The following is a 110,136-nucleotide window of genomic DNA, read 5'->3' as shown; positions in this document are numbered from 1 at the left end:
CCAGTTTGTTTCCATTGCTCCCCGCTGCCCCAGCGACTCAAAGAATCTGTGTAGTGCATAGGAATTGGGTTGTATCCCTTTAAATACTTTGTGAGCCTTCTAGTGGTGCTCACTAAGTTTCAGAAGGCATCTGAGCCCTGCCAGAGCAGAAGTGCGTATATGTAGCTGGGCCTTGCTGCATGTTGTATATCGTTAGTGAACGTGGGTATTCAGACCCCACTGGGCCTGTGTGGTTCCTTCACATTACACGTTGGAAACAGCCACGTCAGGGAGCTCCTAGACTGAGCCATTTTGGAAAGAGGACCCAAAAATATTCAGGAATTTTAGGAAAATGTGAAGGGCAGGTGACGGTTCAAAAACCACCATGTATTCAAAATACCATTTTTTGAACTGTACCAAACTTCCCAGAAAAACTCTACCCCATGATGAGATGGGACATGCAACATTTCAGGATAATTGGTTTTCTTGTTGGCCACTGGGATAACAACCTGCTATTGCTGCCAGCTTATGTAGCTGCTCCTTTAGCTCAAGTGCTAGGGGTCTGTGTTTTGGTGCTGAAAGACAAGTCTTGATGGCTATTGTTACTCCACACGTAGTGGAGGCCAGAGAATATCTGACAGCAGGCAGGCAAAACCAGCCCAGTAAGGCCCTAGGTCGGTAAAGCACTTAAGTTTGAGCTTAACTTTGAACTCTACTGAAGCCAAAGTTAACGGCATTGCTGACTCAGGGCCTAAATCAGGCTGAGCATCTGTGTACAACAGCAACCACTAGGTAACAACCCTACTGGATGTCTTTCTAAAACACGGGATAGAGCTCAAACAGAAGTAATGGGCCTGATGTAGGAATTAGTGATTTGAGGGTCTGTGGCCTGTGTTATACAGGAAGTCAAACTTAATGATTGTGGGTGGTCTCTTCTGATCTCAAAAGCTAGGAATACTGTATTGACTCAAACCATGCGAGGTAAACCCTGTATCCTAAGCAGCCTCCACTGCAGAAGGCCTTTATGGTCGTACTGGTAAAGACAGGCTCTTTTGTTGGAATGATCATCTGACAAGACTGTAAAAACATTATTTTCCTCCCAAGGACAAAGTGAGAAAAATTGACGTTTGGATCTCAGACACACAGTGTGAACAACCTGTCTTCTCTCCCCAGTACTTGTCTCACTGGAACAAAACCTGCTCTTGCCTATGTCAGTTTCCTTCCTTAGAAGTTTTTAAGGTCAGGCTTGACAGAGCCCTGGCTGGGATGATTTAGTTGGGGATTGGTCCTGCTTTGAGCAGGGGGTTGGACTAGATGACCTCCTGAGGTCCCTTCCAACCCTGATATTCTATGATTCTATGATTAGGTGATTATTAGAGAAGATGGAATGGCTCATTTCTTCCTCATTGTGATGGCTTGCATATACAGAGAACTTACTGAGATTTGTATCTCACTGTGACACCCAGATCTCTTCCCACATAACAGAAATCCTAGCTGGAGAGTATCTATTTCACCAGACTGATTGATGGTGGGGGGGGCAGTAAAGCAGACCCCTCAAAACCCAGGAAAGGCCAAGCGAGAGACTGGAAAGGGAACAGGGATTAGTATGGGTAACACACCGGCCTTCCACCTCTGCAGACCTGGGTTCAAATTTTTCTTGGCAAACGGAAGTAAAACCACGAGCCTGGTATTCATCTCTTCCTCTCTCTGCGGCTTATTCTCCAACAGGGAAACCACAGCGCAGTTTGCCACAAGTGTCACTCTCTCTTCCCAGGAGATGCCCAGCATTGAGATGCCACGGGGTGCCGTAGGTCAGGGCTAAGATTCACAGTGCAAGAGCTATGGATGGGGAGAACCTTTCATACATCTGCCCAGGTTATGTCTCACTCTGGGCACTGCTATCAGTCCCTTGCTGTTGATGAACACCAAAAAGGCAACCTTCTTTATTGTTTGGTTTAATTGTTTGTTTTTTTTCCAATCAGTCTTTATCACTAAGGGAGGCTGTATTGGCTTTGGCATGAATCCGATCACTGGCAAATATAAGACTCTTGTAATGAACCAATTTCATTTGATGCTGGTGAAACGCCATCTTGCCCAGGGTAAAGAAACATAAACATCTGTCAGCCATTCACTTTGAACATGGACATGAATAATGTGTTTTCTGAACATTCAGGGGCCTGATCCAAAGCCAATGGAAAACAGGGGGAAGTCTTTCAATTGACTTCAAAAGGCGTGTGATCAGGCCCCATCGGCATTGGCCTGTGGAAGTTTTAATTATTACTTTTTACCCCTAATCATTGAAGCAAATGGTCACATGCATAACATCCCTGTTTTAATTGAAAGGGGCATTGCCAATTTTCACAACACACCTAGAAACGTTTTCACTGTTTCTTGAAAATGGATTAAGCGGCTGGTTTTTTTAGTCACATATTCCCGTATAGTGCTGAAAGCCCAAAACACAACAGTGGGTTAGTGCAAGAGAAAGAGAAACTGACTATAAACAGAAAGCAAAACTGACCTACCTGAATTCAGAGTGATCAAATAAATAACATTAGGATTTGGGGGGTTGTTTATATATATTTCAGTTTTAATTATGTAATGCAGAGTTGCCAACTCTTGCAATTTTACTGCGAGTCTCACAATATGTGGTTTTTTTCTTAAAGCCCCAGCTTCTGGAATCCTGTGATTACATGAGAATCTCAGCTTTTGTTAACAAAACAAACAAACAAACAAAAAACCCCTAAGTTTCCACCCTTCTTAGTTGTGGTGAAAAGCTTGAGAACATGACCCTAACAACTCAAAAACAGAGGGCAAGTTAAAATAACCCCTCCCCCCAAATGAATTTTTAATCCCAGGATTTTTAAGCAAAGCTCATGATTTTGGGGGACCCAAATCATGATTTTTGACCATTGCGGGGGGCAGCTCTCTATGCTGATTGACACCAAGTAAAGACCTTGGTAGTAAGCAAGCCAATGGAGTTGTACTAATTAGCATCACTACCAATAGGACCTGTGATTTTTATTTTGACAGGGTCTCTTGTAAGAAGTAAGCCCTAAGGTCTGATTCTGATTTCATTTACCCTGGGAAAAATCAGCAGGAAGGGCTAAAGACAATGGGGCTGAACCAGTGTGAGAGCAGATGTCGGTCCCACATCTGTCTGGCCAGCTGCGAACACACATGTAACTATATCAAAGCCAGACTGAAGGTGGTGGAGAGGGAACAATAGGGTTTTATATCAGCAGAGGCTGTTTGCTATCAGCACCACTTGCTTCATGTGGATTTGCACAGCAGAAATAAACAGTATTTATGGCTGTACAAAAATGTACATATCTCTGTCTCTCTTTATGGACGTCAGCTGAAATTAACCCAGCCCTGTCCCAGCTCTGCTGCCAGCCTGTTCTTGTGTGCAGGAGTCAGGGATCCCAAGTGAATTTTCAAGCCTGGGACAGGTGTGGAATCAGTAAGGGTGTAATGAGCGACCTTCGTCCTCTTTCAAGCGCTTGAGCCAGTAGCTGTAGCCCTGGCTTCTGGAAGGGCGGCGTTTTGGTGACGTTTCTGTAAGGGACACACCTTTTCCTTTCTATCTTTTTTTGTTTGTTTGAATAAAGTGAGTGCAATTCCAAATCCTCCCTTGACTCCTGGGCTGATTGTCCCCTTTCAGTGCTCATTTAAAAAAAGAAGAAGGGATATAGGCTGCCATGCAAGAGGAAGGAGAGGAGAACGAGCAGATGGTGGGCTCAATACTCAGCACATTTGAAGGGGACGCAGCAATGCTAATCCACTTTTAGACCCAGCCCGTGCGTTGGCCGCCGTGCTCCCAGGCTGCCCTCACTTACGGCAGCTCATTTGGTCCCCATTCCACCAGCTGAGCATGAGCTGAGTGCGTCTTCCTCTTGCGCCCTCCCCCTCCTGTCTCTACACTAGGACATACCTCCCCAGCCCCAGCCGGCTCCGACCCTCTCGCAGCGCCAAAGGGGGTAGGGAGGCTGATATAAATCTTTACGCCAGACCAGGATTCCCCTGCACACTACAGGAATCCTCAGCCCCCCCTTTCAGGCAGGTCGGTGGTCATGTAGTGAAACCCAGCAGGGTCCAGAATCCGACCCAAAGGTTCAACTGGCTTTGAGTAGCCAGCGCCCGAGCCCCCTTGCCATCCAGCTGCATCAGCCTCACCAAGTCACGTGGAGAGCTTGAGTCCCCGCGAAGCAGACCAGACTCCAGTGCCAAACCGGGGCATAGCCCTAGTGGTGCAGAGCTCCCCACACTGGGTGGATCTGGCCAGTGGGGGGTTCCCCTTGCTTAAGGGAACCCCCCTCGTGGGGTAAGCCCACTAATGCCACCCCTCCACTCCCCATGGCCAGTGGAAACAGGACAGGCCTGGGATGGTCCCGGGCCCCGGCAGCCAGCGTGGCCCTCTGGGGCAGTGAGGGGCTGGTGTAGCACACAATCCCTGTTTGCAAGTACACCCATAACCTCCCAAGATGAATGTCCCGCCACACACAGTGAGATCAGCTGATGGTGGCCCTGCTATCTTTCCACCGGGTGGATCTTTTAACTGATCCGTGTCTTTCAAATCTCCAGGTTACCAGCCTCTGTCACCAGGACTGGGGTCTCCTCTTCACAGCGATTAACCAGATGATTGTGTTTGAGTGTTTGTTGGGATGCTCCTTAGCCAGGCCATTATGGGGCCTTTCTTGCTTAGTATCCTTAATTGCTCCTTTTTGCTCTAACTCCACAGCAAGCCACCCGGCTGTCACATTCTGGGGTGCGATCCAGACCAGTGAGGGCTTGTGTCACCACCTGCCCTGTAATCCCAAGTGCCTTAAATGTTCCAATGCTGTGGGTCATGGCCTGGACACCAGCAGACAAGCATGTGCTCTGATTCTGCATGTGACACCCCAGCCACACTCTGGTATCCACCAGCCTTGGTTACTACTAGCCAAGTGACCGCAACACACTCCCAGCCCCCAATTTTCCCAGAAGCATGGCTTTGCAATGTCCAGCCCTCTCCTGGACCATTCGGAAGAATAGAATCATAGAATCATAGAATATCAGGGTTGGAAGGGACCTCAGGAGGTCATCTAGTCCAACCCCCTGCTCAAAGCAGGACCAATCCCCAGTTAAATCATCCCAGCCAGGGCTTTGTCAAGCCTGACCTTAAAAACTTCTAAGGAAGGAGATTCAACCACCTCCCTAGGTAATGCATTCCAGTGTTTCACCACCCTCCTACTGAAGAAGTTTTTCCTAATATCCAACCTAAACCTCCCTCACTGCAACTTGAGACCATTACTCCTTGTCCTGTCCTCTTCTACCACTGAGAATAGTCTAGAACCATCCTCTCTGGAACCACCTCTCAGGTAGTTGAAAGCAGCTATCAAATCCCCCCTCATTCTTCTCTTCTGCAGACTAAACAATCCCAGTTCCCTCAGCCTCTCCTCATAAGTCATGTGTTCCAGTCCCCTAATCATTTTTGTTGCCCTTCGCTGGACTCTCTCCAATTTATCCACATCCTTCTTGTAGTGTGGGACCCAAAGCTGGACACAGTACTCCAGATGAGGCCTCACCAATGTCGAATAGAGGGGAATGATCACCTCCCTCGATCTGCTCGCTATGCCCCTACTTATACATCCCAAAATGCCATTGGCCTTCTTGGCAACAAGGGCACGCTGTTGACTCATATCCAGCTTCTCGTCCACTGTCACCCCTAGGTCCTTTTCCGCAGAACTGCTGCCTAGCCATTCGGTCCCTAGTCTGTAGCTGTGCATTGGGTTCTTCCGTCCTAAGTGCAGGACCCTGCACTTATCCTTATTGAACCTCATCAGATTTCTTTTGGCCCAATCCTCCAATTTGTCTAGGTCCCTCTGTATCCTATCCCTGCCCTCCAGCATATCAACCACTCCTCCCAGTTTAGTATCATCAGCAAATTTTCTGAGAGTGCAACCCATACCATCCTCCAGATCATTTATGAAGATATTGAACAAAACCGGCCCCAGGACCGACCCCTGGGGACTCCACTTGACACCGGCTGCCAACTAGACATGGAACCATTGATCACTACCCGTTGAGCCCGATAATCTAGCCAACTTTCTACCCACCTTATAGTGCATTCATCCAGCCCGTTCTTCTTTAACTTGCTGACAAGAATACTGTGGGATGCTGACAAGAATACTGTGGGAATAATAAGATGTGTTTGTGCCTTTAAAGCAGCCTGCCACATTCACTGAAGTTAACAATCCCTTCAATTCAAACACAGCGCTTGGTTGCTTTAGATTAAAAGTAAAACAAGTTTACTAACAAAAGCAGATCGGATTTTAAAGTATAAGTGATAAAGTTAGTGGTTACAAGCAAACAGAAGTGAAAAAATGCTTACTAGTGACTAAGTCATAACAAAACTATAGTCCTGGTTCAAAGTCAAATTCCTACAACACGTCTTCCCATCAAGATGGCTGACCACCCGCATGGTCAGGATCTCCCACAAAGCTCAATTCCTTTGTCTCCTTAAGTGAAAGATAAGGCGGGGTTCCTTGGCGCTTTCTTTTATAGTCCAGTGAACCTTTGAAATGGATTCCTCTGAAGGTTACTCTGCAAATAGAGGTAATTCAAGCTGTGAGGAAGGAGCCATGGAGTCTGGTGGTGAAGGAAGTTCCATGCTGGTTTCTTCCCCCACTGGCATTTGCCATAACACAAATTGATTTGTTCTTGCCCCCTCTGATGAAAACGAACCATGTGATTGCAATTCGGCTCTGATGATACCTGGCTGAAGGCGTCTGCTTCTCTTTTGTCTGAGAGAAACCTGTTTTCCCACTTCCCAGACTTGTCTGGGAAACACATTTTAGTTCTGTGTTTCCATCACATTTGTACAGCCCCTTGGCCATTTACCAAACACACACCACACAAGAATATTAATGATCAGTGTGTTATATATTTCCCAGTGATACCTTACATGACACACAACAGATATCGGTTACAACATTAGTGAGACGGGGTACACTGAACTGGTCAGGCCAGCTGAAGCTCACTACCAGATACCACTGAGCCACTTGCACTCTTGTGGCCGTAAGGGTCACACCATCCTAAACACAGAGGCGGGCACAATAGCTATAAGAAATAATACACCTATTTCCCAGTTCTCCACGCTGAGCACCCAGCTAGGAAAGGGACTACTCAGAGCAACACGAATCAGTCTACTCACAGGATTGCGGGCTGGGAAGTTGCTGCTTTATTTAACTGCATCCCAACGGGGGTGGGATGGAGGAAGAAAAGCTCCCACAGATTGCACTGGAACTAAAGGAGGAGGTGGACCATGGTTCCAATCCACAATACTTTGAATAATCCACTTAACCCTATCATGACCACTTCACTGCAACTGAGCACTCCAGCTGAAACAGATGTGAGCTGCAGGAGTCCAGCACCTCTGCAAACCAGCCCCTAAATGAAACATCCCAGTGTGATCTGGGCTGGGAACGCCCTCTGGCACAGCGCTGGGGTCCCAGCTCAGCCCATTACCAAGGGAAGGGTCAACTGGGAAATTCAGATCCAGACCCAAGCTTGGATTTCAACAGGATTCTGGGTTCTAGGTGACGTAACCCCAAGCTCGCCAACCCTTCATCCATGTGGAACTGCCCCGGATGTTTGTGGTTAGCTGGGGGCAGGGTTTGTGCAGAAGGCTAGTTAATGTCCGCTCAGCGCTCTGCAGATGTCAATGCCACATCAGTGCTCAGCATCGCACCCTGGGTCCCTGCTGCTAGGACACTCCTCCTCTGACCCAGCTGGGCTTTGATCTTTTTCCATCAATGACCTGGGACGCTTCACCCCCTTCTCTGTGGGGATTAAAGATGAGCCCTCAATTGCATAATTAAAAAGGCTTCCTTGAGAGGCTCCAAACCAAGCATTAAACAATTACATATGATCTAATTATAGCATTACAAAGTAAATGGAGTCTCATTAGCACCTTTTTGGCTGGCAATATTTATTTCCAGCCATGCAGAGAGAACAGATTCCTGACTCGATTCTCCGCTTTCCCACCTGTTTTAATTTGAAAAAATGTTTCAGATTTTAGTTGCCAGAAACCAAAACAATTTCAGTTTCTATTTTTTTCAATGAAAACCCCAACATTTTCAGCAATAATGGAAATTTTTTCACAAAAATTGCTGTTTTGACCAAAAAAGGAGCAACTTTCCCCCTGCAGCTGGGAAGTATTATAATCCCTATGTTACAAATGGAAAACTGAGGCACAGAGACATGCCTATCATCAAACAGGAAATCTGTGACAAAGGTAGATTTTCAACCCGAGCTCTTCTGACGGTGCTTTAACTGCAAGATCATCCTTCCACCTCTTGGCAGCTTCATGTGGTATTTTCTGTAACCTCTGCTTATCACGGCATTTATGGTCCAATACAGTTACAACCATGATAGGGAGAAAATGTTTGTATTGGGGAGGGACATAAAAACTGGAGATGGGACTGGACTACACTGTTCACACCTGGATTTCCCCAAATATCCAGGGTGTTCAGATCTGAGAGCTTTGGTTTGGTCCATGATAGAGCTCAGAGCCAATTCCCAGCTCTGCCAGGGACTCCATGTGTGAACTTGGGGAAGTCACTTCATCCCTCCATACCTCCATTCCCCACCTGTAAAATGGGGACAATACAATTTCCTCTCTCACACCCTTTCTCTGTATCACTCTCCTGTGGCACGCCGTCTCGGTGTCTGGAACACTGCCAGAGGTTGATAAACCTGCTACAACCTTCATTAGCCAAAAGGGGGTGTCTCTTAGCTTAGGCAGTAGAAGTCCCCGCATTTAAGACTCAGAGTCATCAGTTCAATCTCTGGTGCAGCTGACATCCATGGGTGCATCATTACAAGCATCTTCATGTGTTTTCCAATGCTACCCCTCGTGTTTAGAAGATGCTTCCCATGAACTTCTGCAAAGTTATCTCATTATCCACCTTCAACACCCTCCGTAGATCTGTCCTCTGCCCCGGTGCCTACAAAGAACTAGAGAACAGCCAGGCTGCTGGTGTGCTGAGACCACTGACCAATACTGTCTCCTTGTGCTCCCCAATCCATCTGTCTCCATCTGTTGTCTCTTTTCTTAGACTGTAAGCAGTGGCAGATTAGACACTGGACCAATGGGACCCGTGCTGGGGCCCCCCAGAAAATGGGCACCCTTGCACCCCGAGCCACTCCGCCTGCCCGGCACTCCTGCCAGGGAAATATGCTGGGTCAGGGAGCAGGAGAAGCCCCCGCGCCCGGACCCCATTCCCCAGCCGGAGCACCAGACGGGATGACTGCAGGCGGATGGGGTGGGGAGGGGCCCCCACTTGCTCTGGCCCAGGGCCCCACAAACCCCTTATTCTCCTCTGGCTGTAAGCTCCATGGGGCAGGGACCATCTTTTCGTTGTGTTTGTACAGTGCCTTGCACAACAGTCCTGGTCCATGACTAGGACTCCTAGCACTACGGTAATACAAATAATCAATCATTATAAATGTCTGTTTAGATTGCCAGGTCTTCTGTCTTTCACGCTGGGTCTGTACCAAACTTTGCACAATGGAGTTCTGATCTCAACTGGGGTCTCTGAGTGCTACCATCAGATTAACACCACTACCAGAAATAATAAACAAACTCAAAGTCTGGATTTCACACCAGATCCAGCTCTGTCTCCCCCAGCTCTTTGGCAGTCCAGCTTTGGAGGGCATTCTGAGCCCATCTCTAATTAAAACCCATCTGGCTGGGGATCCCCATCCCACCTACCTCCTCCCTTTGGAGAGGAACAAATGTTCCAGCCAACCCAATTAATATAAACTATGCTTGCAGTTTCAATTCTCCAGAAGTTCTTTATTAACAAACTTGTTACAATGCGAGAGCGGAGGAGGGCGAGAGGGAGAAGCTAGTGGTTTTAATAAACACACAAGCTCCAGGCTCGTCAATTAAATCAGAGCATAAATGAGAGATAACACCACTTCAATATTGATGCAGGCTGGTTAAATACGAACCCTTCTGGCTGAGAGGATGCTGATATGTCACCTCCGACAGACACGCAGCTTGTACTTTATACACAGGGACAGGCACATACACTGCTGGGTTTGTAAACTCATTAATAAGACACAGAAGATGTTGCAGGCTGGTGGGAACAAGCGTGGGCTAACAGGGCACTGCACCGCTCATTAAAAGTTCAAAGGAAAACATGGCTTAAAGCGCTGGCTCCTGATTAAATAATCATCCCAGATAATAATCACCAGTGTTCCTAATTGGTCTCCAGTAGGAACACGCTGCCCAATTCATGGAGGACCAATGGCTGTTAGTCAAGATGGTCAGGGATGAAACCCTGACGGATAGAACAAAGATTCAGCTTTTCCTTTGGACACTGACCTTTCTGAGGCTGCTGGACACAGACAAACCCTGTGGCTCCCTCTGGTTCTCCAGCTCCCAGAAGGATGGTCCCAGCCAAAGTTGCCTGGTGGCCGTTTAAATCCTGGGCTGGATTATGGATGAGACTGCAGACTGCACTAATGAGTGAAATATACCCAGCTTTTCCAACTTTTCCCATCACCCCTCCCTGGGGATCCGCCAGGTAGCCAAAAAGCCCACCTGATTTTGGGGTTGAGGGAATAAGGAAAGTAGCCACTAGAGTCACTCTTGGAGCTGGGGGTAAAGAGCCCTTTGACCTCTGTGTACCCAGCCGAATCCAGCTGGGAAAGGGAGACAGAGGGCAGGAACCTCTCAGAGAACCGGACACCACATCTGAACTGAACTTTCATGTAGAAAATGAAATTACCTTTAAAACGTCTGCAACTCTTGGCCCAGGGTAGCAGCCTATTGGCATTTCCACACAAGAGGGCTCCATGCAATCATAGAACATTAGTCTTTCCACCAGGTTTACACCATTCCCTTTGTCCTCCTCATGGCTTCTCTATGCAAAGCAAAGAGCCCCAGTAAGCAGGAGCATTACCAAGGCCTGGGGCTGTTTGGTCTGTGAGTCATACAGGGACGAAAATTTTCTTCCCACAGCCTCTCAGCCAACTCAAACTGCCATGCTAAATACCTGGGCTCAGGATCAGCCAGGGGGGCTCACAACTTCAAGGGTAGGTAGGCTCCTAATTTCCTTTGATTTCAAAGGGAGTTAGGCACTTAAATACCTTTGAGGATCTGAGCCAGGGCTCCCAGGCTGAGAGCAGGTGAAGGCAAGGCTGAAATTAGGCTGCCCCTAAGGCCTGATCCTGAGTGATGATGACCGAGGGCTTTTCTGTTTGTCGACCAGCCAGGCTGAGGGGCCAAGCAAGGAAAGTGGGCGGTTCTCTCTAAATCAAGCATGTGGGTAGTGGGGCAGACGCAGGATTGTTTGACCTCAAGGTTAAGGATTAAGGCTCAGGACCTAAACAAGACACAGTGAATCACTCAGTGAACAGCCAGTTCTCACCCCAGGGTGCTGGGGACAGCGTCTTGGCCAGACCTCTCTTTTTACAGAGTAGCTACCCTGCCACCAGGCCCACCTGACCAGAGAGTCTCCCCCAATAGCAGACCAGGCCTCCCTTAGGAACTGGCTCTTTCTACCTTCTCTGGGTATAGGGTTACCATACGTCAGGGTTTTCCCGAAGTGACCTCCTTTTCGGTCCTCTGATCTCCATCTGGGCTGATTTTTTGAAATATGAACAAATGTCCGTGATTTTTTCCTTGCTTGTCCTTTTTCCAACATCGATTCTGGCAAAACTGCAATTCCCAGCATGCCCTAATAGCGGGTGCGTGCGTGTGTGTGTGTGTGTGTGTGTTTGTGTGTGCACGTGTGCTGCCTTGCCACCCTTACTTCTGGGCTGCTGCTGACGGCGGCACTGCCTTCAGAGCTGGGCAGCCAGAGAGCCGCGGCTGCTGGCCGGGAGCCCAGCTCTGAAGGATCGCCAACCGCCAGCAGTCGCGCAGAAGTAAGGGCGGCCTGGTATTGACTGTTGAGTCACTCGAAGGGATCGTACGACTTCACGCACACGTCTGGCAAAGACTTTCATGGCTACCTGATGAGCAGTCGACCACTGCTGAGAAAGATACGCTCTACGGAGAAACCTGCCTGGGCACAACAGGAAGAAGCACAGTAGGAAAGGGCTGACTGTATGTAAAAACGTACATTTAAATTTGATTCACATTTGTTTCTGAGGCCATTAGACTTGTTATTTATAAATGTTAGCTATTCAAAGCAGCAAGAAACTGGACAGCAGAAACTGAAACACACACATTCTCAGCAGTATCTCTGTTTGGGAACTATGGTCACCCTATCTAGGTAGGACAGTGGCCCCTTTTCTCCATTGCCATCTGCCCCCTGGAGAATCCCTGCAGGGCGATTTACAGTGGTCTCAAACACAGGGGACATGTTGGGAGCAGTTACAGAGAGGGTTTGGCTAGAGCTGGGGTCGGCAACCTTTCAGAAGTGGTGTGCCGAGTCTTCATTTATTCACTCTAATTGAAGGTTTCGCGTGCCAGTCATACATTTTAATGTTTTTAGGAGGTCACTTTCTATAAGTCTAGAATATATAACCAAACTATTGTTGTATGTAAAGTAAACAAGGTTTTTAAAATGTTTAAGAAGCTTCATTTAAAATTAAATTAAAATGTAGAGCCCCCCAGGCCGGTGGCCAGAACCTGGGGAGCGTGCGTGCCACTGAAAATCAACGTGCATGCTGCCTTCGGCACGTGTGCCATAGGTTGCCTATCCCTGGGCTAAAGAGCTGCTGCACTGCAACTGTTTTTTGCTCCCCCAGGAGCACAGGGGCCATGGGCAGCATAGAAATAAGGTAGAGCAGCCCTAAGGCTGCTCTAATTCACACCAGTGGCCATGCAACCAGTGGCCAGGCAGGCCATAGAAGAATACCAGAATGCTTAAACCCACCTTTGCTCCCTGCCCCATGTCAGTTTCTGCATCAAGCACAGAGACCAATGAACAGACAATGGGGCGAATTGTCTCCAATCTCAACCTCTGAGAGCCACATCAGCATGCACTGCTGGGCTGAGGGAGTGCTGGTCCTTTTCCTCATCTCTTTATGCCCCCAGCAGAACCCGTTCCCAGCCTTAGAAGCTCCCTGCACACACAGCTCCCAGCTCCTGGGCCTGATCCTTTCCCTTTGGCAGCATGCAGGTTCCCCCCCGAGCACAGAAGGGCTCTTCTTCTGCTCTGCTTCTCCACCTCCTTCAGAGACCTCATTCAGGGAGAGGAGAAGAACACGCACTGCCTTTAATTTCAGGCAGCTGGTCTGCCAAGAAAGTGCTTTAGAGGAGATGAAACAATCCACCCAGAGGAGAGGCGGGGCTGGGTTTGTTGTTGCCCCGATCACTGCGCATTTGTTTCATCAGCAGATTAAAGAAGAAGCAGGCCTGGCTCTCAATCTAGTTACGGCTGTCCCTTTGGCAGAACTCCTCCCTGGCCCTGCACCCACTCACCCCACAGGGGAGACGCCGATGGAGATGCGGGGGCCTGGAACCTGGTAAGACTCCCACAGCAAAGGCAGAGTCAGTGCAGCTAAGTAAAGCTCAGTGGGGCTGGACGGTTCATCCCAACTGATTTTATGTTCCTCCTTGCATGGGTTCACCCCTGCCGATTGCACATGGGGACCAAAACCCAACCATCAAGTTCCGTATATCTGCTTCCACACTAGGAGCTATGCTGGTATCACTGTATCCGTAAGCCATGCCCATGCCAATATAGTTTAACAGGTGTAAAATCAGTGTGTACAGCAGGCAAAGTGCCTTGCCAAGGTTACCCAGATATTCCACGGCAGAGCCAGGAATAGAATCCAAGCCTAATCCACTGTCATACCCACAAGAGCAGCTCATTGATTCCAGTGAGAGTGGAGAGGACTGAGGCCCCTTCTGGATTTGGCCCACTGGGCTATTTGACTCAGAAGGGCCTATCAAGAGGCATTTATAGCCACTGGTGAAACTGATGCTTCCCCCCCCCCCGAGTCCCCCCACACCTCTATATGTGGGTCTGGTTCACATCTCTTCTTCCAGCCCTACTCAATATTTATTTTTGCCCAAGTCATCTCTTTCCACAAAGCAGCTGAAATCAGATCCCCACCACCACCACCGAAACGAGAAATATTCTCCTCTCCTTGCTCAAATATCTGCTCTGTTAATCCTCTTCCGTTCCTGCCCCTTCTGCAGCCACTATTCAGGTCCTCATTGGCACCACAGATTTAAGCTCACTGTCATTTTAATATTGCTGGGCAATTGTTCTCAACAATGGGAAAGTAATAAAAATGAAAGCTTTATGCTGCCCGGCCTCTTTGTTTGCGTAGCACACGCCTGCTGGGTTTTTTTTTCCTTTCGCCTATAAAAATGGCTTTTGTCTCAAGAATCTGCAATTGTGCTGGTAATAAAGCTATTTCCTGCAATGTGACATACACATTCTCCATACACACGCTGCAGTGGGCGAGTGTGCAAGGGGCACGTGTGTGGGACAAGCTGATGGTGTGTTTTGTGCATGGCCCCTCTTCTCTACTCTGCAGCTGGGACTTTATTCACACTGGGCTCTTTTTTCTCTTGCACCTGGGAGGGGAGTCGAGTGTAATCTGTAAATTACACAGATGAGAATGGAACACTGCTGGGGCTCGGTCTCAAAATTACTGTATCTCCACAGGGTCTGTACAGGGATGAGGGGCTCCCATGGGGACCCTGACATTTCCCCATGCATGGGGGAGTGGGGGACTATATATAACCAGAACGTTTGGAAAAGCCTTTTGATCTCACAAGTGTGGTGGGGAGGGGGATATTTAAAGGAGCCTTTGGGAATCAGACAGCTTGAATGTAGATGGGATTCTTCATTGAAAATTTCAGCCTCAAGAATAATTTTCAGTCCCTCAAACACGCCTCCACAGTTGATTGTCCCTGCACAAGAGAGGTTAAGGGCTGGAACAGCAGGATAATTGTGGGTCTAGAATGAGTCATGCTGGCAGGTCTGAGTGGGGTTGAAAGAGCAGGACTTGCAGCAGGTCGCGGTTGAGGCACGTCGGAAAAGCTATGAAGGGAAATTTGCACTAATCTCTGGCTTTAATCAAGACTATTAACCCTCCCGTTCACGAGCAACAAGTTGAAGATAGCTTTATGTCCCATGGGTCTGATTCTCCTCTCGCTGACACTTGAGAAATGCAAGTGACTTCCATGGAGCCACGCCTGATTTACATCGGTGTAAAGAAAACTCAGGACAGACTTTCAGCAGCCACAGTCGGAACCAGATTTTTCAAGAGCTCAGCATGTTGAGTGCTCACTCTGAGCCTTTTGGCCCATCTGGCTCCAAGTAGCCCAATGGGAGCTGAGGAGTTTTGAAAAATCTGTCCCCAGTTACGGGTGCTGAGCACTTGAAATCACGGCTATGGACTCTAATGAAAAGTCCCAGAGTACACACAGAGAATTTAATAAAAACATAACAAATACTCTTGCTGGAAGGCTGCAGAGTAACACTACTTATTTCTTAGAATTCAGAATGACAACACACAAGAACCCAAGAACAGAGAGAAAGAAAACAGGCTGCTCCCTAAGGCAGCAAGGCATGACTCACCCCCCACCTTGCTCCAGGCTGGCTCTTTTTCCAAACTGACTCTAATCACACACTTTCCTAGAGCGTTTTTTAGCCCACAAGCATGATCAGGAACCATGCCCACCCACACCCTTAAAATGATAGCTTGCAATTCCAACACGATTGTCAATACACCCCAAAAAGCTGTCCCCTCAACTACAGCAGCCACACGCTTTACTGCAGGTCCATGCCTCCTCTATTCAGATGCCTTCCCTCTGAGCCTTTTACTTTGAAAGTGTATGTGATCATTAATATTTGCCACTGAATTGACTATACATAGACTCCCTTTGCAAACACAATGTGCTATACCCAGACCTTTCGATATGGTTTTAATAGCCCGGTTCAACTCTGGTAAAATTTAATTTGTAATTTAAATGCAAATGAGGATTTACTGAAAATGCAATAGAATAGTTCATATCAGCCTGCTCCTTTCACTCTCTGGTTAATAAGTCTTTGGGAGTTAAGTATTTATTACTTCTACCATTTCCAAGTATAAGTGTTTTTCTTCTTCTCAGAAATAATGGAAAGAGTGCCAAGGTGATGGGATTAGAGAGAGGTAGGGTTTAGATCTACAGACACTTCTGTCATGAATGAACGATCGTCTTATTCACAGAGTGAACTGATAAAATTATATCCCGAAACGTCACCAGTGAAAGGCTGAGAGCAGCAAAAGGCTAAGGGAAGAACGGGCTCTGGAGCTGGGCTAGTGCTGAGCTTGGCAGGCTTCTGATGGACATTTGGCTGGCAATTCTGTTCGGTACAGGCAAGGTTCCGTCCTGCAGGTGCTACAAGGAAAATAGAACGGAGTCTGCCAGAAGTCGGGGATGCTCTGGTTGAAATGGTAGCCCCACCCTTTTGAGACAGGCACCACTCACAGAGGCAAAAGCAGAAAGCACAATCCTTGGGAATCTGGCAGGCTGCAGAAGTGTGTGTATCGGGGCAGGCTTCTTGAGCCCCATCGCTCCCTGGCACCCCCAGAGATGGATAAGCCAGAACCTTGTGCTAACTAGGGCCCCAATCTAGCAAACCATTTAAGCACGTGCTTAACTTTAAGCAGGTGAGTCAGTTGCAGGGGGCCACTCATGCTTGAAGCTATGCACAGGCCAACATGCTTTAAAGGATCCGGGGCCTCGGGGAATGGAGATATGGATTAGGGCAATGGATGGCTCAGGGGTTTGGTAATAGGATCTAGATGGTTTGAATCTGGCTTCAGTCAGAAGCACCTGGAATTTGGGTCTCAGTCATAGAATCATAGAACATCAGGGTTGGAAGGGACCTCAGGAGGTCATCTAGTCCAACCCGCTGCTCAAAGCAGGACCAATCCCCAATTTCTGCCCCAGATCCCTAAATTTCCCCCTCAAGGATTGAACTCACAACCCTGGGTTTAGCAGGCCAATGCTCAAACCACTGAGCTATCCCTCCCCACCCTTATCAGAAGAGATCAGAAAGCAGGACAGAATCAAACTGATCTCCACTGAAATATGTTCATGACCATCCAGCGTTTCCCACCCAGACTCTCACTCACTTAATCAAACCCTTAGTGAAATTCAGTAGGCGGCAAACAAAGCTGTGAGTTTAGAAACTCTGGTTAAAACAAACAAACAAAAATCAATCTCTCACCGGTGAGGTAAGCTAGAGCAGTCCCATGGCTGCTCTAACTGCACGGGGGCCAGCACAGAATCAAGGAGCCACAATTGGCTCCCTGACAACTCCCCTCCTCACCTTCACCAAGCAGAACTCAGATGCAGAGGTTAAGCACTGTGCTCGGTTAAAGCAGTGTCAATCTAGAGTTCCTTTATTAATTCTCAGGGGAGTTACTCTGCATTTACACTCATGTAACAGCAGAATTTGGTCCTACATGAAGCTGAGCAGGGGAGTTTGCCTGGAGCCATTTTCCTTAGGGCTTTCAAGAAGGTACGGGAGAGGATGGATGAGTGGGGAGGTGGCTGGGGCAGGGTTTGCTTCCTGTTGTATGTGGAAAAGAATGGCACCCCTCTGCAAAGCCCGAAGTCCGGCTTCCTGGGACATGAGGGGAGAAAGGGTCAGGAGCCGTGCTGAACTGCAGGCTTCAGTTCGACATCTGGCTGAACGATGTTTGTTGGTGCATAGGACCACAACACAGGGAGCTTCCTGGGAGCTGGATGTCTACTGCTTCCTTTCATGTTACACATTAAATTCCAGCGCACACCAGCTCCCAACCCCGGAAGTGGTAATTCCCGGAGGCAAAGCCCGTTCTAGCCTGTTGCTCTGCATCTCTCCACTAGGATCTAACAGCCTCGCTGAAAATGGAACAGAATGAAATGGAGTGACTGGTGAGAGAAGGAATGGGATGCACATGTGCCCTCATGCAGCAGAGCCCCCAGCCAGTACTTGGGTACGGGTCACCAGCTCTTTGACTGCTGGGTCTCAGGGGGGCTGTATTTTCATGCCACATCCTCCAACGTGCCAAAAATGTTTTGCTCTTTCTCCGTCAGCTGGTGTCCTCCTATCAGACTGAAATATTGCCCTCGGGGCAGATGTCAGCCTTCTGAAAGAGACACCTCCATTACAAAAGGCTAATGAAATGCTCTGGCTAATCCCTGTAAGACCCAGGGTCAGAGGGGCTAGGAAAATAAATAACAAAATTCCCTCCCCCACCCCACGGCAGACTCCTTCTTCAAACCACTGAGGAGTCAGGCCACGCTTACACTACAGAGCCTGCCAGCACAGCTATGTCATTCATGGAGGGAGGATAGGTTCATCAATGGCTGTTAGCCAAGGTGGTCAGGGACCACCCCACCCCATGCTCTAGGTGAACCTAAATCTCTGACAGCTAGAAGCTCAGACTGGATGACAGGAGATGAATCACTTGATAAATTGCCCTGTTCTGTTCACTCCCTCTGAAGCACCTGGCACTGGCCACAGCCAGAAGATAGGATACTGTGCTAGATGGACCCTTCGTCTGACCCAGCATGGCCTTTCTTAAGTTCAAATTGTTAGGTGAGAAAAAATTAAATATGAAGCAGTTATGCCAACCGAACCAAAGTCAGGCCAATAAAGGTTGCTGGGAAAGTCCCTGAATGAGATAAATAGAAAGAAGGAATATTTGTTTAAGTTGCAGGGAGTAAGAAAAAAGGGGAGGCCTGCATTCCTGCATTTTTGTACCAAATGTTCTGGGAACAGTTTGTTGAGATAGGAGGCACTGTTTTCCACTCCTTGTTTTTGTGTTATGTCTGTTCTTAACTCCTCGTCTCCTGGTTGACACCCATACCGATAAGAAAGTTGGTGAAGCATTGCGATTTGCTAAAAGTTATCTACAATAAGGGGGTAGAAGTGCATGCATAATAGAGAAAGAGGATTTTAACTAACATAGGGGAGGGGTGGGCTGCTTTATGAATAAATCTGTGACGCGACGGGACTGTTTATAAAAACCTACGAGTTTTACTTAAAGGCTGGCTGGTTCTCCTTGGAGACGGGCTGCTCTCTATTGTTGTGTGTACTCTTCAATAAAGAGCTTGTGTTTGGACCTTGCTGGTGTTGCCTTTCTCTCTGTGGTCAGACAACGAACCGTGCCGTCTGGGGTTCAAGTCCTCGACAAAATTAAGCAGCAACATCTGCCATTGCCTTCAACGCCAGGGCAGACTGGATTCTCGGAGTTTGTGACACTTCATTCCACCTGGTTTAATGAAGATCAAGTATAATTTTTGGTCCATTCAGATCACAAGCTATTCACCACATTAGCTTTCACGTGTTGTGTGCGCCTGTCTCAAAATGACCAGTGCTTAAACATACTGATGCATTCGTCCAGCACGCCTCGTTCCGACATTCGAAGAACACGAGGGGGAAACAAACACTTTCCCTAAACCCCTTTTTGCTTTATGGCTTTCCGAAGGACAAAGCCGCGTTGGATCAGATCCTTGTGCGTACAACGGCTTTCTACCTCACGCCTGGGAGGTGTTCTGTAAACATCCACCAAAACTTGCGGGTGCCATGGGGCCCACAAAAAGCTTGGGAACAGTTTGGTTGCTGGTGTGCAGAGATCACTGCCACAGTGGGGACCAACAGCCTCGCATTGTTCCTCTGTCCACCCCTATTGGCCTGTCTGCTGTCTCGGGTCTTATACTTCGATTGTAAGCACTTTGGGGCAGGGACTAGCTTTTGGGTCTGTGCTTTTGCAGTGCCTGGCACAACAGGGTCCTGGTCCACAACTGGTGCTCCTAGGAACTACTGTAATACACCTAAGAGCAGTGGCGAATTACTGCATGGGCCAATGGGGCCTGGGCCAAGTTGCCCCAGCCCATTCGGATGCCCCAGAAAAAATCTTCCTCCACCGTGTCCCCAGGGCTGGAGAAGCTCTCACTCTCCACCACAGCCCTGGCAAAGACCCTCTCTGGTCTCGGGGCCACAGTGGGGTGGTGGGAGAGGAGCAAGCGGTGGGTGGGGCAACAGGGAAAGGGTGGAATGGGGTAGGGTCGTGGTTAGAATGGGGGCAGGGCCACGGGGAAAGGGGCAGATGGGGTGGGGCTGTGGACAGGGCCACAGACAGAAGGAGTGGAACCGCAGGCAGAAGGGGTGGGGCCACACTTCCGGCACTGGGGCCCCCCGCTTGCTCTGGCCCAGGGCCGCAGGAGACCTTAATCCACCTCTGCCTAAGAGCAATAAAAATATACTGCACCGAATACAATGGAAGCCTGGCCCAGGACTGGTGCGCCAGGGAACTACCATAATACTGTAAATATACCACGCCTAGCACAATGGGAGCCTGGCCCAGGACTGGTGCACCGGGGAACTACCATAATGTTGGATCATATTAAAGAAGTTCTGTATTAAAATCACAAATTAGTTTGATTCCCCATAGATTAAATTCCAGGGTATTACTAATTAAGAGGTCTCTTGGTTTTTGGTACTGTTTCTCTCCCTCTCTGTGTGAAACTTGCAAGCTGCTAATTGTGTTAGTACATTCTAAGACAGAGTCTGTTCTCAAAGCAATTCTTTGTAACAACAACTACTCACACAGAGAGAGACTCAAAGCAATACTCTGTAACAACAGAAACAGCACCCAGAGACTCCCCACCCTTTTGTTGTATTCATCTTGCTTTGTTAACAATTGTGATTAAAATGGAGATAGAGGATGTATGTGGATGGATGCTTGGTGTGGATAATAACTGAATGATCAGGGAGGTGCCAGCCTAAGAATCCAGTGTCCATCGGCTGAAGAAGGCGTCAAGTGGAAATAACCAGAGGACCCCCAGAGGGCAGACTGGAATCATAGAATATCAGGGTTGGAAGGGACCTCAGGAGGTCATCTAGTCCAACCCCCTGCTCAAAGCAGGACCAATCCCCAGTTAAATCATCCCAGCCAGGGCTTTGTCAAACCTGACCTTAAAAACTTCTAAGGAAGGAGATTCTACCACCTCTCTAGGTAACGCATTCCAGTGTTTCACCACCCTCTTAGTGAAAAAGCTTTTCCTAATATCCAACCTAAACCTCCCCCACTGCAACTTGAGACCATTACTCCTTGTCCTGTCCTCTTCTACCACTGAGAATAGTTTAGAACCATCCTCTCTGGAACCACCTCTCAGGTAGTTGAAAGCAGCTATCAAATCCCCCCTCATTCTTCTCTTCTGCAGACTAAACAATCCCAGTTCCCTCAGCCTCTCCTCATAACTCATGTGTTCCAGACCCCTAATCATTTTTGTTGCCCTTCGCTGGACTCTCTCCAATTTATCCACATCCTTCCTGTAGTGTGGGGCCCAAAACTGGACACAGTACTCCAGATGAGGCCTCACCAATGTCGAATAGAGGGGAATGATCACCTCCCTCGATCTGCTCGCTATGCCCCTACTTATACATCCCAAAATGCCATTGGCCTTCTTGGCAACAAGGGCACACTGTTGACTCATATCCAGCTTCTCGTCCACAGTCACCCCTAGGTCCTTTTCCGCAGAACAGCTGCCTAGCCATTCGGTCCCTAGTCTGTAGCTGTGCATTGGGTTCTTCCGTCCTAAGTGCAGGACCCTGCACTTATCCTTATTGAACCTCATCAGATTTCTTTTGGCCCAATCCTCCAATTTGTGTTTGTCCCTCTGTATCCTATCCCTACCCTCCAGCGTATCTACCACTCCTCCTAGTTTAGTATCATCCGCAAATTTGCTGAGAGTGCAATCCACACCATCCTCCAGATCATTTATGAAGATACTGAACAAAACTGGCCCCAGGACCGACCCCTGGGGCACTCCACTTGACACCGGCTGCCAACTAGACATGGAGCCATTGATCACTACCCGTTGAGCCCGACAATCTAGCCAACTTTCTACCCACCTTATAGTGCATTCATCCAGCCCATACTTCTTTAACTTGCTGACAAGAATACTGTGGGAGACCGTGTCAAAAGCTTTGCTAAAGTCAAGAAACAATACATCCACTGCTTTCCCTTCATCCACAGAACCAGTAATCTCATCATAGAAGGCAATTAGATTAGTCAGGCATGACCTTCCCTTGGCGAATCCATGCTGACTGTTCCTGATCACTTTCCTCTCATGTAAGTGCTTCAAGATTGATTCTTTGAGGACCTGCTCCATGATTTTTCCGGAGACTGAGGTGAGGCTGACTGGCCCGTAGTTCCCAGGATCCTTCTTTTTCCCTTTTTTAAAGATTGGCACTACATTAGCCTTTTTCCAGTCATCTGGGACTTTCCCCGTTCGGCACGAGTTTTCAAAGATAATGGCCAATGGCTCTGCAATCACAGCCGCCAATTCCTTTAGCACTCTCGGATGCAACTCGTCCGGCCCCATGGACTTATGCATGTCCAGCTTTTCTAAATAGTCCCTAACCACCTCTTTCTCCACAGAGGGCTGGCCATCTACTCCCCATGAATCCACCCAACAGCCTCAAGAATGGGAGAACCAAAGAAGATAACATCTGGCAGTACGGAGCTGTCAGGAATGTGACATCTGCTGATTGATTCAGCAACAGCATGATGAAGCAGTTCCCACAGACTGGCATAGGAAGAAATTCCTATAAAAATGGCCTCTAGAAAGTGAGAACTTTGGGGTCTGATTCTGCAAACCAACTTCCAAGAGCATCAGATGTGCATCTGACAAGGCCCTGCTCCCTCCTCATGTCCAGGCCACCTGGCCAGTGGTTTGGCACGAGCAACTCTAAGGCTGGTAACTATGATAACAACCTTGCAGAACCTCTGTGTGTGTGTGTGACAATAAATATGAAATTGAATGGAATGTTATAACTATAACTAACTGCTTAACTCAAAAAGAAAAGGAGGACTTGTGGCACCTTAGAGACTAACAAATTTATTTGAGCATAAGCTTTCGTGAGCTACAGCTCACTTCATCGGATGCATTTGTTAGTCTCTAAGATGCCACAAGTACTCCTTTTCTTTTTGTGTAGACAGACTAACACGGCTGCTACTCTGATAACTGCTTACTATGATTCTTTCTGTATTCACAATAAATGTGGCATTTTGCCTTTTTCCTTTTAATAAGATCCTGCTGGTTTTTACTTTATTGGTATAATAATACTGTAAATATACCACGTCGAACACAAGGGGGGCCTGGCCCACAACTGGTGCACCAGGGAACTACCATAATACTGTATATATACTGCGCCTAGCACAATGGGGGCCTGGCCCAGGACTGGTGTGCCAGGGAACAACCATAATACTGTAACTATACCGCGCCTAACACAGTGGGGGCCTGGCCCAGGACTGGGGCTCCCAGGCATGATGGTAATACCACTAATAATAATAATAGCCTGCATTATATTCCTAAGCACCAAGCATCCAGAAGGGATATTTGCGTATCTTCCTAAAGCGCTCCCTGGGCTCGCAGCATCCAGGCCATCCTGCTGGGCACTTAAGAGGATTCCAAAGTCACATCTCCTTAACGGTCCAATCGCAACCACATACTGACTGCAAGCAGAAGGCTACCTAGGCTAGCATTTCTAATGACAGGCCTGCGTCCCGTGTTTTGGCAGGAGAATGCCTACTGGCCTTTAGAAAAGAAGGCAACTTGTAATTACAGCTGAGCAACAAGCAGAATGTCCGCCTTGTGTCTGACTCGGGGAAAAGGAAATGTCTCTGCCCCTTGTTAATCAATAGGGCTCTCGGTCACCCCAGTAAACATAGCTGTATAGGTGACCTTAGGGGCTGGTGACTGGGGAAAAGCCGAGCTTTGCCTTCGATATTTGCTTCCAAATGGCAGCCAATTTGCTGCTGCTGCCAGAGGGCAAATTTAAGCACCGAATTAAAAGGCCTCATTTTAAAAATCCGCACCCGCTGATATAACCCTTCAGTCTCAGTTGAGCACATTTGCTGATTGAATCGGGGGGGGGGGGGCAGGCAGGGGGGGGGAAATGATTTGCCATTGTGCTGGAAGGGAGAAAAAGCGATAGAAAAGCTATTCTGCATAACAAACCAGGCTACTTTAACACTGCCTTAAAACAGGAGAAAATGGATATGAGCGCACATGGCAAGAGCAGAATTCAGGCAGCTACTTTAGACCAAACCCAGGATGGCATCTATTGATCTGTCCTCCTGTTATTATAGTCTCTGGGCCTGTTGCGACTTTACCCTCACAACACCCCTTGGAGGTAGGGAACGATGACTATCCTCATTTTACAAAGGGGGAAAACTGAGGCACAGAGAGATTAAGATCAGCAAATTTAAAACTGATTTGAGGAAATCGTTTCACTCAGTTAGCCAGCAGCAGTCATGGCCACAAGTTAAAGCTGAGGCCAAGAACTTATCAGGATTCGGGACATAGCTATGGATAACACGGACAAATTGCAATAATAAGGATTAGAAACAATCCTGTAAAAATTATTCTAGGGTTTTGGAAGAGAGACTGTAGGGAGCCAGGGTGGCTTCCCTCCGAACCAGAGGGTAAAGAGCCACCCTTTCAGCCTGAGTTGGCGGGGCCAGAACAAGCTTACGCCAATCCCCGGAAGGGGAGGGGTGGGACAGGAAGTACCAAGGGCGGGGCCCTTTGCCCAGTGCAGGCAGCACCAGGGAGGGAGACAGACAGAGGCGGCTGGCTGCTCCCTCGCGATCCTGGTACCGACCCAGGGGAGGCCCGGGGCCAGGAGGAACCTGACCGGAAGGAAGGCCTGGGCTGGAACGCAGTGGAGTTGGGTGGGCCCAGGTTCCCCTACCCCGGCCAACCTGCCTTGGGTAGCAGAACTGTGCGCTGCAAACCCGGGCCGGCCCTCCCCCCGCCCGAGGGGCGCGCCCCAGATCCGGGCCGGCCCTCCCCCGCCCGCCCGAGGGGCGCGACCCAGATCCGGGCCGGCCCTCCCCCCCCCCGCCCGAGGGGCGCGCCCCAGACCCGGCCCGGCCCTCCCCCCCCCCCGCCCAAGGGGCACGCCCCAGACCTGACCCGGCCCTCCCCCCTGCCGGAGGGGCGCGCCCCAGACCAGCACACCTTTCCCGCTAATTCCCCAGCGCCTGAAAGGTGTGACTAAAGGCCTGCCAGTGGGACCATAGCTCTCCATCGCACCCTAAGGGCTTGGAGGACCGACTGAAACCTGTCACAGAGACAAATTCCTTATGTTTCAGGGCATACATCAACCTCCAAATTATAGGGGACAGGAAGAAACTTTCCCAGGTTGTCCCATAACTGTCCCCTGCCGGGTGTCTTGCACCCTCCTCTGAAGCAGCTGGTGCCGGCTGTTGTTGGAGACAGGACACTGGTCTAGCTGGACCCCTTGGGCTCATGTATGGTAATTCCTATGTTTCTGTGGACTAGAGATTCATCCCATTGCTGCTACACTCATTAAGCTCAGAGAGATTAGAGAACCATTCACCATAGCCTATAGGATCAGGTCTGCCGCTGTTGTGAATCAGCCCATTTCCACTGGAGATAATGTTGATCATCACCAGCTAGGGATCTGGCCCACGGTAATTTTGCAGACCTGGGACATTATTTGCAGAGGTGCTGTCTGCAGCAATTCCATCTGAACTCCATGGGAGCTCCAGGGGCTCAGTACTGCGACTTCTAACGTCTATAATGCCCCTTCCAGATCAAGGGTCTCAAAGCACTTTGCAAACACTAATGAGCCCTCCCAACCCCGTCCCCGAGACACACTCAAGTATCAAGAAAAGGAGTACTTGTGGCACCTTAGAGACTAACCAATTTATTGAGTATAAGCTTTCGTGAGTTACAGCTCACTTCATCGGATGGGGTGCCACAAGTACTCCTTTTCTTTTTGCGAATACAGACTAACACGGTTGCTACTCTGATTCAAGTATCAATGGTCCCATTTTGCAGATGGGGAAATCAGGGCAAATGTGGATGTGCACATGCAAGTGGGCCCAGTTGAGGTTGCATAGGCAAGATGGACTCTGGCATTTAACAGCATTTGTTAGCTCGTTTGTTTAGCCATTTTTAAAGACTAATTTTTTTCTTTAAGGGGCTAATTACACCCAAAAGTATTGCTTGCAAAAGGTGAGTATGCACAGGTGCTTTATATATGTAAAACATATGCACAAGCCTACCAGACAGCAATTATCCCTAGTTTTCATTTGCAAACCCAAAGTTCAGCCTCTTTGCATACACACACACACAAATTCAGTTTAGAAAATCAGGTACCCATCTTTAACAGTGAGGGTGATTAACTACCAAGGGAAGAGGTAGATTCTCCATCTCTGGCACTTTTCATCTCCAGATTTGTTGCCTTTCTGAAAGATATGCTTTAGTCAGCCAAGTTACTGGACTCAATGCAAGGGTAACTGGGTGACATTGTATGGCTTGTGTTACACAGGAGATCAGATTAAATGATTTAATGATCCCTTCCGACCTTCCTTTGACTTCAGTGCAGTTACACCCACTCAGAATTTGGCTGAATAGTGCAAATTGTGTGCCTGTAGATGCAATTTTAATAGAGAAAGGATATATTTATACACAGTTCTAGGTATATTTTTGTATAGAATATTCATATTGTAGCTCAATTACTTTTGCAGGCAATTTCTGAATTATTTTTTAATTAAGCCACCAGCTAATTAACCCTAATGTAATATTCTTTATTCTTAAACATGCAGTTAATTATACCGCCTGTTCCTTTGTCTGAATCTCAAGTCTAGGCTGACTTCATAATTACATTTATATGCATATGTAAATGGTTAGCTCTGGCTTCCCTGGCGATGGCTCAGGAAATACTCTCTGTCTCTCCCTCCCCCCTGAGGAGCTTGAGATGTATGCAGGCTCTCAGAAAACCTGGAGAGGGGGATCTTGACTCAAGATGCATCATTTAAAAAAGCACAGATGATCATTACTGTGGCCTTGCTCACAGAGGGTGTTTTGCATGACTTGATATTCCTGTAACCTGAAGCTAATCCTGAAGCTTGCGGAGCATGAAATGATTCCATTAAGCTAGGATGACCACACCCCCACACCCACACCTGTTGGGTCACTAATGCCATCACACGACAACATGCAGGTAAGACAGCTGGATCCCCTACTGCAGAGTTAGATGCCACAGGATATTGTACTCAGGAGGGATTTTAAGTACTTACGGCTTGTCTACATCGGGAAATTGACCACCAGAACTATAGCAGTAGAATTATAGCTATAACTATGTGGATATAACTCCCCATGCAGACATTGTGCTTCACATGCTTCTTCCCCGTAGGGCGAGGAGAGCATGTAACATGGGACAGATGTGCAGTCACATTGCTGAATGCACTACAGGAAGAAGTTCAGATACTATGGTGACGAGCGTGGTAACAGAACCTACAGAGAAGAGAGAATAAAAGTGACTTGATTACGGCATAAAATGATACAGTACGATATAATTATATTATAAAACTCAGCTTTGGCATAGAATTATACTGCTTCTAGTTCCGCTGGTCAGTTCCCCCTAAGGTGCCCCTTGTGCAACAGATACAGCTAAAAGTAGCTAAGCATGATTCAGCAAGATTCCTGACTTACACTTCACAATCCAGGAGGGATCTACTTACCAATAGCAAGGAGCTATTGTGGGTAATAAGGAAGGGTGGGGTTTCGTTGCCACAAGAAATTCAAATTCAATACGGTGAAGAACCGGTTAATGGAATGTACAGTGGCATTAGATTTCAAGAGGGGAATTAAGACGTCTGAGGCGTGAGGTACAACAGCAGGAAGTTGTAAGTTCCCAAGTCTGAGAGAAGGTTGGAGCATCTTTAAAAGAGGCCAGAGAACTAATGCAAAGGCGTGGAAGGCTGGATTCTCCATTTACACAAGCATTTACACCAATGCAAAGTGAGAGAAAAGCCACTATGGATGTGAGAAAACCTGGATTTGTGCTGGAAATGGCCCACCTTAATTATGCACATTGTAGGGAGAATGGTCACTTTGGATGAGCTATTACCAGCAGGAGAGTGAGTTTGTGTGTGTGGTTTTTGGGAGGGGGGTGAGGGGGTGAGAGAGAGTTTGTGTGTGTGGTTTTTGGGAGGGGGGTGAGGGGGTGAGAGAACCTGGATTTGTGCAGGAAATGGCCCAACTTTATTATCATGCACATTGTGTAAAGAGTTGTCACTTTGGATGGGCTATCACCAGCAGGAGAGTGAATTTGTGTGGGGGGGTGGAGGGTGAGAAAACCTGGATTTGTGCTGGAAATGGCCCACCTGATAATCACTTTAGATAAGCTATTACCAGCAGGACAGTGGGGTGGGAGGAGGTATTTTTTCATATTCTCTGTGTATATAAAGTCTGCTGCAGTTTCCACGGCATGCATCCGATGAAGTGAGCTGTAGCTCACGAAAGCTCATGCTCAAATAAATTGGTTAGTCTCTAAGGTGCCACAAGTACTCCTTTTCTTTATGGAAAGGAAGTTCCTTAATTATCTGGGAATGGTAAGCCCGCACTTAGAGCACTGAGTTCAGTTCTGGGAACCGCCATCCCAGAAATGTGGAGTAATTGTAGGTGTCATGACCCATAGGCCTTGAACCCAGGTCCACAGGAGCAGTCGCACGTCAACCTTCTGCCTGCTAACAACTGCTGACCCAGGATCTATGGAACCCACTCCCAGTTTGAGGCTCTGCTTCTGAGGTCCTATTGGCAGAGTCCCAGAGCAGCCAATTGGCCCACTGGTCCTACTTAAGCCAGCAACGGGAAGCTGTCTGAACAACTGGGATCCACTCTGCTCTGGATTGTGTACCTTGGGCCTCCTGCTCCCTGGCTTGACTTCCCAGTATCCTGACCTGGGCTGACCTTTGACCTCTGACTTGTGGTTCTGATCTCTGATTTATCTCCTGCTTCTGCTCTTGCAGGGTTCCGACACAGGTGACTCAACTCCTGTCTCATGACTGTGGACTCTGGCTCTGACCTCTAGGTCTGGCTGCCCACAACCCAGCCGGGACCGATGGGAACTCAGAAGACCAACAAAAGTTCCTAAGCCACTGAAGGCAACAATGTACGAAGAAAGATTACAGAAGCCATGGGTGAGCATTTTCATTTACCATGACCCATCATCCTGGGTAAAATCACTCGACAGACTCAGGAGATTTGGGTTCCATACCAGGCTCTGACTCAAACACCCGGTGTCTGTGCCAAGTCAAGCATCCCTCTTCGTGCCTCTGTTCTCTCATCTGTAAAGTGGGGATAAGAATACTTCCCTACCTCACAAGGGCGCAAGGATCAATCATTAACACTGGGGGCTATAAAAGTCCATTCATATAATTGTCTATGCATGCTGGAAGAGTGTAAACAACAAGGAGGGAGACGAGTTGGTAAGAGTGGTGCATGGGATAGGGGACAATTATGGGATATAATTAAGTAGAGGAAGATTTAGGCTGAATATCAACAGTCTCCCAACAGTGATGATGATGACGACAACAGTGGAGAATAATCCCCCAAGGGAAGAAGCAGGAGCCCTATTAAGTCAGGCTTGGACAAAGCACTCAGAATAATGGTCCAGATCCTCATGTGTCCCCCTAAACTTCCAACTGCCAGACAATGGGACAGGACGATGGGATGAATCTCTCAAAATTGCCCTGTTCTGTTCATTCCCTCTGATAGACAGGCTACTGGGCTAGGTGGACCATTAGTCTGACCCAGTGTGGCCGTTTTTAATGTTCTTATCTGGTGTATATCAATAGAGCGACACATATTTACACTAGCTGAGGATCCGGCCCATTTTCTGGAACAGTGCTGCATAGGGACAGATAAGATGATCCAAGGTCTCTTCCATCTCGAATCATATATTTCATTTGGGAAAATAAAAGAAAGCCACACCCATTTGGGGTATGCTTGTAAACTTGGGTCACATTATATTACCGCTTGTTCCTCTATTTTTGCAAAAGAAAAAAGAAAGCTGCACCTTGCGTCCTAGCAGACAAAGAGCTTAAACACTAGAGGGGTTTGGAGCGGCTTAAAATCCTGTGATGACGTTAGGGGACAGATCGCTCTTTATGGGTCCGCACTGTGCCAGTGGCTCTCATCTTTATCGGGCAAATGTCATCATTAAATCTAGGGTTAACAAAAATGTAACAACAATAGTTTCCGCGATCGGCACAGCCTCATGTCAGATAGCCTGACTGCTGGAGCTGGAGAGGGAAGAGGTCGGAAGAGAGATGATGTGATGATGAGAAAATAATTCACAGCTCACCTCTAGGAAACACTTCATTGTCTGGCTCTCTCCACTCATTATCCACAGTCAAGGTGAACTGCACGCTTTCCCCTTAACTATTTCACTGGCGCAGCTTCAACGAGTCTCTATGAACAAGGAGCCAGCGGTGCACGTATTGGAGCTTTTCTTTCCGTAACTTCAGCCAGTTGCCATGGGACTTGGCCAAAGCATTTCCCAGGTGGAGGGCTTTGCTCCGAAAACCCGGCCTGCATTTCCCTGCCAAGTTCTTGGTGGTGAAATATGCAGCCATGTAGAGAAAATACCAGGGACAGCCATGGAGGAAGCTTTAAAATGTACCACCCCAGTTCTTTTCTCCAACCCAAGTCTTTTGTTTTGCACTCAGGGGCTGCAAGAGACCTAGGTGCTGTATATACACATAGCTAGGACTAGGGACTGCCTCTTCCTAATAATCTAAATAGGCAAGACAGACAAAGGCTCAGAGAAGTGCTGATATTGCCATTTTACAGAACTGGGCCCTGAATGATGAAGTGACTTACTCAAGGTGACATAGGAAGGCTTGGTTAAAGGCAGGACTGGAACCCCCATCTCCTGAGCCTCCATTTAGTCTTTACACATAAACCATCTTTTCCCAAACCATGCTCCAGCCACAGTCTGTTGTGAAGGATGCTTGGGAAAACTGGCCAAATGATTAACCAGCCAGTTTTTAGTCAGAGGGTTTAACTGATGCAGAGGCCTCATGCTGGACTTTGAATTTCATCCCATTAGAATAGCCTGTGAACTGATGTTTCTCTCCTCAGTACTGGGTAGAAAATTTATACAATGACTCTGCAACTAGCCACCCTTCAGGACATTGAATGAAATCATTGATTTCCAAAGTCTGGAGATTTTCCTCAAAGCAGGACAACTGAGCAGCACAAAGCTGCCAGAAGGAAATTGTGAAAAATTTACAGGTGCTTTCAGTTCACTGCAGGGAAGCAGGAATAAAATACCTGGCCAAAACCCCCAAATCATGCTTATTTCCTGGGGTGGCAGGGGTGAGGGGGGGAAAGTGATGTGATTTTCCTGCAGATCCCTCAGGAAAACACATGTCAAGTTCCTCTCTATCCCAAAATCTCTCATTCAAACACACAAAATGCTTTTATTCTACAGACAAAAGAGACTCCCAACACGATCGTTCAAGCCTCCCTCAGATGCTAGAAGCCAAAATCACATGTTCCAAGCATCTTTTGTCTGTAAGCAAAAATCCTATTATGTTATTTGAATAGTAGTGGATGGGGCTTTGGAGTGCAGGGACTTAATGAAGATTTTAACTGCAGATGAAGTCAGATGGGCACCAGGATAGCAACTCATAAGAGACAGCAACTGAATGGAAAGACTGTGTGCGTGAGAGATCTAATTGGCATTTTGTAGCAGAATATTTATCCAGATGACCGACAGCATGTTGCAGGCCCCTGTTCACTCCAAAAACACTGAAAGCAGCATGTGGGCCTGATTCAGGAAGTGCGATACACGGAGATATGGAACAATGCCTCTCCTCTCCCCCGTCCACTAAATCCAATCATAGCTTGAAATGGATGGATGGATTTCCCTGCAGCCTCCTAGCAGCAAAGTACTGATACAGGAAAGAAACACAATAGAATCATAGACTATCAGGGTGGGAAGGGACCTCAGGAGGTCATCTAGTCCAACCCCCTGCTCAAAGCAGGACCAATCCCCAACTAGCCATAGCCTTGCTATGAGCAGGGTGAATGAAACCTAGTTAGGGGTTGAGTTAAAACCTTGCTGAGATTGATGGGTGTGAACGCAGGCTTCAATTAACATAACTGAAAGGATAAGTTGACCACAAGCTCCCACCTAAGGCTATGGCAACGCTTACAAGCTTACAGCGGTACAGCCATATTGGTACGATTGTGCCACGGTCAGAGCGCTCCTCTAGCCACGTTGTGCCGACAGGAGAGAGCTCTCCTCTTGACATCACAAAACCAGCTCAACGACACACGAGCGCGTATGCTGACAAAACTTCCGTTGCTCGGGGGAGGGGAGGTGTTTTTTTTCACACCCTTGAGTGACATAATTGCTAGTGTAGACATAGCCTAAGTCAGAAGGGGTTGTGAACTCACCCAGGAGTTCTGGGCGGAGCGGGTTTGCTAAGGCCAGCTCTACACAGAAAACGTACATTGGCATAACGAGGTCTCTCACAAAGATTCACACCCCTGAGAGATGTAGCTGTGCTAAACTAAACCCCAGCATAGAGAGAAGACAGAATTCTTTGGTCAGCCTAGCTACTGCCTCTCGGGGAGGTGGATTAACTACAGTGATGGGAAAACCCCTCCCATCCTGTAGAGAGTGAAGCATTCTGGTGGCCCAGTCTGAGCGTTGTTTGTTTGTGTGCGTGTGGGATTGGGAAGGCAGAACACACAGAAACGGCGTGAGAACATGTGCAGCGGAGAGAGAGAGGCAGAGGCACAAAGTAAGAAAGCCAGGCAGTAGCCTACGGGTGTGGAAAAGCTACGGAGTGTGCTTTTGGGTTTGGCTGTTAGCTAAAGAGGCTTGGGGCTCTAAGAAACCACTCCCTTTGTTTCTGGTTCCTCCCTGCATTTGGGGAAGCAGGACTTTGTACATCTCTTGTAAACCAACAAGATGGCATCAAAGAAAATACCACCTCCATCAATTTCTAGCTTCCAGCTAGAACGTCATCAGGGCCCAGAACTTTGACTATAGCTGCTTGGGTCAACACCTACATCTTCCTCTTCCACAGACTGCTCCCCCCTTCTGATCTAGAGCTTGGCACACCAGCGACGAGCACTCTGGCCCCAATCCAGCAAAGCACTTAGGCACCTGCTGAGCTTGGAGCATGTGAGTAGCCCCATTGACTTCAGTGGGGCAGCACCAGTTCATCCCGTCTGCCCTACTGAGCTTCAGTGACGTGCTGGATCGGGTCGCGAGGGCCATGGTTGTACAGCAGAACCCACGGATGGTCTCAGTCCAGTTCCCAGCGATCCGACAGCTACATTACAACAGCACACATCCAAAACAGCAGCCTCTCTCTGCTCCCAAGAGACAGTCCTTCCAGGTCAGGGTTAAAGTACATTGCACACAGCAACCGCTTATACTATGCTTTAGATCCTTGGAAGCTGATTTACCAAGAGCGGGGACTATCTGGCCAGGAATACTCGTCTCTGACTCTGTAGCCTCAGCTCATCAACAGAGTCGGACAGTCGCCCGAGACAGAATAACCTCAGCACGGGTAAAATGGAACGTGGAGCTACGGCACTTTATCCCAGCAGGGCATCTGGCCAATTTCGTTTAACATCTCAGCCAAGAGACGACAGATCTGGCGGTGATGTGCAAGCCAGCTGCAAGCTTCCTACGCTGTCAGACGCGGCTCAGGGCATGAATGTGGCTCTGCCATCTCTGTTTATCATGCTGTTTGCTGGAATGCCCACCTTGCTGTGTTTCTCTAGCTTACGACAGGAGTTGGCCTATTGTTCTACTCCCAAGCTGGAAGGCCACTGTACTGCTTGTGTCTACCCTACTCTCTGAATTGATAGAGCCAGAGGAGTTAAACTCCCGCTGGCATTGGTACACACAAGCCTTCCCACTGCATCAAAGTGCAGTCCCCAAGGAAGGGGTGTCTGCAAACAATGCCTGCCCTTTGGAGAGAACTGAACCCATGAGCACCCGAGTCCCTAAACAAAAGAGCTGCCACAGTGAACGCTGACCTCACCTTAAGCTGCATTACATCAGAGGGAAAAATCATCATTTAGCTGGACTCTTTCGGTCACAGTGTGACCTCATGTCAGAGAAATGGAGACTATACTAGGCCGACAGTGCTCTGTGCAATTATTTAGAATCAAGTCTGGCTCGTCTCTCTCTCTCTCTGATTGAAAAATGAACTTTTATTCTCTCTGAAAACAGCCATTAACTCTGCCTAGAGAAGCAGCCACATGTACAAAGGTCATAACTGTGAGGACTCAGAGGCAATGCGGTGGGGACAAAGCAACAGGCAAGAAAAAGGGCAAAAATATAAATATGAGCCGTGATCCGCCCCCACATCAGTTAGGAAGAGTTGGGTGGTGGACTGTTTGCTGCATAGAGCCATAGGGCCTGATAAAGAGAGATGGCCAGAACAATTTTGGCTAAATCATTTTCCATCAGAAATGCCATTTCAACAAAACTCAAAATTTATTTTTTTGCAAAACTAATCGATTTCAACATTCCTGGCAGCAAAAAAAAAAAAAAAAAAATGTCAAAAGCAGGAAAAGGTTTGTCATTTTGGAAAGTTTCATTTCAGAGACCTTTCAAAATTGCATTTTAGGATGAAGTGTCATTTTCCATTCTCCCCCCCGCCCCCGTTTATTCTATTTTTAGACTATTTTAGGACAGGTCATAAGAACATAAGACGGGGTCAGACCAACGGTCCATCTAGCCCAGTATCCTGTGGCTGGTGCCAGATGCTTCAGAGGGAACGAACAGAACGGGGCAATTATCGAGTGCTATTAATAGTGCATAATACGCCATACCGTGGGATATCAGATGGCATATCATGCACTCCTACTACTACTGAGATAGCATGAAATAATGGAAAACTAAACGCAGTATAAAAATTGGGGTGAGGGGAGGGGAACCACACACACACAGCGCCACTGGAAACAGCCTCAACCCAAAAATGAAAATAATCTAATTGTGTGCATAATCATAATTGTTTCATGTCATCCTAGAGGGAGTATAATATAGAGGGTAATTACCATGCTTAATGATTTGCTGCTTATGTCATTGCCTGCTGCAGCTAATAAACCTAATTTATTCCCCCCTCCCCCATTCCTCAATGGATGGCTTTTGCTGGGAATATTTGATCACTCGATCGTGTAATGTGTTCCCTGGAAAACTCCTGCCAGCCAAAGTTTAACAACTCTGCTGCCTTGCAGGGGGTTGGAAATGGTTGCGTGGGTGGATGAGCTCTAGGGGCTCCCATGAAGAGCTAAGAAGCATTTGAATCAGGGGCGGTTGGTTCCCTCTATTAGAGGGGGGGGCCAGGTGAAAAATTAAAATTTGAGCTGGGATGTCCACCCACTCCGAGGCTTGGGAAGGTTGGAACCTGGCCCCCATCCACCGTGAGAATGCAAAGTTAGAAACTGACCATCCTAGAGTCACTCGAAATCAGCCGGAGATTCTTCAGATGGGGAGGGACTGATTGGATGATGGCATTTGCAGTAAAGAAATTGAATCTCCTGAGGGGTTGAGGGATGGATTTGGAGCAGGGGGAGGGTATGGGGGTGTGATTTTGCTTGTGGGGGAGTGAGTGCAATTTCCACCCATTAATTCTCTGGCCATTTCTTCCATGGTGTGAAATTTACCCCTGTGCAGAGCCTAGCTATCACTCAACTCCCACAAGATCTAGCTCTCCCTTAAGGCCTTGGCGACACTTAAGTGGTGCCCAGGGCTTGTACTATTGCCTTTGCATCAGGGTGAATTTCATCCTCTTTGCTGTTTATCATCTTCTTTCCCCTCCCTCCAAAATACCATCATCAGCCCCCCAGCCCTTGAATTGATGGCACAGACCCACAGCAAACAGAACATTTCCCTTTCCGCAATTAAAACAGGTTTGACTTCACCCCCCATGCCCCTCCCACACTCATCCTTCTCACTGCACCCAGCGACTTCCCATAGAAGTGTCACTCCAGCTCCCAAAACAATGAAGTCCGATTCACCAGTCACATTCATTTTAAACAACATTGTTTGTCCCTTTGTTCTTCCCAGTCTTGTTCCCACTCCTTCCTTAAAGAGCAGGAGGAACTAGAAGACCAAGTGCTAATTTCCAAGGGGTGGGGTCCATTGGTCAGAGAGAGGGATCAGAGTTCTTAGACTACAGGGCAGTGCGTGCTGCAAGGTCACCTCTCTGAGCCACAGGGGAGTGCAATTGTCTGTCACAGGAACCTGACACTAATTAAAGCGCAGGAGAGGCTGGCAACAGGAAATAAAGCAGCTGTTTAATGGACAATTTGCTAGATGAGAATCCCACTGGATTCCACGACATAGGTATGCAGAGGGAGGAGCTTGGTGCTTTCTGGGAAAACAGGGAACTCTGTAACCCTGGGACAATGGCTGTTAGGACAACCAGGAGGTGAGTGATGCTCTCCTTATAATTCATTAGCACCTTTATCATCAAGTGCCTTACTCGCTGTATCCCAGGCCTCACTGCACCCACTGTTGGAAGGCAGCCACCTCTGGGGTGGAAGGCAGCAGCTGTTCACCACCGCACTCCAGTTTAGGCTAGGAAGTGAAGATTCCGTCAGCTCTTTCGAGCAGGGATGGTTGATTGTTCTGTTTGTACAGCACCTGGCACAATGGGGTATGGTAATACAGATAAATAATCACTGAACTCCTAGAAAGGCAGGGCTAGACGGGACCTTGAGAGATCAAATAATTGGTAATAATTCCTGTTCCAGGGTGAACTGCAGTCAGAAATTTAGAGAAGCAGAATATAAAATTACCAAACTTGGGATGTGTTTGAAAAGAGAACTGCCGGGTCACTTACGCAAAGGTCAGTCCCTTGAGTGAAATCTCCTCTGAAAGACGGCGCACCTGGCAATGCATTGGTGTGGGCACCATTGTAGGTCCAGCGCAGCGTGGGGAGACGACCCCTTCCCGAATTACTGGCGCTACTTCCTGGAGCACCTCACCTTTCCTCAGAGTTTCCCCGCCCCAGGCCCAACCCGTCTTATCTCAGGTGATGGCGGCAAAAAGCAAACACACCCTGGCCCACAGGATGCATTATTTCAAGTCCATTTTGAAGAGGAGCCATCATCAGGGGGAAAAGTTGTTAGCGCAGCAAGTGGGGAAGAATGCTGAAGTCGTGGTCCATACAGGTAGAGGAAGGAGAAGACGTTTCAGGCTGTCCACATGAGAGCAAAGAATTAGAAACGCCCTGAGAAAAACACTGCCCAGCTATGCGGCTATTTATCCTCACGCTAGCGCAGTGAGAGCTTGTGAGAGTCTGGGAATGTGAGCAGGGGGCTCACCGCCCTGGCTCGTAGACACAGCAGCGGAGGGAGGGCTCCACAGAACTGGGCGAGAGAGCTGGTTGCATGGGAATGTCCCATGACGCTGTTCCAGCAGGAGGCATTCTGATAGCCTCAACGCACTGGCTTTGGGGTCAACCTTACAGCTTGGCTGCACCCATGGTACAGCTCGAGTCAGTGTTAGGATGTGGCAACAAGCCACTGAGCCTGGGCCAACAGCCTCGGGCTCACGCTACGGTGTTACAGATAGCTGTGTAGAAAGTGCTTTTAACTGGCAGCTCGGGGTCCGATGGCCACCTCCCTTCCTAGCTTTCAAAGCCCGAGCCACAATGTCTACACCAGATGCGAGGCATAAGCAGACTAAGCAATTGCTTAGGGCCCTGAGCAGCTCAAGGGAGCCCCCTGTTAATTATTAATATGTGTTGTGTGGTGGGCCCCTCAAAATATTCCTGCTTATGGCCCCCCCAAGCTAGTACCAGCACTGATCGACACAGCTATCTTTAGCGTGAGCCCAAGTCTGTCAGCCCAGGCTTGGAGGCTCGCTGTGACAGGCTGCGTAGACGTAAACCCAGCCTCTCCATGCAGGAGTCAGAGTGTAGAGACCAGGGCAGGAGAGCTCACAGCAAGCAGGGAACAGCATAGGGGGCTCACGTCCATCCTGCTCCCAACAGCCCTGCCGCAAGCTGCTCTCCATGCATCAGTAGCAAGAATTCCTGACCTCAAAGCTAGCAAGTAAACCCACAAATGAATAAACCAGCTTAAAAAAAACAAGTCAGAAGGAAACGTTGATCCCATCAGGGAACCACACAGACAGAGCCAAGCAGGCATTGTACGTTAGTGTAACCTCATGTCAGCTATGGATTCACAGCTCTCTGCAGTTGTCACAGTTTGCTAAGAGGAGAGAAAACCCACCTGTTGACAAGAAAGAAGGGAACGGATTTTGTGCGTCTTCTCACCCACTTTTCAAAAGGAGGCTGGGTAGCAATCTATCTTGGATGGGTCAGACCAGCATTTCCCAAACTCTTCTGGCCATGGAACACCTGGTATATATTTACAGAACACTCTAATATTATTTTGTAGTCATTTGGTTTTAAAATAAAAAAAAATTGTGTTATTTATGCTCAAATATATATTTTATAAAACAAAGCAAAAATACAAATTTAAAATAACTTGAACTAACAATTACTAACTGGAAAGCACGTATAAAGTAGTACAAAAATCAAGTGCAAGGCCCTTTTTTTTTTTTAATTATGATTCTTTCACGGAACACCTAGTCGCATCGTGCGGAACACCAGTATTCCGCGGAACACAGTTTGGGAAACGCTGGGTTAGACAACAAATCCTGAGTCTTGGCAGGGGATTAGACTGTCTACAGGCTGGGGTATACTTACCCTTAGGGGTACGCAAGTGCTCTTCAGGGGGTACGCAAGAAAAATCCTGTAGTGGTGGACAAGGCACTTTATCCAGTAAGACTTGGCAATGTAATGACAGGTACGTTATGACCCTATTTCAGATGGGGGGGGACGCAGTAGACGACCTTTGGAAAGGGGTACGCAGCCTAAATATAGTTTGAAAGCCACTGGACTAAGTGACCCTTGCAGTCCCTTCTAACCCTATGGTTCCACAATTTTAGGATACTGACGGTATTTTACCAAGAGAGGCCACAGCTCATCAGTGGCGGAGCTGACACCCGATTAATGAGCAAGAGGCACATTAAGGGACGCCAGCAGCAAGAACGGGAAAAGCCCTCCACTCCACAGCGGAGGATTAGGACTATCCGGCTTCCCCTCTCGGGAGTGCTCAGCAGCAGCACTGTCATCACAGAATCCTGGAGGATCTGCAGGACAGGCCGAAAGGAGGATCTGCAGGACAGGCCGAAAGGCCACGTCCATTTGCCAGCCAGCACAGTCAGGAGTTTAATGTGCTACAAAACAGCCGCTTTCCAACACAATCACATCCATTCCCCCCATCATTCCTGCGTGGTTGTGTTAAGTAGCTGTTCCACTGGTGAGGGTGAAAAAAAAAATCACATCAGTACAAGGTACATTTCGGGGGTGGGGGATGAAATGTCCCAGAACTGCAGCCGGTTCCTTTGCTTCAGGCTTATCAAGTCACAGGACTTTAAGCCCAGAAGGGACTTTTATGATCATCTAACTCTAAGCTGACCTCCTGCCTAGAACAGGCCAGAGAATTTACCCCAGTAATTCCTGCATCAAGCCCATAACTTCTGCTTGAGCTAGAGCAGAGCATTTAGAAAGCAAGCCAGCCTTCATTTAAAGACTTTGAGTGACAGAGAACTCACCATATCCCTAGGTAAGTCCTCTGTGGAGAAAGAAGTGGTTCGGGACTATTTAGAAAAGCTGGAAGTGCACAAGTCCATGGGGCCGGATGCATTGCATCTGAGAGTGCTAAAGGAGTTGGCGGATGTGATTGCAGAGCCATTGGCCATTATCTTTGAAAACTCATGGCAATCGGGGGAAGTCCCGGATGACTGGAAAAAGGCTAATGTAGTGCCCATCTTTAAAAAAGGGAAGAAGGAGGATCCTGGGAACTACTGGCCAGTCAGCCTCACCTCAGTCCCTGGAAAAATCATGGAGCAGGTCCTCAAGGAATCAATTCTGAAGCACTTAGAGGAGAGGAAAGTGATCAGGAACAGTCAGCATGGATTCACCAAGGGCAAGTCATGCCTGACTAATCTAATTGCCTTCTATGACGAGATAACTGATTCTGTGGATGAAGGGAAAGCAGTGGATGTGTTGTTCCTTGACTTTTGCAAAGCTTTTGACACTGTCTTCCACAGTATTCTTGCCAGCAAGTTAAAGAAGTATGGGCTGGATGAATGGACTATAAGGTGGATAGAAAGCTGGCTAGATTGTCAGGCTCAACAGGTAGTGATCAATGGCTCCATGTTTAGTTGGCAGCCGGTATCAAGTGGAGTGCCCCAAGGGTCAGTCCTGGGGCCGGTTTTGTTCAATATCTTCATAAACGATCTGGAGGATGGTGTGGATTGCACCCTCAGCAAGTTTGCAAATGACACTAAACTGGGAGGAGAGATAGATATGCTGGAGGGTAGGGATAGGATACAGAGGGACCTAGACAAATTGGAGGATTGGGCCAAAAGAAATCTGATGAGGTTCAACAAGGACAAGTGCAGAGTCCTGCACTTAGGACAGAAGAATCCAATGCACCGCTACAGACTAGGGACCAAATGGCTCGGCAGCAGTTCTGCAGAAAAGGACCTAGGGGTTACAGTGGACGAGAAGTTGCATATGAGTCAACAGTGTGCCCTTGTTGCCAAGAAGGCCAATGGCATTTTGGGATGTATAAGTAAGGGCATTGCCAGCAGATCGAGGGACGTGATCGTTCCCCTCTATTCGACACTGGTGAGGCCTCATCTGGAGTACTGTGTCCAGTTTTGGGCCCCACACTACAAGAAGGATGTGGAAAAATTGGAAAGAGTTCAGCGGAGGGCCACAAAAATGATTAGGGGACTGAAACACATGACTTATGAGGAGAGGCTGAGGGAACTGGGGATGTTTAGTCTGTGGAAGAGAAGAATGAGGGGGGATTTGATAGCTGCTTTCAACTACCTGAAAGGGGGTTCCAAAGAGGATGGCTCTAGGCTGTTCTCAGTGGTAGCAGATGACAGAACGAGGAGTAATGGTCTCAAGTTGCAGTGGGGGAGATTTAGGTTGGATATTAGGAAAAGCTTTTTCACTACGAGGGTGGTGAAGCACTGGAATGGGGTCCCTAGGGAGGTGGTGGAATCTCCTTCCTTAGAAGTTTTTAAGGTCAGGCTTGAGAAAGCCCTGGCTGGGATGGTTTAATTGGGGATTGGTCCTGCTTTGAGCAGGGGGTTGGACTAGATGACCTCCTGAGGTCCCTTCCAACCCTGATATTCTATGATTCTATAAGTTGTTCCAGAGTTTAATTACCTCTCCACTATGCACCGTATTTCTAGTCTGAATTTGTCTAGCTTTAGCTTCCAGCCATTGGGGCTTGTTGTGTCTTTTTCCACTAGATCCAAAAAAAAAAAAACCCATCTACCAGCAGAAGTCTCTTCCCAGCATAGGTACTTACTGACTGACCAAGTCACCCCTTAACCTACTGTTAGATAAACGAACTAAACAGAGTCTCTTTAGTCTCACACTAAAGGCTTATTTTCTAGCCCATGAATAATTCCCATAACTCTTTCCTGAACCCTCTCCACTTGGTTGGCATGCTCAGATTTCATTCTCTTTGGGCTTATGGGGGGGTTGAAATTTTCTCTGGATTTCAGGGGTGAACAAACGCAAGTCCCCAAAGCAAAAAGCCCACCCTCAAACCTGACTTATTCCAGCTAGTTTCCCATAAGAACCATTCATTTGACAAAGGTTTGAATAGAGACGGGTTCCATCTGAAAAACCGAGCTTCAAGTTTTGGACTTTTCCAAAGCTTGTGTGTGTTCTCTTTAGATTTGTAAATTCCTTGGGGCAGGGACTCTCTCACGAGGTGCAGGGTGCTGGAACGAGGAGTGCTGCCGCACCCTTTGGCATGAAGTGGTTTCCATCACATACAGGGTTTACAGTTTGGTTCAATGGTTCTCAGCACCCCCCACTGTACAAATTGTTCCAATGCCCCTGACTAGATGTATGTACAGCACCTGACACCATGGGGCCCTGATCTTTGTTGGGACCACTAGACGCTGATGTGAAATTAATAAGCATGTGGATCTAGGGGTTTTGTTCAGTTTATGATATAAGGGCCACATGGAAAAAAATAAAATCCAGACAGGAGTTTGAATCTTCCCCTTCCAGGGTTTGGGAATGTTGGAATCTGGCCCCATCTCAGACTGACACAAAGCTAGAAATGAACCCACTCGCAGTAGGACTGAGGTTCCTCTGATGGCTTTGCAAAGCTCAGAAATCCTTCCCACCAACTTGGCCCGAGTTTCTTGGGTAGGAAGAAATTTAAGTCCGTACAAAAGTTGTCTGCTTTAGGTTCCATTGCATGCACAGTCAGACAAACTAAACTAGCCTTTTAGCCCCAATCATTCCAACGGTCATGAACACCATGTGGTAACAGCTCTGGTATAGCTCAGGTGCTGGTGGCCCCTGGCATTTTAAACCCCGTCACCTAGCTTCCAGCAGCTAGTCATGATACTACATACCATGCAAGTCTGGTGATGGGACACCATTCAAATTCTGTAGGACCCGGTCCCTCAGCATAAAGGATCAACATCACCCACCTACGAATAAGGAGACACCAAAAATAACAGTTCCTGCACAACCGACAGGTGGACAATTGTTTGTCCAAAGTGGGCAGCCTCAGCATGGCCTGGGAGTCAGGAAGCCTGAATTCTGCTCACAGCTCTGTCACTGCCCTGCTGGCTAACCTTAGGCACATCACTTCCCCCTCTCTGAGTCTGCTTCCTCTCCCAGCCTTGGTCTTGTCAATGGAGCCTTTGGTCTCTGCAGGGCAGGGGATCTCTTCCTATGTGTCTGGCCAGAACAATTGGGCCGTGCATTTTCTTGAGGCTTCCAGGCTGCACTGTAATCACAATACTAAACAACAACAGCAAGGATGGTCATCTTGGGCCAAAGTCTCTACTGGTGTCAGTGGTTGTCGCTCCATCAACCACAGTGGAGTTTCCCTCATCCATAACCTGCCTAGCGTCTGACTCATTATTTGTAGGACACCCTCTGTCTACTTGGTGTGGTGCTCTGTTCCCCCTCTAGTGGTGGCTAGGCCAACTATAAATTGATGAGCCTGCTACAAACGTGGCTAGGAGAGCTAGATCTTTTAGCTCAAGTAGTAAGAAAGATCCTGAGGTCCCAGGTTCAATCCCCACCGCTGACAACCCACCCAGGGGCATCAGCATTACAGCTTCAAGTAAGTGACCAGGTGAATTCTGCCCTTCAGTCTGTTCCCAAGTTTTTGGCAAGCTGTGTCTGAGTTTCTGCAAATGTCTTCATTAGTTCTAGAGGACAGGCTGAATGTCTGGAGAGGAGACTTCTAGCACAATAGTTGATAGCATGGATTCACAATCGGGGGCGGGGGGGAGAGCAGGTGCCTGGAGAGCCCTTCTCATATTGGTAAATGGGTGGGTGGGGGGTCCCAGCTAGGTGTTATGGACAGGGGTCCTGGTATGGAGGAAGTTGAAAACTACTGTCTTATAGACAGGCGACTTGCATGGTTGTCCACACTAGGTCAGATCTCCATATGGACCCACCCCCTGCAATGATCTCACCACCACAGGATGAGAAGTTCTGGGCCCTGGGGGGCAGATTTGTTTGAAGCGGCAGAGAATGGAGAGGCTGCTAATCAGCCGTGGAGGTTGGGCTGGCACAGGGGACCACGTGAAAAAGATACGGAGGGAAAGTGTTATGGTGTGTGCACTAAAGCAGAGCGAAAGGGGAGAGAAGAGCAGAGAGAGAAGTAAAAGCTACATTGTGCCGGATCTTCAGTGTCATGCAAAAGAGAAAGGGGAAGCCCAAGAAGTGACAGACCTGGGCAAGGTGTGGTTTTGAGGGCAGCCTTCAGGCTAGATGGAAAAGGAAGAGGAGAGGCAAGAATCATAGAATCATAGAATATCAGGGTTGGAAGGGACCCCAGGAGGTCATCTAGTCCAACCCCCTGCTCGAAGCAGGACCAATTCCCAGTTAAATCATCCCAGCCAGGGCTTTGTCAAGCCTGACCTTAAAAACCTCTAAGGAAGGAGATTCTACCACCTCCCTAGGTAACGCATTCCAGTGTTTCACCACCCTCTTAGTGAAAAAGTTTTTCCTAATATCCAATCTAAACCTCCCCCACTACAACTTGAGACCATTACTCCTCGTTCTGTCATCTGCTACCATTGAGAACAGTCTAGAGCCATCCTCTTTGGAGTTTGGGATGCTGCAGAAGGAGGTGAGGGGAGTAATTTGATTCCAGCGCTTCTGTTCCTAAGCGAACCCAGAAAATTCAGAACGTGCTTGAAGAAATGAGCAATAATTGAGAGGAGTTAAATACTTTTAAACTCAAAAGGCGTTTGGCTGGAGGCTGGGTCCATTCTTCTTTAACCCAAGCTGGGTCTCCCACCAGTCACCCTTCCTTGGCTAGACTGGAGGCAAATGCTACAAGCACGCCCATGCCGTCCCCTCCTGACAACAGATCTGTGCTTCACCATGGATTCCTGGGAACACGAGTCACAGTGGGTTGAGGAAGACACACAGAGTCACAGTGGGTTTTTAAATTGACTGTCCCAAAAAGTTGTTGACAAGGAAAGGAAGAAAACCACACACACGCCCCACCTTGCAAATTAACATGAAACAACAAGCCACCTGGTCTCAGCCTGGGATCTGTTGCCTATTGACTGGCTCCTGGGAGCTCAGGGACTCTGACAGAGGATGTCAAACAAAAAATACCTCTCTGGCACTGGGTGAAGGAGGAAGGGCAAATCTGGCCTCCGGTCCCCAGGGAGGGGAAGTAGACATGAGGCTGAAGCTTAGGGGTCAGAGAACACTTGCAGTTTCAGGCTCACCCCTCCCACTCTCCCCTACCTGTAAAGTACCTCGGGAGAGGAGTCTAGGGTGGGACAACGGCTGAATAGAACTGGAGATGGAAGCTAATCTAGTATTTCACCCCGACAGTTTCCTCACAGAAAGTGAAGGGTAGCAACTGAGATGTGTGTTAAACAGCGGCTGCCTTTCACCCTAGAGGTGGCTCTTCCCCCTGGGAACAGGCTGCATAGTGTCCCGTGGTGCCCATGGGACCACTGTACAAATAAAACTTGAAATAGGCAAACAAATTCCTGTTGGGATCCACAAAGGTAGAGAGAGGCCTAATTCCCCCAGACATCAATGGCAGTAAGCTACTTGGGCCAGAGTTGCTCACTTGATTTCCACCTGATCTGGGGGTTAGGGAACAGAGAGAGGAAGAGAACTCCCATCAACTCATGCCTACCCTTCTGCACAGACCCTGTTAGCATGGGAACCACTCGTAGGACAAAACCCTTCTCCATCCCACACCTCTCCATCCATATAGCTCATTATTATAGTACCTGACAATGGCAGTGCTGTGGGATGCTCATCCTCCCACCTCCCCCATTTTACACATAGAGAAACTGAGGAACAGAGTGATAAAGTGACTTGCCCAAGGTCAAACAGCCTATGGCAGAGCCAGAAATGGAATCCACAGCTCCAGAATCCTCGTCCAGTTACTTAGCCCCTGGCCAATCCTTCCTCCTGTGCGCCTGCGTCATATTATTCTAGTCATCTTGAACTTGGAATCAGATAAGTTTTGGGAAAGTGACCAAAACTGGAGAAGGAGCAAGGAAGCAGCGTTTTGGCTTTGTAAAAACAAAAAGAAAAACACACACCGCTCAGCTGGGTTCCTTCTGCCCATCCAAAACTAAAGGTCAGTCCAAATCCAGGTTCCATTTAACTAGAACCACCACAATTCAGTGGCTCGCTGCAGGCAGAGGGGCTGAGTTTGTCCTGTTTCTAATTGGCAGTGCATTATACCCAAAACTCTTCTCCTGTGACCCTGGGCATGTCACTGAATCTGTCTGGGCCTCCTGGCTGGCCATCTGTAAAATAGGGATAATATTTCCTATCTCCCACTCTTTGTCAGTATTGTACACACAGTCTGCAGTGTCAGGACAGGGGCCGAATCACACTACGTATCTGCACAGCGCCTAGCGCAACGTGGCTCTGATCTTGCTTGGGGTCTCTAGGCACTACTGCAATATGAAACAAATGCGGCAGTTCCTCTTTGCTTACCAGCCTCGCTGCATCGCTTCAGTCCAGGAGGGTTCAAGTGTCTCCCCATTATTAAGCTTCCCTGCTCTTATCTCCTTAAAACAAACACAGACGTTAGAAGAGAAGCATGAGAACGCACACACTGAACATCTCTGCTGCCAGCCTCTGTCTGACCAGCACTTTGCAGAGGCGTCTGTGGCACTGTTCTGCAGGGGTACTAATGAGTTCCAGGTTTGCCTTTGAAAAAGAGTTTAGAGCACTACAAAGCAAGGCTGGCTTTTCTGGAAAGGGAGTAAAAATAACCAAGTGGCTCTTGGAAACAAGACTGCATGCCAAGTCCCTGAGAAATGGACAATTTTCCTACAAGGTATACAAATTTGAATGGTGGGGAGGGGGGACGTCCACTAGGAGTGGGGGTGTCAAATAGATGGCCACAGTCCAGGTGGAAACAATTCTCTGCAACTTTGGTGACTAGCTTCACTTCCAGCCAGCACGACTAAAAAGTTTATTCCAGCCAACCTCAACAGGGAAACCATGACTTACTTCTGAGGAAAAACAAACAAGTCAGTCACTTTAAACAGCCAGCAGAGTCTTGCCCTTTCTGGAAAAAAGTCCTAGGGGATTGGCTAGAATACAGTACCCTTTCTCTAGTATTTTCGAACCACCCTGTAGAAGGCAGTAGAAAATTCTATCCCTGCTCTGGAACTAGATGTTGCTAATTAAAAAAATCTTAGAGCAAGAGTAAGGTGTTTTTTGAAAGTGGCTAGGGATTTTGGGTGCCCAACTTGACTCCTTAAAGGGATTTTTCAGAAGAGGTTGAGTGCTCACCCTCCGAAAATCAGGCCCTTTAAGATGTCTCATGTTCTAAGATCACTAGATATTACTTTAAAAAAAAATCTCTAGGTCTCATTCCCCAGAGGTTTTTAATAGTAATTTCTATAGAACTCTTCTGGGGTCCTACTCATTTCACATTCTACAGCACTTCTCCAGAAAGGGACTGTCATAAATATAAAGGGAAGGGTAAATCCCTTTGTAATCCCTCCTGGCCAGGGGAAAGCTCCTCTCATCTGTAAAGGGTTAAGAAGCTAAAGGTAACCTCGCTGGCACCTGACCAAAATGACCAATGAGGAGACAAGATACTTTCAAAAGCTGAGAGGAGGGAGAGAAACAAAGGGTCTCTGTCTGTCTATATGCTGTTTCTGCCAGGGATAGACCAGGAATGGAGTCTTAGAACTTTTAGTAAGTAATCTAGCTAGGTACGTGTTAGATTATGATTTCTTTAAATGGCTGAGAAAAGAATTGTGCTGAATAGAATAACTATTTCTGTCTGTGTATCTTTTTTGTAACTTAAGTTTTTGCCTAGAGGGATTCTCTATGTTTTGAATCTAATTACCCTGTAGGGTATCTACCATCCTGATTTTACAGAGGTGATTTCTTACAAGAAGACTTTTAATAGAAATAGAAGTAAATAGAAGTAAAGAAAACTGAATGCTTTTTCATTGTTCTCAGATCCAAGGGTTTGGGTCTGTGGTCACCTATGCAAATTGGTGAGGCTTTTTATCCAACATTTCCCAGGAAAGGGGGGGTGCAAGTGTTGGGAGGATTGTTCATTGTTCTTAAGATCCAAGGGTCTGGGTCTGTAGTCACCTAGGCAAATTGGTGAGGCTTTTTACCAAACCTTGTCCAGGAAGTGGGGTGCAAGGTTTTGGGAAGTATTTTGGGGGGAAAAACGTGTCCAAACAGCTCTTCCCCAGTAATCAGTATTTGTTTGGTGGTGGTAGCGGCCAATCCAAGGACAAAGGGTGGAATATTTTGTACCTCGGGGAAGTTTTGACCTAAGCTGGTAAAGATAAGCTTAGGAGGTTTTTCATGCAGGTCCCCACATCTGTACCCTAGTGTTCAGAGTGGGGAAGGAATCTTGACAGGGACAGGACCGAGGGAAAAACCCAGGGGGCTGCATCCACTCAAGTGACAGTGGGGAGGTGCCACCTAGACCAGAGTTGTGAATTCAACTCAAGGAAGGGTAGGCAGCGTTGATGCAGAAGCCAGCAGAGTTGGGGCTTCAGGTGACCTTGCTGTTCTTTGATTTGAGTTTTCACCACATTTTGTATGGAGGATAAATATCACCTAAGCGGAAAAGCTCCAGGATCCTCTCCACAGCGTATCAGGACACTACAGGAGGGTTTTGACGTCCCTCTGCAAAGAGATCAATTCTCTGCTTGCAGCTGCCACACAGCCTGCCTTGCCCACAGACGCAGAGCAATAATGTATTTGCCCATCAGGAGGTGCCAGTTTTAAGTCAGAGTATTTGCAGAAGCAGGAAGAGTCTAGAGCTGTTGAGGATATAGGATCATTTTATTAGGCATGACCTGGCTGCTCTTAGAGTGTAAAAGCAGTTGTTGGGAAGATAAGAGTCAGACACGTGCCAAAGCCACTGAAATGGAACAGCTAGAATAGGGAGATAGGAAGTGCTGCAGTTGATTAGACTGGGAGTTGCAGTGCTGCTTGGGGACTGGTGGGAGAATTCAATTTGGCCTCACATTTTGGCATCGGCTATTAGGATGCCAGAGGTCCTAAACAGGAGTACAGTTACTCCCAGGCTGGAGCCCTCCATGCTTCTCATTGCAAAGCAACGCCAGATAGTACCATGCTAGGAGAGGAAACACAGTGGAAACAGAGCCCCACACTGAATACATAAGAGGAAAGCCAAAAAATAACACAGCTGGCAAACCGTGTGGTCCCATATTGTCAAGGAGAAAAGGGCTTCCTGACTTAGCAGGTCAGCCAGTTTGTGCCCTGAAGCATGGGGATTGGGAATCACTAATCTTTGTCCTTGCTCAGTGTCACTGCAGTTACTATTGTAAATACATAAACCAGCTGACTGCTACCAGCTGATGGAGTTACTCCTTTGCCTCAAGCGCTACTTCTGGAGCTTGAAGGCACCAGGTTCTATTCTAGCTGAGAAGCCATGTCAGGGGCATCAGGCTTCCATGGGCTCTGGACTTTAGATGCTCTGTGTGAGCTTCTCCTGACACGGCAGTGCGTGATGCCCTGGCTAAGTGGGTCAGACCTACTCTTCCTGTACCTGGCCCACAGAAGATAATACCTATTTGTTGCTGCTAGGTTAAGAAGTCATTCCTTTCGTTCAGCCCCAAAAGCACAGGCCTCTACCACTTGAAGGTTCAGCTTTAAATCCCGCTAACAACTTATGGTGAGCAGTGGGGGCACTTGTTACACCAACCCCCTTTTGGGACCTTTCCAAACAACAGTATTTTGTTCCGTAATCCTGCATGAGTGAGTTCCACATGTTAACTGTGCTGCATTTTCAAGCACTCATTTTCTTTGTTCTGTCCTAAATCTGCTTTGAGCGCCCTCTTCATTTTGCATCACTGAGGCAGGGTCAAGACCGGCACCCACACGACTTTCACACACACACACCTTGTCATAATGCTTCTCAACCCACTGCCGGATGACGTAGCCCTGTCCATTTTAGTCTCCTTACTAGGGGAAGCCACCGTGATCATTAAAATTGGAGATGGGGTCCAGGTCAAGGATGTGGCATGTTGGCTCGGACAGAACATGCAGGGGAAGCTCAAGGAACACTGTGTGCTCCCTCTAGTAGCTGATCCACGTGAAGGAGAGCAGCCTACTGCTGCAACCAGCTAATGGAGTGATTCCTTTACCTTAAAAGGGAGGATGTCTGTACTGTGGGGCTGGAGAGCCAAGGTTCAAACCCCGCTAACAAGCCAGGCTTGGGGGTCATTATACCTGCACAGCCACCCCTGCCCTGTGGATTAGCAGAGACCGTCAGTCCCTAAGACAATCAACAGCCCTGAGGGGCTACAACAGAAGTTATGGGCTTGATGCAGGAATCACTGGATGAGGGTCTCTGGTTGCATTCTACAGGTGGTCAAACTAGATGATCAGAACAGCCCCCTTCCAACCTTAAACATTTAGGGATCTGGCTCCTTCCACTGCCGTTAAAATCTGCCCCTAAATGTGTTAAATTTTCTATTTTCTTTCAAAAAAAAAAATCAGCCTTTTCCTTCCCCTTTCTTCCCTTGCCACATTACAGAGTCCGCTCCCCCCAGTAATTACGGCCAAACAGAAATGAAAGACGTCACACAGGCACGACAGGTTTCTAATGCACCGGAATGAATTTGCTCCCTGTAATGCCTGGTTTCATATACACCGGGGTGAATAAATGGCTCTGGTTCAGCTCCATTTCCATTACCAAATGCTCTGCGACGGCTCCCAGAGGGCATGGGGGCAAAACACTTGTTTGGTGAGGCGTCACTTTGGCCAACTCCTTCCAACACAAAATATTTGAACCTTGGGTGGTGTGACAAAGTTCCTCCTCTACCTTGGTGGGTCTTGCGCTTATTGGCGGATTTGCTCGCCTTGGAGCTTCAAAACAGCCCTCCGTTTGGCCATTTTCATGAACCCACAGTCCAGGTCATCTCCTCCTGTGTCTGACCAGGAGTTGAGAGGTTTGGGGGGAACCAGGGCGCGCCCTCTACTCCAGGTTCCAGCCCAGGGCCCTGTGGAATGCAGCCGTCTAGAGTGCCTCTGGAACAGCTGTGCAACAGCTACAACTCCCTGGGCTACTTCCCCATGGCCTCCTCCCAACACCTTCTTTATCCTCACCATAGGACCTTTCTCCTGGTGTCTGATAATGCTTGTACACCTCAGTCCTCCAACAGTATGCATTTTCATTTTCACTCTCAGCTCCTAGCTCCTCTTGCTCCCAGCTCCTTACATGTGCACCACAAACTGAAGTGAGCTCCTTTTTAAACCCAGGTGCCCTGATTAGCCTGCCTTAATTGATTCTAGCAGCTTCTTGATTGGCTGCATGTGTTCAAATCAGCCTGTCTGTCTTAATTATCTCCAGAAGGTTCCTGATTGTTCTGGAACCTTCCCTGTTACCTTACTGAGGGAAAAGGGACCTACTTAATCTGGGGCTAATATATCTGCCTTCTATTACTCTCCTGTAGCCATCTGGCCTGACCCTGTCACAGTGGGGAGAACTTCCCTTCCTGGGGCTAGGGCACTCTTCTGATGAAGGGGAGGGAGACAGCACATTGCACTTCCTGAGAGCATGTATCATATTTTTCCCTTTGATATTAACAAGGCTTTGGAAGCATTGGCCCAGCCCTGCTCTCCCACTAAATTGCAACATCTACAAAGGGGCCAAGCAAATTACCCACTATTCAGGATATCCCTGTACTGCAATGTTGGCCTTGGCCCCGTTCTAATTAATCCTCGGAGACATGATACAGCCTTTCTTCCTCCCTCCCCCTCCTCCCCAGCTTGGGTTCAAGGGAGCAGAGGAGATGGTGCAGTGCCTACGGCTGATCCTTCTGTCTGCGCAGCCCACAAAGAGCCAAGGGGGGACCTGGCCCCTCTCTGTCTGCCTGCAATCTCTGGCCTGCTGGCACTTTCCTAAGGCAGTGTCTACACACCTTGGAAGAGCCCGACGCAGCTGGTGCTGTAGTGACACCCACTGCTGATCCCCAAAGTGTGTAGCTGCACTAGAAAAGAGGGGGTGGAGACTGGCCTCCTTTGGAAAGCACGGAGATCTATAGCTGAAATGTGCTCTGTAAGAGTTGGGTATTTACACTAGTTGTCCACACTAGGCTTCTACCACCTGTTCTTAGGGTACATCCACACTGGAGCTGGAGGTGTAGACAGACCTATGCAATCCCTCAAATCAAGCTAGCATGCTAGAAATAACGTAGCGGTGGCAGAGTGAGGGGCAAGCTGCCCACGTAGTTACCTAGGCTCCCGGGCAGGATCGTACTTGGGACAACTCACCCCTCCGGCCACCCAGGCGGCCATGGCTAGACTTCTATTTTTAGCGCACTAGCTTGATCAAAGCTAGCCTGGGCATGTCTAAAGGAGCTGGCAATTACACAATCAGCTCAAGCATAGGCACACCCTATGTGAATACCAGGGCATACAAGGGTGGGAACTGATAGGTCACTTCAGGTTAGCTCAACTGGGCTGAGTTGGGGCTGTTCCTGAGCGTGCCCCACTCTAACCCCATCAATACATGGATCCCAGCATTCATATTCTAACAGCTTTGGTTGCAGAGCACACCACCATGGTCATCAGTTTGAGATTCATGCTGCAGCCAAGGTCATGAGCGTGTCAGATTGCCAACAAAATACAAGCACCTCGCGTGTGAGGTAAGAGACAGTGATGCGGTAGCTTTGCGGGGATTCTTTAGTGAGGCTCATGGACACAGGCAGAGCCCGTGCTTCTCTGTCTAACACGGCCCACGTTGCTTAGCATCCCCACACATGGTCACCCTGTTACCCGGGGTTATCTGAACCCAAAGCTCTGGTAAAATTGACTTATTTCCTGACACTGCCTGGAAAACAGCAGTGGGGGACACAGCACCTCTGTCTGCTGAACGATTGCTACACATGAGTGCTTCTGCTCAAAAAATCCTTGTTTTTAAATGGATTACAAAGCACACACATCAAAACTGGCAATAGCCTAGAAGCACCCCAAAAATAGTTACCCAAAGTCTGAGGTGGTATTGAGCAACAGCGACAGGGTTCCAGCGGCCAGCCTTGCTCCCAGCCACTGGGGAATGTGGTACCACTCTCCTTGCTTGTACAAAATCCAAACTTCACCAAAGCACATACTCTGACAAAACTTTTATAGCACCTCAAAACAAAGCACTCATAGTAACTTCTAATAGGCTGGGGTTTCCCTAGCAACAGCAAGAAGCTCAGTTTCTACTTATCAGCAAATCAGTTTCTAACAACTTACAAACAAAGGCACACAGACTCAAGGCAATTTTCCACTTCCCCTCCCCACCAAGGATCTTTCCTTGTTAGTAACACACTGCAGCTGGTTTTGCCTGCCTAAATGAGGCCAGATTTTCCTGATGCTTGTGGCATCCTCACTTCCAGTTTATGGGGGCTAAGTGCACAAGATGGCCATGAATTGTATCAAATCCAGTTCTCTCATAACAGCCCCAAGTCCTGACCTAGGCTACCCGGAAGGGAGTGGTAATGGAGCTAGAGGCTTCTTTCACCTTCGGGATGCCAGCTTCTAAGTCAGTCCAGCAGTCCCATGCACTGGCAGGATTGGGCTCACATGAAGCGAGTTTTGAGGGGGGAGTCTCAGCCCACCTCCCCAGTGGCTAACAAAGGCTATTATGGAGTTAAACTGAGGAACAGAATCCATTAGCAGGGAACATGGAGATGAAGCCACTTATAAGTGTGCTGAGGGACAGCATAAAGACATCATGATTGCAGCCTCCGCTGAACCCCCAGCCGATTCCACAAGCCACGCATGCCTCCTCAGCCCACTGATTACACTGCCAAAGGACCCAGCATGGCCGCATTCTGATTACTAGTGGTAAATGGCAGAGCTCAGCCAGCCCTGAGACCAAAAGCATGAAGAGGAGAGATGGCGGGAGACGATCTTCACTAGACACACTGCATTGGTGCAGCTGCACGGATATTGTGTGGGAGTGAAGATAAGCCCAAAACGTCCCTCTCTGCACAATGGGGATAATAGCAATGCTGTGCCTCCCTGGAGGCTGGGAATACAAGAGGAGAATTAAAGATTGTGAAGTGCTGAGATGGTGCCATCTAAATACCCCAAGTAGATAGGAGCTGCAACAAACTGAACAGTCCAACTGACTCTATATCCCTCAACACCAGGACACTGGTTGGGCGCAACCGAGGCAGTCAATGAGCGGAAGAAATTTCAACCCTTTAGCTCTTTGACGAGCTAGCGAAAATGAGGAGACACTAGAGTGGAAAGAAAGATCTGAACAATTAAAAACGTCTTTCTGATGTTAATTTAAAAATGCAAGAAAGAGCTGGAACCCTTCCCACCCACCCTTAGGTTTTAAACGGACTACAAACTGCTCAGGAAAGAGACTTGGTTTTCCAAGACAACCGCTCAAGGAACACATCTTTGCAACATGCAGCAGAGGCCAGAAAAGCAAGTAAAATATTAGGGAGCGTGTTGGCTGCTGGATACTGATGCTTGCCGTTATATTCATGAAGATAATGAGAGAAAGGGTTTTTAAATTATATAAAACACCCTTCCCCTTCAAAGCCTGGGTCAGCCACTAACAGATGAGGCTCCCTTTTTGGGCAGTGTATTCCCACCATAATTGTCCCTCTCACAGCTCTGGGAGCCATTGGGGACTTGAGTCTGTGTGAGATGAAGGGAAGACTTCAGGGTTTGGGACTGGGAAACAAACCCAAATTAGAAACCGATCCCACCGTGAGAGAGAGCCTCTCTCGCCCCTCAATGATTTGGCATCTCTAGCCAGCCCAGCTTGCAGCAGGATGTTTCACTGCATGTCATCCCCAGTGTTGCATGAGGGCCATGAAGATTAGAGCCAAATATCCAATCAGCTGTGTTGTAACGGAGCGTCTCTCTCACACACACGTGTCCTTGGTCACGGATGACATCAGCAGCCTAACGAACAGGCATGAGCCTGGTCATCAGTGACATAGGGCACAAGACGACCCTGAAACGAGATGGGGACAAGAGCAGGAAGGTCCCCTCACCCATTCCAGATTGGTCTAAATATCACCATCAGCAGAGAAATTCATCCCCATTCTAACTTTGCTCTCTTGATGATCCAGGGAAGAGTTAGTAGCAAGAAGCCCTGCTGAGGAGTTCATGAAGTGAAAAGACCAGATGGTCCTTTATCTATCACTGCCTGAAGTGTCTTACTGTGGGACTTCATGTAGGACAAGGTCAGAGAAAAGATCCCCTGATGCCGGTTTCCTTGTTTTAGCTGCTTAGCTATCCTGCCTCTCATAGCCACCCTCATTTAGGGCTATGCATTAACAATTTATTTGGTGCCATCCTGTTTATTGACAAAGAATGTTCAAAGCCCTGTTTCCCTAAATGCAGCAAGGGACAATCTCTTTGCTCACACGTCCAAACCCCGTTTCAGCCAGCACTTGGCCCAAAAGCTCCCTCTAGGCTTCCCCCAGAGCCGTGCTCCTCCCCAGTGCTTGTTCCGGCTGCATCCTTGGCTTTCTGCTGATTCTCTCTGCTGTGTTCCCTGCTATTTTCATAGATACAGATACACCCCCTCCAAGCAATCCCCCAAATCCCTGCCGCTACATGCCTATGTTTTCAGTGGAGACTACTATTGTTCCGCTACCTGGTTCCATGCAGGAGCTTAATTGTTTCTTGCATTTATTAATGAGGAGCAGCTGTTACACTTGTTTCAGTGAGGTTCAGTTGAAACCATAACAACATGATTACAATTTCTCAGCGTCTTGACAGATCCCCAGATAGGCACTCAACGTGCATGCTTGGCCATCACTACTCATCCAGAGAACGAGGCACGGCCATCTCATTAGCCTCATGGGTCATGCTGGAGGCACTAGTGCAAAGCCACCAGGAGCCTGTGGGGGCAGATATGTACACTGCACTTGGCATTATGCCACTTATGACCACCTACGCTCACATGGGCATTACAGGGCACAGCATGCTCTGTCAACACATAAACGATATGGGTTGGATCCTGACAGCTCCACGGACTTCAGCGCCGACTTTCACCAGCTGAGGATCTGGCACTGTGCGCTCTGCAGGAGCCCTCCCAGGAGCCCTGCAGACAGACACACACAGTCCAAATAGCAGATCAATCAACTCTAGACTAGAGATTAGACCTGAGGGGTCAAATCCTGCCTGGAAGTTTTGCAGCTGACGTTAATGGAGACCAGGATCTGGCCAACAGAAGGGAGTCAGTTCCGCAAGTGAGTGATCCACTGGTTGCTCCTTCTGTGTGTTCATGCATTTGATTTTTCAGAGTCCACATGGACTTCCCTTACAACGAACCCGGTGGTCCCTTCACTGCACAAAGACTGCAGCAGTCTCAAGACCACGAAGTAACAGTCCCCTCCCTACCCCCCACCACACCCCGACCTCCCTATGGTCCTGATCCAAAGCCCACTCAAGTCAAAGACTTGCAACTGATCTCAACTCGCCATATATGGCTGCAAAGCCAGAGCCGAGATCCATGCAATCAACGGGAACCTCTGCAATTGGAGTTGGTGGAAACAGCTACTCCATGCATCACGTTCCCCATTCATTTCGAGTTACTGGTGCACGCTCCCACTTCCGTTCCCCTCCAATCACTTCCACAGCTCCTAGCAGCCTGATAACTAGGAGCCAGGCCACGCCAGCTCTCACAGAAGCTGCAGTCTCCCTTCTGGCAGGCAGGGTCACATCATGCAAAGGTAGGTACCAGCTCAGGTAAAAAGTTTCATTTTGCAGCTGTCAGAAAGCGTCAGCGACCAGCCAGGAATTTCTGCACGTTTGGAAAGGGCTGCGCTTTGAAAAGGCCATGGCAGATCTAAATAGCATTGGTGTGTTTTCCCACTAACTGACTCTGGGACAGTTACAGAATGAACGCAGGGAAGAGGGGATTCACACCAGCAGTTAATAGAGACCAGTGATAATTGCTTTCCCCAGAAACGGCACCCACGCCCAGATGTGCAAAGGTATTTAGGTGCCTAACTGCTAAAGCTCATTGAAACCAATGAGAGTTTAGTTCCTAAACCCCTCTGAGGACAGGCCCAACTCCCAGAACTCTCCAAGATGCCACAAGTTTCACATACTCCAGGCACCATAACCCACAGTCCCAGCCCTTTAAGATTTCCTCCTCTCGTGCAGAAAGTCCCTTTGTGGACAGGAACGTGACGATATTCAATGGATTTTACTCAGCAAAGGTGTGCACCGTTTTTAAGGGGCCGGGAGCATATCAAGTTCAAATTCTCTCCCAAATGAGCATTCGTGCAAGGGGAAATTTTGGGTTACTTGTTTACTAGTGACATTACAGTAGTGACTTGGGGCATTCTATTTCAGCGGAGATCTCCTTGTGCTGGGCAGATATGGACACACAGTAAGAGACAGTTCCTGCCCAAAAGAATCTAAACACACAAGACAGACAAAGAGTGGGAGGGGAAACTGAGGCACAGAGCACAGCAGTGACTTGCCCACAGTCACACAGCCGGTCAGTGGCAGAGCTGGGAATAGAAGCTAGGTCTCCTGACTTCTACTACAGTGCCCTACCCATTAGCCATGCTGCCTGTATTTAGCAATATTAGTGTCTTGGTCTCTCTCGCTGAGAAGCGAAGCTCCCTTCCAAGGAGTGGCGTGGCATGGTCAGAGAAAGGCACTGGGACCTTGCCACCCTATTCCCCATCTGTACAATGGGGCTATGACTCTCCCCATCATAAATACATTGGGGCAGGAACTGTTTCTGGTTATTAGTATGTACAAGCACCTAGCACAACGGGGCCCTGATCTCCGTTGGGGCCTCTCAGTGTAACTGTAAGAACAAGGGGAAAGTATTCCTAGGACACGCTTCAGGGGTATCCATTTAAAATGGAAACACTGCCTAGTGTGGGTGAATTCCCCATGCGTTGATCCCCATTGTTCAGATGCTTTGATCCGTGTTTATTTTCCATCAGCCTTGAACAAGCAAGGCCAGAAGAACTCTGGAGGCAAGGAAGTATTATAACCAGGGGCCTATTAGGCGGAGACAGCAGAACATGAAAGAAATTACAGGCTGCAGAGCAATAACTGACCCACTGTGGAAGTACAGGAGCAAGGAGTGCGAAGGGAAGCAGGCCTGCTGGTGACCGTTTTTGAGAGCGGACGACGACGACAGTGCGACCACGTGTAAGGAGACTCCTGGGATCTGCAGTTCAGATCAAAGCTATGGGTGGCGCCCTGTCCTGTGCCAGGCTCCTGGGCAGCAGTTTTGATAGTGGGACTGTTTCACTGAAGAGCCAAGTTCAGCCCTGATATCACACATTGGGCTGCTGAGTGAGTTTACACCAGAAATGGATTTAGCCCCCGGTTTTCACTGTTCTAATGCCTATGAATATGCCAGGCAAGGGGCCTTCTTGGAGGCCAGTCACAGCTGGGACAGGGCTTGGAGCTCCATCGTCCCTTCACATTCAGCTGGAGTGGCCCTTTGGGAGCCTCGTGCGTTGCCCCTGCTGACGCACCCACAGTCCTGCGTGAAGGACCTGAGCCCATGCCCACTGAAGTCAGGGGGGAGTCAAGCCAGGGACTTGGATCTGGCCTGAGGTCAGCAACTCATAAGAACGGCCATTCTGGTCCATAGAATCATAGAAGGTTAGTGTTGGAAGGGACCTCAGGAGGTCATCTAGTCCAACCCCCTGCTTGAAGCAGGACCAATCCCCAATTTTTGCACCAGATCCCTAAATGGCCCCCTCAAGGATTGAACTCACAACCCTGGGTTTAGCAGGCCAATGCTCAAACCACTGAGCTATCCCTCTCTAACCCAGTATCCCGTCTCGGACACTGGCCGGTGCCAGATGCTTCAGAAGGAGTGAAGAGAACAGAGCGATTTATCCAGTGAGCCATCCCCTGTCGTTCAGTCCCAGCAGCTCACGTGGCAGCCTGCAGCTCTCCCGCCGCTTTCCAACAGCAAGGCTGGAGTGGTGGAAGTGAATTCCCTCCCCCATCCTCTTCATCAGCACAAGGAAGTTGGCTGTGTGGCCCTGATCTCCCTGCTGACGGGAGGGGGAGAGAGGAGGTGGAAGCAACTTGCAGTTGCCCACCAGCATCCCGACTTCTCCCGCAGCAGACCCAAGTTCAGGCTGGTCACGGGTTTGGTTAGCCCGACTGACCAAAAAACATGCATCACCACCCCATTATCATCAGACCAGCTAGTGGAGGAGTCAAACTCCTAAGGCAAAATCCTGGCTCCATTGATGCCAGAGGTAAGACTCCATTGGTTGCAAAAGGCCAGGATTTCTCCTAAAGATATTAAGGCCAGACGGGACCACTAGCAACCCTCTACTCTGACCTTTCTGGACAGCAAGGTCAGGAAAATCAACACAGCTAGAGAAGCATCAGCTTTCTCCATTGCCATTAACCCCTTGAAGCAATTAGGCTCCTCAGCAAAATAATAGAGGAATATAATAAACCTAGCTCTTTTGTAAGGCACTTTGAGATCTACTGATAAGAAGCTGTGGCAGATTGAGCACTCACCATCCCGGCGCCTCCTGCTGGTAGTCTGGGAATTAGCTCTTTCCAGCCTTGGAGCACCTCCTGCTGGCCAGTGTCTTGCCTGCCTCAGGCTCCCATGTCCCTCCCAGACTCCAGTGCCCCTTACCGTGGGGTGCTGCCCCACATCAGTGCCCCACACTCTGGGTCTCCCTTCCTAAGGGAACTCCCTCCCCCATACCCACCTTGCCCCAGTGGCTACTGCCAGTTGTCAACTAGCCCCCTTTCTCTGGGGCAGACTGCAGTCTGTAATGGCCACTCATCACTGGCAAGGAGGTTGGACCTGCTGCCTTTCTAGGCCCAGCTGTTTCCCTGCAGCCCCAGTACCTCCTCTGGCCTTCAGTCAGGCCTCAGCCTGGGGACTCGCCAGGCCAGAGCCCCTAGCTCCGCCTGCCTTTCCCCAGCACTGCTCTGCTCTGCTTCAGGTGTCCTGTGCTCCCAGGCAGCCAGGTCCTTCCCACACCAAGGCTGGAGTGAGACTGACCCAGCTCCTCCCTGAGCCCTTATATCATGGCCAGCTGTGGCCTGACTGGGTGCAGCCCCAGCTGTGGCTGCTCTTAACCCCTTTTCTAATTGGGTCCCCATTGTATCACTGTCCCCATTGTACATATGGGGAAACTGAGGCAGAGAGGTGCAGTGACTTGCCCAAGGTCACCCGGCAAGCCAGTGGCAGAGCCAGGAATAAAACCCAGGTCTCCAGAGTCCCGATCCAGGGCTCTTTCCCCTAGGCCCTGTTGCATCCCCACAGAAAAGCTACCAAGCCAAATCCTTTATAGCAAATTAAAATTATCTAAAATCACAGGCAAGAATGACAGGCTATTTTAGATGAACGAGCAGCTTTAGATTCCTTCCCATCCCTCCCTGCCTCTGTTCTGGCTTAATTAGTGGCGGATAGGCACACAAAAAAAACCTATTTCTTAAATTATCAAAATGAATGACGCAGGATCTAATTGGGGAGATAAAGATGCCTAGAACTTTGTAGCATTTCCTTTGTGCTTAAACAAAATGATTAATCTTAGGGTGGGGGGAGGCGGGTGGGGAGGAGGTGGCTTTTAATAGTCAGATTTTAGCAAATCCTCATCACAGACAGTCAAGCTTTGGTTGATTTGTTCCACTCAATGCCAGCAACAACAAAAAATCAGGGAGAACAAAAAGCGATTTCGCTATCTCTTCTCCTCCTGAATCTGCTCTGTAGATAAAAGGAAGAATTCAACCTATTAATTTCTCTCTTCTTGGGCGAATTTGTCCTTGCCACTGGGCAGAGCGAGTTGAAAAGGTCACCAAGTTCTCCAGTGGATACACCTGTAACCCGCACCGGTCCCTGAGATCTCCCTGATTCCGTTTAGGGCAGCAGCAAGCCAGTCCCTGGTATCAAAGAGGTTGAGAAGCTGCCCTGTAATATTCATTCACTCACACCCACACACACACATCAGGTTAGGCCAGGCTGTGGGAATTCTTAGTGCAATTAAAATATTAGCGGCTGTTATTTTTCTTTAATTACCGTGTAAATGCAGGGGGCTGCCCACAGGGAAATCTAGTGTCAGGATGCTATATATAAAAATATATTTTCACTCTGCACAGAAGATCTGGCATATGCTGCCTGAAAGAAAGGTTGGCTTCCAGCTGCGACTGCACAGACAGTCTCTGCGGGAGGCAAAGCTACCTTGAGATGTAATTCTGCTCCTGTGCTTCCCTGCAGGAGGACAGCACTTTCCTGAGCGCCTGGCCTCAAGTTAAGTTCTGGATTTTCCTCCAAATTGCTCTGGGTGGTGATGGGAGTGAAGGGGAAGTGGGACAGGAGCAGCCCAGGGGGAGCCCGAACCATTCAAGCCCTGCAGAACAGGGTTTGGAAGAGACCTTGATCAGGCATGGACATTGCATTAAACCTTGAGTAGTCGATCCTCATGGAATGCAATGGCAGAGTGTGTCACGTCCCTGCTCTAGCAGCTGGTTTCCTAGAGGATAACTACAACCAGTCAATGAAGTGACTCAATTGAGAGAGATCTGTGCTGCTGATGGTCCCTGGTTCAAGCCCATAAGACGACTGATGCAGGGGTGGAGTCATGTCACTTGCAACCACCCCATGAGATCTACTGGATAGAGCACTGGACTGGGACTCAGGTGACCTGGGCTCTAGTCCCAGACTGGTCACTGACCTACAGGGTGACCTTAGGCAAGTCACTTCCCTTATCCATAAAATAGGGATGACAACATGCTTCCCTCACAGTCTATCTACAGCCAACGTTAAGAACGGAGAGTGAAAGCAGGGGACCAGCCTGCTATTGTTTCTATGTTAGTATCGCTGGGTTTCTCAACCCCCCTCCCCATTCTTGTCCATGCTGCAGTCATCACTGCAGCCAACCAGCCCCTGCGGTCTTCTCTGATCCCACAAGCCACGCACAGGATCTGGACCCCAGGCCTTCAAACGGGGCAGCACAAGCATCAGGATGGATAGATACAATGCAGGAGTCACAGAGAACCCAGCTTGACTCTCCAAGCATCTGGCAGCTCAGCGGGGCTGGAAGCTGGGAGGGGAAAAGTTTTTCTTCTTCCTCTTCACTTTTCAGCGGAGTAGTTTTGCTCTGGATTAATAAAGATGGAAGCCCAGGAGGCCTTGTTTTCTTCCCTCCAGAGTCACTTTTCAGAGCAGAGTCGCACTTCAGTGAAAGTTTATGCAGCCCTTTCATACCGTTCGTCTATTTCAGCTCGAGAAGCACACACTGGGCCTCTGTCACGGCTTTCGGCACCGGATCTCGGAGGCTCCTTTTGTCTGTGCCACCCCCAAATTCTGTATATTCCTTTTGAAATTCCCCCGCCCTTACAAGGACACAGGCCTGCTCAAAGGAGCCATTCCCTGCAAGAGGGTTCTGGGTCTCAAGGCTGCTCTGATCTGTTCTCTCATAGCACAAGGGGAGTTCCACAAGGCTTCGGTGCCTTGGAGTGACGAGCCATTTCCAGCGGGAGGGAGGGGAAGATGACACCGATGAACCAAAATTTCCCAGTTGCCAAGTGATATCCCTCGATTGCGGCATCAGGCTCAAAACAGTACCCCACAGCCTGTGGTGTGAGCCCATGTCCCAGAGAGTTTACAGCCTAGATCAGGGGTCTCAAACACGCGGCCCGCGGGGCGCATGCGGCCCGCGGGACTATTTCCTGCAGCCCGCCAGCTCCCCACGGCACCCCCACCTCCCCAGCATTTACCTAGAGTGGCTCCGGCCTGGCATGCACGGGGAGCAGGGCAGGCTCCCTCCCTGCCTGCCCTGCCCCCGTGCCACTCCGGGAAGCGGAGGGGACCTGGGGGAGAGGGGGCACAGGGGTCTGTGTGTTGCCCTGGCCGCGCCTCCAGGTACCTCCCCCAAAGCTCCCATTGACTTCCCATTGGCAGAGGACAATGTTGCTTCCTCCAGCATTTGGTTAAGCTGTGGAACTCATTGCTGCAGGAGGTCCAGAAGTCAAATTCTGTGGCTGAGGTTTTAAAAAGAGGGCTGGACAATTTCAATATCACTAATGGCCAGATCTTAAATTCTTTACTCAGCTAGAACCAGCACGGACTTCAGTGGGAGTCAGGGCTGGCTAAAGATGACACGATTTGGTCCAGCATTGGTAGCTAAGCGCCTGATCCAAATCCCATTCAGGTGAATGGAAAGACTTGGATCAGGCCGTAGGTAAGTTAGAATAAGAATATATTGTAGTGATAGGATGACAGTGGCTGGCTGTGTCATTTGATTTTCAAGCTGCACTTTCATCCAGCCCACTTCAAGGCCGGGTCTGCACTAGAGATTGGAGGTAGCAGGATCACACTGATCTGGCTGCACATCCACACCAACCATAATGCTTTGCTTCCCCTCTGGGTACCTCCTTCCCCTCAGGGTACCCCTCTGGGTACCTACCCCAGAGTTCCTGGCACTATTCCCTGAAGCAGTGGCTTGTGGGAGATTTCAGAGGGCCACCTTCCAAGAGCCTTGCTGCTAAGAGGGGCGTTATTGCAGGATAACCACGATGCTGAAGACAGCTTCTGTCACTGATGTTGTTACCCACGGTTGTCAGAACCCGCAACTTAACTCTTTCACTCCAGGCAGTGTAAGGAATAAATCAAGAGGAACTCAGCGATTGTCTGATCAAGGAATAATACAAGTCAGCATGCTCTTGTCTAACACTGCAGTTGATTTGATTTAAGCACACATGGACATAAGCAACAGATTTAGAACATCCCAGATATTAAGTATTCAACGACAAGTTAGCGCTGGCCAAACGCCTCCCTGCCAGGGAGTAAAGATGTCAAGAAAACATCTCTCCCAGGATAGCTCCCCAAAGTACACTATTATCTAAACTTTTTAACACTAACTTCTACAAAACACACAGGCCATAATGACCCCTACTAAGTCATCACTTGTCTTAACTTCCAATAAATTTTTACTCTCAGAGGCGTCTAGACTCAAGGCTGTTCAGCCACATATCTTCTTCCAGTCTCAGTTGTTTACTTTTTCCTCCCCTCTTCCCATACTTACTGGCAGTTTTGCTAATTGTTATGACCTTGCTTCTGAAAGCCTGCCTCCAAATTAACCCTTAACTATGCGGTGTTCTATTTCATTCATTCACAGTGGCTGAGTGCACATAATATGGCTGCAAATAGCTTGATCACATTCTGGGGTATATACACCCCACAAATCTAGAGCAACAATGTCATAGTTCCAGGGCACACTTTGCTTTAGACCCCCTTGAGTGCACCCTTTTGGGGACATACCTCGCTACCATCACCCCTTTCTGAGAGCCGTGCAATTCTACCACCCTGGGACTGGGTCCCTCCCAAACATTCCCTGCATTTCTCAACCAGTGAGCACAAGAGCCCCAACCAGGTTTGGCTTCACTCCGGGGATCTGTGATCAGTGAGCTGATCAGAGCAACTCAGAAACAAAGCACTCGTTCTTCATTCATCCAAAGGTCTAAGGCAAGCGGAGACAGGAGGTAAAACCATTTAAGGGCTATACGCAAATTCCCCCATAATCTTTCCTTGCAAGCTTCAGTACATTTCATCCAGCTCATGGGCGGTGAGTATCGAAGGCCAAGGCGGGCTGAGCCTCCCCAAACAGCCGTGTGTGGTCTCGCCCACGCTGGGGCTAATGGGGGCTGGCCTGAGCTCCAGACTGGGGATGCTCGGGCAGCCCGTGGGGGAAGGGGTGGCAGCTGCACGCGGGGGCACTCTGGGCTCCAGCAGGAAAGGCAGAGCCTCAGGAAGAAGAGCCCGGGGTTCACCGGCTGCCCATGATCCAGCCATCTCCGAGTTGACCCAAGCAGAGTGCCCCCCTGCAGTGTCTGTCTGTCTCTCTCAGCTTTCACTGCCAACCCTCTCCCCTTTTCTAGGCCCGAGATTCTGCAATGCTTTCGTATCTTTGGCAAGAGCAAACTCTTCTCGCCTGGATGGAGTCAGGTAAGTACCCACTTCGCCCAGCCGTCATTGTGACCTTAACCCCTTTGGAGCTTTTTATCCCAGGTGTTTTATCTTTGCGTTGTCTCATGTCCTCGGGGTAGTCTATTTTTTTTGTCAAGCTCCAAATTTCTCAGTCAAGGTCCAAACACGCCAGAGAAATTTTTAAAAAATTAATAAGTAACTAAAAAGATGTTGGGTCTGTTCAAAAGCATCTCACGGTCCGGATTTGGCCCGCAGCCCACCTGTTGCCTACCCCTGCCCAATGCATTCAGGCAGGACAATATTTATAAAAAACCAACACCCAACTCCTTTGCTGTCCACAACTGGCAAAAGGGCAGGCAGCGAGCTCTATGGGGCAGGCAGCACGGTTTGACCAGGCCAGTGGCTTCTGGCAGCCCTGACTCTAGGCCCGCAGAACACAGAAAACAGACCAGGCAGGCAAGCTGAGGAGTGCTCTGTGGGACAGGAGTGGAGGATATTTGCGCCATTGGGGTTATTGTACCAGTGCTCGGCATCCGCACTGGCCACGTACCTATGGAGCGTGGTACCGTGGAAGGACCGCACCGCGGTTACCCATGCGGGAAGTCAGTCAGCTCCAAAAAGGGGTCACAGCGCACTGGCCACGGGGGAGCCGGCGCATGGGGGCATGAAGTACATCGCATGCATGCCACGCGGTTGGCACAATGAGCTCCCTCCAGTATAAGCCAGGCCCGGAGGGCGCAGGGACCTACTATACCACCGCATTTACTCCAGAGTCACGCCACTGAAGTCAGCGTGGTGACACCAGCGTAGAACAGAAGAGAAACAGCGGTGAATCCAGCCCAGTGACTCCTTCCCCTGTACATGCCCCGTCTCCTGCAGCTTATTACAGCCCTTTACCCCTGCAGGGAGCATCCTCGCGCGGAGTATAACCCAGCCATTTCCTAGCACTGAGCTCACCGTCTGCTCCTCAGCCAGAAGCAGCAGGATTTCGTTCCCTACCGGACGCTTTCCTTTCTCTTGAGCATCAAAAGACGGGTAAGTGCATCGGCAGAAGATGGTCTGATGCTTTATGCTTTTTGCAACAGCTTGCAGAGAGCCAGAGCTCTTGAGTCGTCCCTTCCCCCCCTCCCCACGGCCTCTCAGAGGTCTGAAGCAATCTTTTAATCTGGCATCTAGCTTCACGCTGTAGCTCTGCCGGGGCCTTTTAACAAAGGCGGGGAGCCCTGGGAAAGGGCTGAACCGAGGCTCTGTTCCGAGAGGCAGCCAAGAACAGAGCTGCAGCTGTTTCAGAGATAATCCAACCCCTCCAAGAATTATTGTTTTCCTTAAAGCCCCAGCTCCTGGAGTCATGTGAATCTAGGAGGATTTCAGCCTTCATTCTTAAAGTAAGGTGCTAGCCCTTGTGGCTGTGGAGAAAGCTTCAGAAATGTGACCCCAGTGTGCCCTGAAGGCTCAAAAAGCAAAGGACAAATAAAAAGAACCTCAAATCCATAATTTTTACATAATCTCATGATTTAAAGCCAATCTCGTGATTTCTGGTGAGCCTGACTCATGATTTTGGAACATTTGGGGCTGGCAATGCTGCCCTTGGCTCCGCTGAATCAGGCTGGGCCCCGCCAGGGACAGTTCAGGCCCCAGGGCTCTCAACTCGCACTTTTCACCAGTAGATCTCAACATCCTTCAGTCTTCAAAGGTCTCTCTCCTCAACAGCCCTGGGAGGCAGGGCAGGGCAGGGCGGCCCATTGTACAGATGGGGAACTGAGGCAGAGAGGGATGAAGTCACTTGTCCAAGATCACTGGGAGCCTGTGACAGAACTTGGAGTGAAACCAGGGTTCCCCAATCCTAGTCAAGTGCCGTAGAGCAGTGATTTTCAGAGTACAGGTCGCAACCCAGCGCTGGGTCACGGAACGTCAAGCACAGGGTCGCCTTGCTGATTCAAATTGTAACGATCGTTGCCATGCAGCAGGGACCTGGAGAGGAAAGAGGTAGGCGGGAACTGAGGAGGGGAGCAAGTTGGGGCTTGCAGGGCTGCTGTGGGCCTCTCCCCTGGCCCTAGAGCATGCTGCTGCCGGCAGGGAGAGAGGGACCCTTCCCCCAGAGCTCTGTGATGCCTGCTGGCGGGGGGAGAAAGGGGCCCCCTCCCGCGGAGCTAGCTGGGGAAGAGAGGGCTGGGGGGAGTCCTCTGGCCCCAGCCCTGGGGCAGCCTGCCTGCACCCCAAACGCCTCACCCGTGCCCCACCCCAGAGCTCACACCCCCAGCCAGAGCCCTCACCCCACCCCGCATCCCAACCCTCTACCCAAGCCTTGAGCCCCCTCCTGCACCCTGAACCCCTCATCCCCAGCCCCACCCTAGAGCCCTCACCCCCAGACAGAGCCCTCATCCCTGCTCCCCACCCTTGGCCACCTCCCCCACTCCTTACCATAGGCTTACTAAGGCTAGTGTTAGTGATGTAAAGTGGGTTATGCTGGAATGGACTGCAATATTATGATTTTATGAAAACTCTAGTCAAAAGATATAATTATGCTGGGTCACGGACATCACCAATTTTCTTCAACTGGGTCACGAGGAAAAACGTTTGAAAACCACTGCCTTAGGGTACATCTACATTGCATTGTCAACCCAGGGCTGTGGGGCAGGTTTGTGGACTCAGTGTTTCCAAGCCCACGCTTGAGCATCCACTCTGCCTTGTAAGCCTCGGTTTACAATTGTTGGGCCTGGGTCTCACAGCTGCGCGAACGTGGCTATGCCGCACCATCTGCGGCTTGAACTGCATCCCCACCGCAAAGTGACAGGGCTTGGGCCCGAGCCTAAGTGGGACCTGGACTCAGACCCCCTCCCTCTCCTGGTGGGTCCTAGGACTCAGGTCCGAGTGCTTCCTGACCTGAGCCAGACGGATGTGTGTGTGGACGACAGTGGGGAGGGGTTGGGCTCAAACAGGAGTCTGAGCCCAGATTTACAATGCAGGGCAGACACACCTTTACCCACAAAGCCAGCCTTCCTGAAAGGCCTTGGCTATTTCCTGTTTCAGTGAACTATGCCTGCCAGTAAATTTGCTCAGCAGAATACTAGTGTGAGTTGGCCACGGAAGGCCAAAGCAAGTTACTTAAATCACACGAGCAAGTATTTACGGAAACCTAGTTAATTATTAGTAAGATTGAGTGGCTCCTAGAAGCCCGTCGTGCATTGAGAACCCCCTTGGCTACACCCTGTGCAAAATCCAGGACATCGCAAGAGCACAGCCTGCAGTATTCCCCCTGAGCACAAGTTCAGTTCAAGCTTCAGAGAAAGCGTCACACAAAGGAGAGCAACGGAAGCATCAAGCGGTTTTTCAAACCGCTGTGTTGTGCTGTTCGATCCAACGTGCGCTGGCTCAGACTTCCAGCGACACTACAGCGCGAGCCTGCGGAGCGTCCCCCATGCCAGCACGGTCCCGCAAATGCTCTAGAGACACCGGTTTTAAAAGAGGAACCGAACACACAAAGAGGGAGAGACAGACCCGTGAAAAGGCAGGCCCCCCCCCCCCCAACGAGGGGAGCGCTGGATTCAGTTCCTGTTGGAAAGGAGATGGAGAGCCCATGAGGCAGAGAGAGACAGAGGAAGATCATTCCAGGCAGCAGGGACTGCAGAGGAGAAGGCTCTCGCACCAAAGCGCTGTGGTGAAACTGCAAGGAGGGAGGGAGCGCACAGCAGAGACTCACCCAGCTTAGCTTTGGGCCTGTCCACTGCCTCACTGTTCACCCTGTTGGGCTCCCCAATAACTTCACATGTCACAGGATACCCCTTTGGGGGTCTGGTTTATTAACAGAAGAACTCTTCCCAGCTCTCCTCCTCTGGTCTCTGCAGGTCCAGAGACACACTGGTCACCATGTCTCTAAGCACCAGCCACACGACTGATATCTGCTGGCTCACACCCTTGGGGCGGCGTTCTCAGCCCTAGCCCGACTGTGGCTTCCCTCCCCCAGGCTGGCTTCTCTCCCTGCAGGCCTCCCCCATGCATCTCCCTGTTCAGAGCAGCTCACCCAGCCCTTCTGCTCCTGGGAGTCTCCCCCTAAGCCCTGGGTTCCCTTTCTATCTCCCAGAAGGCCTGGCTCTGAGTCACATGCTGCCCTTGCCCCCCAGGGCTCATTCCCTTCACCTGGGGAAGCAGGCTACACCTGAGGCAGGTGAGGCTGAGCCCCCAACCCTCTTAAAGGGCCAGCTTCCCCTGTCACAGAGAGAAACCCATAAAGCGTCTCACTTAGATGCTTGCTGAGGAAGCCCAGTGTAAAGGGAGCAGCAATCAGGACCAGTGTGGCAAATCCTGGTTAATCCACCCAAGCCAGGGTAAGTGCTTCCTTTGGCCTAGGGAAAACAGAACTGAACTGCTTTGACCCAGCACATCCGGCTGCCGCCTGCCCTCTCTCAGTGGAGCTGAGTTCCCCAGGCTCCAGCATACAGCTCTGAAATCCTAAACAGGAAACCCACCTGCCCTGCTGTGCCAAAGCAAGAATCAAAGGAGCCCAGCTACCGGCCTGTGTGTCTGGAGTGCAGCAGGTAGGGGGGTGTCCCGAACTCAGAAAGAGCCTAGGGATACAGACATCAAGGGCCAGAGCCATCCCCGGTGTGAACCCCAGTGAAGTGGGGTGTGGTTTTTTTGGTCCAGAAAGTAAATTAAAATATTTGTACACCTGGTACAATGTTACAAAACGAGAGGCAGACACTTTCGTTAACATGTCGAGCCAGCCACACTTGCCAATTCCCAGGTGCTGAGTGGGAATGCTGCCTAACATAGATAAGATTTCACACTCCCACGGCAGGCGGGGGCTGCGAGCCCAGAACAGCGGGGGGCAGCGGGAGATGGAAGTATTGCTCATGTGGTATAGCAGGGGGAGAGGGGGCTAAGCACTGAAAGGGGCGGCCCAGTCGCATCCCCTCGAGAATCGGGGCCGGAATCCATTCCAACCCACACCCGGCTTTGTGCGTTAGCAGCCCCAGTTAGCAGGCCTCAGTCTGTTATTCCCGGGCCAAGGGACCCCTTTCCCCATCTGACGCTAACGCAGCCTCTTCCCACCCCACACGAGCACCCGTTCCACTATTCGTAGTCGTCTTCTTCCACCTGCCCCCTTTCCATTCCCTCCTCCCCTTTAACGACACAGCCAGGGCTGCTGGGAGCCCTTCTCCGCCTGCAGGGATGGCATGCGGCACCATCCCAAACATCTCAGCCATGCTCCCCACAGGAGGGCAGGACTCCTACAGCCGGCTCCCTCCCCTTCCCGGAATCCTCATGGTGTGAACCGGGGCAGGACCAGGGGAGCTCCCTCACTGCCCACCGGCTTTGGCTACAGGCTTCATGAGCTCCTAGCAGGCCCTCTTGAACAACTCGGGGGGCCACGATTGTGAGTTCAATCCTTGAGGGGGCCATTTAGGGATCTGGGGCAAAAATTGGGGATTGGTCCTGATTTGAGCAGGGAGTTGGAATAGATGACCTCCTGAGGTCCCTTCCAGCCCTGATGTTCTATGATTCTATGAACTCCTGCTGGTAGACTCAAGAACAAAGGGCCTCGCGGGTGAAAGCCCTCACTGCTTGATGGGCATCTGCCACAAAGGGACATCAGACAGGGGCAAGTCTAACTCTAGGCAAACTAGGCAGCTAGCCAGGCTAGCAGATTTCTGGGCAGCTGCCTAGGGCTCCCCTTCATCATGACGGAGGGGCAGCTGAGCCACATTGGAGCATGTGGTAAACTTGAGGGAGCTGGTGTGCTAGCTCACAACGCCACTCAAGTTTGGCCCCCTACACCGGAGTCATATTTGGCAGACAGCCCCCCTTCCCCACCCCCACATCCCAGCTCCAGACCCCCCTCAAACTCTGGGGCACATCCCCCATCTGGATCATAGCCTTGCAGCTGGAGCGTGTCACTACGCCCCCTTCTGCCCAACGAAAGGAGAGGAGAAAAGAGTCGTTCTGCCTCTTCCTTGGCATGGGCCTCAGGCAACACCCAGGAGCAAGTGGGGAGGACAAGTCTGAAATCAGGGTCACACCAGGATATTACAGGATCTAGGGCTTCCCTGCCACAGAAACACCAGCCACTCTAGTCAATGGTGACCATGCCCTGTCCCCTCCCAGAATGAGACATGGCTGGGGCTGCCAGCCATCGCAGTCAGGAGGGGAAAGGATCCAGTCCGCCACAGGAAACCTCCTTGCTTCAGCTTGTCAAGAAGCATCCTTGCTGCTAGCTTCTCACCTTGTCCCTGGAACACTCCCCAGGCTCTCTACCTTCTGCTAGGCAATTGGCAAGTTAACAAGGACCTAATTGTTTAACCCCTGCTTATTTGTACAAGGCCCCCGCTGAGATCAGGGCCCATTGTGCTAGGCACTCTAGGGACACAGAGCGAGAGACAAAACAGACAAGACAGACAAGACAGACACGGGACAGGAAACTGAGGCTTGGAGGGGGGCTGTGACTTGGCCAAGCTCAGTGGCCAAGCCCAAACCCAGGTCTCCTAAGTCCCTGTCCAGTGCCCTGTCCACTAGCCCACGCTGGCTCCTTTTATGCAACGCTGCCCCTTTATTCTCCCTTGCTACCGCTGGCGAGTTCCTTCCAAGTACATTAGTTAAACGTCTGTGGGCCACATTGTGTGTCTAACTTGGCTGAGCCCGGACCACGCTCATCACCGTAGGATCTGAAGGCCAGTTTCTGCCCAGTTACCACGCTGAGTAACACCGTCTCGGCCAGCGGCCCTGTTGGCAGTAAGGGGCTGTTCGGCGTGCACCCAGGCACACGTGTGCTCCTCTGGGGCGCAGGGACCATCCCCCGGCGTGAGTGGGAACAGTAACCGGGGCTGAGCTCCCTCCAGCTCTGGGTGCCCAGAACCAGGGCTGAGACGCCCACGGGCCACGAGTCGGGTGTGACACTGTATAGAACATGGGTGACGCTTTATGTTACGGTTTGTCAGGTCTGATAATCTTGTGTATATGTTTGTATCCCCTTTGTATTATGAGTTATAGATATGTAGGGCTTATCTGTATTTTCAAACTTGTGCCATGTTCTGGGTGACATCGCCAGACAGGCTGGCATCGGCACGGTCTAGCCTGTTCGATGACCTATCACGGGTCATCAGCAGTACGATGAACCCATGGAAAGGAACCAGGGAAAAATACCTTATGAGTCAGCAAGACATGTAGGGGCAGGCCTGGGCACAGAACTCTAAGGCTTTTCCATGTTTGTGTTTGGGACACAGGAAGTACCAGCCACATGGCCAGAAGAATATCAACGGCAGCTGCATCATGTCCGTTTTGTCTTCATTCCTGCCTTCCCTGGCGCAGCCACCACCGACCTGCCAACGGACACCTGGGCCCTGCCCCTTCCCCGAGGCCCCCGCATCCCTCCTCCTCGGGGCAGGGGAGTGAGGAGGGAACACGGCAAGCCAGGGGTAGGCGGGAGGGTCTGGCGGGGGAGTGAGGTGGCTTGCTCGGCCATGTGCTCAGCCCGGTGGCTCGATGGGGTGGCCTGACGTGGCTGGGGTGAGCAGGCCGTGGGGCTCTCCCAGGCGCAGTGGGGCCCTCAGGGCTCCTCCTGTTACAGGGGTTCAGGGCTCTGCCGTGCATGGGGGCAGGGCCTCGGGTGGAAGAGGCGCAGCCAGTGGGCTAGACTCCCCAAAGCGGGGATTCACCCGCCACCCATGTTCTTACCTCTGGAATAACTTTTCTAGAAATAAAGCTCTGAACAAAGGAGTGAATGACCCATCTAAGCTGTGGATGCGTTCCAGAAGGACTTTCAAGCCAGCAAACTCACCAACACCGCTAAGAACCTGATATACGGACTTTGAAATCTTATATATGTGTCTGATTGCTTTACTATTTAACAAGTCTCTTCTGGTGCTTTCTTTTTTTTCTTTATAATAAACCTTTAGTTTTAGACGCTAAAGGATTGGCTGGCAGCGTAGGATTTTGGGTAAGATCCAAATTAATATTGACCTGGTAACGTGGCTGACCGGCTTAGGTGCTGATTGGGAGCCAGAGAACTGGAATGTAATAAAGAGGGCTGTGTGATTTCTTTTCTTCTTCTTTTTTGCTTCTTGCTAACCAGTGCGGGGGGATCAGGAGCACAGTTTATGGCTGGTTGGTGAGTCTAACTTCAGTGTTAACCACCAGTCTTTGGGAGAATCTGCAGATGGTTCTCCTTTTCACAGCCTGCCCTGACCTTGGCATTTTCAGTGAGGGCTGCCCCGGGCCACAGCAGGGGCTCACCCTACACCAATCCATGTCGCTACGTGAAGTGTCTGGTGATGCCCTATTTGTTTTTTAAATCACAGCAAGACAAAAAAAATCCATGAACAAGCCATTCATAAAGCAGCAGCCGCAATGTGGGGGGAGGAAGGGTGGTACCCTTCAAGGACAGTAGCGTCTGGGGTGAATCCATGCCCCAACATTGGGCTAAACTCTCGCGGGAACAAGCCAAGCCAGACTCAGCATCCTGGGAGTAGAGCCTAAGAATCCATAGCCAGCTCCTGCCACCCCTGAACACATGGCTCTGCACGGCCTCCACTGGTACCATAGGAGCGCTAGGGGAGTCTCTGCTCCTAAATCCAAGGCCACGCAGAATTGTCGACCCATGCCAGCGTCACCCATAGGAGTAATTCCTCGCAGCTCTGGCCTTTGCCTCTGGGAACCCAGCTACACAACCACCCCCAGGACCAGGCTGCCTCCCAGACCTGCGTCTGCCTGAGCCTCTCTCCAAACCTTGACGGAATCCATCAGTCAGCGACGGGGTGAGCGTGCGGCTGACAACAGCCAAACACACCAGCTCTGAGCGAGCAGTTCCTGTAATACCCTGGGTGCTGCACTCTGTTCCTTTCAGTGACGTATGACCAGGACTGCTGAACGTCAGAGCGCAGGGGAAAGAGACGGGGGAGCAGACAATGCAAGCAGCAGGTAGCCCCCTAGGCCGTGCCCCCTCACCATGAACCATCTCCCAAACCCACAGGCAAGCCTCAGAGAATCTTGCCCTTGTTCTCGACAGAGACATCTTGAGTGCATGGCTAACAGGGGCCAGGGGAGGGTTTGCTGACCATGACCCGAGCAGCTAGGGGAAGGCCCAGCTACCCGCCACGCCTCCTTTCAAAGGGGTAGCTGGGCTAGTCCCAGAGCTAATTCCTGCCCTGCTGGAATGAGAAAAAGAGGCGACAGCTGCTGGGGGAGACCCTGGCTATCCCAGCGGCATGTGCACTGGTGGCAGGATCGGGGAGCCATGAGATCTGGGCTCTAGGCCTGGCGCTGCGGCCCCAGGCCGGTCACACTGCACCACCCCGTTGGGAACTATTCCCCACCTTTGTAAAAGCCTCTAAGCACCCGGGATGAGCAAATTCCATCCAAAGACCCAGGCTGCTCATTAGCAGCAAGGGGGAGGAGCCCCTTGGGCAGCTGGGCAGCCCTGAAGAGCTCCTGCTGGCCGGGACTTTGTCAGCCTTGGCCCTTTTCTAAGGGGAAAGCCTCTCGCACTGCAGGAGCTCAGCCTGGGGCGCAAAGCGCAGCAATTACCTCATCACAGCCCCCTGCGGCCGCTTTGCGCCTGCGCCTCTTGCGCGATTAATTCCCTCCAGCTCGTCAGACGGCCCGCTGAAAATAGCAAATTGCGATGGACTTCACGCGCTGGAGCCGGGACTCTCCACTCCTGCCTTGTTGCTGCCACCGTGTGGCCACATCCCAGAACTGCGGGTGAAGAAAGTGTCGTCCCCCCCCCCGGGGGGGAACTGCAGCGTTTTTGACCACACAGCTGTGACTCTGGTAAGGTTGGACACCGGGGATGGAGAGTTTGAGGCCGCAGGTGCTGAGGTGGCAGCCCGAGCTGCGGCTGAGCGGGAAGAGGGCTGTAAAAGCCCAGACAGACTTAACAGCTTCTGCTGGCGTGAAAATTCTGATTCGGGCTGGTCTCCGCAGGAAAGAAAACGCTGGGGCCGGCCCCTCTGCTGGTGAACTCTTCAAAGGAGCCACACTGATTTACGCTGGCTGCAAATCTAGCCCCATAACTTCCAAGATTAAGGACCTGCCGCTTCTCATCACTATCTCCAACTTTATACTCCTTGCTCCAGCCACTGCTAAGCAAAGCAAGACTGGACCTTAGCAGCCCTGGGACAGGAGGCCCAGAGAACCCAGCCTGCTCCTGACAGGTTTGCTGGCAATTCAATAGCTTGGATGCCTCCCCGGGAGTCAATTCTAAAGCAGTTCACCCAGGGCAGAAGCCCTTCAGATAAGCTGCAAGCCCATGCTCTCTGCCTTTACAGAGGGGCCAATGGCAGGCCCTGACCCCCGTGGTTGGGGTTCTCCGCCACGGTCTTGCCTGTGGCAAGATTGCTCCATCAAACCCAATCACTCTAAGAGCGTGTTCCCCCTTGTGCAACATGAGAAGTGGGGCTCTGCCACTCCTTTAGTGCTTTGAGATCCACTGATGACAGGCACTTAGAATTGCAGCTGGGCTCCCCAGCCACCTGTGTTTTGCAGGGCGAACCAATCTCACATTGTTCAGACCCATGTAAATGGCTTCCCCAGCACCTGGCCCCTAGTCGCCCCTCTGCCAGCACCGCGCAAGCTGAAGCAAATCACATCAGCCGCACAGCTTGGCCTTCAGCCACGGGGAGATTAGCCCCACAGCTCCCTCAGCCTGGGGACCCGCCCTCCTTGGAAAGCGCCTAGCCCAGCATGAAGAGACAAGTCCAGCCTCGCCAGGCTGCCACGGAAGAGACGCCATTTTCATTAAAAAACTAGAACAATACATTAACGTGGCAGGCATTAACTGGTTTAAAACTGGCTAAATGATAGGCCTCAAAATGGAACTGGAACCGGGGAATTGTCTTCCAGCGGGTTTGTTTCCTGTGGGGTCCCACCGGGATCAGGTCTTGGCCCTACGGCTATTTACCATCTTTATCAATGACCTGGAAGAGAAATTAAAATCATCACTGATACAGTCTGCAGTTGACAGGCCAGTGGGGGGAGCGGTGAATGATGAAGAGGGCAGGTAACTGCCGATCACCGTGGTCCCTTCTGGCCTTGGACTCCATGAAGCGAACAGAGGAGCCCTGGAGCAGGGGCTCAGACTAGCTTAAGGGCATGAAAGTGCCTCACACATTCACTGGTCAAGAGGGAACCGCAGTTCCCAGTAACCCCGGGGGCGGAGTGGCTTGATCCTTCACCACTAACTCCATCCAGGCAGACCGAAGCCTTTGGTGAACCTTCTAACCTCCAGCCGCCCCTGGGAGGTCAGCGCTAGCCCCACTTACGCACAGGTTAAACAGACAAGCCAAAGCCACGCAACCAAATTTACGGATGATACTAAACTGGGAGGAGTGGTAGATACGCTGGAGGGCAGGGATAGGATACAGAGGGACCTACACAAATTGGAGGATTGGGCCAAAAGAAATCTGATGAGGTTCAATAAGGATGAGTGCAGGGTCCTGCACTTAGGATGGAAGAATCCAATGCACCGCTATAGACTAGGGACCGAATGGCTCGGCAGCAGTTCTGCGGAAAAGGACCTAGGGGTGACAGTGGACGAGAAGCTGGATATGCGTCAGCAGTGTGCCCTTGTTGCCAAGAAGGCCAATGGCATTTTGGGATGTATAAGTAGGGGCATAGCGAGCAGATCAAGGGACGTGATCGTCCCCCTCTATTCGACATTGGTGAGGCCTCATCTGGAGTACTGTGTCCAGTTTTGGGCCCCACACTACAAGGAGGATGTGGATAAATTGGAGAGTCCAGCAAAGGGCAACAAAAATTATTAGGGGTCTGGAACACATGAGTTATGAGGAGAGGCTGAGGGAACTGGGATTGTTTAGTCTGCAGAAGAGAAGAATGAGGGGGGATTTGATAGCTGCTTTCAACTACCTGAGAGGTAGTTCCAGAGAGGATGGTTCTAGACTATTCTCAGTGGTGGAAGAGGACAGGACAAGGAGTAATGGTCTCAAGTTGCACTGGGGGAGGTTTAGGTTGGATATTAGGAAAAACTTTTTCACTAGGAGGGTGGTGAAACACTGGAATGTATTGCCTAGGGAGGTGGTAGAATCTCCTTCCGTAGAAGTTTTTAAGGTCAGGCTTGACAAAGCCCTGGCTGGGATGATTTAATTGGGGATGGGTCCTGCTTTTGAGCAGGGGGTTGGACTAGATGACCTCCTGAGGTCCCTTCCAACCCTGATATTCTATGAACCTGGGCCAGGAATAGGATCCGGGAGGCTCACCCCCCTCAGCCTTTTGGTCAAAGCTCTAGGCTTTCCTGCCATGCTTTTCAAAGCTACCCCTATTTTGGAAGCAGAGATGAGGGCTGGAGAATGGAAAGGAGCTAACAGGGCCTCGGCCTTAGCAACCAGTCAGATCCACAGCCTAACGCAGACAAGGCCCCGTGTAATCCACAATTCCTCAGCTAGGGAATGCACCCCCTGTCCCATTGATCTGTGCTCCAGTGGAATTAAGCTTCTAGCGCTGATGGTTTGAAACAAAGGCGAGCCTGGCGACAGCAGACAGCTCTGCAGAGACAGCAAGGGCTGGAGGCATAGGAAGGCTATCACAGACGGCAGAGCTGCGGAGGGGAAGGCTCTTGCACCAGGGAAGAGTATAAAAATATTGTTCGGGCATGCAGGAGTGAAATCAGGAAGGCCAAATCACACCTGGAGATGCAGCTAGCAACAGATGTTAAGAGTAACAAGAAGGGTTTCTTCAGGTATGTTAGCAACAAGAAGAAAGTCAAGGAAAGTGTGGGCCCCTTACTGAATGAGGGAGGCAACCTAGTGACAGAGGATGTGGAAAAAGCTAATGTACTCAATGCTTTTTTTGCCTCTGTCTTCACGAAGAAGGTCAGCTCCCAGATTACTGCACTGGGCAGCACAGCATGGGGAGGAGGTGACCAGCCCTCTGTGGAGAAAGAAGTGGTTCGGGACTATTTAGAAAAGCTGGACGAGCACAAGTCCATGGGGCCGGATGCGTTGCATCCGAGAGTGCTAAAGGAGTTGGCGGCTGTGATTGCAGAGCCATTGGCCATTATCTTTGAAAACTCGTGGCGATCGGGGGAAGTCCCAGATGACTGGAAAAAGGCTAATGTAGTGCCCATCTTTAAAAAAGGGAAGGAGGAGGATCCTGGGAACTACAGGCCAGTCAGCCTCACCTCAGTCCCTGGAAAAATCATGGAGCAGGTCCTCAAGGAATCAATTCTGAAGCACTTAGAGGAGAGGAAAGTGATCGGGAACAGTCAGCATGGATTCACCAAGGGCAAGTCATGCCTGACTAATCTAATTGCCTTCTATGACGAGATAACTGGCTCTGTGGATGAAGGGAAAGCAGTGGACGTGTTGTTCCTTGACTTTAGCAAAGCTTTTGACATGGTCTCCCACAGTATTCTTGCCAGTAAGTTAAAGAAGTATGGGATGGATGAATGGACGATAAGGTGGGTAGAAAGCTGGCTAGATTGTCGGGCTCAACGGGTAGTGATCAATGGCTCCATGTCTAGTTGGCAGCCGATATCAAGCGGAGTGCCCCAAGGGTCAGTCCTGGGGCCAGTTTTGTTCAATATCTTCATTAATGATCTGGAGGATGGTGTGGATTGCACCCTCAGCAAGTTTGCAAATGACACTAAACTGGGAGGAGAGGTAGATACGCTGGAGGGTAGGGATAGGATACAGAGGGACCTAGACAAATTGGAGGATTGGGCCAAAAGAAATCTGATGAGGTTCAACAAGGACACAGAAGAATCGCATGCACTGCTACAGACTAGGGACCGAATGGCTCGGCAGCAGTTCTGCAGAGAAGGACCTAGGGGTTACAGTGGACAAGAAGCTGGATATGAGGCAACAAGGGCACACTGTTGACAAGAAGGCCAATGGCATTTTGGGATGTATAAATAGGGACATTGCCAGCAGATCGAGGGATGTGATTGTTCCCCTCTATTCGACATTGGTGAGGCCTCATCTGGAGTACTGTGTCCAGTTTTGGGCCCCACACTACAAGAAGGATGTGGAAAAATTGGAAAACCACAAAAATGGTTAGGGGATTGGAACACATGACTTATGAGGAGAGGCTGAGGGAAATGGGATTGTTTAGTCTGCGGAAGAGAAGAATGAGGGGGGATTTGATAGCTGCTTTCAACGACCTGAAAGGGGGTTCCAAAGAGGATGGCTCTAGACTGTTCTCAGTGGTACCAGATGACAGAAGAAGGAGTAATGGTGTCAAGTTGCAGTGGGGGAGGGTTAGGTTGGATATTAGGAAAAACTTTTTCACTAGGAGGGTGGTGAAACACTGGAATACGTTACCTAGGGAGGTGCTAGAATCTCCTTCCTTAGAAGTTTTTAAGGTCAGGCTTGACAAAGCCCTGGTTGGGATGATTTAGTTGGGGATCGGACCTGCTTTGAGGAGGGGGTTGGAGAAGATGACCTCCTGAGGTCCCTTCCAACCCTGAGATTCTATGATCTAGCAGAGAAAGGAGGCTCACGCTTGGTGATCAGAGAGGGATGTGGCCAAGCGGACGGGCTGGTGCAAGTTTCAGGAGGTTTTTAAAAACAAGGGGGATGAAGTGGATCTGGAGGGGCCAGGGGGGGTTGGCCAAGAAGTTTGGGGTGGGGGTGACTGAAGGAGGCCGACTGGAGCTTACAGAACAGTAATTCAGGGACATAATGGCAGCTTAGGCTAGATCTGCTTTTTTAGTGACCGGGGCTTGCTGGGAAGGTTCGTGCTGTAGCCAACAGCCCCCAGCTTTGCCTGCCCCAGTGCTGCCAATTCCCCCGCTGCACCGGACGGGGAGCAGAGATCACTGACACCCCAGCCCAGCAGCCACACGCCTGGCAGGCAGCTCATCCTGGGGGCCGCGGCGGAGCTGGCTTGCGACACCAGGCACTCTAGTCTCTCCGGTTCATGAGGAACTCATTGCTTTCCCCACACTGCACTGGGCAGACTCTCCCTTGAAGCAGCCAGTTCAGAGCTGGGGTTGAGCAACTGGGGGCGCAGGGGGGAATAAAAATATGTTTTTCCTTCCACCAGCAACGAGTTCAACCTTTCCGAGAAGCAGCACCAGAAATGTGTACAGAGACCAGGCACCCCGGCAGCTTTAGGAAGCATCATTAATCCATCACGTGAAAGCAGAAAGACACTACGGCCAAGGGGGAAGAAGGGCAGGGTTCACCCCTATAAGTGGCTAGGTATTTTTCTGACACCTGTTTAAAAATAAATGACTCCCCAGCTTCCCACCTGCCCTGCAGCGAGAAGTGCATTTCTTAAGCCCATTGATGGGCGGGGGCACCAGCGTTAGAAGCAGCCGTAGGTCAGACTGAAAGCGAAGCACCTGTCAAGGCGGGATTGGGTGTCTTCTCTCACGAGCACACGGGCGCTGGAGAAGCTCGTGGGTTGGGGAGGAAGTGGCATCTATTGGGTTAAAGCGCAGGGCAGCGAGCATTATCCAATTAGGTGCTAACACCGTCAGACCCAGACCGCAAACTCTGAGGGAGGGACCATCTTTGTTCTGGGTCTGTACAGCGCCGAGCGCAATGAAGTCCCGATCCATCACTGAGGCTCCTAGGCATTCCTGCAATACACAACCAACCTCAAAACACACAGGGCCCACGCCTGCCTTTCTGCCACGCCAGGAGTCCTGACTCCCAAGCCCTGCCCTCACCTCTAGGGCACACTGCTTCTCAACCCAGGGGCAAGTTTGAATGGGAACATTTCGTTCAGACCAGCTAGGAAAGGCGCTGCAGAAGGCTCGGTTTGTGGCTGAAGGAACTGGAACCAAGCCTGGTTCTTAGCTGCATGAACACAGATTGCACGGGAGAGTTAGAAGAGCCCTGGTACCCAGACAGCGCCATGATGGGCACCCTAAAGATACCCAAAGAAGAGAAAATATTGTTAGATGTATTATTCTGTGCTACAATTTAAAAATTCATATTTGAAAAGCAGCTGCCCAGGGTAGTAAAACAAAGCCAACTGCTCTGGGTTAGTCTCCCAGCGTTTCACAGGGCCCAAGAGACACAGAAAAACATTCCAAATTAAACCAAGACATCTCTCCTCTTCAGCGATGAGCCACACTAGGGGTTATCAAAACTCGATTTATTCCAATATTAAAAGTTTACAGTTTCCTGCCTCTCTTCCCCACTCACCCTGCAAAATATTTTTAAATTCTTTTTTTCTTAAAAAAAAAACAAAAAAAACCCAAAATTATTATATGAGCCATTGTACAGTTTCCCTGTTCCCTCCCTGATATTGCTATAACTTAACATATAAAACAGTTCTTTGCAGAACCGCGGTTCTTATTCAAGGTGTTTGGAATGCAGCTGCAGAAGACAGAGTGGGAGAGGGGTAGATGGCCTGGCTAATTAGACACACACAATCATCCAAGGTACTAAATCAGGCTAGTTACTTTGAGTGATCTAATGCATAGTTGGAATTGGTTTCTCTTCCTCCTCTTCAAGGCCTATGTAGCAAATTAAAACCCTAACTGGGGGGAGGGGAGGGCACAAAAGAGTACAAACAAAAAGCCAACAACAAAACCGTTCTCTTGCTGAAAGTCTCCAAAGCCGACGGATACAGGGAGTGAAGACCGGCTGTTGCAATTCTAAAAGCAGGTGGACACAAGAGGGAGTTCAGTGATGTGAAACCATGCCTCTTCCTGGCTCTCGTCTGCATCCGCTAGGGAAATGGAACGATTTGACTAGACAAATGATTTGCTCAAAACTTCACCCACCTGCAGGGTTTAGTCTAAGACAATGTATTCAAATGCAACTGTCCGGGGTTGCTCTTCGAAAGTGGTCTGATTTGCAAAGGTCTTGAGCGCTCCCAACTTCCAAGGGAACTCCAGATCGCTCAGCATTTTGCAGCTGAAACCGAGGCCAGCTACTTAAGAACTTAAACAAGGATCTCAGAGACTGACTTCAGAGAGTCCCGGTTGAGGAGTTGGGCCGGAGTCACAGTTCAGGTGACATTAGAAAACCCCCCAGGAGAGACCAGAACACTTCCTCCCACCTATCTGCCCTACACCCCTCCCCAGGTTAGATCCTCTGCCTCCGGACCTTACGCTGCTCTGAGAGGCACGTCCGCTGTGATCACACCGGCTAGCAAATCACGCAAGCAGAGGGAAGGAGCTGGGGGACGGATGGCCGGCCTCGGATATCTACAGTAAAAAGAGACTCGGCCAACAGATACATAAAAGTGACTCAAATCACACGAGGCCCACGGGAGAGCACTAAGGAAATGGGAGATGGGGAAGACAGGGACTGGGGGATTTGGCTTTCGGGTGCTGTGGCCTTAAAAAGTTTGAGACACCCAAGTCCTGTTGCATATAAAGGGGAATGCCAGCGTGGCTGGGCCCGGAATTGTTTAAAATGGTGGGGAACCCACTTTGCCATCACACTGGTAAATCAGCTTCGGGGTGACCAAGCGGGGAGGAAGAGGAGGAGGAGGAAGTGAGCCCTGAATACACCAGCAAAGCCGCACGCTTCCAGAGGGGAAAGGTGTCTCTGAAAAGCCACACTCCAGCCATGCAGACTCTGCCCCTAGGATTAGAGTAAGAGGCAGCTGGTGTCAGCTGGGGGGCTTCCCCCCACAACTCTGCAGACAAATCAGAAGGTCTCAGGAAACTACCAGAGGCCAGTCTCCCAAACCCCACCCCTGAGCCACTCGGGGGGGGAGGGGGGGGGTCCCCAGCGTTACTGCTGCACAATGCTGCGTCATCAACTCTGCTCCTTTTCTCTGGCCAGCAAGACGGTGTGCTGCCCCCCACTGGACACAGACAGGACGATGCGATTCTCCAGCTGCTTGCCAGTCATCTCCACGGGGCTCCAGACGTCCTCCTCTTCCCCTGTGCCCAGCTGGTAGTTGGTGCCCATGCCCCAAGCAAACGCTCGCCCTGAAGACAGACAGGGACAGACGCTGATTGCCCACCCAACGCTGGAGACCGTGCTGCGTGCCCGGAACACGGACAGATCCGAGCGGGATCCTGGGGCGAGGAGGGGAAGTGGCTTTCGAACCCAGCACTTGGGCGCGGGCAGAGTGTTAGCTTCCTGTGAGTACTCGTGTTGCCAGGACTCAGCCCTGCGGATGCTCCAGGGAACGGCGAGGCCGAGACTCCAGATTAATACTGGCTTTTCTTCACATGAAGGCTCCATTCATAAAGGGTAACAAAGTGAACCAGAGGTGGTTTCATATGTGGTTAATCAATTGCTGGGGGGATCCAATAGGCGGCTTGGAGCCACTTCTAACACCCAGTGCGCATGTCCAGTTTCCCCATTGACCCTTTATAAACAGCGCCTTCACAGAAAGATATTTTTGCAGCGTTTGCCCAGCTCGAACTGCGTGCAAACGGCATGCAGTGCCAGGGTGCCCACCACCCACCACCAGGGGCTGTTCTGCAGGGGGACTGGATTAGTAACAGTATATGGAGTCTTTCCCCTCTAGGTCGGTGGTTCTAATCCAGGCCAGGCAGGGTTGTTATTAACCTTGTTGGCTGACGGCTGGGGAGCTGGGGGTATGTAGCAATTCGACTGTCTCAGTCTCGGCTCCCCATATACTGGTGTCTATCCTGCAAAGATCTGCCTTGTCCACCCTCAGCACGATGGGTCAGGATTGCGTGGGTCTCCTCCCCTCACCCCCACCCTTCTCCCGGGGGTCTGTGGATCAAGCCTCAGGCCCAGCGGGCGGGTGGGAAAGCCCATAGCTTCCCTGGCTTGAGGATTTTAGCCTGCGGGGCTGTCACAGCCCATCGCTGCTTGCCAGCCAGGAAGGGACAGGTATTAGCTGCATTCCTGGCACCAAAACGGAGGCGCTAACTGACTAGGCTCCATAGTCGCGTGTTACCCACAGAGCCACCCCCTCACCCCCTCCACTTACCTTCCTGGGTAACAGCATAGCCAACAGACGCCCCGCAGGCAATGGAGGAGACGCTTGGCAGCTCCGGGATGAGGGTGGGCATGCTCTTCTCTTCTGCCCCTTCTCCAAGCCCTAACCGGCCGTACTCTGCCCTGCCCAGGCTGTAGGCTTTCCCTGGCACAGGTAGGAAATGCAAAAGACACATTACTCCTCAGGAGCCAAGACCACCCCGGATGCATAGAATTTACATCACTCGGGTACCTACCTCAGTCACCCCACATACGTCCGGCCCCCTGCCAGTCAGATCTGGCTAATCTCAGGCATTATTCCTTCCCCGAATTGCCCTGTGTGGAACCCAGCAGCCTGCAGACCGCTCCAGGCCAGCAGCATGCAAACTGAGCCATGGTGAGAGGACACAAGATGGAGACCGACACTCGCTTAGATGCCAGGGTCCAAAGCCAAGAAGTTGCTCCTGATTCCCGTATTTGCTCAGCCCCGTCCCACCCCCACTGCCTGCTAGGGAGAGACGAGCTGCATTCTCGGGACATGTGCAACCAGAGTTAGCAGGAGGACTTCAGTCTTTGCTTGCGCTGAACCTGGTCTTTTGGGGAAGGACAAGGGCATGAAGCACTTTGGGGGGGGGGAAGGGTCTGTGTGTCTGTATGGGCCTCACAAGCCCCCCATCAAGCTTCTTGCTCTCTGACACACAGATCCAGCCAAGCCAAGGCCCTCCTGCACTAGGAGCAGTTACTTATTTCTGGTTATTAGCAGCATCCATGAGCCTTTTGTGATTCTGTATGTAATGCAATCAACGTTGGGACTGCAGCATGGTGTCCTCTCATTTACCAGAGAGGTAGCGTGGTCTAGTGGATAGTGCACTGAACCGGCACTCTGGAGACCTGGGCTCTATTCCTGGTGACCTGGGCAAGTCCCGCAACCCCCTCCATCCCTCAGTTTCCCCACCTGTAAAATCGGGATAAGGACACTGACCTCCTTTGTAAAGCACTTGAGAGCTACGGGTGAAAAGTGTGACAGAAAAGCCAGGTGTGATTCCCACAACCTTGCTAGGAAAGAGACCGAAAAGTCCCCTTCACCATGGACTATGCTGAACATCCCAGCGGCAGCCACAACCCACGTACCAGCTCAGCACAGAGAGCTGCCCATGACCTCATGAATGCCAAGGATCTTAGGCTCAACCGTCACCCCAATCCCAGTGCCCTGGCGCTGGGAGACAGCGGCCCAAAACCAAAGAACTGCGGACCCCCGCCCCCCTTTGGTTCACAAGCAGCTGCCCCACTCACCTTCCGAGTCCATGCACACCGTGTGGTGCTGACCACCCGAAAACCCCACCCAGGACTTGGTGGAGTTCTTGAAGGATGTCAGATTCTGGGGAGCAAAGCAGGGCTCGGTGTCCTGCGTCCCTGCAAGGGGGGACAACGAAAGCCAAGGAAGTCAGAGACAGGTGAGCAGACGCCCCGCCCGCAGCCGGCAGGTCACCCCCAAGCCTGCTGCAGGAGAACGGACGCACTACACCACGAGACTTAATCCACGGTGCTTAGCCTGGACGGGGACCATCAGGAGACAATCCAAGAATGTCCCACCTGTTCTGTATCCTGCAGCCGTTATTAAATGCACAGACTTTGTGCCATGCAAAACCTCTGCTAAAACCAGTGGGCTTTTAGGGTACACCTGGGAGGAAGGGGGTGCTTGACAAGAGCCTGGTACAGTAAGAAATGCCCAGAGAGAGTCACCTGCATTGCTTCCAAATACGTGCTCCTGGAGGTCCGAGGAGCTGAGAGCATCGGTGCCCAGATATGGGAACAGGCCACGTGTGGAGTTAGCAGCGCCGGAAGGAGCCTTCTCATCTATCCCAACTGTGCCCGGCTTCCTACCATGTCAGTGAGCAGGATGCAAGCAGGCCCCTTGCTTTAATGGCACCTTTCTTCTGCCACCGGGACCGACCACACACGGATGGGACAGAGCATTTAGCAGGGCACAGGACCTACCAACTCTGTGGGAGGGCCCGGCCTCGAACACCTTCTCGCATTGAATTCAATGGGAGCCGTGGGACAGCCCGAAAATTCAGCACTTTCTCAATGGACAGGTCCCTCTGAGGCGAGAAAGACCACCTGGCCCCTCTGCGGTCAGGCGCAGGGATACAGCCCACAGGGGAGCTATTAAAGATCCCAGCAGCCTGGCCACACCCGGACACTTTGGAAAGCGTTACACAAAGCCAGAACAGTGGGCGCGCCCGGCTTGCTGGGGCCCAGCTAGATAGTTTGGTGTTTTCCTTCATTAACCAATTACGCTCGACTCAATGCTTGAACAGCAGGGACAGAAAGGAAGGCTGGTCCGTGGTCAAGGCGTTGGATGGGGCTCAGGAGGCCTGGATTCTTTCCCCAGCTCTGCTACACACTCCCCATGCGTGACCTTGGGCAAGTCACTTCATCTCTCTGCACCCCACTTTCCCCTCGGTGAGACACCACTCCCTTTCTCCCCTCCGCCCAGGCGTCTACCTGGAGATTCTCTCACTGTGCACACATACAGCGCCTAGCGCGGAACACAGACAACACCTCACCCAGCTGGTGGTAGTTCGAGAGGCCGAAGCCGTAAACGTGGCCCTCCTGGGTGACGGCGAAGGTGAAGTATGCCCCGCAGAAGGCGTCCTGGAAGCGCACCCGGCCCTTGCCACTTCTCCCCTTGAGAGGGACACGCTGAGGCACGAGGAGTCGTTCTACATGGGAGACGAGAGAGCAGGCTGCAGCGAGGAGAGCCAGGGACAGGTGCCCTCCCCACAGACACATCTGGGGGGGGACGACAAGCCTGGCTGGCCTTTCAAGTGCTTCAGTCAGTCAAGCACAGTGTCACTCCAAGCTGGACAGTGCCCCCTCTTGGGGCCTTAGTCTCCTGGCGCTCTGTGGGGTGGAAATCCCTTCACAGGCTCATCCGTCAGCACCCAGCCCTCCCTTGCCCCACACCAGGGATCTGGAGACTGAACAACTCAAGCCGCTTGTCTAAAAAGAAACTTGGTAGCCCCCGCGGAGCCAGCACGGGGCTGCCCAATACCCTCTCCTCGCTGACAGAGGAGTCAGCTGGTATAAGAGAGACTTGCCCATGTGTCCTGCCCTCCGGCAGCGCTGCAAACCCACCCCCCTGCCTCTGATCTATCCTGTTTCATTGCCACCAAAGAGTCACTCAGCCAGCCCCCAGCAGGACAGGGCTGCCATCGAACCAGCTCATCTCCCCAGCTCGGGGCCGAGCGTGCCCACCTGTTACATGGGGAGGTGTAGCTCCCAAGGCAGGAGGGATCATCACCAACAGCACGTGCCAGGGAGCTTAGCTCCGGCAAAAGCAGCCAGCTTGGCACCCTGGAGACTGCAGTCCAGCCAGCTTCTGCACCTCCCTACTCAGCGAGCCCACGTCCCAGCCTGGCTCGGGGAGGACATCAGTGTCTATAACCCCCCTAGCCCATAGTGTCCTAGCAGGTACTGGCTCAAGGGGCCCCACCAGCGCGTATCCCCCTCGCGGCATGAAGAGCAACTCACGTAAGCCTTTCCTTCCTCCCCGGTTGGCAAAGAGCTCCGGCACCCTTCCCAGCTGGCCCTGCTCGCCACAACCACACGTGTACAGGTCCCCGTCCACGGTCAGCAGCACTAAGTGATCGTTCCCTGCGGGGACAGAGAGAGGGCTAGCACCAGCCTTGGGACGCCGATCCCCGTGCTGCGTGCCCGCCCCTGGTACCCCTCCCCGGGGCCAGCAGCACGGCTGGGTAACACTGGAAGATTGCCGGAGAACAAGCCTCGCACGTCAAGTCCCATGCTAAAGCGTTGAGCGTTGAAGTCCCACGTTAAAGCGTACCAAGTATGAACTCGGTAAGAGGCCCTGGAGTTTTATGCCCTGCACTAACCCTGGACCAGCAAGAGGACAGTTTCTATTGGCATCTAATGCTAACTCCCTGTGTTATTTGCTCCCTTACCAACCACGAGCACCAAGCCACCTCTCCCATCTGACCCCAACCCACACATGGACATCAGCTGAGTCCTAACCACCCCCAAAACGGTGGCACCGGAAACATTATGACTAGAGTCACTGATGACTCCCCATCTACACCGTGGAAAAGTCCCTTACCTGCCCTGCCTCAGTTTCCCCACCCACGAGAGGGACAATACTCCTACTCCGCAAGGATTCGTTAGTTCACATTTGCAAAGTACTTGCAGAGAGGCTGCACCGAGAACCAATTATTATTAATGGCCAGTCAGGGGTAAGACAGGAGGCGTGCACTGGGCTGGCGGAGGGGAGGGAACAGCCTTCTGCAGCTGGTAGAAAAAGATCAACGAACCCGGTTTATTCTGGGCCTGATTTTGTCAGGGCTGCTGGAGCAGGGTTAGCGGCTTGTCCGTCAGCCTGAGTCACCTGCGCACCGAGCCCTCGCTCACCTGAGACTATTTTAAGGACAGGCACATCTAGCTGCAGCGGTACTGGAAGGGCACTCTTCTTCATGGGCTCCAGCAAACCGATGACTCCATTGTTATCCTGGACGGAGAGAGAGACGTTTAGTGGCAGAGCCCGGGAAGATGCAGCAGAGCTCCCCGAGCCAGCACAGCTCACATAGAATCCTAGAATCTCAGGCTTGGAAGGGACCCCTGAAGGTCATCTAGTCCCACCCCCTGCTCGAAGCAGGACCCATTCCCAGTTACAGCATACCCGGAAAGAGCCCCAGAGGAAGACCCTGCCGTCCTCCGTCAGCGCTGCTGTGTGACTATCGCCGGCAGACACCTGCACCACCTTCTCCTGCAGCCCCACCAGCCCCGGGGTGGTCTCTGAGCCCTCCTCGGAGGTGTCGCGTCCCAGGGCACCTTCATCGTTGCAGCCAAAGGAGTAGATCTGGAAACGGAAACATCTCACGGTGGGACGGGGGCCCGGAGCAAGGAGGACAAAGCCAGTGCAGGAGAACCCACACGCGTAGAGCAGCTGGCAGGGAGCTCAGCCATCAGCTCCCAGCCGAGGGGGATGCGTTAGCCTCAGAAGCCGCAGTTGGAGGGTGAGGGAGGTCGCCCCTTTCATCTCCAAGCACTTTAAAAGTTAGAGGCTTACAAGGTCAAGGAAACAGTCACCGCTGGCGGGAGGAAGTCGACACGCCGCGGCGTACTGGTGAGGAAGGGGGAACCCTGGGCAAGGACTCGGGGCAAGCGCCCCCTCTCCTGGAAGGTATTAGGAGAACTTTAATGTCCCTGCTGGGCAGAAAGACCATGTGGTTTCCAAGATCTCAAACAAGAGGATCTGCCTGGGGAACACAGAGACAATTCTCTCTTGATGCTCTCTGAACCCGAGGACTAGATGACCTCCTGAAGTCCCTTCCAACCCTGATATTCTATGATCACAGAGCCGTCCCATGGCGCTGCTTACCACCAGGCCAGATGCAGTACAGCGTTAACAGCTGGAGTCGTACAGCAGCAGGTTCCCCCTGCACGGTTCATTTCAAAGCCAGGAATTTTACCAACTCACAGCTCCCTCGCTGCACGCCACAATCTGCTGCTCAGAGCGAGGAACCCCAGGACAGCCCCCTCCCAACACTCTAAGAGTCCAGGCTCTGACCAGAAGCTATGGAAGGTCAGAAGGCTGCAGAGTGAGATCACAGTAACGTGATGGCACTGTAATCAGAGAGACTCTGGAGCAAGGAACCTGTTTGAGGGGGAGGTTCCAAAGGGTTTTGACCCATTGCACAAGAACAGTAATTAAGACTGCGCTTTCAGTCCAACATCTCAGTCAATCTGCTCAACGAGTCACCCAAATGAGCGTCCCCTCCCCCCATTCGATTTCATGTCCTCACTCCTTTCCCACGATCAGACTCGGATAAAGGTGCCGCAGACTCACTTTGCCCGTCTCGCTAAGGCAGACGGTGTGCATCCCCCCTGCTTCTGCCTGGACGATCTTCTCGGGCAGCTGCACCAGGGCTGGCCTCTTCCTTTCCATCACATCCTCTCCCAGGCCCAGCTGCCCGACGTCCCCCTGTCCCAGTGTCAGCACCAGGCCAGGTTCTGTCCGGTGTGATGAATGGCAGACTGGAGCACAGGAGACAGAGGGGAAAACACTTGATAAGCGAGAGGCCAGATTCACGCTCATGCAATATCACGGCAGTCAAGACGTCCTTCCCAAAGCTCCCAGAACAAGGGGCTGGCTCAGCAACAGCTAGCTATTGTGCTGGCCTTCCCATTGCAACCTGCGCTGAGCTCATGAGACCGACAGTCCCTCGCACGAACCCCACGGGAGGGTTCGTATTTAAGCAGCAGCATGTCTGGACTCCTGGGGTTCTCCTGCATCTGACTCACCGAAAGACCTTGGGCAAGTCAGCCCACGCCCTGCCTTGCTTCAGAGTCACCATCCATACAATGGGAATACAACTCCCCCTCCTCAAAGAATGGTGGAAGGATTCAGAGCAAGCTGCTTGCAGATCCTTGGGGGGCAGGGGCTCTAGAAGTGCTTGGCGTCTTTGTTATTTAGTCCAGAGTTTCTCAACCTCTTCGGGCTAGCCACAGCTTATCCTACATCAACACTTTGACACAACTCTCCCCCCCCGACTTACATCTACTATTAAAGCAAGAGTCAAAAAAAAAAGCCCTAGCAATGTTAAGCCTGTATCGTTTCTTGGCGTGTGAAGGAGGTGTCGACAGAGAAGACTTGACTTTGAAGAGAAAGGCTGCGTGGGGAGTGAAATTATCTTTGCGTGGATTGTAATTTAGTCTATCGCATGCCTGAATGCAATAAAAAAATAAAAGCCGTTCACATGTGGTTGGAGTGAAGAGTAAAGAAACCTGTCGCTTTGGGGCAGTATCACCCAGCGTTCTCGGAGGTCCTCAGTGTCCTCCACACAAACTGAACTAACCAACTCGAAAGCAACATAACCTCTAATCACAGCCTCCCAAGGCACAGCCAGAAGACCCTTTTCGTCCACAGAAACCTCCCAAGCATGAATTGAAAATGGGACCTTTAAAAAAAAAAATTAAAGTCTCCCGGCGTAAAGTAGAATTGCAAAGCACGAACTGCACCCTCGCCATCTTCCCCTGTTGTTAACCACAGGCACAGTACAAACCAGAAGACAACCCAAGGTGTGCAGGGAGTCAAGCTCAGGGAAAAGGGCAATTTGCAGTACTGCACGCTTCTGGAAGATGCCATTTCTGATGCTGACCGGCAGCGAACACCCATTGAATGATAGGGAGCAATCAGAACCAGAAAAACTGCAGAACCGGGAGAGGAAGAGTCACTTTGGCCTTGTTCCCGATGGGATTTGCCCTAGTTGCAGCCATTGGTGTCCAGCAAAATGACACAGCTGCATCTGTTCAAACTCTAGTGTAGACAGACAAAGCCACAATCTACATCCATGGAGCAGTGATCCTGGTTCCACGCGGGGATAAACTGTACTGCCGCATATTGTGGCTTGAAACTGTCTACACTAGAGGTCGAACCAGTGCGGACACAGCGATGGCTGAAATTCTGGGCAAATCCTCATTGTAGACAAGGCCAAGAATTGTCAGACTGGATCAGACCTGTGGTCCATCTAGTCCAGCACCCTGTCTCTCAAACCAGCCAGCCTCAATGTTTCAGAGGAAGGTGCAAAACCCTGAAAAAGCCACTTTACCTTTAATCTTCTTCCTCTCAGGAGACCCTTCTTCTGGTGTCGGGCTCTTCTTTGCAGCACGCTTTCCCGGCATATTGCTATAGAGCTAAACAATTGAAAACACTCCACGTTAAGACATGCACTAACCCAGAGTCTGGGAGAAAAGCAAGAAAATTGCAAAGCACAAGCTTTTAAAGGGACACTGTCAAGTTCTCCCCAGTCCTCTCTGCTAAATCACTGACACTGAAGTTTTGCAAGAGGCCTCTGGGAGATGAAAGTGAAGTGGGAGTTGGGTGTCTAATTACCTTAGCCCACTGTGAAAATCCCACCGTTACATTAAAACCACCTGGAATTTTTAGAATCTAATTTACTTTTCTCCATTCTACCCACTAATCCATCTCGGATGCAATTGTGAATTCCCAGAAAGTCAAAGCCCCCAACTGTTTCATGGCTCTATTTCCCAGAAACACTGCTTTCCGGTCCCTCGCTACAGGAGAGGTCAGAGACACAATAGTCCTTAGTCCTAAAAATACCCATTAGCCCATTACAACAGTCCGTGACTTGTGAAATATTGACATCTGAAAGCGTAAGAGGAGGAAGAGATGTTAAAGAAACAAACAGCCTGCTACTTCAAGAGTCTACTTCTGCTTTCTAGAATCATATTTTTTGTTATAATTTTATGGCCTGATCCTACAACCCTATCTAAAATGAGTGCAATCAGTGGTTCTCAACCAGAGGTCCGGGGCCCCCTGGGGGTCCAAGAGAAGGTTTCTGAGGGTCCGCCAAAATGAACCAGAGAGCAGGACCAGCATTAGATTCACTGGGGCCCAGGGCAGGAAGCCAAAGCCTAAACAACTTAGCTTTGTGGGACCCCCTGTGCCGTGGGGCCCTAGGCAACTGCCGTGCTTGATAAGCCCTAACACCGGTCCTGGTTTTTAATCTACTGGATATGCAGAAAAACACTTGTGGCACAGGTGGGCTGTGGCGTTTTTGTAGCATGTTGGGGGGGGCCTTGGCCCAAAAAAGGTTGACAAGCCCTGAGTGCGATAAGACACACACAAGCAAGGGCTGTAAGAGGGAATCACTGGACTTTAACACCTTAACAAAAGCTTAAAGTGACACTTCAGGATTTTAGGCCCAACATTTAGGGTGCATTTGACGAGTTTTCCAAAACTGTATTTTTACAAATTTTCACAAAAATATTTGCTTAAAGAGGCCCAGGCAGAGCTGACACCTCAAACATTAGTTCAATCCTTGAGGGGGCCATTTGGGGCAAAAATTGGGGATTGGTCCTGCTTTGAGCAGGGGATTGGACTAGATGACCTCCTGAGGTCCCTTCCAACCCTGATATTCTATGATTCTATGATTGCAGTATTGTGCCAGCAGTAAGAAACTGACTAGAAATTCAAGTGAAAGTGGTTAGTCAGTTTTCATTGCCCAAGTTAAGCAAAAGGTAGAATGTAAACAATGAATAAAGGGTGAAAAGGAGATTCCGTTTTTCCGGTATTCTCGGTTTTAACAAAGTAAGATGTTATTAGAAATACAGGTGAAAAATAGAAGGTTTCAGTAAGATAATCATTTTATGCTGCATCCCCTTTCATGTTTGTAAAGTGTTTTGAGACCCCCAAGTACAAGGTTATATGTGCAAAGTGATATCCTCCAAGACACCGGCATTGCAATACAATACAGCTCAATTTTAGCTCACTTGGTATCTCCCACGTAAAATTTGTTCTCAGTTTTATTAACCTGGCTATACGAGTTCCATGCACCACAAAAATCATGCCACCCACTGCTGAAATGCAGCTATACCTGGGGTGGAGCGTGGCCATAATGCTTTCTCCACAATGACCAATATTTGAAAAAAAATTGCACAAAAGTAAAGAGGTTCAGATGAGATACGGAGAAATGCCCGAGTAATCCAAGCTTCAAAGGTGCAACCAGAAAGCGCAAGGCAATGTGCAAACCCCCCCGAGCTTTGCCCACATGCGGCGTCATTGCTGGGTGACACCCTTAGGAGTAGGCGGGCGAGGCAGTGTCTTTTCCTGCACCTCACGCACCTTGTCTGGCTAATATCCTGGGACCAACGAGGCCACAACAACCACCCCGCATCCAGCCCTGACAGCGCCACCCAGAGAATTACACGCCCCCCCCCGCGCGTCCCAACCTGCAAACTCCCCCCCCAGGAATTAAGGGCCTGATGGCCCCTCCTCCTCCCCCGCACGCTCCCCTCTGCAGGGAGTCAGGACAGGTCGGCGCCCACTAGCCCCCCGCGCGCGGCGCAAGGCGCGCGAGCTGCCCCCCGCTGCCCCGGGGTTTGAAATTCCCGCGCTGGGCCGGGCCCTGCCTGTCGCACGCTGCCGCAGCGCCGCGCCGGAGGACGGGGGGAGGGGGCTGCGCGAGCGGCTCCCGGGGAACGTTCGGAGCGCGGCCGGGGGCGGGGGGCGCGCGCGCGCGCGCGGGCTGACACTCGGCGTTCCACGCGTGGAACCTTCGGACACAGCCGCGCGGCGGCCACGTGGGGCCGGCCCAGGCCTCGGCCCCCCCACCGGGGAGGGGGAGCCTGAGACCCAGGGGGCGGGGATCGGTGCATCCCCCCCAGCCCGGAGCCTCGCTTCCCCCCTGGCTACCCCGGGGCGGGGGGGGGAGGAGGACGGGAAGCGGCACCGGGGCTCTCACCTCCCTGCTGCTCCGCCACCCCGGCTGGCCCGCTCGGTCCTCTGTGCGCCCCCCCACCCCCCTGCAGCCGGAGCATGCGCGAGGAGAGCCCCAACGCCTGCCTGCCGGCCTCCTGGGCGAGCGACAGAAAATGGTGCTGGCGACCCCTGCTGGCCACTGCGCGGAAAAGCCCCGGGGAGGGAGCTAGAAACCCCCGGAAGGGGGAGAAGTCGCGGTGAATTGGGGCCAGGGCAGGGGGGCCGTGCGAAGTGCAACGGGCCCGGTCCTGCCCGCGCTCACCCCCGGCTGCAGCGTTGGGGGTCGGAGGCAATGTCAGTGGGACTCCTCGGCGTAGGCGGCTTTGCAGGGTCTGGCGCTGTGTGCCCCAGTTCTGCAACTGGACCGGCAGACGGAGAACCGCAGACAGACCCGAAGGTCCGCCCCAGCGGCGGGAGCTGCCTTGTGCAGATGCAATTGCAGCAGCGCGCAAATTCTGCGCACACGCTTAACTTTAGGCTCCAGCCACTGAACTCCACGGGCCTCATCGCACACATGGCATGAAGCGTATGCCCAAGTGCTTACAGGGTTCACTGTGCATGTAACCAGTAACCACACCTCTACTGCAAAGAACTGACATTATTCAAAGGCGTATACTTTAAGAATTCAATTTTTGCGCCCTTGTTTTGCTTGTCAGATGTTTACCATTCTGTAACTTCTAATCAATGCCATCTGCCCAAGCCCAACGCCGCAGTCCCCAGGACCCAAACACTGAAAGGGGACATCTCTCTCTCTTTTTTTTTTTTTAAATTGGAAACATTTACATTATTTTTATCGTTCACAGTGCTGTAGAAATATGAACTAGTCCGCAAAACTGCCTTCTCTTGGCCCCAGTTTACTGAGAGGAGATTTGGCTATGGCGAGGTTAGATGGTGTCCCAACTCCGCTGTTAATGGCAGATCCATGAGGCAATTCCTGTTTCCTAACTCAGTGTTTTGTTCACTAGACCCGACTGCTTCCTTTGAGGCAAGAATGGAGTGTCTTACTATACTAATGCATTGTTTACACACGACAGGTTTGCAATGCCTGTGACTATCTATGCTTTAGGTTGGCTACAAGCAGCAATTATGATCGGTAGGCTTTAGGGTTGTCTCAGTGGCTTCTTTTAGAACAAGTTCCTGTTCATTTGTTGCTTACGGATGACACAAGGGGAACAGCACGTTTCCTTCCCTCTCCACACCTTATGCAGAGCACACGCTTATCCTTAGTAGCGCAGGAAGTCACACATGTAACTTTCCTTGCATAATGGGTGCCCTGTGTAACATCTTGCTGTGACAGTCACTCACATTAAAAAGTCATCTCCTTTACTATCCTGGCGCAAGACAAACTATAACCCTATCCCTGCACTGAGATCTTACAGCATAAAAATGGCATCTTTGAGGAAATCACAGTAATTTGGCTTATCATAGTCCATTTCTTTCCTAATCCTGTATAACAGTATTTTCCTGTCCGGATGGGGAAGAGGAAAGATGTGAAACAATTAGTGTAAGCATTTATTTCACAAGTGTTTGGGGTAAACTGTTCACCAGTTTTTGTGGCACAGCCTTACACTCCCCACAGCAAGCATTGCAATTGCCGGGCGAGTTCCCTTAAGGCTGTAAAATGTAGACCTGCACTGACAGCTTTTGTATGGAGTGGACTGATGCCTAGTGCTCAGAGTTGAAAACCACTTGGTCTAAACTGGTCATGAATACATTTAGGCTGGAAATTAAGATGTCCAACCATCAGAGGAGTGAGGTTCTGCAGCAGCCTTCTAATAGAAGTGGAGCAAACAGCCTAACTAGTTTTAAGATAGATCTTGATAAAGTTATTAAAGGGATTATGACAGGACAAGGACTGAACTCAGTGACCCAGGAGATTCCTTCCAATCCCATGTTCCTGAGTCAAAATTCCTACCCCCGTTGATTACTGTGACATTGGCAAGTCATTTCTATGTCTCACTTCCCCCTAGTTCCAAAAATACGGGAACTACACACCAGTCTCACAGGAGTGTTGTGAGGATTAACTAACTCTGGTAAAATGCCTTGAGGCCTTTGGTAAGCAATAGAACAGCCCAAAGTCATATTAGTCATAATTCAATAGAAACGCAGTATGTTCTAAAACTCAGCACAGAGGCTGTAGCAAGGATTGTCCAAACAGGTGTTCAGGCAACATGGCTCCATAACCTATTACACACATTTCAACTGCAGAGCTGAGTCATGCTTCACTTTAGGGCCATGTTCGCAGGTCTGTTGCAAAATGCCTTGCCTATTTAAAGGGAAGCCATTTTAATGCTCTGGCTGCACTGCAAATATTTAAGCATGATGCTACAATCTTCACATCTTCTAAGCAAATAAGAGCAGCATGTCAAATGTGTTAAGGAAGCACAATCTAGGACTAGGGCTTGGGCCTGGTTATGACATGATCAGACGCCTGCCTGCTTAAACACAGATTTTGTAATGTGGATGAATTGTCAGCACGGTTGAAAACCACTTTGCTCTATGTGATCTAAAGACAGCTACATGGCAGTGTGGAGAAAATATCGTGAGAAATGTTTCCTAGATTAGGCAGAGAAAACCAGCATAAATTGTGAGCCTTTGGGGCAGAAATCATCTTTTTGGCCTGTTTTTGTACAGCACCTAGCGCCATGGGGGCCTGGTCCATAACTAGGGCATCTAGGCAGTATGGCGCTATAAACAGAAAATCATATGCATGGAAGGAAACAGGTTTTAGACATCAATTTAAACATGAATACAATGAACCATGTAAAGCCTGCTGCACGGAAGTGGTCTTCAACTCTTTTCAGGTTTCTCCTGACAGTTCAGGTCCCCATGTAGTCAGGGCCTTTCAGCCATGGGTCCATCAGCTCCAAATCGGAGACAATCATAGTAGAGAACTTCCCCCCACTCTGCAACTAACTTTTGAGAGCCTGACTCCATAGAACTGCTGTGCCCTGAAGGTTTAAAATACACATTGGTTGAGCTTTGTATTACTGCATTTGGATGCTGTCTCAAGCCTCATCCGCATTACACATTAGCTTGGTAGTGGGTACTTTTGAGACATCCAAAGGAACTAAAAGAACGCTCAGACCTACATTACCCTTGGTTCAAGCCAATGCTTTTAGGTTCCCTTCACCTTATAAAAGTCATTCCACAGAACGTTAGATTTAATAAATTCAGGTTTGCACAGCCCCGGTGATCAAATGACAACAAATACTAGGTCAATTTTCTGGTATATTTCACTTTGGACAATGTTACTTAGGTATCCCTACAAAATAGCCAGTTTATATTTCTGCCTCTCCTAGTAGCTTGCTAATATCTTGGAACTTATCTTTAGCCTTGAGTACAGCATGGATGTCTTACCAGAATGTAGTTTGAACTACGCTAAGCTTTTGTTCACTTCAGCTCTCCAGTGTATTCTGCGTTCCTTAACATTTGGATTGTTTTCTAAGGAATGTTTTCCTTCTTTAAAGAGTCACTATCATGACAAAAACCCTATTTTTTTCTTACCCATCACTAAAATCTCAAGCTATTGAAACTTACTTTAAAGATTTAGTTTGCCCAAGTTTCATGTCATAACTACTCCTGTCGCTTATGAAGAGGATGGAAATTAGTTTCCATTGCTCATATAATGCATCAACAATTTGGTTACTCATACAGCAGGTGGATGGTCAAACCCTCACCAAAAACTATTTCATTCGAGTCATATAATGCCATAGGTATTCATGAGAGACAAGGTGGGTGAAGTCATATATTTTCTTGGACCAATTTCTGTTTGTGAGAGAGACAAGTGTTTGATCAACACAGAGCTCTTCTTCAGGCATTCATGGCATTTTACAGAGAAATAAAAATGTAGGTCTCGGTCACTTACAGTATTAGCAGAAATATTTTCATTAAGTATTACTAATGCTATGTTTTGTAACAAAAAGTTGGTAAACTCTACACTTTGGGTCTGATAATGACCTCTTAAAAGCTCACCCTGGGCAATCTGGTGGCTAGGAGCCCTATTAAGAAAGTTGCCAAGCAAGGTTGCTTCATAAATCCATCAACCACATCTGCTGGATTTTCATCAGCCAGTTTGGCATCAAGGAAGCCTCAGATTGGTCCATTTAGTCCTGACGAGTTGATACCACTGGAGATGAAAGAGTTAATCCCCAGACATCCAAGGACACAGGGAGAACCCAAGTGCATACAGCTATTTGTATGAAACAGGAGAAGTCATCAGGTGTTCCTGAGTTTCACTCTGAGTGAAACCATTTAACCAGTCACGTCACTGAACGACAGATCAAGATCCAAGCACCACTGTTTAAAACCAATTCTTTTATTGGTCATACCACTGAACCCCTCAGTCAGTGTCCATAAGATTCTTTATGAAGAAAAACTGCAGACTCTCCTTAATACAGTACACATGGGACCTTACCTCCCAACCTCCCACCCTCTCCTAGTACCTAAAATGCAGTCTGACCTGGACTGGGGAGCCCACTGGAACATTTTTATTTCTTTCCAGTTAACATCTCTGACTTTTTTCCTGTTTTACTAAAGCTTTGTCTAGACTAGGAGTATGGGTATGCTGTTAGAACACATCAGCTAGTGATCTACAAGTCCAGCGTAGAGACGGGCGAGCGGCAGACACCACTGATTCGGGTCGACTTAATGTGCCATCTCGACACACACGCACACCATAAACCATGTCTATTTTACGATGAGGTATGACGTGGCGCTGCCAAGCGATGTCACTGCTACAGAAATAACACATTAAAATGATCACTTTGAAATATTTGCAAGTTTCTGTCAGTTTAATGACTCCATGCATTATTTCAAGACATAAAATTGGATTTGTGACCTTAAAGCATCACAACAACCTTTTAAAGGGTGAAATACACTCTAATAATAAATTTGTACAGGTATCATGGACATTTAGTAGCGCTGGTGACATTTCTAGTCAACATCACTATCTTGTTCACCATCATGATCTCTGTGGAGAGTGCATGGGTTACTGTTAAATACTATGCACTCTGCAATTGAGTGGCACCTTCTTTGAATGTCTTCTGAAGGAAGACACTCACTGCTGACTGAATTATGTGCCTCTTTATCTATCAGCCGAAGGACAAATTCCTGCACCAACTGGGGCACAAAAGTAGCTGGTCTCTGAAAATTACAATCACCTGTCTTTGGATAATATTCTGAGGCTTTCACTTTGGCTATTTCAGACCGAAGTACTGAAGCAGCATTATACAAAACCACTTGTTCATTTGAAAGCCGATGATCAGGTTCACTCGCCGGAAGCCCATCCAAAAAACGCTTGGATGATTTAAGGGCCTGCTTCACATTACTAGAAGCTTGGATAGCATCAGCTAATGTTACTGTGCTGCATAGAACAACGGTAGACTTGCCTTGTCCGTGCTGTCCATGGAATGAAATTGCAGACCCATAGTGTTTTACTAATCTTGCCTGTAATTTGCTACTGGAATAGCTTGCGGTTTCTATCTCTGAGGGAAGTAGGGTTTTGAATCTTTGAAGCAGCTTGGATAGGAGAAGAGCTTTCTTGTTGTCCATAAGATCATTGTCTATCTCTTCAATCAGCTGATAAAATGCAACGTCATAAGGTGACTGTATTGTTGCAGTGCAACTTGATTGTTTTGCTTTAAGATTGGTTTTACTCAAGTAGGAAGAAATGCATGTTGAGTGATAAACGGCCTCCTTAGCAATCAAGTCTTCCACAGATACTCTGCGCATCATGTCAGCATCTCCTCTTTGAAGTGCTGCCTCCCTCAGATTGGCTGCTCTCTCAAATGTTCCTATTCTATGAAGTTTCTTGTCTTTCTTATGTGTTTTTCTTAGGCAAACAACGCAACAGGACCAGTCGCTGGAGGATGTGCTTAAACCGGTGGCTACAGACTCGGATGAGCTTGCTGCTCTCTGATCAGATTCAGAGTTGGTTTTCCTCCCTGGGTTCAACATAACTCTGACATATGCCAAATTCGACTTGCTTGTGTATTTCTGAAAGCGACCCCTGTGGTAGAGTATTGGTGACACACTGTCTAAACTAAAAAACTCACCCAGTAGCCGCCAATACAATTCATCTCTCCTGGCTTCTGCTGCCAGCATCACAGAGTTCCGGCCAGCACTGGTGGCTTTTGACAGGTTTGCATTCTTTTGATTTTCTTGGCAAACAACACATGTTTCAAAGTTTGTGGACAGTCTTTTTTTCTTTGATCTAAGCTTTAAGGGGCTTGTATCCTCCATGTCTTCACATACCGTAACTGCCCTGTAGAGGTAAAATTCCCAAAGTATATTGTTAGCATTACTCACCACTACCACCATTTTTCATTTTCTACAAGTACACAGACTTGTGCTAACTTGGATCTACGTTAATAGAAAAATTGCCAGTTTTGCTTAGTGAGCACTTGGACTGAAGCTCCACCGAAGCTGTGGATTGTCATCTCTAAGCCTAATACTGACCTGTACATAAGTGTCACTGAATAAAAAAAAACTAATTTCTAGAATATTTCAAAGACTAGTACTGCACACATTTGCAATTACAGATTGAAACCTTCTGCCAGGCAGACTAGATGCTACATGGTATGTACACAAGCTTATTAATGAAGAAGCATTAAATTATGAATTCATACACATTTATATAAGATCGTCCATACTCGGTCAGACCAATGGTCCATCTGTGCCAGTATCCTGTCTCTGCCAGTAGCCAGATGCTTCAGAGGGAATGAACAGAACAGTGCAATTTTGAGTGATCCATCATCCCCTGTCCTCCAGTCCCAGCTTCCGGCAGTTTGGGGTTTAGGGACATCTGAAGCCTGAGGTTGTGTCCCTGACCATCTTGGATAATAGCCATTGATGGGTGTAGACCCCCCCTGAACTTATCTAATTCTTTTTTGAACTGTTATACTTTTAGCCTTTACAACATCCCATGGCAATGAGTTCCACAGGTTAACTGTACGTGTGTAAAGAAGTAATTTAAGCGGGTGACTCCTAGCTCTTGTGTTATGTGAAAGGGTAAATAACGCTTTCCTATTCACTCTCTCCACCCCGTTTACGATTTTATAGACCTCGATCATATCCCCGCCTTAGTCATCTCTTTCCCAAGCTGAACAGACTGTCTTTTTAATCTCTCCTCATATGGAAACTGTTCCACCCCCATCATTTTTGTTGTCCTCACCAATTCTAATGTAGCTTTTTAGAGATGGTGTGACCAGAACTACATGGGAGTACCAATGGAATGATATAGTGGCATGATGATATTTTCTGTTTTATTATCTCTCCCTTTCATAGAATATCAGGGTTTGAAGGGACTAGTCCAACCCCCTGCTCAAAGCAGGACCAATCCCCAGTTTCTGCCCTGATCCCTAAATGGCCCCCTCAAGGATTGAACTCACAACCCTGGGTTTAGCAGGCCAAAGCTCAAACCACTGAGCTATCCCTCCCCCCTAGATTCCCAACATTCTGTTCGCTTTTTTGACTGTCATTGCACATTGAGCAGATGTTTTCAAGATCTCTTTCTTGAGTAGTAACAGCTAATTTAGACCCTACCATTTTATATGTATAGTTGGGATTATTTTTTCCAATGTGCATTACTTTGCATTTATCAACACTGTATTGCATCTGCCATTTTGTCACTCCTTTTGAAATTCTGTGCAGTCTGCTTTGGACTTACCTATGTTCAGTAATTTTGTGTCATCTACAACTTTTGCCACCTACCTGTTCCAAACCATTTACCAATATGCTGAACAGCACAGGTCCCAGTACGGATCCCTGAGGAAACCCACTATTTATGTCTCACCACTGAACACTCATCATTTATTCCTACCCTTTATTTTCTTTTAATCAGTTAAACGAAGAGGAGTCCAGTGGCACCTTAAAAACTAACAGATTTATTTGGGCTTAAGCTTTCGTGGGTAAAAAACCCCACTTATTCAGATATATCCACAAAAGCTTATGCCCAGATAAATGTTTGTCTTTAAGGTGCCACCGGACTCCTGATTGTTTTTGTGGATACAGACTAACACAGCTACCCCTCTGATACTTTTAAACCCATGAGAGGTCCCTCTCATTTATCCTATAGAACTGTAGAAGTGTAAGACTGGAAGTGGCCTCAAAAGTTCATCTAGTCCAGTCCCCTGCACTCAAGGGAGAATTATGTAATAGCTACACCATTCCTGACAGATGTTTGTCTGACCTGTTCTTAAAAACCTCCAATGATGGAGACTCCGCAACCTCCCTAGGCTTTCTGTTCCAGTGCTTAAACACCCTGACAGGACTGTTCCAACCTATACCCACCCTTACTGCAATTTAAGTCCATTGCTTCTTGTCCTAGCCTCAGAGATTGAAAACAATTTCTCATCCTTCCTCCTTGTAACCTTTTACATACTTGAAAACCATTCTGTCCCCCCGTCTTCTCTTCTTCAGACTGAACAAACCCAATTTTTTCAGTCTTTCCTCACAGGTTGTTTCCTAGACCTTTAATCAGTGTTGCTGCTCTGGACTTTCTCCAATTTGTTTACATCTTTTCTGACCAGTGGTGCAGTTTGACACAATACTCCAGTTGAGGCCTTATCAGTATGGAGCAGAGCAGAAAACACTCCTGCTGATATATCCCAGAATGATGTTTGTTTTTGCAACATTGTTGGCTCATGTTTAGCCTGTGGTCCCCTGTAACACCCCCAGTACCCCTTCCCAGGCAGTCATTTCACATGTGTGCAATTGATCGTTCCTTCCTAAGTGGAGTACTTTGCATTTTTCCTTATTGAATTTCATCTTCTATTTCAGACCATTTCTCCAAATCATTTTCAACCAAAGCACTTGCAACCCTTCCCAGTTTGGTATCATCTGCAAACAAAGATATAGAATAGAACCGGCTCCAGGAGCAATCCCCGTAGGACTCCACTCAATGTGGCCTTCCAGCTTGACTGAACTACTCCTCCCTGGGAACAGTTTTCCCACCACCATATGCACCCACCTCATAGGGGCGCTATCTACACTATATATGCTTAAGAGCCTTTGGTAAGGGACCTTGCCAAAAGCTTTCTGAAAGTCCAAGTACACTATATCTAGTGGATCACCTTTCTCCTTCAAAGAATTGTAATAGAGTGGTGCGGCATGATTTCCCTTTGTTGTGCTCCTTGCAGGCACTGGCTGAGTGGCCTGAAGTCTCAGCCAACCACGCTCTGCTGTTCCTTCTTGAGCTGCCTATCCATTGGCTGTCCTTGGAAGTACCATTAGCAAGGTGCAAAGACATATTTTCACCTAACTGGCAGGCGTTTTGGATTGGAGCAGGAGGAGGCTGTTGCCAGGCAAATACAGAGCTGTTTGCGCAGCTACTTCTGTTTTCTGGACTTTGCCGTGTGTGGCTCTTTCTTGGCACTGTTGTCTGGGGCTCTTTCTTTTGTAGAAATTTGGTGTTTGTTAGTCAAATCAACAGGGGTGGAAATCAATAGGGGCTGCGCCAGGGCAGCTGAGAGCAGAATTTGGCACTGCGCTGTCTGTCTGATTGTTCGATGAAATGACGGACCACGTTCATCTCCGGCATAGCTCCATTAATAATGCTGCCAGTTGTTTGGCCTTGTGTGTTGCTTATCAAAATCTGTGCCCTAATTTAGGGATGATAAGCCATGTATAAAGGAACAGGATGGGGTGATCTACTCCCAGTCTCTGATGAAGTGAGCTGTAGCTCACGAAAGCTTATGCTCAGATAAATTGGTTAGTCTCTAAGGTGCCACAAGCCCTTCTTTTCTTTTTCCCAGTCTCTAGTGGATACATCAAAAAAACATACAACTCAATATGAATGGAACACAGGATAGCAGGGGAAGCTATAAGGAAGGGCTATGGGTGGAGAACTGCCACACACTTAATGAGGCATGTACTAAGCTGAATTGAAGCCTAGGCTGTATTTAGTGCAGTTTAACATATTTAGGCAATAGTCAATGGCATTTTTAGAATGTGTTATCCCAGGGGTTCTCAACCTCTCTCTTTTGGAGGCCTCCACAAAATGATATAAAAGTCCATGGTCCAGCTGTGCCACAATTGGTTTTCTGCACAAAAAAGCCAGGGCAAGCATTAAGGGGGAGCAAGTAAGGCAATTGCTTAGGGCCCCCACAAAGCTATGTTGCTCAGGCTTTGGCTTCAGCCCCACGTAGCATGGCTTCAGCTTTCTGCCTCGGGCCCCACCCAAGCAAGTAACTCTGGCCCTGCGTGGTGGCCCCTCTGAAACCTGCTCACAGCCCCCCCAGGAGGTATGGACCCCTGGTTGAGAACCACTGTGTTATCCAACATGGTGTAACAACACCCATAATAATCCTTGTCTAGGCAAACCTGAGTTAAGTCTACACTGACTAAAGTAAGACATGCGACTCACCACGAGTAGTAGCAATTGTGGAAAATGTAGTGAAAGCAGGTTATAGAACAGGGTGAGCTGAAATGTTACACACACTTGAGTCCTCTCTATATCAATTTCCACCACTAATGCCACCAGTGGGATCTACACCTGGGGGTATCTGTGGCAGGGTGAATTGATTTAAATCAAGGCAATTTAAAGCATGATTTAAATCACTGATTTTAACCAATCTTTCCATTTGTATTTCAGTTATTTTCTAAAGAAAGTGGATATAACCATTAAAACCTGTTGATTTAAAACTAAATAGAAAAGCCTTTATGCCAGATTTGGTCCATCATTTTCGCTAACTAGAACAGTACACGTAAACATGTATTTAAGCAATTATATAGCTTAAAATTCAGATTTTTAGTAATTTATAGTCCATTTTTAGTATGGCAAATGGTGGGTGATAATAAATTGCTTATTTACTAATTAACTTTATTCATGATTTGTGTCAAACTGCTTAAAAATGGCAACTGAAATTATTTTAACACACACACAGAACAGCATACAAAATTTTTATTAAACAAACAAGCCCTTATTACAGTACATGACCTATTGTGCCATATCTATAAAGCCTGACCTCAGAAGCAAGATTTTTCCGTTTCTTTCTTTACATTGAAATCAGCCTGTAAGTTTGATAGACTTATGAATTCAGTATATTTTTTATTAAAATGTTTTTAGATTATTATAAACGTAGGCCGTAACATTTTATATTAAACTCAGATTTCATTGAACAGAGTGAGACATAATTTAAATGAAAAAAAATTCCAATTTAAATTAAAAAGATCATTTTTATCGACCCTGAGAATTATGAAACCAATTTTGCCAAAGTAAACACAGCCCTACTCCATTTGTCAGGCTACCTGGAGACGACACAAAGCACTAAAGGAGTAGAACTCAACCCAGAACTCTCCTATCCACACAAAACATAACATATGACCACATCTACATTTTTCTTTTACAGAACCTTGTTAAACCTCTTTTTACTAACTCCTCTTGTTTTCTTTAATTTAATCATGAGATCAGAAGTTAGCATACCAGGTCATTAGAATTAACTAATCATCCACAAAAGGGAATAAAATATAGTACTAAAATACTATCCAGTCAAAAGAATAGGAGACCAGGACATGAATGTGAAGAACTACTGCAGGAATCCTGCTGGAAAATGGATCCAAAAGAGAACTCAAATATGGAACCTGAAAAGAGTGAACCCTGTAATCCAGCTGCTTCTTCATTTTACCTGGAGAAAGAATAAAGCCAGAGGTCAGTGGTTTTGTTTTATGGGATTTTCCTAGGTATTTTAAACAAAGTTATCAGTGCTAGTGTGAGACAGGAGAATGTTGTGGTTAAAGCCTATGACTAGTCAAGAGACCTTGATTCTCTTCCCAGTTTTGACTTAATTCCTGTGCCTTATTTCACACACCCCCTCCCTTCCCCATAAGTAGTAGGCTAATGTTGATTCTTCACAGGGAATGTAGCAAGGTTTAATTCAAGAACAACTGCAAATCTTGATAAAAATGCACATATGGAGTGCAAATGATTTCCAAAAAGGTAAGGCCATATTGTAGGGATTTCACTCCCTCTTGCCTTGCCATAATATGCAGATTAAATCATGGCCCTCAAACCCACAGCTATGGGAGACTTTCATAGGCTTCAAGATTCCTGTCTTCCACTGCTCTGTTGCAATACCCAAACTAGGCAGCCCCGTTGTCTTCTCTACTGGAAGTTATGGGAGATTAGGTCACCTTAATCCAGCCTCAAAAAATTTAAACACCATGGGAGCCAACTGAGCATACATATTGCAGGGTGTAATCAAAATAATTTAGCCCCACAGTAGTGATCTATGCAGATTCTCATGCTTTTCAGCAAGGCAGGTTTTTTGTAGTTTCAATTTCCTCATAGCAGGTTATAATCTACATTTGAGGACCACACCATGGTCACACAAGTTCAGGTCCCATCTGTCCCTTAGAAGCTACAAGGCTTGAAGGCTAACCTTGTGTTGGTCCAACACAGAGTAATTCCTCTGGATAGCTACAATGAAGTGAAACGTGTCTGATAAATTTCAGAGTAGCAGCCATATTAGTCTGTATTCACAAAAAGAAAAGGAGGACTTGTGGCACCTTAGAGACTAACCAATTTATTTGAGCATAAGCTTTCGTGAGCTGTAGTTTATGCTCAAATAAATTGATTAGTCTCTAAGGTGTCACAAGTACTCCTTTTCTTTCTATGATAAACTAAGCTACTTTACAACTGATTCCATACAGCTTTTATATACTAATCAACAAAGCTAAAGAGCTTGTGCTAATAAACATCAGCTATGAATTGCAAAAAATCTACATCTATGAAGAAGTAATGGACAGTACATTACTCACCTTTTCAACTGATGCAACATAGCACCTGAAGCTAGAAGAAAACAAAAAAGTTTTCAGATGAGTTGATAATTCATCCCTCTTATATCAGATTTCCTTATAGTTCACTGAAGTGTGTTTTTAACACTCACATGCACAACCCTGGCAATAACGAAGCTATCTGACTGATGCAATGTCTCCTGCATGGTTTATCTCCTCAGTCACAGTCCGAGGACTCAGAGAAGCAGTAGGAATATGCAGGCTGCAGACCAGAGGCCCAAACTTATTCTCCAACGTCGTGGAATGGGACTATACGACATGGAGCCCGAAGGCCTACGCTCCCATACGCCACACGGGTAGAGCCAAGAGAGAGCAACTTCTCCGGATGCCCACGTTGGATTGAAATAATGTACTCTAGCACTGTTTTACACTAGTCCATACACAATTGAACTACCCACCCAGTTAGCTTCCCAGATGCTAAACTTTACTGAATTCCGACCCCATCCATGCAGTGGCCCAAAATCCGCAATGCAAAGCATGGGTATATGTCATGCATCAGTTACACAAATGTACTAAACAGACCTTTGACCAAATGGGCCACACAAAGGTTGTTTTATAAACACTGAAATGGGCTGATGTAGGTGAACTAGAATTCATATTTGATCTACATCAAAATGAAAATTTTTATGGACAAGAACAAAGATCTATAGTCAGTCACCGAAAAGGCAAAGGGACTATAACATAGCTTCTAGATTTCAATTATACAAAACCATATATGCATTGGGAACACTGCTGTAGACACAAGATTTCAAATATACCACTCCACGCTCCCCCAAAAGCCTGATCCTGCAGCCAGACAGAGTGCTCCTCTATTGTGAGAAAGTAGGATCACCACCTATGCTTTCTAACAGGGGTGGTTCAGGTTTAGTTAAACTTTGCTATCCTTGATGAGCCTTCTCCATCTCCAGGATTCGATGTTATTTGGGGTAAACTGGGCTACTATGCAGACCCAGCCCAAGTGTGCAAGGAAACAATACTAGGAAGTGGAAGGTATTTATGTACACACAGAAAATTATAAGTCCTCACCTTGTGGACAGGCATGTGCTGCTTGCAAAGCTGCTGAAATAGAACAAGCAAACATGTTAGAACAACTGAACGAATCCCTGCTCAGTCTGCCTAATGGAGTTTGATAGGGTTGCAGAACATGGCTTCTCAGAGCAAAGAAGCAATCTGAGTAATGCAATGTCTCCTGCATGGTTTATCTCCTCAGTCACAGTCCGAGGACTCAGAGAAGCAGTAGGAATATGCAGGCTGCAGACCAGAGGCCCAAGCTTATTCTCCAACGTCGTGGAATAGGACTATACGTCATGGAGCCCGAAGGCCTGCGCTCCCGTACGCCACACGGGCAGAGCCAAGAGAGAGCAACTTCTCCGGATGCCCACGTTGGATTGAAATAATGTACTCTAGTCCATACACAATTGAACCACTCACCCAGTTAGCCTCCCAGATGCTAAACTTTAATGAATTCTGACCTCGTAATGCAGTGCCCGAAAACCCTCAATGCAAAACATGGGTGTACACCATGCACCAGTTACACAAATGTGTTAGACATACCATGGGTAATGCTATGAAAACTGAACTCTGACCAAATGGACCTCACAAGTCTGTTTTATAAACACTGAAGTGGGGTGATGTACGTGAACTAGAATTCAAATTTGATCAAAATGGAAATTTGTATGGACCAAAACAAAGATCTAGAGTCAGTCAATGAAAAGGCAACGGGACTACAACATACCTTCTAAATTTCAATTATTACACAAAATCATATATGTATTGAATCATAGAATATTAGGGTTGTTAGAGGCCTCAGGAAGTCATCTAGTCCAATCCCCTGCTCAAAGTAGGGCCAATACCAACTAAACTGAGAACACCTGTTGACACAAGATTTCAAATGTACCACTCCACGCTCCCCCAAAAGCCTGATCCTGCAGCCAGACAAGAGAGTGCTCCTCTATTGTGAGAGAGCAGGATCACCACCTAGGCTTTCTAACAGGGGTGGTTCAGGTTTAGTTAAACTTTGCTATCCTTGGTGAGCCTTCTCCATCTCCAGGGTTCAATGTTATTTGGGGTAAACTGGGCTACCATGCAGAGCCAGCCCAAGTGTGCAAGAAAACAATACCAGCAAGTGGAAAGGTACCTATATGTACAGAGAAAATTGTAAGTCCTCACCTTGTGGACAGGCATGCGCTGCTTGCAAAGCTGCTGAAACAGAACAAACAAATAACCTGTTAGAACAGCCGAGCCCATGGGGTTTGACAGGGCTGCAGAACGTGCCTTCCCAGCGGGAAGAAGCCGTCCCAGGGATACACGGTCTCCTGCATGGCTGATCCCCGCAGACGCAGTCCGAGGGCTCAGAGCAGCAGCAGGAACCGGCAGGCTGCAGACCAGTTCTCCAACGTGGGGCAAGGGGCCTGCGCTCCCGTGCGCCACACGGGCAGAGCCGAGCGCGCAACCTCTCTCCGGGGGCCTCGTTGGACGCCGGACCCAGGGGGGCCCTCCGGGGGCAGCACGCGGCGCCGCCCCTCCCCCCGCGAGAGGCGCCGGGGGATGGGCCGAGCCTGAGGCCCAGGCTCTACTCAGGAATCACGATCCCCGCCAGCCGCCGTACGAACCCCCTGGCCCCAGGCCCGGCCTCCCCTGGGCCGTGGCCGGGAGAGGAATCATAACCCCCCCCCCCGGGCCACCATCCCCTTCTCCCCCCACACGCGCCCCACCAAACCAGGCCCAGCCCCGCTCCTACCACCCACCTCGCTCCGAGGGAAAAGAGCGACAGAGGCGGGACAACGAGAATTTATAGCACCCAGGGCACGACGGGAAGAGCTGGTCCAGAGCGCATGCGCTGCAGCGGTGAGCCGGAAACGGCGGGGCGGGGCTTGCGTCGCGTCGCTCGGGGCGGGCCGAGACGCCAACAGCTCCGTGGGCGCATGCGCTGCGCCCTAGCCCTCCGGCCGGGGGCGGAGGCTCCCTGACGCGCATGCGTACTATCGATCTCGGGCGGGGAAAGGCTTGGCCTTCGTGCGGCCGCTTCTCCCCTCCCAGGGCGGCGGCTGCGGAGAGCCCAGACAGCGCCCCCTGCAGGGCCGCCCTAGACCAGCAGCGGGTGGAGGTGGGGGGGGGCAGTGGCAGGCAGGCCCAGACAGAGAGGGGGAGGGGTCACCCTTTGCCTCAGCCAGGGGTTCTGCCAACAAACGTTTTGGGGGCCTCGGGGGGTGGCCGCCGACTCTTGCTGACAAACAGATACGTTGCAGTTACTGGGTGTGTGTGTGTGTGGGGGGGGGGGGGGCTGGATAATAAAAACGATGCTGGGCAAGGTGAAATCTGCACCTTTGTTAATATCACCGAGCCTGGCGCCAGGCTCGGGGGGCTGCTTCCGGTAAGGGCAAAAGGGGAAACAGCCCAAAGTCAAATATTTCAGGTATTCCAGCTGCGGATTCATTTGTCACTGACCGAGAACGTTCCGGACCTTTGCAGAACCTCACGGAACCTTCCAGACTTGGAGGACGGAGAACGACACTTCCCTTGAACCGCCGAGAGCGCGGCCCGCCGTGCCCCCCGCCCGTAGAGAAGGGGCTAAGCAGGGCTCCCGTGCTACGGCGGGCGGTCAGCTCCTGCAAGGCTGTCTCAGGGTGGCCCGCCTAGTGTTGATGCACTTCTTGATGTTAGTACCGTTCAGTTATCCTTAAAATTAGAGTTTCTGGATCCTTAGAGCGGCGATTCTCCACGTGTGGCCCGCGGCCCCATCAGCACAGAGCTGCGGCGCACGTGACATCCTCAGGGCCATACAGGTAGTAGTGGATGGGGATACGCCCCACCACCGTAGACAGGTTGAGAACCACTGACTTGGAGCAGTGGTCTCCAAACTTTTTTTTGGCCACGCACCCCTATCCGAAAAAATTTTTCAGCGCGCACCCCTACTGTATGTATATTTATGTATA

General features: G+C 49.6%; 2 protein-coding genes, 1 long non-coding RNA gene and 2 other non-coding genes across 7 annotated transcripts; 1 reads left to right on the top strand and 4 right to left on the bottom strand.

The window, feature by feature from the left end:
• The first annotated feature begins 63,736 nt into the window (after nucleotides 1–63,736).
• LOC144929552 (uncharacterized) lies at nucleotides 63,737–65,847 on the top strand. Its single transcript, XR_013634829.1, has 3 exons — nucleotides 63,737–63,843; nucleotides 64,240–64,306; nucleotides 65,194–65,847. It is a non-coding gene; the product is annotated as an uncharacterized LOC144929552 (long non-coding RNA).
• Nucleotides 65,848–80,427: 14,580 nt separating this feature from the next.
• RCC1 (regulator of chromosome condensation 1) lies at nucleotides 80,428–93,729 on the bottom strand. 3 transcript variants are annotated; one of them, XM_073317663.2, is made up of 10 exons: nucleotides 93,669–93,729; nucleotides 90,735–90,819; nucleotides 88,973–89,160; nucleotides 87,803–87,982; nucleotides 87,535–87,631; nucleotides 86,644–86,766; nucleotides 85,677–85,832; nucleotides 84,400–84,519; nucleotides 83,120–83,272; nucleotides 80,428–82,139 (listed from the first exon to the last, which is right to left on the bottom strand). In XM_073317663.2, the coding sequence occupies exons 2-10, from the start codon at nucleotides 90,805–90,807 to the stop codon at nucleotides 81,964–81,966; spliced, it is 1,266 nt and encodes a 421-aa protein (XP_073173764.1). In that variant the 5' UTR covers nucleotides 90,808–90,819; nucleotides 93,669–93,729; the 3' UTR covers nucleotides 80,428–81,963. The 3 variants fall into 3 exon arrangements, with proteins under 3 accessions (XP_073173764.1, XP_073173763.1, XP_073173765.1); XM_073317662.2 differs by lacking the exon at nucleotides 93,669–93,729 and adding an exon at nucleotides 93,390–93,461; XM_073317664.2 differs by lacking the exons at nucleotides 87,803–87,982; nucleotides 93,669–93,729 and adding an exon at nucleotides 93,390–93,461.
• Nucleotides 93,730–98,178: 4,449 nt separating this feature from the next.
• On the bottom strand, nucleotides 98,179–109,177 carry LOC140900586 (uncharacterized). Its single transcript, XM_073318091.2, has 5 exons — nucleotides 108,949–109,177; nucleotides 108,371–108,403; nucleotides 107,228–107,260; nucleotides 106,166–106,196; nucleotides 98,179–99,671 (listed from the first exon to the last, which is right to left on the bottom strand). The coding sequence occupies exons 1-5, from the start codon at nucleotides 109,175–109,177 to the stop codon at nucleotides 98,342–98,344; spliced, it is 1,656 nt and encodes a 551-aa protein (XP_073174192.2). The 3' UTR covers nucleotides 98,179–98,341.
• On the bottom strand, nucleotides 106,333–106,539 carry LOC140900597 (small nucleolar RNA SNORA73 family). The gene has a single exon (XR_012155667.2). It is a non-coding gene; the product is annotated as a small nucleolar RNA SNORA73 family (small nucleolar RNA).
• On the bottom strand, nucleotides 107,382–107,588 carry LOC140900596 (small nucleolar RNA SNORA73 family). Its single transcript, XR_012155666.2, has one exon. It is a non-coding gene; the product is annotated as a small nucleolar RNA SNORA73 family (small nucleolar RNA).
• Nucleotides 109,178–110,136: the final 959 nt, after the last annotated feature.

The sequence above is a fragment of the Lepidochelys kempii genome, chromosome 19 (genome assembly GCF_965140285.1).
Source record: "Lepidochelys kempii isolate rLepKem1 chromosome 19, rLepKem1.hap1, whole genome shotgun sequence".
Classification (NCBI taxonomy): Eukaryota; Metazoa; Chordata; order Testudines; family Cheloniidae; genus Lepidochelys; species Lepidochelys kempii.
The sequence above is the reverse complement of the archived record's forward strand: the minus strand, read 5'-3'. Positions and strand labels throughout refer to the sequence as shown.

Coding starts and splice junctions, on each gene's coding strand:
- RCC1 (XM_073317663.2), bottom strand. CDS start 90,807: ATGCCGGGAAAGCGTGCTGCAAAGAAGAGCCCGACACCAGAAGAAGGG. Junction 85,833..86,643: donor GGGAGGAAGGAAAGGCTTAC/GTGAGTTGCTCT, acceptor TCTCCCATGTAG/AACGACTCCTCGTGCCTCAG. Junction 83,273..84,399: donor GGTGTGCATGGACTCGGAAG/GTGAGTGGGGCA, acceptor TACCTGTGCCAG/GGAAAGCCTACAGCCTGGGC.
- LOC140900586 (XM_073318091.2), bottom strand. CDS start 109,177: ATGCGCGTCAGGGAGCCTCCGCCCCCGGCCGGAGGGCTAGGGCGCAGC. Junction 106,197..107,227: donor AGCACATGCCTGTCCACAAG/GTGAGGACTTAT, acceptor GTTTTCTTCTAG/CTTCAGGTGCTATGTTGCAT. Junction 99,672..106,165: donor ATGTTGCATCAGTTGAAAAG/GTGAGTAATGTA, acceptor TTACCTCTACAG/GGCAGTTACGGTATGTGAAG.